Below are 144,179 nucleotides of genomic sequence, written 5' to 3' on the forward strand. Positions count from 1 at the left end.
CTATGGAGAAAGCAGTATGGATTGTTTGTGTAACTGAGGGGAAAAAAAGCAAGAAGGAAGGAAAAAGGAAGAAAGGAAGGAAAGAAAAAAGAAAGGAAGGAAGGAAGGAAGGAAGGAAGGAAGGAAGGAAGGAAGGAAATGAAAAATGTAGGTGAGCATAGAAAATAAGTCGAAAAGTGGGAAATCGTGACGCTAGAAAAGAAGAAAAGAGTTGCCGTTCGAACCCCGCAGGGTATCTGCCGGCCTTGCCCGCCCGTTGTCGATGGGAAGACGTTGAAAGGTGTCTTTTAAAGAACGTGCACGATGGCGGCCGAAGGAGAGGTGCGCGAGGGGGAGGCATGGTGTGAGGACGTGGCCAGGGAGCGGAGAGCGGGCGCTAAGGGCGAAAGGGCCGGCCCGGCGGGCGAGAGGCCGGGGCTCTCACGACGCCTCGTGTCTGCCCTCCCGCCTGGGCGCGTGATGAGGCCACTCGCGGGGACGGCCGAGAAGGCGGTTTGGGCGTCAGCTCGGCTCCGTCTCCCGTGGCGCGTGGTGGGCCCGAGAAGGCCGGGTTCACCTGGGCGCCTGACCGTGCGCTTGGGTTATGGAAGCCTATGTTCTAGGTCAAAATCTGGCTCGGAGTCTCATTTCGGCATGGAGATCAGTGGCAACTTTTCCTTTTTTATGACCCACAGTTTCTGTCTTCTCAGAAATCCCTCTGGAATGTCCTTCAGAGGTGACGTCGGTTTTGTTCACGGCCGTATCTCTGGGTCAAGACGTCCAGGACCTGTGCGCTCTCAACAAGTTCGTGTAGAATACATTATTTATCTACCTAGCCACTGCTGCAAATTCCAGGTTAGGCTGCATTTGAACCAAAACTTTCTTTAAAACTTTCCCTTGGATCCAAGTTTCATTGCGTCAGTACAAAGAATAGGTATTTTATTAATCTCGCTCCTGAGTTATGGAAATGGCTGTCTTCACCACTGTGGATATCTAGTAGATGTTTCTAGAAACAGAACCTAAAACAGATGTTTAGCTTTGGTTTAATTTTCCTCACTGCAAGTATCCAATTTGAAGACTGACATTTTTTTTCCTGACCACACAATGGGGAGAGAGTGGGAGACCCAAGCGTTGGGTCGCTGCTTTTTCCTCCGTTTGGCAAGACCAGCCAGGCAAATTAACGCAGGTGTATTCGTAGGGTGCGAGCATACGTATTCGACTGCATTTTCCAATCAAATGACTGACCTTATTTGGCTAACTTAGAGAGCCTCGCCGCCAGTCCACGTTTAATTTGGTTTCCTCGTGGGCTGGCCCACGTGGCCATTTGCATGGTTCATCAGAGGGACAGGACGCCAGCCCGCAGTATCCATCCCAGGGCCGCCGGAGATCTCTGCCCACATGTTTCTTCTTCTTCTTTTTTTTTTTTTGTTTTTAACGGGTTTTTAAAAAGGACAAAAGCTTGTGTTTTATCGAGAGTAACGCTTAAAACGGAACAAAAATCATCTGTCTGTGGAACCTGAGGTAATCCTGAGAAGGTGTTTTTGCCCAAAGGAGGAGTGGACAGTTGGGTAAGACCAGCTTCTAGAAGGAGGAAGGAAAGCCTTTTGCAGAAGGCAGCAAAGCTCTGGCCACTGCAGGTGCGGTGGCCGCTGGTCCCCCACGTCCGCCGCTGGCCGGAGGGGGCCTGAGCTATGCCGCCCCAGGGCGCCGAGGAATCGTACATACCCAACAGGTCGCTGTGCCCTGCCCGCCAGCACTGAGCCTCCCAAGGAACTGCGAGGCGACGTTCACCTCTGGGGTCATTTACCTCCCCACCCGTCTCTCAGTCATTTGACGTGTGGTTTCGTCCTGGCCGGGAGAGGAAACGACAGCCTCTTTCTGTCCCAGGCTTTCAGCGCTGACTCTAAAAATAAACCTGCCATAATTAAATTGCAAATGTAATCATCAGGGTTTGAGTCCATGAAAGCGACACGGGTTGGCATTATGTAAAGTCCCTCTGAACCTTGCTCGGGGACCCGGGAACGCGACTTGCCCACCCCGCGCATCGGGCCTGGAGAACGAGCAGGCACGTGACGCGCCCGGCAGGTGCGAGACCCCCCGGGGCTCCAGGCTGTTTCCCTCCGGAGTGATGGCACGAGCATGCGCGACCCGGCGCCGCGCCTCACTGCGCCCCGGGCTTCCGCTTAAGACCGTGCGACTTCCCCAGAAACGCTGCGCACACCGGTGGAGGGAGGGGTCCCCGAGAGCTCGCGCAGCCGAGGCCCCGCCCTTGCAGGTCGCAGGTCGCAGGTTGCAGGTCGCAGGTCGCAGGGTGCAGGTCGCAGGTCGCAGGTTGCCGGTTGCAGGTTGCCGGCGTCTGCAAACGGCCCGCGCAGGCCGCAGCCCGGGGCGGTCACGTTCACGGCAGCAGATCCAGGGCGCGATTCGAGGCGCGCATAACGTGTCAGGAAACAGGTGGTTGATAGAAGAGAGTAATAACGAACACCAGCGAGCGCCCTGCTTCGGGCCACTAACAAATAACACTTGAGAGAGAGGCAGTAAGACGTCGCCGCGGGGACTTCGCTCTGCCCCTGTGCAGGGGAAGGCAGGTGATCCGTGTCCCCCAGCCGTTTGGTTAGGCAGAGCCTGTCCTCACGTATTTTTAAAGTGAAAATGCGCTTGCCATCAAGGGTCTCTCGCTTGCCTCCAGAACGTGCAGCCCATCAGCCGATAGGCAGAAGGAAACAGTAACACCGGGCTCCCTGGAATAGCAAACTCAGGCAGCAGACGGAGTTGAAACGACACTTCACTATCGTCAATGGAAACCGAGCCGGTCTGTGTCACGTCGCCACCCATAAATCGTGTGCGAGAAGGCCCACGGGGTCTTCCAATTGGAAAAAAGAGGAAGGAAGACACGGTCTTTGCTGTACAATCGTGACAACAGTGTGAGCGGGCCCGGAACTGAGGAGGCTAAGAGCCTGCAAGGGAGAGCTCTGCGACAGAGAGGAACGGGCCCCTTCGCAGTCTGGACCGGTCGATTGTTGCAGATGACAATCGTGAAAAGTGAAAGACAGGCATGAAGATGAGCCTACGTGTCAGCGCGCAGCTAGATAAAACTGTGCATGTTGCATACCTTTTGCGACCAGCGATGGTGGGCATTTTTAGATTGGTTCCAGGAGTCTGTCTTTTGGAGGGCGATGTAGTCTTCCTTTCTCTATCCCCTTGGCCCAGGGTTTATATGTTTGCATTTCTTTTCTGTTTCGTATTTTCTGATATACGAACCCCGTAGGAATCGTGTGCGTGTGATGCTGAATAAACTATTATTTTATTTAGAATATTATCTTTCAAATTATTTGAAAATACCTCTAGACTCTATTACCCTGTATTAAATAAACAAACAACAACGGAAAGACAACATTTACACAGTCTCACTGTTGGTGAACCTTCCTGGGCTCAAATTTTGAATTTTTTCCGTATCTTGAGACTTGAGGCGCTATTTATAAGTATTAAATTCCTGTGTTTTTACAGTGTCACCGCACAAGTAAGACACGTTGTCTAAATTACTGCGTTAATTACCAGGCGGGGTTCGGCCCCCCTTCGAACTCCTGGGATGACGACGTGCTGGGAAAGGGCCCAACGTGACATTATTCTGCTATCGGATGGGAGGCGGCTCGAGGGGCTGAAGAGCCGGTGAAAATCTCAATATTGAATATTTCCTGCAATTTCGTTCAGGGTAGGATAAAGCGGATGCGGTCAAATATTACTTCAGTTTACTACGCTTATATTTTAAGTGTTGCCCGTTTTACGTTTTCGAACCTTTTCACAACACCGTTTTGGATGCGTTTGCTTATTTATTCATTTCTTTGTGTATCACAAATACATCAATGCCATGAGACATCATGGAGAGTTTCGCCGGCCTGACCGCTTATCACGTACTCGCAGTAAACAGGTGATTGCCGGAGCGCACAGCATCTGCGGACCCCTGGATTTCCTTTGATCGCGTACTAAGTTTACCCCGTTTGCTGGCATGCTGGAATGTGGGTCACATGCCCCTCGGTAAAGGATAAAGCTTTTAATGAGGAATCTGAAAGGTCGAGGCGCGCGCCTCTAACCGGTGCCGGCGCAGTGACGGGGCCGGAGGGCGTGTCCAGCGGCGAGACTGGGGCCCGGCCGCTGCCGGAGGCTGCCCAGGAGTCGCTCGCGTGGGCTGTGTCCCTCGTCCCCTGCCGGAGCCGCACGCAGACCAAGCTCCTCGGCACGCCTGTGGCCAGGCAGGGGCTCGGGCGAAGCCGGGGTGGCGACTGCGCGTCCTCCCCATGACACAGACACACAGCGACAAAAGAGGCCCTTGTTTATGGTCATATTCTTATTCGCTTTATCTTCACAATCTGGGAAAGCACTTAATTTCCCTTAATGGGATTAGCCACCCCAGCCTTTATGACAACATAGGACATAATTACCCTGCTTTCACTTAATTTATAGACCTCATTAACACCCTTGCCTTTCCGCTGTGATTACGAATCTTGAAGGATTGAGAACCCTCTGAACAGGGGGAGACTTGCTGTGATTTATCGTGCACCCCGGCAATCCTGAGAGCGAACCGATGGGTCCCGGACCCCTGCCGAGGTGAGCAGGATTTGGAGGGCATGTAAGGCTTCCGGGGAAGTGCTCTGCTTCTCCTCTCCGTCTCAGGGCCACCGGTTAAATCTGGAGCCTGTGGCTCGCTGCACAAAAGCAAGAAGAAATCCCAAGGGGACAAAACCTCTAGCAATAACCTGCAGGAAAGTAATTGCATCCCCCTTATTGGCGCTGAAAAGCGAGGACAGGTCTTAAATATTCCAGCGGGCTGCGTCTCCGACCTCCCCGGGGGGAGTCCCCTGCCCGTGGTCTGAGCAGCCGGCCAGGTACGTGGAGCCGGACTGGCCTTATTTAGTTTCCATTCTTTCTCTGACAAAAGATCACATCTCCAAATTTCCCCGGGAACGGCGCTTATTTGCTGTAATGATTCTCAGCCAGAAGATCAAATATACGGGCATCGCAGGTGCCCTTGAGGCTCGAGAGAAAGAATCGTGGCTCTCGGAGCTGTTTACACTAACGGCGCCTGTCCAGAGCCGGCCCACGCCACGGGCTGTTCTATTAAGTCTCGCGTCGTCTTCCCAATAGGTTTCCGACGCGGACGCTGACGGCGACGACCGGAGAAAGATATTCCATTCCGTGCGAAATAAGAGTTCACTGCCCAAAGCAGGACATTTTCTGGAGGCCCCGTGACATGGCGCCATTCCTCAGATTCGGACGGCGGCATCGGGCGGGTAGGAGTCCCCAGAGCCTGTTGCGTCGCTGCCCGGCGCCCGCGAAAGGAGCCAGGTCGCGTCGGAGGGCAACACAGGCCACGCCGTGGGGTCCGCAAGCTGCACGACATTTCGTGTTCTTGAAACGCGCGGCCTTCAGCCCGAACCAGGCCCCCCAACAGCCGTTTTCTCTCTGGATTTTTTCCCCGTTGTTTGTCTGTTTTTCTTGCTCTCCTCTTCTCTTCTCCTCTCTCTCCTCCCTTTTCTCAGCCTCCTCACAGCACTGCATCGCCCACCAGAACTGGCCGGGGGGCGGACTCGTCCCAGAGGCTTGAGCAGGTGCAGTTAGCGGCCGAACGACCCGTGGCCGATGAGTGAGCCAAGCGGGGCCGAGGTTTCCAGAACTTCGGGGACAGAGGAGCCTCTGTCGCGATGAGAGCCCTGCCCACCACGAGCGGCCCATCACCAAGGACGATCCGGTTCCCCCACGCAGTGTGGACATGAGAGGGGTTAACCAGTCAGACTCTGCCAGACCGAAACCCCTTCGTTCCCTGCCACCCTCTTCCACGCTTCTTACCTTCGATGACCTAGTTTCAAGACCATCCGAAAGGACCGTGTGAATTAGAATTATTAGATGTGCTTAATTTTAACCCCTCCTCACCTGATTCTTCACATTTACTTTAAATCTTTATTGGGGAGACCGATTTGGGCTTTCTCCCTGTCTCATCAGGCGGCCTCACGAATAAAAACAGCTTTTCTTTGCTAAAAACTCGCTGCTTCCAAATCTGAGCTTTCCGTATGTGATGAGCAAAGGACCCACCGACTTCCAGTGGGCAATGTTTTTCCTTGAACTAATTCCCATCTGCGGGGTGGGGGGACTAAGGGGGGGGGTCTCCATTTGATACATAAGCTGGTATTGACTTTTAGGCATTAAGAAAAAGAGTTGGAGACATTTAATTGTTTAACGAATTCTTCTTAGTTGTCAGATGCCCAAAGTTCAGAGAGAGAGAGAGAGAGAAAGATTCTTGCTCTTGTCATCCCTTCATTTTTATGCCGAAGAAAAGCGGCCGTGACTCATCGTGAGAAAAGACTTAATGGGGTGAGAGCTAATCGAGAAGGAATCCTGCCCCCCCGGGATGAGAGCTTCGCTCCCGACGGTCCTAGAAGCTTTGTGCGGTGTTCCCGAAGCTTTTTACAAATCATCGTAAAAGAGAAATGATCTCAGAAGCACTTAAACCCTTCTCTACACCCACTTTTCCAATAAATCTCAAACTCATCTTTCATTTTGATCACAGAAATGCAAATTTTCCGACAGCATGACTAAGACCAAATGGAGCACGGCACATTTACTCGGGCGGGAAGGATAAAGCGGAAGCCCGAGGCGTGGAAAGGCCGCGGCACCCGGCTCGGCCCGACGTCCACAGCCCGCGAGCTTCACACCATCCGCCCGGCGCCGGCTTCCGCCCGCGTTATTTTGAAATATTACACCAGTTAGGAGAAAAGTAACGTTTACCCCCCGCGGGTCACTTGATGTACTTATTTCTACTTAAAAGTGTTTTTCCTAAAACTTGGATTCACAAGAAAGTTAGATTTGACAGTGGAAAAATAATTCCAAACTAATCAGGGACCCAAGCTCTAATTTTTGTTGGATCGGATTTCATGATAGGTGCAGAAACGGAACTGTGTGTTCTCGGCCCGCCCCTCCCCACCCTCCCGCCAACCCGCCCCGTGCAGGATAACGGTTGCTAGGCAGCCTCCTGTTTGCAGAGCAAAGAAGGACTTTCTTTGTCTGCAGGCGCCTCCAACCTGCCTTGTCCTCTGTGTGCGCATCTGAGCTTCTGTGGCACGAGGGGACTTGCTGAGCTGCAGCTCCTGCATGGGCAGGACACGCCACCCTCCTCGCGAGGGTCACGCCGCCGTGGAGGGGTCGGCGTGCAGGCCCAAGCGGGCATTCCTGAGACGGCTCCTTACTGAAACTGTTGCTTCCTGGAGAAGCGAGCCTCGTCATACCCGAGAGCTTGCGAGCTGCACGATGAATGTTCTAATTGAATTTTGTTTTGTCCAAGCAATACCTGTGCAGCAGCTTAGCAAGCGACACAGGGAGGTCGAAGGATGCTCGCTGCGGGCTCTCTGCTACTCGGCCTTCTCCTCCGCGTCCGCGACTCCAAAGGCAGCCGGGCCGGCCTCTGCCCGTCGTTCAGGCTGCATCGTTCCACGTGGCACGCCTGGACTGCGGGCAGCGGATTCGTTCATCGTGGATTTCCCCGACGCCCCGCTGGAGCGGGTGCGGTCTGGGTCTCCTCCGCTGCCACCATCTCCATTTGCCTCCCTCGTGCTCCTCCTGTCATTGCACTAACATTCGAGGCGAAAGCAGGACTCGGCGTTTATATTATTAAGCATGATAACTGTGTCGTAACAGGAAATGCACCTTTCTCTTTCGATTGGTCCCGGAGGTAAGTGCGCCTTGCCTGTTTGCTTTTTGCTTATATTCGCTTGGTTTTCTTCGTACGTATTGCTACATTTCCCAGCGTCTGCTATTATCCTCTCGGCGCAATTTTCCAAAAGGAATACAACTCCTGAGGCTGTGAATCCCGAGTTTTCGCTGTCGGTCTTCCCGCTGGAGAGCCGTCCGCGGCCTCTGGTCCACTCCCCGGACGTCCGTCTTTCCTTTCCCTTAACTCTGATCCTCAGTCGCGCATCTTGCTTTCTGCACGCTTGGTTTGCTGCATCGCTTGGGCGGGGCGGAGCCGCCAACAGTTTCGTCAGGTTTGAAAGACGGTCCAAGGCGGGAGGCCGCGGGGCTAACGACGGGCGCCCTTCCTCTCCGGCGAACTTCCCCAACGAGGCCGAGAGTCCCCCCCACCCCCGCCTGGCGCGCGGCTCTCCCGCTTGTCTCCTTGGCCGTTGTCCTTCCGGACATTCCCCGCGTCCATCTGGTGCGTGGGACTCCCATCTTTTGGGGGAGTGGGGAGTGTAACATGTCTTTCTCTTTCCTACCATATCCCTCACTTGGGGGAAAACATCTCAGGAAGCTTTCTCAAAAGGGGGACAAAGGACGGACGTTTTTAGAGCTCTTACACGTCAGAAAACATCCTTCCATGCTATGCTCACGCGCGGCCGGGTCTGACCGCGAGTCCCAATCGGAAATCGTTTTCCGTCTGCACCCGAAGGCTCTGGTCCCCTGCCTCTCTGCGTCCAGGGCTGCCGTCCGAAGTCTTTGATTTATTTGATCTTTCTTTCTATCTAGAACTTTCAGTATCTTCTTTTTAATCCCTATGTGCTGAAAGGTTGCCATGCAATATTAATACGTCTATTTTCTTTCATTTTGCTAGTCCTTAATGATCTAGCTGCTTAACGTGGAACACAGGCATCTTCATTTTTTCTAAGTCTCCGGGTAAATGGGAAGAGAAGCGAGCTTCGGAAGTGTTTGGTCTTGGACAGATGCGAAGTAAAACAAAAATCTTTTGACTCTCTCGCTGACCCCTTCAAGCGCTCCATTCCTTCGTCTTTTCCGTGCCTTCTTTCCTGCCGGGGACACGGAATCGCCCCGTTCTCTCCCATTTTTTCCCCTTTCCCTCGCGTATTAGTCTTGAGACCAGCACGACTGTGTTGCCATGGCTTTCGGCATTTCAGAGCCCTTTACGTTCATGGGAATCAGTAAGCGATCGCGAATTAAATGCCCACCGCGACCCAGGCCCCGCGAACCCCCCGTGACATCAGGTCGCAGCTGTCATCGCGCTATTTTGCAACTGTGAAAAAAAAAAAAAGCGGCTCCAAGAGACAGAGCGACACGAAATGGACGAGGGGCAAAGGTTCGGCTTCCCCCGGGTCTCGTCCGATTTCCTCGCCATCTTTCTTCGCTTACTTTCTAGAAAGCCGTAAATTAACGTAAGATGTGGTCACATTGCAGAACGAACCAAATTACGACTTGTTTATCAGGTCCGTGAACGACGTGCGTTTTTAAAGTGTCGGTTTATACGCCCGGCAGCGGCATCTAGACTCGGGGTTTTGTTCCACGAGTTTGCCCACGTCGGCACGGCGCGTCTCCAGGATTCGCCTGCCTGGTCCCTGGTCTCATAGAAGCTTCCTGGAGTAGTGGCCTGATGGAATCATGGGAAAATATCTGCTAAAGGAAGAGTCGAAATTTTCAGAAACATCGCTTCAAAATTACTCCTTCTCGACCCAAGGGTGGACTGGAGATTGTTTAGCTCTAGAGTGTTTTGTTTTGTTTTGGCTTTTAATTTTCAAATCATGATCTTTTGCGCACCCAAGGTGATTCTCATTCTGGCGGGAAGGTTGCATTAGCCATAATTCGCATTCTGAAGGCAGCGCTGAGGCAGAGGCTTCTGCTACGGGGAATGACAGTTGCTCTCACTCTTACCTGGTTTGCAAGAGAAAAGAGCTTGTTATAAAAGTGAGTCAGTCGTTGCTGAACTTCTAATTTAATCATTTTTGTGGACTACTATTAAATCTTCCACTTTTTTATGCCCCTGGCAAGTTGCCAGGTAAGAAGCTAAATTTTGTGTAAGTCACGTGGGTGCAGAGTGCTATCTATATTATTCTAATAAGTCAAAACTTGTTAGTATCATCGCGCTAAGTAAGCATCTCTTTTCTAACTAAGTTCGGTCGCCGTGAAGTGTCGATGATTCGGGCGTGGCGGGAGCTCCCGACGCCACAGCAAACGCGCCGGTTTCGTGAGCTGTGTGTCTGTCGCTTTGTGTTTATTTTATTCGTCCTTTAGATTCCTCGTGCACTTACCCCGCATGGTGCCTTCGCATTGTCTTTTTTTGTCTAATATTAGAATGATACAGACGAGATTTTAACACATAGCCACCTGAGCTCTTCTGCTTTTCCTTTTTAATTTCCTGTTCCACGCACGTGCACAGCCGCGTGGTTCTCCCAACTTTCAGATCCTTTTTTTAAAAAGTCTTGTTGAAGTGTAATAGATGTGCAGTCAAGTTTAAAGCTCGATACGCTTTTACAGACTGAACACACCCATGGAACCAACGCCCTGAAGAAAAACAAAGAGACAGACGGACAGACGCCGTCGGCGATCCAAACGCTCGCCGCGCACCGTTTCAGTTAGAATCACGAATGTGCACTCTCGTGTGTCCAGTTTATTTAACCCAATACCGTGTTCATAAGGTTCCTCAGTCTGTTGCATTTTCTCATTTTCACAGATGCATGGTGCTCCGTTTTGTGACCATACCTGAGTGTGTGTTCATGCTAAGGAAATGGGAAGTTGCGTCGTTTCTCCTGGTGGCATTTTCACGCAGTACCACCATGGATGTTCTAGTGCAGGGGTCCCCATCCCTGGGCCATGGACCAGGACCGGTACCGGCACCGGCCGTGGCCTGGTAGGAACCGGGCCGCACAGCAGGAGGCGAGCGGCGGGCGAGCGAAGCCCCATCTGCATCCGCAGCCGCCCCCCAGCGCCGGCCTCACCGCCTCAGCCCCGCCTCGGATCCTCAGGCGTTAGATGCTCACAGGAGCGCCGGGCCCTGGCGCCACAGAGGTCGGGGACGGCCGTCGCGTTCCCAGCGCTTGGCGGTCCGTGCGACATGCCTCGCTGACGTCACCCCGTGGGAAGACCCGCTCTTCTCAGCCACTGCCTCGCTGCCCGTGGAAGATGTTATTCCACCATTTTTTTTTTTTTGGCTTCTATTTTTGCTATTTTAAATTTTCTGTCCTTCAAATTGACATTTCTTGGTAAATGACATCATTTCTCACTGCTTTAATTAACTTTGTTTTTTCTTCGCTATTCTGTCTCTAGTTTTACTAAAATCTAAGAAAAACATTCTCTTTTTTTTTAACAGTCAGTAATGAAAGCCTTTGTGAAACCATTTCTATGTGAGAAGAATGCTACTGTGACGTTTGTTAACTGAGGTATAACCGATACACAGTATTACATTAGTTTCCGGGGTCCTACTGAACGATTCCCCATGTGTGCACAGCAGCAAATAGCGACCGCAATAATTCTGTCGCCATGCACAATGGGTACGGTGTTATTTTCGTACTCCTTGTGCCGTACATGACATCTCCATGGCTCGTTCATCCTGCACGCGGAACTTCGCACCCCCCGATCTCCTTCCCTGGTGAGAGGGGTCGCGGAAGCATTTCTCGGTGCTTCCTCCGCTCCTTCCGCCTCACTTCCCCGCTCCCCCTCCCGCCCTCCGCCTCTCACTCCTCCCCCTGCTCGAGTATCAATCAGTTTGACTCTCTCTCTTTCCATCTTATCTCTAAACTTCTATTTCAGGTGTCTATCAACCTGTTGCCTGTATTACTCCCTTTCACATATGCGCCGATCCACCGCTATTCTCGCGAGCTCTGTCTGACGTTTAATGCAGCAGTTTTGTTTGGAGTTTTACAACTTTGTATTTTGTGCTGTATCTTTTCAAATATTTCGTTGTAGTTATTTTATATTCTGGTCTGATAACTACATGCATTGTTTATGTGGCCTTCCTCTCATGGTCGTTTCTTCTCCTGTGGGTTTGAGATATTTTATTGGGATCTCGGACGCAGACACAGTTCATCTGTGGATATGCAGAGATCCAAACCGTGGCTGTTTTCTTCCGGGAGAATCCGCATTCACTTTTGTCTGGAATCGGGGGTATCACCAAAGTGGGACCTTTTAGCTAACTTCTAGAATCTCTAATTTATTCTAAAAAGAGTTCAAGTTCTCTCCTGTCACCTTGCTAGTGGCCCCAAGGCTCAGCCTCTTGTTTATAGAAGTCACGTTGACGTTTACTTTTATCAGCTTTGGGTTTTAATTCAGATTATTTTTATGCCTCCAGGAGATTTTTCTTACTTTGTGCAAGTCCATAAATACAATTAAAAGCATATTAGTTGCTGTTTTGCAGGATGAGGGTCCTTCTGAATGTATTGGTATCTTGTTTTTTTATATTACTTGAAACGGAAAATGTCAGTTTAGTGCCTTTGTGTGCATTATAATTTTCATGTTATATCTGTCCCGAAGCAGCCGTCACCGTCCGTCTCAAAGGGCCAAGGCCAGTGACTGGCACAGTCCTTCTCCATGGCCGCAGCGTGTCGCCTGGGAACCGCGTGACCAGAGAGGCGGGTCCCTTGGCACCAGGCTGGAAGTGTGCGCGGGACTCCCCTGCACTCTCTGGCCAATGTGTAGGGTGTGCGGTGGCGGGCGGGGCTCTTGCCAGGTGCCAGGGCCGTCCCCGGAGTCCAGGGGTGGCTGGCCGGGCTCGCCGCAGGGTCGCTGGAGCTGCTCAGCGTGGATGGTCCCCTGCATGTCCCCGGCATGAGGCCACAGCCTCGGAGGGGACCCCGCAGACAGGACAGGAAGACCCCTGGGGTCCCGGCCAGCGGGAGAGCGATGGCAGGTTTGTCCAGGTAGCTCATGAACCTGGTCTTCCACCGCCCCGGCCCCAGCCCGAAGATGGTTATATTTTAGCTCGTTGCTTAAAATTACCAAAAATAATGTGTATTTTTTTCTTTTAAAAAGTAATTTCACAGAAGGTACAAGTTTATCTGGTATCACTATTAAAGAGATCCTGAGAGCTGCTTCCTGATTAAAGAAATCCATTTTTGGACCCTCGGAGGAATTTAATTATGCATATTTATGTAAATCATATGCAAATCACCTTGTAAATAAAGTGTGCAAGGGATAAGAGCAATGTTCCCAAGCTGTGACTTGTCAGTCTAAAGCTGTTTAGTGGAAAAGGATGTAAACCCTGAAGTAAACAAAAGCTGAATTATGGAGGATAAACCTTACCACCTGCATTTCTTTGAGAAATAATTGGATTTGGGTGAGATAAGTAGTTCTTCTGGCTAACAAGATCGCAGTGTCTGCCTGGTTATCTTGAATACTAAGCAATACAGATTGTTCTAGCAGGGCGACAGGCAGCCGAGCTTCTCAGCGTCACTCCGGAGAGGACTCATGAGTCTTCACGGCCCCGCCTGCCCGTGACCGGCCGTGACGACCCTGCGGCCTGCCCGGTCCTTTCCCAGGTCTCGGCTTTCTCATGTGTGTTACCTCGGGGACTGCGACATGGCCCGTCCGTGGATGCGTAAGGCCAGGCTCCCGGACCACGCCGAGCGCTCCACGCCTGGTCACAGCGCATCCTGGAAGCTCATCTTGGAATGAGTGCAGCGCGGACGTCTGCCGACGTTCCCTGCTGGTCGTGCAGGAAACATAGGAGGGAAAGGGATCCCGGCCGTCGGATCCCCGAGGAAGCACGGGGAACGGCCCGGAAGAGGAAGGGGAGGCCGGGAAACGCGAGCTCTGAGTTCCGAAGGGGGCGCTCGAAGCGCGCGGGGAAGGAACGCGCCAACCAGCGGCCAGCCGACGGCCCGTCTCTCTCAGACACAGGTCACGCCGTCCGCCCCACGTCCGCCTGCCCCCCATCATCTCTCCCGGTGCGTGAGCTCCCTCCGGGGGGACAGCAAAGGTGGGCGGCCAGGAGGGGAGGGAGGAGGGTCGTCCCTGGGCACCGAGGCGGCGCTGCTGGGGGCCCGAGCTTTCCATCAGACACGAAAGGGTAAAAACCGTAGCAGAACGGCTGCCCCGCTCCCGAGAGACGCGCCACGTGGGGCAGGCGCTGCCCCTCGCTGTTCTGAGCGCAGCTTGTTGGGGGGCAGGAGCGCCCCGTCGCAGAAGTCGCCTGTGCAGCTCTCCCTGGCAACCCACCTAGGTCTCGTTCATAAATGAATACGAAGCAGCAGGCGGGGCAGCGGGCAAATGAAGAAACTCGAACAAGAAACAGACCGGCCGACGGCGGAGGACACAGAGACCGTTGAAGCATCTAAGACAGTTTGAGCACTTTTAATTAGTATCCTAAAAGTACTTAATTTATGAGCTGTCTATAATAGTAGATCTTTGTTCTTCTTGCCCCTCTGTCTGGAGACATTTGGCAACATTTGGGGACATTTTATCCTACCAGTCTCTAGCAGGTGGAAGCCAGGGAAGCTACTAAATACCCCATAATGTGCAAAAAAAAAAAAAATATATATATATATATATATATCTAATAGTATATTAAAGGAAAGCACAAGGTTAAGTTTATTGATTACATGGGACTAAAAGCCAAACCAGTGATAGCGATTTTGATAATGGAAGCCAAGTAAATCTCTAATAACTTAGCTCTGAAGAAGATGGATTTCAGACATGACAGAGGAAAAACGCTGACAGCCACGAGGATGAGATCTAAGGTGCCTCACACTCACTAACGAGCGCACAAGCCACAGACAAGCGAGAGAAAGAGGGAAATAATTGGGTGAGCAACAGAAGGATGATTTTCCAGAGTCTAAGTCTGAAAAAACCTACGGTGTGTGTAGCTTGATTAATAAAAATGACCCGTATTTACAAAGGGGCTTCTGAAATGAAAGTCTATTACAATAATGAAAGAGACAAAACCCTAAAAGAACTGAGTGGGGAGAAGGTGAAGCAGGGTCGGGCACAGTTTACTTTCCGAGAAATTCAAATGAATGAGATGTCAGACGGAAGGCGACGCTTCTAACATTCCGAGAGAAAATCAGAACTATTCCTTAATAATCAACTTAATCATATTTGAGTTCGAAATAAAATTTATTTGGTTGTGCAAGATAAAAAAATTATTATGCATGCTGCATGGGTAATCAATAGCACCATCAAGCCTAGGAATAAAATCTACTTATCTACAAATTTAGTTCACAGATATGTGTGTGTGTGTGTTTGTTTATATTTACAATTTGTTCTTCTTGAAATAGTTCTTTGGGGTAGATCACCAAAGTCACTTGAGAGTTTTCACGTGTGCACAATGCAGTATGCATATCCAGACGCTTATTATTGTCCTGGAGCTTGGGGTTTCTTTTTAAAACGTACAGGAGATTTCCAAGCACGTTTTTTTCTACTCAGTTACTTCGATAATTTCACTATTCCACATACAGGAGCAAGAGGCTTGTAGAACTATTCTTGCAGTTGAAAGGCCGCATTAGCTACCAGGTAAGTAATTTTATTATAAAGACAATGAACCTTATAATCCAATTCAGATTTAATAATAGTTCCCAACTCTTGAGGACAATTTCAAGGTATTAGATTCCATTCTGTATCGTCTCTAACTAGGGGTGCCTACGGAGGGAAAAGCGAGAGCAGAGGCGATCACATCGCACCCTCTCGAAGAATGGATTTTGTTCTTCAAATACAGCGAACACATCCGCTTCGCTCTCCGGGGTCGTTTTAAGCTAACCGCGGCTTTAATTTAATTTTCAAACATGTTTCTCATGAAACGTAAAGTAAGGCAGCGCAACAACAGCGTCGGCTGACATCCGCCGTAAACACAGCGGGTGACGTGCAGTCATCCCTTTGTGCCATAAAACAGTTTTTATGGCATTCTCATCGTTCGCTAGTCTCCACGTGCAAGAAAGAAAAATGAAGGCCACACAGAAGGGGAGCTACCTTTTGTTTTTAATGTACAAATCCAGCTGCTTTCACGAATCCGACTTCGGAATGTGTACCCTGCTAAGCCTTGGAGCGATGAATGTATCGGCATGTGTTTTGGCCACAGTGGTTTATGTAAATGTGCTCGGTAAATTCCATCATCGCCGGCACAAAGGCACCCGGCGAGTGCGGCCCTCGTCTCGTGCTTTGATGTCGCCTCCATCGATGTGCCCGTGTGATTGCTGTCTCTGCATCTGTCTGCTTTGGGAGTCATTTTTCACTCTACTAAGGGGCCTCTTTTCTCTCTGCGTTATTTCACTCGGAGAGCAGTATTCTATTGAAATAACCAAACCCTAATCCTCCAGAACTACTGAATGAAAATACCTGATCGTGAGATAACAAATGCAATTTTATTTTAAATTGCCCTTTATGCTCTCTCTAGTTAAGTTTGGAGTGATGTTTAGGAAGAAGAAAATCGTGTTCATCTCGCCTCCTGAATCATTCCGCACTGGAGCACCGGCTGGCGGGGGCGGCGCTCCATCACTGAGAACTGCTTCGCGGGGAAACAGGTCCAAATAATGTCATTCTCTTTGCCAAAAAGTTCAAAACTCAGTGTTCGGTTCAGTGTTTAAAACGGAATGGACACTTTTTGAAAATAGCGAGTGGCTGAATAAGTGCAAACAAAAAAGTATTTGGTTTGTAATGTTTTGTTGCTACAAGAAGTATCACAAAATTCCTGAAAGGACGTCATTTACTTAGAGACAATAAATATTCTGCACTGTGGAGATCAAGACTTTAGGTAAGTATGTCTATTTAAGTTGCTCGTTAAGAGACCTAAAAAGCTGAAATTTGAGAAATTCTAGTAACATGGGCCAAATGGGAAAGATAGAGAAGCCTAGGAAAAAACCATCGGGGATTTGCCCAGAAATGAAGAGAGACGAAGACCTACCGCTACAGCTTAGCGACTATCATTAGCTGGCAGAAATAATTAGGATATTTTTTTAAAGAAAAGGAATAAAATCTCTCATATGTTCCACGAGACTTTGTGTGAGTGCTTGAACGCTATCAAGGTGTGGGGACGTAACCCATTCAGAAACTCTAACGTGATTTAAAGAACTGTGCGGACGCATCTGGAAGGCAGCAACCTCCGTGTGCGAGGAGGCCGTGCGGCTGCCGGGCGGTAGGGGAGCCGGCAGGGGCCCTAGCGACACACGCGGAGGTGACTGCGCCCCACGCTGAGCCGGCAGGGGCCCTGGTGACACATGCAGAGGTGACTGCGCCCCAGTACCGCGGGGCTGGGGCCGCAGGCGCAGAACCAGCCCTGGGCAGTGTGAAACCCAACTTAGTTCTCTGGACCTGAGCGATTTGGTTCCTATTTTCACAAGTGGGGACAATTTAACGTCCTGGACTAACGATGCCAGTTGAGGGCCTAGAGCCCGGTTTTGCTGTATAAAGAAAATGATGGGTAAATTTATGCCTGTGGTTAAACACAGTGGCTTGAACTCAGAGGTTTAGATCTGCTTTCTCTCCTAACTTCACCTAAAGGGACAAAAACATGAAGTCCTCACGGAAGATAAATTCTCACGAAGGAGATTATATCAATGTAAGTCAGGGGGTGGTAAAGCGGGCGGATGATAGCAATGGTCTTGGAAAACCAGAGGACCAAAGCCTAGCTCGCTGTCGCGGGGAAGGCGGTGGTGAGCGCACGGGACGGACCCCGGCAAGGCCTGGGAACGGAGGCACCAGACTTGTGCGAAGGTCAAGGTTGCGGCCTGGCTGGCCTGGAAGGAAGACGCCCCCCCCCCCCCGTGATCCCCCACACGCACACGCCGCGAGCAGCCAATGCCCCGCCTCCCTCCACGCGGGCACGAAGGGGGACCTGACTTTCTTGGGAACTGAACTTCATATATCTGTTTGTTTTTTTTTTATTTTAAAACAAATTAAAGACACAATAAAGATAATCAATTTATAATTAAAATTATTTAATCATTTTTTATCTTAAAAAGCACTTAAAATTTAAATGTCACGCAGTGTTAGCGCCGCCTCGCCACCCAGGTAGGTCATTTCCAAGGGCAAGAGAGCAAAATATAATTTTTTAACGTTCTAGAAAAATAAATCCACCTAAGACCTGAGTAAATTAAATGGTCACGTCATCAGAACAAAGAAGAGCGGCGTTAATCACGAGACTGGGTTTCTGCCGTTATGAGAAATGAACTTGCTCCCCACGAGTAATTATTAACTACTAAATCCTAGATGGCAGCTGACGGGGAGGGAAGATGTGGGCGCCGTAAATAGGCCAATTCTATGATTTTTCACTTATCCTGAGAGCAGCTTATCTCCTGTGATCGACCCTCTGCCTATGGAAAAGACGAGGCTAAGAATTTCATGTGGGATAAACGGCGCCTTACCAGGTGGCTTTCTCCGCAAATACTCCGGCGGCAAGTCACAGAACTCGTTAGGGCTGAGAGAAAAGTCACCGAAAAACAGAGTAAACAGAGAAAAGATGGGCAAGCCACATGATGGAAAGTCAAGGGACTAAGCAGCGACATTCCTAAACTTTAATGCCTCAATTTTCTTCATATTCTCTTATCTGTCTTACAAAAGCTAAATGCCGAAAGAGGTGGGGGGCAGGGCACAGGCTAAAAATGGCTATTCGATAAAGACAGAGATCATTTTACGTGTAGGAAAGTATCATTATTTCTTAAACTTTCGGAAAATTTATTTGGAGGATTTTTCTAACACATATTACGTATGAACATCAATAAATAGATTATGCAGTATGAAACGCTTTAATAGAATATTTGATAGGTTAATTAGATGCAATTATTCTCAGTACTTTTAATGTCAAACTTAAACCATATTTTATATTTTCAAAATTGCCTTTTCAATACCAATTAATTATAATTATTCCTATCTAAGCAGATTATTTTTGCGGTCGCTGCATAAATGAAATTCTCCCTACGAAATTATACAAAATGTTACGAAGTTCGTTTCTCCTTCATTATGTTTAGCTTGATCGAATGAATTTTTGAAGGGAAAAATCAATTTGTTGCTTTTGTTTTTAATGGATAGTCTACTTGATTTCCTAGGTCTAATCCACAAATTAAAGTAACAAAAAATAAAACTCAAATGAAAGACATATCTCCATTACAGTGAGAGTAGGTAGCTCGTAGGTAGGAGACTATAGGTAGGTGGCAGGTAGTATTATTTTGACAGCATCCTGGATGGGGGGTGGTGTATAGAATTTGACAAATGAGAAGAAGAGATGCTACTTTAGGCAGGCTAAGAAATGTACATCGGGAAATGCACACAGTGATCAGAAAAGCATGAGGTTTGCTGAAAACCTGAATAGACTTAGATCGTTTGGAGAAAATGATTACCACTGAGCATAACTATGGCCGATCAAAGATGCATCTGTCAATGAAGGGGGCCCCAGACACGTCTGTGGCAGGTGGCTCTTGCAGGCAAATTGCGTCTACACTCGGACTTCGTTTTGCAAGGCCGAGTCCTTGTGCATTTATCCCATTCAAGCACCTGGTCAGCAAGTGCAAATATTTGTTAGGAATCTCTTTAGTTATATATGAATCCCATTTTAACTTATTTTCTTTTAAGAAAAAAAACGGATTTATTGACAGAAAATTAATAGAACGCACTTCCTAGAACGGAGACGTCCAGTCCAGCTGTGCTGGACCCACACACGGCACTGGAAACGGCGGCCTCGTTCATCGCGTTAACGACCAGGCTTCCCGTCCCTAGAGCGCGGTTGACACTTTCAGATGCTCGCGTTTCGTTATCATCCCGGATACCCACGACCTCCCGCGTGGCTTTGCCGTTCTACCCAGGTCTGTTATTGTTCGTATGACACCGGCCACATCGCTACTTAAGAGCCTTACTTAAGAACTTGCGGGGATTGCAAATTGTCTGTCACGGCAGAGTCGGTTAGGTGGATGATAACCTACCACAGCCTAGTTCTCGCTCGCGCGTGGTCACGGGGGTGCAGCCGGGATCAAGGCGATGCCCCCGCTCCGTGCACTCCTAAGGAGCCGGGCTTCTTTCGACTTCCCACTCTGACATCCCTAGAACATCGCGCTCACGTCTCAATGCCGACCGAACGAATTCACGGTGTTGGTATTGCATGCGGCAGGAACGAAAGAGTGAGAAGAAAGGACAGAGTCCGGGAGGCCACTCTCTTTTAAAGAAACGTCCCAGGAAGTGGCCCATCGCCCTCCCCCGTGTGTACGGTGACGTCATCATGCCATCGCACCTGGCTTCCAGCGAGGCTGGGGACCTGGAGGAAACGAAGCGCCCCTCTGAAAACTGGAACTTCTTTTCGCTCTCTTACTACGCTATACTTTCTAGAAATTACAGTGGTGGCAGTTCGCATTGGTTATGGGATTCCTCGATTAATTCGTGCCCTTTATAGCTCTTCGAATATCTCAAATTCATCGTCCTCGTAATTTTTTTTTCACACGTTGCTCTCTCGAACTATCCAACACCTCTCTTGCCCCACCATGCAGTAAACTGTTGTCCTTCCAATGTTACCTCGGGTCAAATCACACGAACATAAGCCTCCGAAGAATCATGTCTCCTTATCTCCCAAGCATACACTTAATTTTGATTTTACATTTGTAAGTGTTTGACTTTTAGTCTGCCATATTAACTAGATTTCAAGTGGAATATAAACCAGCAAAAAGTAACAGTTCAAAAGCAAAAAGCAAAACGCACAGGCATAATTTAATGCTCAAAATTATTTGTTGAATAAATTTTTGAAAATGATGTACAAGAAACAGTAAAACCGGAGCGCCATGAGATGTTTCTTTCACTTCGCTAAAATGGACATTCCCCAAGAGCATGGAACTTGACTATTATGTTCATTGCTGAATTTCGCATTCTGTCGTAGTGCCTTACACACTTGATTGCCCGATCAATATTTAAAGCAATAAAATTAGTAAATAAATGCTATGTCATTTTGTCTTCTTTCAATCATATCATACAATTCCGGGAAAGTTTCTTCTCGATCTAAACATGTACCACCTTTAGAGGCGCGTGTGTCCTGGGATGAAGTTGGCATTCTATTTGACATGAGCGTGTGTGTGTGTGTGTGTGTGTTCGTGTTCTCTCACTCTAGCCATAATCTAACGAGTTCATTCTAATCCATACTCACATTTACTAATAGACAAGATTTGGAGACAAGACGGCTAACTCTGAGGATCAATTTCACAGTTGGAAACCATCTCCACAGACCCGCTCCCTGGCCATCTCCTGTGCCAGTGATAGTTAATTTGTCTACTTTTTCTGATTTCCCACATACTGCTGACTAGCTGTGAAATGATACAGCTTGGGAGAAACGCAAATCCTAATATTTGTCTTTCTCGCTGTTCTCCTTTTGAGGCTTATAACTGCCAGGGAATATGTTTTGACGCTCCTTCCTCTTTTTCTCAGGTTATTTCTGACATTCGTTATCTCTGAAAGGATTTGCAAAGGTGAGGGTAATGAGAAAACCATATGAAAATGGCCTCGAAATCAGCAGAGAACAGCTGCATGGTTTGGGGTTACGTTCGAGGGTTATGTTTTAAGAGAACCTAAGAAGCAACAAAGTCTGTTTCATAAAAGGAAGAGCGAGCAAGCCCACCCTATTTCCTGGTCCTGTACTTACTGCCAATTCCTCTGAATTTTGCCAGAAGTATTTCCCTTAGTGTAATTTTTACCTGCCTTGTCAATTTTCATCTGTTGACAATTATGGATTTTCGTGAGCAATTGGCAGAGACGATAACGAAGGCTGTTACCTATACGCTACTTGTTCTTAAAACATCATTGTAATCCGCTCAGTCCTGGCAGAATCTGAGACAACTCTATTAACTCTGTCCACTCAAGTTTTTTTTTTTTTTTGTCATACAAAAACATGAGTAGTAATCATTATGCGCCAGATATTGACCTGAGCTCTTTACAAATATTAACCCATTTAATTCTTATGGTAATACTGTGACTTACTGACCTGTTCTTACAGGTGAGGGAGCTGAGGTAGAGGCGTTTGGTTGCTGACTTCAGAATCGGAGTTTTTAGTTCGTCTCTTATGTTGCTTCTTCCGGCCTGTTTACCCGCACGTCTCTGCACGTCATCAGTGCGATGCTGTGTGCTCCTTGTTCGACAAAATTTTCGCTTTTTTGTTAACTTATCAGTCTTTATGAGCATCAAGTGATAGAAACCATCTAACTTGATTTTTAAAAAGTCCATCTCAACCAATTTTCATATTGTCGACATATAGAGCAAATTGAACCCTACAGAACTTGAAGAGAAGAAACTTGTCTTGATTTCAACGATGCAGAGAACCAGCTTTCATGTGGAAAAGAGAATTTACTAAAACATTTTTATCGCTATTATAATTGATTTATTTTTATTATTATATTTGATTAATTATATTACAATTGATTAATTATAATCAAACATTATAATTGACCAATTATATTTAAAGTTGCAATTTCATAACACACTGAAGACAATACAACGCAGATAGTCCTTGTTAATCATATTTATTGGTATAAATAAACCTTCAATTTGTCACCTAATGAATGAAGAAAAAATTATACGTGTGCAACAGAACTTTTAGTACATAATTTGGTCTGGGTCTTTGTATTCCACGAGGTGTTTAAATAGTTCAGTTGTTTCCCAAATGGTGGGGACTTTAAAGACACATCTCACTACACGTTCAATTTACGTGACCGAGACTGAAATAATAAGTCTGGAATCGTGTATTATCTAATTCACAAACTCCTCGGCCTCCGTCGCTCGGCTTCGGCGTCTCCTTTCCTGCGTCGTTCACATTCCTCGGCCACCGGTTTATCTCCTCTCGGGGTCCCCTCGCTGCGCTCTGTACTCCTCTCTTCACGTTTTCTGCTCTCCACAATCCCAACGTTAAAACTTCGCCGCCCGAGAGTCTGACATTTCTTCTCATCTCCTGTCATCATCTTTTTATTTCCTCCAAGTGCGTCATGAATGACCCAACAGGTTTCTATTTCAAAATAAATCGATTTAATTTAATAAATTACGTTCCCTCAGAAATGTAGACAAATAAAAGAGATGATGCTCACGCTCGCTCCCTGGGGGGTGTATAATCATTCATGCCAGTCGCGGACCCACTGGGCGACTCCGAACTTCGCTCCTAAAGTGATGGGGAGCAGAGCGCCGGATCTAGAACCGTCTGTACCTCATGAAGTTCATCGTTTATTTCAAAAAACAAAAACAAAAAACAGGGCAAGACACGTAATTTCTTGTGGGGCGATATTACAGGCGAGACATATCATCCGAAGTAATTTCTTGAGTGTTCTGAGGAGTGACAGATCATTTCTGAGAACGGAGACGTAGACCAGAGGAAAAATAAATTCAGTTTGAGGAGGACTTTGAGAATTTGTGTTGGGCTCAGTTATCAAAAGGTCAGAATCAGAGGGGGCCATGTGAGTGAACCCACAGCTGCTGGGATGTCCAAAAAGGGGCTGCTCTGGGGAAGATGCGGCCACGTGTGGTATTGAAAATGCCAGGTGAGTGTTCAGCAGTGATTCTGAAGGTCGGGCTGAGAGGTCGTGCTTCGTCAGGCAGAAATAATGGGAAGCAAGAGGTCTCTGAGCACATGAGCAAGGTCAGGCGCGGGGGGCAACGGGCTGTCGGGGAACTTCCCTTGCCCAGCTCTGAGCGTGATGAACACGCTAAAGATGCTGTTCAGCCATCTCTCTAAGCGACAAGATCGATGGTGATAAGAACGAGAGAAGAAGCCAGCAGCGTTCATGCTCTTTAAAAACTTCGACTTCTATGTCATTTTTGTTTATCTCTCCAGGAGATGTTTTCTTTGTGAGCTTGTGTTCTGCTGACACATGAACACTGAACCCTAAAAGGATCCTGGGGAAAAGTCTGAATAATTAACAGGTTGATTTTTCCTCCTGGATTTGGTCTTTCATGTTTTCTGCTCCGGAGGTTTATAAATTCGTTCTTTGAGGCTCACACAGTGTTATACACAGAGTACTGTCTTATTTTCCTTAGTTCTTCCAAATTAAGCGTCCTCTTGACGTGTGGCAGCAATGCGAAAATGCTTTTCTGCATGTGAAAATATTATGTCACTAGTGAATGTCTACAAATTGTGTGAAATTGCTACAATGCCTGATAAAATGTGAAATATGGCCAAGGTTCAAGCGGTGTGTTTTTCTAGTTTAAGCTACCTCTCATTTAAACTGTTGTATATTTATCTCTTCTCTAAATGTTTTCTAACTCTTATTTTTGTGGAAATACAGTAGAAAGCTGGTCTAAATGATAAGAAAATCATCCATGAAAGTCTAAACCTATGAAATTTACGTAAATTATTTAAACTAAGTCCCTTGAGAGAGGTCAGTGAATTAGAATGCAATAATTTCTGTCCATGTAAACACATCATTTGCCCAAAAACCCCTCCACATTCCGCCTAGTTACCCCTCCCACCCCTCAACCCCTGGAAACCACGGTCCCTTTTTCACTCTCTGGTTTTGCCTTTTCCAAGATGCCATGTAGCTAGAATCATGAAGTACATAGCCTTCTCCGACTGGCTTCTTTCACTTAGCAATATGCCTGTAAGGTTCTTTAATGTCTTTTCATGGGCGGAGAACTCATTCCTTTTTGGTGCTAAATCACATTCCATGGTCTGGATGGACCAACATTTATTGATTCATTCACCTACTGAGGGACGTCTTGGTTGCTTCTAAGTTTTAGATATTAGAAATAAAGCTTTCTATCAACATCTGGATGCCAGTTTTTGTGCAGACATAACTTTCCAAATTCATTGGGTAAATTCTAAGGGGTGTGATTGCCGGATCATATGGTAAGAGGTTGTTTACGTTTGTAATAAACTGTCAAACTGTCTTCCAAAGTGGCTGTACTATTTCGCATTCCCACCAGCAGTGAGCGAGGGCTCTTGTTGCTCCACATCCTCACCAGCATTTTACATTGTCGCTGTTTTGGATTTTTACTATTTTAATAGTGACATCTCATTTTAATTTGCCTTTCCCTGACCACATATGCTGTGGAGTATTTATTTATATATTTATTCGCCATCTCTCTCTATTTTTTGGATGAGGTATCTGTTAAAGCCTTTGGCACATTTTTGAAATCAAGTTGTTTTCTTATTGTTGAGTTTTAAGAGTGCTTTGCATATTTTGTATAATAGGTTTTTTGTTGTTTTTGTTGTTATTGTTGTTATCAGATGCATCTTTTGCAAATATTTGCTCCTAGTTTGTGGTTTATCTTCTCATTCTCTTGAGCAACTGTTTGTTTGTTTTTATTTGTTTGATTTGTTGCTGTCCAATTTGCCTTTTCCTTGAATATTTAGTTTAGCTTCTTCTCACTTCAGCTTGAATTGAAGATTATCATCTACCTAATCGAATCCAATTTTGAGTTTCAGTCAGCTGGCTGTTATCCCGTCCAAAATGACCTTTCTCTCTATGAATTCTGAATAAGAAGTGAGACTAGCCCGAAGCAACCAATCTTCTGGGTGTTTTAAAAGAAACTATGCCTATTGTATTTGGTTTATTTATTGAATGTTTGAAACTTTTCATAACACACATGGCTGTGCTCAAGATGAGAAAATATGCAAGCTTATAAAATATATTTAAAATGTATAAAACAAAAGATCTCCAAATAAATAGAGCATGCATTTCTCATATCAAAATAAAATGCAGTGCTGATCATACAACAGTCACTTAGTAATGTTAGGTGAATGAATAGATCAAATAATATAGTTCCCCTACCCCAAAACTCACCTCCCCGCCCCCCAAAAATACTCATCTGTTCGGGCATCAGCATTACCAGCACAGCGTGTTACCTAGACAACGTGACAGAGCCAACATGGATTTTCTGAGTATTCCCCAGGTCTCGTTTCCTGTCCTATTTGTTTGCCAGTGAACAGCCTTTTCGTTCTTGAAAACATTCCTTAACAATTACTTCACATTCACGTTTTTCTTAAATATGTTATTTCCTTCCATTTAATTTAACCTCTTTACTTTCACTTACATTTTCTCTCTGACTTCTCAGAAAATATTATGAAAGGGAATTGCATTATTAGATCCTGGTACTAGCATTAACACACGTCAGTTATATAATTTCAAAAAGATGCATCATATATGGACTATAGGTTTCTTTCATTTAAAAAAACAAAACAATGTTTGCCATAGTGTGTTCTAAATTCCCACCTGTCTTAGGAATTTTAAGAACTAAATGTGATATACAGTTGACATGACCAGCAACTAATTTAGAATTTTCAGACATTAACATCATTTTAATTATTCCATGGTACGGTAATTAACCTAATGTAGATTTTTTTTCACTCGCAGCTTCCAGAAACTCAAAGTGAGAGGCGCAAATCAATAAAACTTAAAAAAAAATGACAGAAATCGAAATTTACTTTTAAATATCAATAAAGTGAAATGAAATATAGAATTTAAATATGAGAACACATCGTCCTGAGAGGAAGAAAAACTAAACATTCGCCATGCTTTTCTTCTTTTTTAAAGTTTGATCTGATTATTTTGAAGACGCATTTGCGAGCTATCGTCTTTCCACTCATGAGTAGAAGTTACTGGACTGTTGCAGCAGTTGCTTTAGAGGTCCAGAAAAGAGAACTGTATGAGGAATGGGCCCTTTGTGTGCCGATTATTTATTTCATGACAAGTTCTGGGCAAAAGAAGAAGAAACAAGCTCATAGAATGGCCCTAAATTTGAAATCTATTATATCACACACCAAAAAAAAGGAAATACAGCTACGTGTAGATAGTCATCCTTCCTTGGCTATTTTTATTTTAGGGAATTCGATCATAAACAATTATTTTTATTTAGGTACATAATGTTTTCCTAAATTGACAACATTTTATGAATTAACTGAAACAATATGGAAGCAAAAAAGATTGAAAAGCTGACAAGGAAATAAAAAGAAGAAATTACAAATAAAGTTCATCAAATATACTTTTTCTTTTTTTTTCTGTTTCCTAAATCAAGGTATTAGTCTAAGTTTTGTTAAATTGTTTTTACAAATTGTTACAAAATGTTTTGTAAAATTTGAACCTACCATTCTCGTTGCTAGCAGGAATAAGAAGTCAGAAATGTTTGTTGCCTCTTCTTCGTTTTCCACGGTTCTCTAAAAGTAGCTCTATGACTGTGGTTTCTAGTCTCTCCATATATAAACATATTGTGTTTTGCAGAATTTAAAATGACCCAATGACTTACACCGTGTGCCATCCCCTCACCTTGAGCTTGCAGGACTTTCATAAATGCAACGTGATGTTACTTTGGTTGTTATGTTCCATCATACAGCCAAAATGAGGGGACTTTGCAGATAGATGTGAGATACCTAATCAGTTAATTTTGAGTTCACTAAAGGGAGGTTTTCCTGGATGGGCCTGACCTAATCAGATGCGTCTTTTGATGAAGAGCAGACTCCTGCCCTGAGCTCAGCAACTGGAAGCAGCAGGCTTTCCTACTTGCCAAAAAGAAATCAATTCTCTCAACATCCATGTGAGCTTGGAAGAAGGCTCCAAGCCTCAGGTAAGACTTGACTCTTTGATTGCAGTCTGAGACTCTGTTTAGAGGACCCAGTTGACAATACAGAAGCTATGAGGTCAGAAACATGTATTGTTTCAATCTCTGAGCTTGAGGTAACCAGTTATATAGCAATAAAAGATTAACAAATATACAGAAAAAATATAACTAGATCATTTGCTCATCTGTACCAATTTTTAGGCATCCTTAATTAGATTTTTTTAGAACTGAAATCACATAAAACAATGTTACCTGCAAGTTGGATAAGGTACTATATACAGGAGTCAACATGAATTTGTAATCATTAGAGCAGAAGTGTCTCTTAATCAAATGCATCCTCTCTGCCAAACAAACCCTCTTCCCTCCCATGTTCTTTGGCAGAAAATGCAGGCTCTCTGAACAGTAAAAATCTTCCCGAATCCGTGTTCTGGCCAATGAAGATCCCACATACTAAAAATAAGGCTAACGAGCATATTGGCCGCAAGCTCTGACTTTTAGGACGACACTCAAAGATTCTGTCTTAACTCACTACATTTTTATGCAGATATGAGCAATATGTTCACAAACTTTGGGGATTATGAATTATATACCTGTACCGTGGAGAGGGGAGTCCGTAGATTTAATCGGTGGTGTTTTCTCAGGAAGAAATTTGATGTTCATACAACACACCACAAAATGCCGCCATTTTGTCCCCAATGCTTAGCAATCATCGGGCCCATAATAGGCATCATAGTGTCTGTGTTGAAATTATATGGGATTGGATGAAAACAAACATTTAATTTATTTGCATCTGATCCTTGAACGTCAAGTATTAAGATTTCTTATTTCACAATGTGTTCTTTTTCATAATTCCTCAGAATGTGTATTTTATCAAAGTATTGATTTCAATCATATCTTTTTTGATGGTCTTTATTGTTTTCAATTACCTAGAGTTCTGGAAGATTCTAAGGGTAAGTATCTCTTATCATTTCCCATACTAATTGCACTTGAAATTTTCCTAAGATACTTCTTTTTGATTCTAATCTTATCTCTCCCGAGCACACAGTCTTGGGCGTGATATCAGCTTGCAGTGCGTCTTTAGCTTCCCACGTGGAGACCCGTTCTTACCGAGAAAGCAGTAATAGAGCGATTTGCTGCCGCGCAGAACCGCGTTGGACTCACACAGGGTTTGACACTTAGCCAGTCACTCATCTTTGCACAATTCCTTGAGCTCTTCTAAGTCTTTGTTTCCTCGTCTCTAGCGTGCAGGTAGTAACAGCCATCCTGTAAGGTGGCCATAAGGATGAGAGAGCTTCGGTGTGAAATATGTTTGATCCTAAATCACAAGATCCATTTCTCTGTGGCTCCTTCAGCAACGTGACGCCCAGTAGCCACAGGGTGGATAAATAGAGATTCTGAATTCTAATGCGTTCTCTAGGCTTCTCTCTCTCTCTGCACCTCAGCGTCCGCAGCGTCTGGAGGTTCTCTACTCCCGTTACCCCACGACCCCCCCTTCTCAGACCGCGGCCTTCCGCATTTCAGGATTGCCCCTTCCTGCTTGATGCCCCCGTCACGTCTGAGACCTGACGTAAGACCCGCAGCTGTGGGCGCCACCCACCCCGCTGCCACCGAGCTGGCCGCACCCTCTCTGGAGCACCGTGACTGTGCGGTCATTCCGACAGCTTCTGGTGTCCGTGTTTTCTGCGGATACTACCTAGAATCCCCGAGCGCTTTTCATATGAGCGTTTCCATTTTCTTCTTTTCTGCTACCAGGCTGCCTGGCTCTAGAAAAATGTCATGTCACGAAAATGAAAAATAGTTTAAGTAGATCATATCTGAAAATCGTAGGCCCTTCATGAATTCGTAAGTCGTCTAATGATCTTTTTATTGAATTTTCAGCCCTGCACCTCGCTGCCATTCTTCTCAAATATCGATCCTGTGTTAATTCCATTTTTGTATATTAGTGTAATTTGAAGATGTGCACTTTTAACTTCTTTTCATCGTTTGAAAAATTCTTGTGATTTTTACTCATATTTTATCTCTTTCCTTTATCAAAACATGTTAATGTCTCTCTAATCATTTTCTTCCCCCAGGCACCGTTAACGCCATCCCATCAAAGCCACCGACCTGTCACAACAGCGTGTTTCTTGTTACCTGTAGCACCCCGAGGCATTTATTATGTCCCGAGAGGAGACTTTTATTTTTCCTTTAATGGCCAATTAAATATCACATCTCTGTGATGTCCTTCCCAGTGCCCACGGCCATATCTGAACATTCTTTTGTGTTCCAGTAATATCCTCCTCACGTTTCAATAATTACACTTAATGTGCTTGTTCATTATTATAAATTTTAAAACTATACGTACGTATAAAATCTGATTGGGTACTGCAAGTCACACACGAAGACCGAGAAGGGTATCTTTCCCGATTTACTGCTGTCAAGTCTCCCTTGCATAGCAATTAGTGTCTAAACTAATGGCTTTCAAACTTTACCAGCGTGTTTGAACCCTGCTCAAGTGATCATAAACACACATTGGAAGAAATTGAACACATTCAATTTGCTTCAAATATCCATGTTTCTATGCAAAACTTTTAAATCGAGACTATTAGCTCAATACATTTTAACCTATTTGATTGATAATGGATCGAGCAGACATTTTGTTATAGCAAAAATGTCCTCATTTGGACAACCTGGTTAGTGTTGGTCACTGTTTTTGAAAAATCACAAGCTACTTATATCTGACATGAAGTAGACATCACCTGCAGTGGACGTCATCACTGAGGGAAATGATTTCTTGTAAAAGCCGCCCTACTCCATTTTTGACGTGTGACTGCTGATAGCCCTCCCCCCTCATCCCTCCCCCTCTGGCTTACCCTGGATCATGGCTACAAAAATATCAGATTGCTCCTCCCTTTGGCACCAGTGGGAAGTTCCAACCACGCATGCCCCACTCTGAGCACACACAAAAACCCTCGCCCGAGCTCCATCCCCCACCAGGATAAAAATCCCAACCCTGCCTCCTGTCAAGAGCTTTCCATCCATTCTCTTGGGGTGTGTGTGTATGAGTGATCAGCCCCAACATTCAAACCGAATTTTGAGTAGTGGTTCATTCCGTTTCCATGTGGTAGTTACAACATTTATAAATAGTTTAAACTATTGGTCGTGACAGGTAAACAAAAGATGAGAATCATGTCTCATTACCTATTAGACGCCAGATGTTTTGGAAGGCACTGAAAATAGCGTATATTTGTCAGAAAACATTTTGGACAAAAGAAGTAAATAAAACCAATTTAGGTAAAAAGTAGGATGCATCGAGATGGCAGTAATTGGTTCCCCGGATGGAAAGAAGACTTAACTCCCCAAGAACCGCAGCGTCACAGCCGGTGCGTCTGCCACACCACGGCCCAGGTCTCTGACCCTCCTGCAGCTCCCGCCTGCAGTGCTCGGTTGAATCAGAATCCGTGTCTCTCACCTGCTACCTGACATGACTGTCCAGGTCCCTCGGACTCGCACGAATCTCCGAGTTCCCTAGAAACGAGACCGCGAACTCACACGCCGCTATTGCGGCCTCCGTGGGGATCGGGTGCATTCTCTCCTCCCACAGGCAGAAGCACTCCAACGTCCCATAGACCAAGGTCACCGGCAGATGTGGGCTTCCGTAACCAGACAGACAGACAGACAGACAGAAAGACAAACTTCTCGCGCGCACGCAGTAACAGAACCTTCAGGAGAGGGTCTAATTAATCCTCACTGAGTCAACGTGCCTGGGACGAAGTGCCAAGACTGGCCCGTCCGTGGTCACTGTGCCCGTCTGTGGCCGGCGGAGCTGTGCCCTCATCCGCCGCGTCCGAGCGGGAGCAGAGAGGCCGCGATCGCAGAGGCAGATGTCTGCACAGGCGTGGGCCCTGGGAGAGGCATTTCGTGACAGCTCTGGACCATTGTTTAGTGCGCTGCCATCAGAAACACCTGATTAGTCCCCTAAAACAAAATAGACAGTGTTTTTCTCATATTAAAATAAGAAAACCGAGACTCAGAGAGATTTAAAGAACCTCTCCTTCACGGCGAGTGACGAGTGCAGCAAAAATCTATCCCCAGCCGCTACGATTCCAGGATTATAATTATCCTGATACACAGCGCTTTTTAGAGATCAATCACCTGCCCCGGAAGGAAGAAAACTCCCCTCCGAGCCAATGTTCAGGGCGAATCACGTGGCGAGGTAAGAATTTATTCCACTGCAATTCCAACTGTGGATCACAGCCTGGCAGACATGAACATGTAAAACTGGATTCCTCACCTGCCCTTGCTGCTTGTCGCTTGCGTCCTAATTTACAACGTATTCATTAAGTAAACACCTTAGGAGGCATGTAGTTCAAAAAAATTATTCCCTCAAATTGCAGTTACTTTTAGAAGAGATAAAATTATCACTTAATTCATTGAGTTTGACCTACAAAAAAGAGAGGTCGACTTAAACAAATACGCTGACATAACCTAATTTTCTAAGATGAGGTAAAGGAGGGTAAGAGAAAGAATTACTTTGGCATTTGGAAATAATCAAACAATGAGAAACCATTTTTAGCCAGACTAAAGTGAAGTGTATGTGTGTGTGTGTGTGTGTGTGTGTGTGTGTGTGTGTGCAGTTGTTGCAATAAAATACAAAAGCAAATGAATGCTTTTGTAAGTAATTAAAACAGAAACCCATCACAAAAGACAAAACGGATCCCTTTTCCTTCTGTTTTTGTTCTGTCTCTTTTTATAAGTTATCAATACTCTTTCCTCACAAAGAAATATGAAGGACCTTTCGATTTCCAAGACACTTCTCGATATTTTCACCTAATTAGTATTCTAGTAATTCATGACAAGCCATGTACAGTTGATAAATGCCGCTACGAAACTTTCATCACCAGGCGGGCCCTGATTAAGAGAATGTATGTCCCATGATTCGAATACTATCACCTTCTCCTGCTGACGCCTGAGAGGATTGGTAGATTTAGTGAATAATTTCAATGTTTTATCTTGAATATTGTTTTCTACAATATCGTGTTGTTTTAGTGTATATAATATGACTTTAGATAAAACTGAAATTATTAATAATTGCTCATTTGGATGCAAGTATTTTGCCTAAGTTATTATAATATTAAAATAAGACTTGCAGAGGATTTATTTACTGAAGTACAATGGACATACAATGAACTACACGTAAGCGTATAAGTTCACAGATTTGGGCCTCGACATGCATCCATTAGTGGTCAGTCACCCCTAAGCGCTTCCTCATGCCCATGGAAATACCTCCCGGTCCTCTGTGCCGTCGATGGAAAAGCTTATGATTTCTCACTTTCATACCTTCGTGGAAAATCAGTTTTACATGTATGTATGCTCCCATTTCAGGACGTTATTTTCTGTTCCATTGATTTATTTCTCTATTTCTCTGCTAATGCCTTGGTTTCTTGATAACTGTAACATTATATTCAATTTTGAAATCCTGTGATTAAAAAAAATTTCTTTTAATATGGCCAACTACATCAACTGACTTTACGATGTTAAACCAAGACAATCTGCAACCCTAACGCACAAACTAAAGCCTGGGCTGAGGCTCGGGGGCACATTATTAATTAATAATTATTAAGCCGTTTATGCATTGAGAAAGCAGCGACTGGTCATTCTTCATGGTGCTTGGTTATAATATTAAAATTTTCGTGTTAACCCTGGGAAAGAGTTCAGGCGTAGCTTATGATTTCCAGAGCTATAAGCATGAAATGACCCAGGTCAAGTCAGTCACACAAAATAAGCTAGCTGAAACCTCGCTGGTTGACCTAACGGTTCTTTTATTCTGCTCATGGAATTTTCAAGGTTGGTGTCCATTTGTTTTGGATTTCAACACAGTGGATACGAGGAAATATACAAATATTCTATTTTATTGCCAATGTACTTATTACCCCCAGATAAATGCTGGTCTAATTGTGTGTGGGGGGGTATCTTCTTATGAACTACATAGATGTCTAACCAATATACTGTATACTTGAACTAATTAAAATAAATAAAATCTTTTTAAAAGCTACTTTTCTAATCACACAATGAAACATTTTACCCTAACTACTATTTTATATTCCAGCTAAATAATCTGATCCTCACCTAAAATTTGAGTTACACAACGCAGGCACGACACAGACTCTCAGAGCCCAGACCGGGGACGCCGGCGTCTGTAACGCATTGCTAGCCAGAGTCTCTCAAGCTGCCGACCTGAGACCCCTGCACGAGGCTCTCCCAGTCTCCTTCACCTAAAAAGGCGCCGGTGGCGTCCCCTCACGGACCTCGAACCAGCGCGGCGAGTCCGCCGTCCACGGGGTGGGCCGCAGACGAACTGACTGAGACCTCGGCTGCGCCTTAGCATCTCCTCGGCTGGAAACTGGGCCGCGTAACTCCCGCCTCGCAGGCCGGGTTGGGGACGTCCTACGACCCCGTGGCAGGTCATCGAGCCGCAGCGGCACCGGTCAGTGCGCCTCTTCGCCTCTCTCTCCTGGGACGGCGGCTCCTGTTCGGCGGCGAGCTTAGCCTCTTTGAGCTGCCTAAGCCACGGCGACTCTCTCCTATTCGTATTCCAGACACCATGTTTACACGCTGCCAAGTATAAAATAATCTTTAAGAAAAGAAGGGGGAAAAGCACCATAAATACAGTGGGAAAAGACTGGTTGCTGTCATCACAAAAAGCAGAAGATAAGCAGCGTATATAGTCCGTAAACAGAAGCGAACATCCAAGGTCTGGCGCTCTCCGGGCTGTGATTTGTGTGCCCCTGGCTTCGCGATTCAGAAGGACGTAGAGGCCGCCGCTCCCGGTTTCGTTATTCTGTGCCGCACGCTTTTGCTTCCTGCCTCCTGTTTTATAAGTATAAGCAAAGAATGGCTGTGGAAACCTCGACTAATTATTTTTATTCCACGATCGTGATTTAGAAGAAACGATTTTTCATCCGCGTATACAGACGATAACACCCTTACTCTATCATGCTGAATGTTTGGAGGTGGTTATCGTTCTGTTACGTGCGATGATCTTGTTGGTGCACTTACAGGTATTTTTAACTGCTAGCTTTTATGGAGGTTTAAGAAATCTCCATTAAAAAAAACTAAAAATAAACTAAAAAGTCCAAGTATTTATATTTTTAATCTTCTCTTATGTTCTTGTCAATGCAAGTAAACATTTCACATTGACACTATTATTACTTAGCAACTCGGTGTCAACGTTATTCGCCTACGAGGAATTTTAAAGCACAGCATTTATTTTATTTTTACTTTGCTTCGTTGTTGGGGAATTTAAGATGTTTTTACTCATTGTTTTCTCTGGTATTTTTTATGAAATTTTTCAAATACTTTTTTTTCCTTTGGACAATCTCTTAAAAACATATTCCTTAGCATTACAAAAAACAATAGATTCATAAATTTGGATTGATCTTGTCGCTTATTAAAAGATTGCTCTCCCCAAAAACACAAGACCGTTTATGCTAAAGATAGCAGTGTTTGAGCATAGCCTGTCAGCACAAAATTATATTTACTTTGTTAATTTTTGTTAATATAATAGATGCATGTTGCAACATAATTGTTATTTATTGTTATTAAGGAAAAAGTTTTAATTTTTATTTTTTTAAAGATTTTCCTTCTAGCTATCAAAAATATTATTTTATGACGGGACACCTTAAAGATAGATTACTGCAAACAAAAATCCACTAGTCATCTCATGTCCAAAAGACAGATAAATAAATACGTAGAGACGACATCACTATACGCCTACGCAGAAACATGATCCATACGTACATATGTAAAGCCACATGTATACACATGCTACTACTGCATGCCGTGGCGTGTGCTATTTCTAGTGTGCCAATCGCCGCACACGCCGATTCTCGTCCACGGATACCGTCGCTTACCGCCGTTCTCATGACGGCATCGGACTTCGCTCCCCGGACTGTCTTTATGTTCCTAGCCACCCGCCTGTCGCTTAATATGAAGTTGTACAAATTTCGAGCGATATAAGTTACGTTTCAGTCAAAATGAACATCTGTGCATGTTTACATATACTCTTGATTAATTCCTTAGCACGAATTCTTAAATCACGGTAAATTTTGCCAGAAAACAAATACTGGGACTCTCCTGGGATTTTTGCCACCGTCACTAGAGGAGAAGCACGCGCTGAGAAAGCCTCCCGGCGACGTGTCATTAAAAACACAGAGGGCGGAAAATCAGTGGAGAAGAACGTCGGCCCCCGAGTCCTCGATTAGTGTGAAATGTGCGGTGGTCGAACCAATTTTAAATCGTGGTGCTGAAACTCTGAGTGGCGTGGGATGCCGGCGCGTGTGCCACGACCTGCCCGCCCACCTGGGGAGGGGCTCCCCCGCACGCCGAAGACGGCAACTCCGGTGTTGCCGCCGAAGGTGTCCCGGAGAAGGCGAAGTCCTCGGCATCACTCTGAGGAACGTTCCCAGGGGAGATGCCGATGGGAGGCACTCTGAGTTGGGTCGGACTCTCTTCCTTCGAGAGAGCATCGTGGTGTCGCGACAGGTATGTGAGACAGTTCTCGGCCTGGATGAATAATCTTATAATAGGGTTTCAACCCAATCCTTGCACGTTAACGTGGAGTTCATCCAGAGACTGAAACTGACGCCCCCTGTAACTCTCCAGATCGTCCCACCTGGTGGCCGTCTAGGACTCAGGCGCCAAAACTGTGGGAGGGATATCTCCCCGACACCGCGCAGGTCTGTTCCTGAGACATCAAACACATAAATTATATGTCTCCTATCTCAGGATGGAGGATTGGCATTTAACACACACACGCGCACACACACACGTGCACGCACACACACACTCACACTCATAAACCTATATACTTAGTGGCATTTGCATTCCTACTCATTTAAATGCATATGAATTTACAAAACGTCACCATGAAAACCACCGTGGTGAGTGCAGGACGCTTGGTCTGTAATTAGTGCGTGCGGCTGAGCTCAGGACGCCTTCGGATTAGAGCTAAAGCCAAGGAAAATTTCCCTCCGCCCTGTGGCTGGCAATAAAACTGGCATAGGATGGCACATTTATTCCTGTTTCATAATGGGGATTATGGATCCTGTGAGAAAGTATTTACGATGTTCTCTTCTAAATGGTTGAGCAGGAGGAAAACAACTTCACGGAGCCACTGGCGCCACGGTGACTGATGAGGCCAGCGGCAGAGGGTCCAGCCCTGGGTCCAAACGCCCAGCACCTGCTGCTTTTGTTTCTTTGCTGACGTGCTGTGTCCGCCCATACCTGAGCACTTTCATTTCAAAACCACAGAAGTCCCCGCAGCTGCAGAGGACGCTCGCCGTGGAGCCACCCAAGTGGGGTGATGTGAGGGACGGTGACTGAGCCCCTCTAGGTCTCGGCCACCGCATTTTACAAAGAAGGAAACGATAATGAATCTTCCTGTATTGTCGGGAGGATTTAAAAAGCAATGTTTGGGATGAACAAAGATTGAAACGTCAGAAAAACGCAGTAAATGAGCTGTAATAATTACTGCAATTTCTGAAGGTATCATATTTATACCTAGAAAACATAATTTGCATACACTCCACATGAATCAGTAAGGCGCTTCCCAAAAAATCTTAATAAGGCGCCAACGTTTAGAAAATAATGCTTTCACTATAACTAAAGCACATACCCTCAAAAACTTTTAGATATGGTTTATCAGCCCAAATCTATACCGAAACATTCTAATCAAGTCTTTAATTTTTTCTCATTTACAGATGGTGGTACAAACTACTGAAATGCAGATTTTGGGTCAAGTTGAAGTCTGATTTTTTTTCAGGGATTAATCCAATCAAACTATAATATAGAAATTGTCTCTAATATGGACATGCTGCTATCCTATTGGGATTGTAATGAAAACAAATATTTGTACAATCCTAACGTGATACATGACTCTTCCTGTTTGTTGATTTTTGCCTGCTGACTTAAATTTTCCACAAGTAACTTTGCTATTCCCGGGGTCCTCTTCAAATAACAGCTCAAAAAACTGAACCCAAAGCAAAACAGGAAAATGGCTGGGTAACAATTCGGGCCCTGTTTTTTAAATCCCCAGTTGCAACCAAAATGCTTCTGGGATTTGTACTTGATTTTGTTTTAATGATTGAAGCAAATCTACTCATGAAAATATGCTCATTTTAGATGGACTTGAAAAAAAATCAGGCTGAGAACCCACAACTCTACTTCTTCTTCCCAAATGATTTTATTCTGCAGACAATCGTATCACTACAATCGTCCTAGGAAATAACGCTATTAGCAATGCTCACAATAGAGGTTTCGCTCAGAAGAGCGATTTGATTAGAAGTGAAAAGTGGAGACTTATTAAAGTCAAATAATTTTGTTTTCGAATTTCGAATTACAATATATAGATTTTTTCCTTTCACACGTAGTCTTGTGGTACAGGTTGGTCGGGTTCAAACCTTGTCGGACTCTTTTTTGCTAAACTAAATTTGCAATTTCGCTTTCATGCTACAAACACTTGAGTTAGCACATTTTGAAAAGGAGGGACATGTCAACCTCGCTTTCTGTCCCAGGGTTCTCTTTTGGACAGTGTCACCTTGGAACTTCACACACACACTCTCACACACACACTCACACACACACACACTCTCTCTCTCTCTCTCTCACACACTCTCTCACACACACACACACACACACACACACTCTCTCACACACACACCCCTATGTAGGAAGAACCACGGCCCCGCGTCACCGCCACCGCCGCGCAGGGCGAGGCCTGTGGTCCCAGGGAAGACGCGGTCCTGAGGTCTTTCCTCTCCCCCTTCTTCTCACCATGACCCTTCCGCAGGCCCCCCGGGGCCGGGCCGCACGCTGACGCCCGTGCCTCCCCGGGTCCCCCTGAAGCTTGTCCCTCGGCCTGGACGCAGCGAGGTGGCGAGAGGCCCGCAGCTCACATCGTTCCTTAATCCCACCCGCGCTCTGTTTCCCATCCCTTTACCTGTCGTTTTAGTCTTAACAACCTGTTGGGATTGCGGCGGGCTCGGGCGGAATCCTGGTCCCTTTCCTGCTAGCATCGTGATCACGCGAAACTAGTTAACTTGTGAATCTTAAGAATTTCATCTCCAAAGCGGAAACACTTACCTGGCTCACGGGATCACAGTAATGATTTAAGAATTCTGAAACTTTAGTATTCCGGAAACGTCTGTGTTCGGTCACTAAGTGTCGTTGCTGTTTTATCGGAGGAATGGGTCAAGCGGCTTTTCTTTCCCTCGCTGTCTGGTCTGAGCAGAAATTGGCCATTCTTCCGAATGCTCATGATCGTTAATTAACGAGACAGGAATACATTTTTTTCTAGATTAGTAATAGATTTAAATGTCAACACATCAGTTTTTGATGGTATAAGCGCCTTTGGCAACTTATTGATAGTTTTCGACGAAAGCGGCACCGTCGAGAATCGTCCCTGGAGACCACATGAGAAGCGACCTGAGAACGGCTTGCAGTGAGGGAAGGGGACCCCCGACCAGGGTCTCCCTGACGCCGAGAAGCTCATGTGGATTCCTTAGATCCTTCTACCTGATTAGCATCTGGCCTGTTGTCCTTCTGATTTCCAATCTTCTCTTCGATGTCCCCTGTCCTTGTCTGCCAGCTCATAGTTTCATTTTTCTCTATCAATCCATGCAATATGTTTTCCTATGTCTTATTAACATTTCACCCGCATTTCCTCAGGCTACTTAAATACAGTTCAGTTATTTTTACACATCTTGAAACTCTAAACTCCAGTTAAATAAACACTCAAAATCCTTAACATTGTGATTAACTGCAACGATTTAGAAATCTCAACTCCATTCTAAACACTCTCATGCTGTATATTAAGTTCGGATTCGACAGCAGGTATTATTCGCTACTAACAGAAATCCCAAGACTTTTTTTAAATGAGCAAAAATGAGTTCACGGAGACATCTGCAGTCGCTATTAGCAAGTCTATCTACTTGCCACGTGCTGGTGGGTCTGTTCGCGCCATCTCACGGAACAGGCGTATTTGCTGTGTAATGATCAGACGCTTGTCCGGTCGCCGCCCGACCACATGAAAGTCGTGACCAGCTGAACTTGAGGAAATCAAACTAGAAGTTGAGTAAGAAGACAGAGACATTTCCTCTGGGGACGATGTATTTCTGCTGCGTCATTTTCTCTTCCAACTTCAAGAAGAGAGGTCTCTTCCAACTTTTTACCTCTCCACTCTAGATTTGAAATTTGCTCTCCCCAGACTACGCTCGTGTAAAACCACAAAGTGATAGGGACTTGTCTGGCGCCCCCTCCCCTCTGTCCTCTGTCCTCGTCCCCAACCTGCAGTCCCTGACCCCTGCACTCGGGCCACGTGAGGAAGTCACAGTCCATGATCCGGGAGGCTCTTTCACCATCCAAGCCTCAGAATATAACGCTTGGTGTTTATCTCTGAAGTTCTCCAAAGTCCTGAGACAGAATTAAGTGATTTCGGTAAAGGGAATATTAGCAAACTCCGATTCAGTGGACGGAAAGCCAATTCAGCTGTTTTTCTCTGAAGGCTTTGTTTTCTCTTTCTGTGCCCTGTGAGATCAAGATGACCATGTTCAAAATGAGCTGGAAGGCAGTTTATAAAACCGGACATCCCTGGGGGCTTTGTCAGCCCAGGGCAAAACTGCAAGTCAGGGAAAGCGGACCACTGTTCTCCTCCAGGCATATTTGTTGTATTGTTAGTGAACCAGAATGTGGACGATTTCCATTTATATATATATATATTTTTAAAAGGGACAATGCTCACATTCACTCAAATGTAATCAATAATTGTTGCCATCAAATTTTGAAGTACATGCTAAAATGTATCAACCCATGGGCACATTATAATCGCAGCGGAAAGACTTAGTGGCTAACTAGGGGAAAGTAGCATTGCAAATGATGACTCAAAACATGGATAGTTATAATAACAATTTAAAAAGTCGAAAGTAAATTATACAACAAATTTACCTCTCTTTTACTTAATGACTACTTGCATGCAAAAGGTAATTTTAAAAGAAGCCTCTTAATTTTCACTCATTTTCGTTCTACGAGCCTGCAGTGGACGCATTAAGGTGCTGTCCAGAGTCTACCCCGCCAGAAGTGAAAACGCCTCCCCTGGCAGCGGAAGCCGCGGGCAGGATTCGGTGGCGTGGGCGCACGCCATGTGCTTAACCCTTTGAAGGCCATTCGAGTTGTTTCCATTCGCACGGAGTTCAACTGGTGCACGCCCGGGGCGGGTCCTCCCTGGGCGGGTCCTCCCTGGGCGGGGCTGCAGCTGCTCGGGCTGGTCTGGAAAATGGCTGGGAGTTTTTTATAAATTTAAATTTATATTTACCATATGGCTCAGCATATTTATTTACTTTAAAAGAATGCAAACCCGTGTTCTGCTTTTTTACTCTCGAATAGTGGAAATACATGTTCAAACGAAACCTACTACATCTTTGGTCAACGCTACAGCTCTCCAAAGCTCACGGACAGTTTCTGCGGGAGGAGGCGGGGCGGGCAGGTGCTGCGGGCGAGGCTCCGCCCCTGCGGCCCGCCCCCCCCCCTCCTGGGAACCCGCTCTGCTTCCCCTGCCGCTGCCTCACACCCCATCACCCGGGGCGCCCAGAGTCGACGACTTAAAGAAGGCCCCTCCTTCGAAATAGCCCTGATTCTAGTAAAATGGCAGCGCCCTTTGAAAATCACTTTGTCTTGAAAACGTTTACTTCGACAGTTGACCATAAACATACCATACCACCCAGGCACCCAGGAAAAACGAAAACACGGCCACGCGAAGACGTCCGGGCACGTTGGCAGAGCGTTATGCCTAATGCTCAAGAATTTTTAAAAAGTATGCAAGTGTCACCAATTTTTGAAGGATAAACATAATGTGGTATAACCATAAAATGGACTTATTATTCAGTATTACCAAAAAAAAAAATTGAAATACCACATACTATAGCCTGGATAAGCCCAATAACACATGAGTCTAAGAGAAGGAAGCCACGAAGGAAGGACTACATACTTTATAATTCTGTTTACACAAATGTCCTCGTGAAGCGAGTGCGTGGCAGAGGCCGCCTGGGCCGGAAAGGACCCTGGAGCGTGACGTCGGAAACGCTCTACAGCGGCTTCCTTACGAGGCCTGCCGGATTCTGAAGAATTTACTAACAATCGCTGAGTTTCACCCTTAAAGCAATTAAACAGCCCTTCCGTGCAAAAATAATTTCACTTTATATTTTATTTTTGAGAGTGTCTAAGACTTTGCTGTTCAGCTTGTGTGTCTATACTTTTAATGCATGTAAATCATTATGTATATACAAATATACGCGTGTATGTATATGTATATTTATCTTTCTTCATTTTTTCCACCTGGAGCGAGGCTCTAAGTGTGCATCTGGTCTCTCTCTCTCTCTCTCTCTCTCTCTCTCTCTCTCTCTATCTCAGGCTGCAGCACAGTCGCCTGCCACTGTCTTTCTGGGCAGTCACCCGGCTGCTCGTGGACCCCGAGGTCAGGCCCAACACCTGCCGACAAGGACTCCGTGGGGACCAAACTGCGCATGCGCACCAGCGAGCCCCCGACGACTGGTCTTTCTGACCTGCTGTGCGATCGCTACCAACTCTCTATTAACTGCCCTAGTATATTTTATTATTTTATTTTATTTTATTTTATTTCATTTCATTTCATTTCATTTCATTTATTTTATCCCCCGTGTGGAATATCATTGTATAAATAGCTATACTTTTTAGAAATTTACATATTACACATACCTATCTATCCCCTCCATCCCTATGAATACCTCTTTTATATTTCCTATCGTTCGTCATTTTCATTTTGCTGCTGGTAGAGATTCATCAACTGCGATTCCTAATTACTAACTTTTTCAGTTCTATCCGTCTACTTATTCCATCTTAACGTTTTTCCAACTGTCTGTTAGTCCCGTGTTCCGACGACTTTGGGTTTGCTCATATTGCTGACACTGTCCGTCGTCTCTACACGCACCACATTATACATCCCTCGACCTTTCCTCATTTTTCATCGAGATACTCCAGGCCGTCCACTTACTCGTCCGCTTACGGCGGCTTCGCCTCTCGGTCGCATGGCCGCTTTTTGCCTGCTGTGGTTCCCGTTTCCCTGCGCTTACCACGCACTGGCTGATGCTGCGTGTGGAGCAAGCGGCAGTGACCAGCACGTGGCCTGGGTAAGCTGTTTGAGGAAAGGCGTGTTCATGCTCCCTTCTCTACTTTCGCGGCAGGCCATTGCTGTGGTTAAACTGTCCCCTTTAAATTGGTCTTACAGTCTTAGAGGAAGGCAGCACGGGGCGAAATCAATTCTGTTTTTGTTACAAACCAGCTGTTTAATGGTGTGGGAGAGCGAGGGCGGAGAGAAGCCCAGAGGCAGCAGGTCAAACCGTCCCTATTTTTACCGACACGTTGTCCATCCTCGCGAGTCTTTGTAGAAACTCTGATGTTTCTCAAAGGGCACAAGCACCCCGGTGTTCAGCTATCGCCACACGTTTCCACCGAGAAGGATCAGACACAGATTTTCTCCTCCCGACGCCGGGGGGCGGCGCCGGCCCGTGTTCTCCGGCCGTCCCGCCTCGTCTCTGGGCTCCGCGCCGGCTGCCTTGTGCTTCGCCTCCTTCATCCCTAAGATCAAGGCTGACTTTGGTTGCTCGGCTTTCAAAGTTTTTCAGTGGTTCCCGGAATTCATTTTCTCCATCATGTTCCCTGGTCGCTTCACCGTTGTTGATGCGGGGGGTCGCAGAACACACCATTTTGCCATCTTGGTAGCAACCAGAGCTCGCAGACGCATTTGGCTCACAGGCACGTGGAGCGCGACAGGCGAGGGCTTTTTTAAAAAGCCGGACTTGACTTCTGTGAACGAAGACATGCTTTTCGCACGGCTGCTCTCCTCTGCATGCCGCCGAGCTAGAATAGTTCAGTCAAAGGTTATAATTTACTTAAGGAAAACAAATGATGTTATTCAAACTTGAAGATTACAAAGTCATCTTCTGCTTCCTGGTACCAAAAAAAAAAAAAGTACCTAAGTCTTTATTTTATTTGTTTGTTTGTTTGTTTGTTTGTTTGTTTTTGGTGCAATATGAAGGAAATGCCTCGCACACTGAATTCTAAATAAATTTATGCCCATTCTTCAATAGGACATTTCCCAGATAATTAGGATTCTACACTGAATTGCCTTTGTTTTGTAGTCTTAGATTGGAAATAAAAGCACAAATAACGAATACATAAGAAATGAGTTGGAAAGAGACACAAGTTTCAAATACGTGAGAACAGGTGTCTGGCACGGAAAATACCGAATCGTATGAAGGGTAAGGGAGAGCAGAGGGCGCTTCCCAGCCTGGCCTCGCTCTGCAGGGTCGGCGCGGGGGAGGTGCGCCCCCCCCCCCACGCTGTGGTTCCCTTTTCTCGTTTCCCCCCTGACTCCCGCAGCAAGCACAGACGCGTCCACGAAGGATCTGACTTAACGGAAAGTCACTTTCGCTTCGGAAATGCAAACGCGAGGAACGTGCGATAAACGTTTCCCGAACTGTAAACTTGGCGTGTAAGCACCTCGGCCTCTGAAGAAACGGGACGCATGTTTTCCATCACACAAACTCTAAGAAAATACGCTGACCTCCGCGTTGTCACCCCGCGATTCACATGAATCAGATCTTGGGCAGTTGGAGCAAACGCTTTACACAAATAACAAGTTAGCGGGAGTCGACGCAGAAGGCGACGCGGAGGCTTTGAGGCTCCCCTCGTCCCACGGATGCCCCAAATGCACAGCCACCCCCGGGGGTAACTGTCCCCGAAGGAACCCCGGGAGCCCGCTGAGCGGCCCGTCGGGGAGGGAGGCGACGCCCACGCGGGAAGCGCAGAGGTGGCGAGGCGCCCCGCAGCTGGGGAGCAGCCCGACTCCTCTCGAAGGGTGGCCCCCGGCCGCGCTCCGGAAGCCGCGGGGCTCGCGTTCGTGACGCCCCGGGCTGCATGGCACACTGAGAAGGCGTCCTGGAGCACACGCGACCCTCGCCGCCGTGTCCCCGAGGGCTGGACACCGGGAGCGGGCGCGCCGCCCGCCGCCCGTCGCTCCCTTACCTGCGCCCTTCCCAAGCTGCTGCCCGATGACCAGGCCTCCAGGACGAACAGGCGTCGGGGGCTGGCGGTGACTCTCCGCAGAGACGCGGGCAGCCGGCAGACACCTGCGCCCCGTGTCGCCCCGGGCTGCCCGCCCGCAGTCAGCACCTGCCGTCGGCCGCGCCCCAGCTCCTCCCGCTGCCACTGGCCAGGCAGAGAAAGCGGACGCCGCAAGGCATCACTTATCCGTAAAAAGACGTTTTAAAGGGACGCAGAGCAGATCTGCGGCAGCCAGAGGCCGGAGGGGCTGCGAAGGGGAAACGACCTTCAGCTCTAAGACGAAAACACCTGAGCCTCTAACGCGCACCCCGCGACTGCCGGCGGCGACGCTGCGTTGTGCAACTTTAATCTGATCAGAGAGAAGAACGTAATCGTTCTCACGAGGAGAAGGAGGTGACCGCGGGCGCTGAGGGTTCGTTGATTGCCCACGTGGGAGAAATCTTTTCATGATGTGCAGGTGTAACACATCATCACGTCGTTCACTTTAAATGCCTTAACATTGCATTTATCTACGACGCCCCAATTAAGTTGGGGGGGAAAAACGAAACAAATTCGCCAGTTCATACATATATAATTTTTATGATGAGAAACTTTTATTCTATTGCTGATATTTTCTTGAACTTTTTAGTGCATTGTAATTTCTCATGGAGCTTTGAAAAAGGTATTCGAACGGCTTCCAACTCAAAACTATAATTAAGAGGTTTGCAACTGCGTTCTCACGGCTGGATTCTCTAAAATGCCCCGCAGGGGATTTTAACGTGGAGTCAGAGTTGAAACCATTGGAAGGATATAATCGGTGTCCCAGCGCCGCCGACGCGAGACCCGGAGCTACACACGCATTCACCTCAGGTACCAAGAGCGAGGACGTCCCGGCGAGACACACACGCCTGCAACTTTCTAAGTCCAAAGCTCCTTGAAAGCGATGAGAAGAGGTAGAATTTGACTGCTTTAGGGACTGCGGGTCCGCGCTGCTCCCCCAGGTGGAGATGCTGAAACTCTAATCCCAGCGGGGCGCTGCTCAGAGCTGGGGTCTTGGAGGGGCAATTAGCTGGAGAAGGAAGCCTCGAGATGGGGCCGATGGCCTTGAAAGCACTTTGTTCGCTTTCTCTCTGCTCTTGGCCAGGCGACCGTGCAAGGTGGCTGTTGTCTGCCATCCAAGAAGCAGGTTCTCACCAGATATCAGATTTCCTGGTGCCTCGTTGTTGGGCACGCACCCTTCCCCACTGCGGGACACACGCTTCCGTCATTTAAGCCACCCACTCTGCAATATTCTGTTATAGCCACTCAAACCCGTGACCTGTTGAAAGCTGTGTCACCCGTAGCGAGGAGTGATTATGCACCAGGAATGTACAAGGAGACGCCCACGCGCAGTGCGGCTGGGGGTTCGCTCAGTAGAGCGGAGCCCCCCGAAACGTGGGCGTTCTCAGGCCCCCTTCAAACGCTCTGGGCGTCGAAGGCCCCACGGGGCGGCCCAGCGTTCTGAGGACTCCCTCGGTGTTCTCTCTCGCGTTTTTACGTTTTGCTTTTTGTTCTCTTTCAGCTTCGAGAGAGCGGGATCCTCTCGTCGTTCCTCCCCTCCCCACGGCTGCCTCCCCGAGTCCACTTACCGCCCCGCCCCTCCCCCACTGCCATTTTAAGTACAGAAATGTGATAACAGTTCCCGCGTCTAAAAATGTCCGTCTGTTCTCTTCATATGTGGAAAACAACATCCGGGTCGATCGCCCTCAGATCCTCTTTTGTTTATATCTGGTTTCTAACATTTAGTTCAGAAAGAGTATCTAGTCGTTATATAACAATATACATGAACTCTATATCAAAAGTATAATGAGTTATTTTCTTGTGTATGTTTGTGATTTAATATAGTTTTCAATTAAAAGTTTTATCAAGAAATTCTCTGATTTATCCAAAATTACTGAGAGCACTCCAAATACATATATATATATATATATATTTTTTTTTTTTTTTAAAGAATGACTCAGTTACTTCCATGATTATTCTAAAGTCCACGTTTTTCTACAGCCCACTCCATTTCCCAAGACTGTGACTTGTATGTGTGGTTCTGACCCGGAGGCAGAGACAAGTTTCTCTTTCTCGATTTCATTTATTTCTGTGAATACCTTGGTTATTGTGGTACCAAGTCACAATTCAATCAATATGTATTTGTCTAATTGGAAAGCTTTTAAAGCACTTGATTAATTTCTTCCATCGTTCCTGCGGCATAGGCAAACTAGACATTAATTTTGAAAGAGGAATCACAGCGCTCTCATCTAACGTGAGCGCACCATGTGCCAGGCACCGAGGAGATCGCGGGGAACCAAACAGACGAAGTGTCTGCCCGTATCAGGTAGTCACCGTGGCACAGTAAACACATGAAGACAGAGTCTGACAAGTAAAAGTGAAGACTAAGCAAAAGGGAGGAAAATGTGGAACGTAATGGGGACACGGTTTAGTTAGGGGTCCACGAAGGCTTCCGGAGAAAGTGACTTTTATAGGCCGAAAGGAGGGAAGAGAGGAGCCATGAGGATTTTCGGACCACATAAGGCAGACGGGTCAGTAAACACAGCGGTCCCTCAAATGGACACCTGCATAACGCATTTAAGGACCCGCAAGAAAAAAAAAAAAAGAAGAAGAAGAAGCAGTATCTGGGTTCAGGACTAGTGCTGGGAGGCACAACTCAGAACGCTTAGCCAGGGGCGGACCACGGGTACCTGGCAAGTCACCGGACGGATGCTGCTCTTTATTCTGAGCGCGAGTGTGCATCTCCGAAGTGATCGAAGCGGACCAGCCTCGAAAGGGATTGCATTTTAAAAGCTCTCTGTGGCCACTCTGCGGAAATAAATTTGAAGGGTCCAAGGGCAGAGAAAGAGGAAGCCACTTAACAGTCAATTACGAGACTCCGTAAGAGATGATGGTGTCGTCGTCCAGACCAGACTTCTGGATGGGCTGAGACGAGGCTCCACGCTGATCGTATTCGAAAGCGGGCGAGTTAGAATTTCCTGATGAACCCGGTGGCTACGCAGTCTGAGCCGCCATCTGACGCTTCGGGGTTCACCGAGATGTTCTCATCTCACGGTCATCGTTCCCCGTTTTGGCTGCTGCTTTGATGCGTTCGGAACCGAGGAAGGAACAAAGGAAGATGACGGGAGGAGGGAGGGGCTAGGCGGGGACGGGCTCAGGGAGCGCGAGCGAGACCCGGCGCGCTCCTAGGGGTGCGTGTTTATCCAGCGTGTCCACCCGGGGGCAGGAAGGGGTCCCCGGCCACCCCCGGCCACTCGCGCTCACCCATCGGCTCCCCCCCTTACTGTCATGTTCCCGCCTTTCCTTCAATACGTCCCGAGGGCACAGTGCGAAGCCAGCTCCATTTTCATTACCACTCCTGCTTCCGCCCCGCGCTCCTCTACCCCGTTGATGAACAAAGCCCCGAAGTAATGAAACGATAGCGGAACCGCTCGACGTGGCCAGAGGAGAACGAACCGCGGTCCGTCCGCTTCGCGTCGCCGGCACCGCGGGCAGATGGGGCGGCCGCGTGTCAATAGCGTCGTCTTCCGCCGACCGATGCCCAGGTCGCTGTTAACACAGATCAGGCGGTGTTCGCCGTGGAGAGGTAAGTGCTCTGTACTCTCGGCGTGTAATATTGTATCTTGTGTATCAGTCGGGTCATGTGACATTTGCCTTCGGTGACCTGCCACCTTTTCTGAAACATTGTTTTGTCTTCGCCTTACTCCTGTTGATTTGCGATCTTGCACTGTCTTTGCTCTCTAATAAACTCTATCGCTTATTTTCTTTTTGAGCCTTTTACTTATTCAACTGGGATCTTTTTGTCCTGTGCAAATGCCTGCATGAAAATGACAATGCATTTTTTTCCAGTACGTCTCAGGGCTGTTTCTCTCCTAATCAGTATGGATTTAGCTCCCAGCCACAAGACCTCAGTGAGAGCATACCTAAGTGTTTAGCCGTGAGTGCTGGTTTAGCAGGAATCCAGATTAAGTTACAAAATCTTGACAGAAGTGCTAAAGGCACTTTGCTTTCCGCGTTGTTCTGTTTGAGCACAAACATTACACGAATACTGAAAACGGGAAGTGGCCTGCTCGCCGGCATAGGATTTGAAATCTAGCAGATGAATAAAGCTGACAAATGGATCAGAGATAAAGAATGAAATTACAATTTCAAATTAAGAACAGCCATAAAAGATGTACAAATTAACATGTCTGGCAATGAATGGCAAATTAGCTATTAGAAAGTCAGCCTATATTGTGTAAGTTGGAGATAAAGAAGGTAAAACTATTGGATGTGTGTGTGCGTGTGTGTGTTTGAGAGGTGAGGTTTTGCAGGTATGTTGTGCCACACCTGGAGGCTAGTGATTAATGCGTGAACTAAGGCACACATACCGGTCAGACAGGAGGCCAGGAAACCAAGCCTGTAGCGATCATGTTCATGCATTTCTTGATTTTCCTATTTCTAGCGTGACCGTATATATTTGACGAGCTGGGAAAAGGCCAGTTCACATCTGTTGCCTCATTGTAATTTTTAAAAGGACTTCATTTTACTTTCAAATTTCTATCTTAACAAGAGTAAAAGAATAGAAATCATACAAGTTTGCTCTCAGACCACATTAAAACTAAACTAGAAATCGATAACGCACAAATAGCTGGAAACCCAAAAAATATTGGCGATTAATCAACGCAGTTCAGAATGACACATGGTTCGAAAAGGTCTCTAGAGAAATTGCAAATATTTTAAATGCACTGAAAATGAAAACACAGCTTATCTCAACGTGCGGGACGCGGCAAAGGCCTCGCTTAGCAGAAATTCATCGCACCCAATGCACGTGTTGGGAAAGATAGTAGGGACTTGGAAAGTCCCTGTGAGGCCCCGAGACTCTCGTGTTTTGGGTGGCTCTGCACGACCAGGTCTCAGAGACTCCCCGATGAGCCAGCTTCATCGGCAAGGTCTGCATCCACCAGTCGCTGAGGCGTCCAGGGTTCTGCGTGATGTGTCGTTATCCCCAAATGATCCTCCGGGAATTATACTCAGGCATTTGCCCGGTGACAGTGACGGTCCCCCAGGAGCCGGCAGGCTCCGGCGTCTGGCTCTCCCTGAGCCCCCTTTCTGCTCCGTGTGCTGTAAGTTCCTGTCCCCCGCGTCCTGGCCACAGCCTGGCCAGGTGGATCTTTCCGCCCAGCAGCGCCCCGACTCCAACAGCAGGACGCGAGACGTGCACAGGCCGCAGACCACCAGCGGGCATCCTCCCGGCCCTGGCATTGGCGGGTGGCCCACCGTCGACCGGGGAACCGGGGAACGACGTTACAGGCTTTTACATCTAGCAAGCACAGGGAACGAGGAAAGCATGTGACGAATCCTGCCACCCTGTCCGTCTGGCGGTGGGCGTGGAACGGAGGGACACGGAACCTCAAAGTCTGAGAGGAGCACCATGGGGCTGGGGCCCAAGCGGGGACCAGCTCTTCCTTATGGCTGGAAGGCCACGTCTACCTCTAGGGCCCCGGACACGGAGGGGTCAGCAGGACACTGATGAGAGCCACTGCCTGGCCGGAGCTGTCCCGTGGGTTGCATTCCCTCAGATTTTGGGCTGGGGACGTGGGGGAGGTGGCAGCCGGGGCTAACCAGGGCGGCGATGATCGCTCTTATGAGTCCCAGTACGCAAAAAGGAAATGGAGGCACGGATGGCTACGTGCTCGCTCAGGTCCTGGAGAGAGGACATGGTGTCCCAAACACAAATGCGGGCTTACTCGACTCTCTCTCCTTCCATGTGCCGTACTTTGGGATAGATTTCCGTGCAGTGGATGAGAACTCGGGTACAAGTCTCCCTCCTGACTCTCTCTGCATCCCCACACGCAGGTGACTTGGCAAGCGAGCATGTCCTGCTATCTAGTCCCTCACCTGGGCATTTCCAGGTCTTCCATGGGCTCAGAACTTCCACGATAACTGTAACTTGAAGAGCCAAAACAAAATAAAACTGTGCTAGGTAGGGGGCAACATGTACAAGTTACCTTCTGCAGGAAGCTTTGAACAAATGTCTCCCCTCTTCGGTCAGCGTCCTTGGTTTGGCCCGCAGCAGAGCCCGTGACATCTGTTTCCTGTGGACAGTCCTCCTTTGACCTCATTTTCCATTCCCACCAGCAAAGATTAATCTGAACTTTAATAGTTATCGCCACTTATCTTTAAGATTAGCAATGAGTCGTCAGAACAAGGAAGTCAGGGTCCATTTTTACTTGATTAGCGAAAGCAGCCCACACTCTCCGTCACTTTAGGGGTAGAGAATTAACCTTTATATTGTGAAACATCACCAAACTCCTTGGTGCACAATATTATCGAATACTGTGTTTCTCATTTCTGAATTCTTTTCTGTAGGAAAAAAAAAAAGGACATTGATGTAGCTTAAGCTATCATTTTATGATAAATATAAAATGTAATAAGGATAATAGAGCTATATTATTTATTAGTGCATAAGTAGGTATTACATTTCATGTTTTTAGAGATTTAAACTTCCCAACATTTATCTATCTATATCTATCTATCTATCTATCTATCTATCTATCTATCTATCTATTCATTCATTCGCTCGCTCATTTATTTTTACTTTTTAAATACAGGCCTAACAATATTTTTTGTGACATGCAGAAATCGATGGAAGCTTTTTTCATATCTACATGTGACAAGAGTCTTTTCATGGATGTGAGTCCTGGACCCTTGGGGAAAAGGCCATCGCTTCATTTTAGAGAGACGCCAGTTAAACTCAAAAGCGGATTCCCTGGTTCTGTTTTGTTTGTTATATTTATAAAAGGAAATGAGGAAAAGTGACTTAAGGTTTTTATGAAATGCCATGTGTTCTATTTCATTATTTTCAACTCTTTGAAACAGACATTTAAAGTATAAAAAAAATGATTCAAGTTGAATTACATATTTATGGATGGTGTATTAAAATATAATGACGAGTCTATACATCTGATCATGACAGTTAAACCTTGCTGAATCACTTAGCAAACAATTTAGCATTAGTTAAAAGGAAGATAAAGTAGCCTAAGTAAATAAAATTAACGTTTTACATGATTATTTTTCTAGTTAATTTCCAATAGAAAGGTTTATTTTATTTCTTCAGTTTATCCAAGAATCATTATGATAAAGTTTTGAAAATCTTTTGAACTTTTGGAAACCTTCTGTCTTAACTAAACGTTTTAGAAGAATATAATTTAACATTAACTGGAAATCATTTCTTTCAAAATTATAGTACTAATATATTTTATTTTAACTGTTTTTGACAGGGGAAAATGCCTCAGTGTGTGATATTTAAATATTCTTTTCAATAACTATTGAATTTTGCTTTTAAAAATAAAATAGAATCTCGACACAAGTCATACAGATCTTATTTATTCGTGAAGTAACTGAATTTGGAAACATAAAGACATATGTGAATGGTATTCCTAACTCCACATACAGCTTTTGTGTTATGTGTGCTTCTATAAAATTTCAACCTGGTGCCGTAACCAGAGAAGAAAAAATTAATATGAACATTAATAAATAGTTTGTCAGGCAAAGAAGAGATAACAAGTTGCCAGGCAGACAAACATTACATAGAGAGTAGAATATGTCCCATGGTCGCTAATGGAATATATGCTGTCGAATTTTGTATTTTGCAGGAATCTTGTGTCACACAAACAATTTTAATCTGACTACATTCAGAAATGATAGAGATTTGTAGTTAAGAGCTTTTCTTAGCTTGTCAAATTGCATTGGAAGATGTCACTCACTGTCAGATCATCATCTCAAAGCAGGTGTGTGGGTCCCGTGGCTCCTGAGCCCCAAACACAGAATAAAAAATCCCTATAGATAAAAGAAAATGTCTTTAACTGAATAAAAATAATAACAAGCTAGAATTACAAGTTGGCAAGGAAAGTCCTAATTAAAACCTTAAAAACAGTATTCAAGCCAAATCTCAAGGAATTAAAAAAAGTTGCTTTACCTCTTGAAAAAATTTAATGTGAGAATAAAGCATATGCAGAGTTCCATGAATGCACATTTTCTCTAATAAATCAAACTGTATGAAACGTTTCTGTAATGTCAACACTATAGAATTTCTAAAAACTAATTTTGTCCTCTGCATTTCTTGATTCCCTGGGGTAATGGAGTCATATGTAAGTAACGAGGTCTCTGAAAAGACAAGGTGTTGGGAATATTTTACTTTTAACTCTAGTAAAAAAAAAAGAACAAAATTTTTTAAGAAAGTACAAAAAGATATCCACAACTTTAAAAAAAAAGTTATCTGAATCTTACTTTAGGCATAAAAAAATAACAAAAGGTAGAAATTCAGGAATATTGAGAAAGAAACAATTTTGGGAAATAATTACTCATTTATCTGAGTGCTCAAAGTTATTAGACGTTATTTTAATAGATAAACACATACTTCACTAGGATGATGTCTTCTAAGAAGCTGCTAATTATATAAACAGACAAATCTGACCGTTAGGTTGTATGTAACCACTATGAAAAAAAGCAAGTTTTTTTTATGAGTGACGGTAGAAACTCTAATATGCAATTTAATAAGAAACATACTGGGATTTACCAATGTATCCGCTGGCTTTTGCTAGATCACCAAAATACGCTGATAAAAACAAAACAAACCGGAACACCTCAGTGGTTTAAAATGGCAACTATTTTATCTATTTTATGATTTGGTGGTTCGGAGATCTGGGCCACGTTACCGTGAACAGTTCCGTCTGGGGTCACTCATATGGCCGCAGCCATTGGGTAGATGCGCCACATGGTCCAACATGGCCTGTGTGCGGATTGGCACCGCCGTCGCCTGACTCCCATTCTCGACGTGGTCTCTTATCCTTAGGAGGCTCGACCAGATTCTTCGTGTCATGCCGCCATGCGCCAGGCGAGGATGTCAGTCTTTCTGAGGCTTGGGTTCGGCAGGTCTGTAGTTCCGTCTCTTTTATTGTATTCTATCGATCAACACGAGTCACGAAACTCGGGTTCGAGGGTGAAGAGCTGGACGCCATTGCTTGACGAGAGAAGTGGCTGAATCGCATTACCAAAGGGCGTGCGCCCAAGGACGGAGGGGTCGCCGTGGCCGTCTGCGAACAATCTGTCATGATCAGTACGCGCTTGAGAGTTGTGTGTTCGTTTTACATGCCTGGCCAGTTGTTCCAGACTTCCGAAAAATAAGCATTGGGGAACACACACAAAAAATCCTTTTAATAGATTTATTTTTTTTTTTTGGAACAGTTTTAGGTTTGCAGCAAAACTGAGTGAAAATCGTGGGGTACTCCTGATACCCCCCCCCCCGTTCCACACACCCACAGCCCCCTCCACTGTGGACGACCTGCAGCAGAGATGCACACGGGTCACAATCGGGGAGCTGCCGTTGACACCTCATTATCGCCCAGGGTCTCCTGTTGACACTAGGGTTCACTCTTGGCATTGTGCCTTCCAGGGGTTTTGACAAATGTGTAATGACACGTACTCAAGAGCTCGGTGTCGTACAGCACAGTCGCACCGCCCCAAGCATCCTCAGTGTTCTACCTATTCATTTGAAATAGTTAAAGAACACCATCTTTAGGAGAATGCCAATGCCATCACAGAGCGTAGATCTAACCACCAAGGAAAGAGGAAAGAATTTCTATGGTATGTCATTCTTTGGGTTTCTCGAAACTGCAGGAGCAGAGGGACCTACAATGAAAAGCATTTGTTTAAATGTATTACAAGAAAAATAATTTCTAAAAACGCATCGCAAATGTTAAGTCATGACCACAACTGCATGGATCCCCCGTTGCCTCCTTTTTTATTTTTTTAATGGATCAGAAACTAAGAGGAATTATGCCACTTTGTTCAGCCCATCCGGATACACTCAGGGAGAAACTACTCAGTTTGTCTAGGCACAGAAAAAGAGCCTTCTCGTTCCGCATTTTAACAGTAATTAATGACGAAGCTCACCTTGATGGGAGCCAAGTTCGTATTCCCCATGAGAGTGCCAAACACACGGCCCGTGAATTATTTATACTTCCGTATGGAGGCTTCTTCTAATACTTTGTAATTTCTAAACATTAGCACTTAATGCAAAAATTAGGTCACTGGTTAGGTGCCATTTTAAATCCCAAAAGAAAATAACAAGTAAGCAGATGAAACTTATTCTATCACAGAAAGCAAAACAAAAAGGAACCTCAGTAAAAATTCATCTGACAGTCTCAATGAAAAAAACTGTGCAAAGTTCAACAGTGTTTTCTGCCGTATTCTCCTCTTTTGGATTGCTTTTATTTGTATGAAACATTCATTTTACCCTTGTTTCTTTGTATTTTGATGTGTTTCTTTAGCCTGTCAAGTCCAGCTCTGTAACAGCGGAGACCGGCATTTCTCCTGGAATTTCCAGTTTCCCTGAGGTGTTTCATCGCAGCTGAGATGTATTAAAGGACGATTAGACAACTTTTTAGATTTCAGAAAACTTTGCTAAAGAAACCTTTCTGTTCTAAGTTCCAGAAGTTTACTGAAACCTTTCAAGAGCCCAAATTGTGTGCTGGTGTGAATCAAAAAAAAAAAAAAAAAAAGACAGATCAAGTAATACTATAAACCACAATTTATATATATTTCTGTCAGAAGGCATTGTATTTATGTGTATTTATATGTATAAATGACCCAATCTACACACTGTTACTCTTCAGTGTATTTAACCTGGCCTTTCATGTCTTTGAACATGTCTCCTTAAAAAATAAAAAATAAAAAATGAAACCACCAAACAAACAAACAAACAAACAAAAAAACAAAACAAAACAAAAAAACCTTTGCCGACCCTGTTTCTAATTCCTGGAACTTTCTCTTCCTTTTTGCTGGTGGGGGAGGCAACGGGGCTCTCTCAGGCCTCCTTTATAAGGGCGTTAATCTCATCTGTTAAATTTCTTCCCTCAAGACCTAATCGCCTCCCAAATGCCCCAGCTCCTAATCTCATCACATTGCCACTAGAACTTCAACATATGACTTTCAGGAGACACGGTCAGACTATAATATCTTTTATGTTATTAGGTTCTGAGTATCTCTAATTGAACCCCGGACCGTGTACATACCTCTCCAAATCCTACCTCAACGGTAAACGCCGGAAGAGCTTACTGCTCATGATCCGTTGTCCAGGTGGAAAACCTTCTGGGTAGATTTCAGGCAAGATGGTTCCTGGCTACACACAGGTGTGGCATCTGCTTGTCCCATGGGAACACCTGCAACCTTATCTCAGTAAGCAAGCGTAGCCCACGCGGTCGCTCCCACAGCACACCCTGTCCCCACTCTGCCATGACGGGCACCTCCAGCCTTTCCAGTTCTTCTCCCCAACGAACCCTGATTGCTTGAAAAATAACCAAACTTACTAGTTAGTCTTGGAGTGAAAAGGACAGACTTCCCTTCATTCAAATCCTCCTCACAACCTTCCCCAAAAGTATGTTTTCTCAAACTCTTCTGCCTCAGTGCGTTTGGGTACTCCAGCCGGTGTTCAGCCAAGGCCCCCGAGAACAAACAGTTGGGGCCGACGGGTCCATGCAGCTCTCCCTGGTGATGGAACCTCGTCTGCAAATACGGGAGGGTCTGCCAACGCTTGCTTTGTGTAAAGCTCTTTATGACCCGAAAAAGACAGACATAATAATTTCACTTAAGATTCTCTTACACACACACACACACACACACACACACACACACATCCACAAAACAGTATAGAACAGAACATTTTTTTTTCCTGGTTTCAAGCTTTAGTACAGCATGATAGTATAGATTTTAAAAATAAAATCTCGAGACAGGTTCTGCATTTATTCAAATTTCGCTCGATGAAAAACAGGGACTTTCCCCCACATTTTGGATTTAAAAGTATCTTAAAACCCTTTGAACAGACACAGAATCAATGCAGAAGCTAAAGACTACATGTAAAAAAAGAATACAAAATTTCTTAGTCTAAAAGAAAATAGTAACTTCCATCATTTCTAATTTTTACATAGCTCAAAATTTCATATTTTATTTTTGACTTATACTATCAAAGGAATAATAAATGTTGGCTCTGGGTTTTTAATTGAATTAGGACTTTATAGGAAGATAAGAGTTCTAGATGCTTTGCAAAGTAAATGGAAAGTGAGAACTACATAGCCAATTGTCTACTTGAAAATACATTTAAAGGATTATGTTCATTAAATATTTTGTTCACAGAAGCTTTGAAGATGATAAAAACTTTAAGTTCGACTGCAGGAGGTTTCCACTATCGGCTTCATTAGATCAGAGTGGTTATTGTGCATTTAACTATAAAAAAAAGTCTGAAAGAAAAAATAAAAAACACAAAAAGTAAAAAGTTCTTTTCTGCTTACTTTGCTCTGCTTTCTTTTTGCATTTACTTTCTTCATATCACCAAGTCTTTTAAGGTAGAATATTAGAAACTAACTCATGATTAAAGACCAGAGTAGATCAGTCTGCTCCATTATAACTCGATCCAGTTTCTCTAACCGTAAAAATAAAGCGAAGCTCTCCCAGAAGTGCCCCGTGACATTCGGCATTCTTCCATGTGTATATTGGGCCACCGGTCGTTTAAACAAAATGACGGAGGACAGCCTGGAGCTGCTAGCACGCAGGCGTGGAATGCAGGCTCGCTTCCCAGAGAAGGGGACTCCTGCGACAAGGCCACCGTCCCCAGAGCCGCGGCAGGAGTCGGCGTCCCGGTGGCTTGAGTTTTGAGGGGCAGGCGTGGCTGCTGCAGCAGAGGGAGGCCGCAGAGCTGCCCCTTCTCCCGTGTCCCTCTTTCCAGAGGTGGCGGAGGAGCTGTCCCCTCTGCCTGCGTGTGAGCCACCTACCTGGCCACCCGTGGGAGCCGCGCCTCCCGGTTTCTCCGCCGCGGGTGCGGTGGAGCGTGTTTCCACCAACGGGATGAGAGCGAAGCTGCGCCACGCGACTCCTCCGGCAGTGCTCACGAGAAGCCGCCGCTCTCTCCCTTTCCATCACGGAGGTGGCAGCGCAAACGCGCCAAAGCCCGCTTCACCTGCGTTTAATTCTGCACATCTTTTAAAGCAGCGAGACGAAAACAAGAGAATGCACTTAAATGGCGCGGCTCACTGCTGTCGTTATCCTTGTCAGACCTAAACCCTTTCTTATGGAAAATTAAAGTATTTCAGTGACTTCGAGAACTTGAAGAAAGTAATTATTAGCGTCTAACGATTCTTCTTATTTGACTTAACAATAGGCAGAGACTAATTTCACCAAGTGCTCCTCCCTTCAATGTCAGGTACTAAAATATTAAAAACTATAAGTAGAAATTATAGGAGTAAAGAGACATGACATGGCACTGTATTCTCTGAAAGGCTTGGGATTTTTAATGTCAAAACTCAGAAAAAATTGAATTCGGTACTTAGAAAACTATAATAATACACAGATACATTTAAACATAGATTAATAAAGGTATTGGGCACTCTGGCACTGAAAACCGTGATTAAAAAATCATCATTGTGGTCACTGCAATGTGAGGGCTGACATCTTTCTGCCTCAAATGTATCTCGAGTTTATTTAACGTGTCCAAAACCAAGAGCAGGAGCTTATCTCCAGTGACCGCCAGGGTTCCGACCTCAGCGAAAGCCGCGCCACCCACCGCCGCGGGAGACCAGAGAGCCGGCGTCGGTATGTTTACATTCCCTCATTTAATCGCCTCCTCATACCTTTTTCATCTTCAAACCGTATTGATTTTTCAGTCTTGATATTTTGAAACTTCCCTCCACTGTTTCTCATTATCTTTTCCGTCTTCGAACCCTGTTCGTTTTACCTGAACGTCTTCGCGACCTGCGCCCGGGTGTCCACGTCTCCGTCACCCGTTGTTCTCCCACGCCGCAGTCATCCTGTGCCTTTGTCTGCATGTTTCACCCTTTCCAACAAGCAATGGCCGTTAGTTGTTTCTTTTTTTTAATTTTTTATTTTTTCTGAAACATAATCTGAGAGCGTCTCCCTGAAGTTGTGACAAAGTCAATAGACTTCCGAAGCTCTTAGGATAACGATGTCAGCTACTAGGTCCCACCTGGGATTGTCTCTAGTTAACTCTCTAGATCTATCTCACCAAATCTGTTTTTTTCCAGCCACACTGAAGGCCTTTCTCTCCTTCATACTCATCCTCATGCTTCCCTCCAAACTGAACCCCAAGACTCCTTGTATGTCCTCATCTCTTCAGAAGCCCTGCCTATGAGGGACTTGGAATAGCGTTGTGTCCTGACAGTCACATTTGTCGCGTGATATTCTGAACTGAGACTTAAGCAGAAATTTCTTTTTATCCCATTCTCCTTATGTCACATAGAATTGGAATGCCACAAGCATCTTCGGAATCTAGATAAAGGGAATAAGAGTTGGTAATACGCTGTTGGACTATGATTTGGAAACATGTATTGGGACTTTCCAATTAAAAAAAAAAAAGAATGAAATTAGAGACTTTTGACTTCAAAGCATATGGAGGAAAATTTTTAACATTTATAGATTTGTTAAATTATTAAAAGAAAATGCATCTATACTTTGAAGATTTATGAAACACATAAAAAAGAAGAGCGATTAAATAGATAAATACTATTCTGACATTAAGAATCAACTTATTAAAACAATAAAAATTCCGTGCAAAGACAAAACAAACGTCAGATGTGAATAAAGAACAGAGTCAAACTATACGAAAATATTAGAGAACTATTTAAATATTTTGCTGAAGTACATGAAATACATCAACGAAGATAACATAAAACTCTGATACTGGTATAATGATAACTTGATGACAAACTGATCAATGAGTATAGCCAATATCAGAACCATTTAGCTTTTGTTTCTACATAGCTAAACTTGCACTGGCAAAAAATTAACTGGAAAAGAGTTTGAAAACATTCTAAAATATTTTGAAGGTGAAAGAAACTTTTATAACTTATAATATTAAAAAAAAAACCAGCATAGTTCTCTATGCCCACAGTAAAGATTGAATTAGTTTTCTATTGTCTCTGTAGATAATTGGATTATGACATTGTTGTCACATGAAAATTAGATTAAAAAATTATGTAGCCATGAGAGACACCAATCTGAAAATGCGACACACCATATAATTCCAACCATATGACATTCTGCAAAAGGCGAAACCATGGAGACCGTGTAAAGGTCAGGGATCGGCGAGGGGAGAGGACAGGTACGTAGGTGGAGCACGGAGGATGTTTGGAACAGTAAAGCTCTGCTGCGTAGTGCTCTGATGGTGTACATACATCACTATGGCTGTCAAAACCCAGAGACTGTGAAACACCAAGAGAGAACCCTAACGTAAACGATGGACTCCGGGTGATAATGACGTGCCGGTGCGGGCTCATCGGTCGTAGCTAACGCGCCCGCCTGGTGCGGGATGTCGGAAGGGGGCTGTGTGTGTGTGTGGGGAAATTCTCTGTGCCTCCCATTCAATTTTTCTTTAAAGGTAAAAATAAAGTCAATTTAAAAAAGTATACAGCTCAAGTGTGGAGAATTGGTTCTTTCTAAAGCAATTCCCACATGAGGACATGCGTGTGATTTCTAGCGTGAGCTCTGGCGGGAGAGCATCCCGCATTCACTAGTCACACGTGACATCATATTCGTTTGTGAGTTCTCTGATGACAAACGAGGTGCGATTTCCTTCCGAATGCACTGTCATGTGATCCTATCAAAACGCTCGTATCATTTCTAGCTCGCGTGCTTTCTGGTGTATGGGGGTGGGGGGAGAGTACCTCTTCCATTTTAGTGGAAGAATAATTTCTGAATATGTACATACATTGTTTGAGAGTCCTCTCACTATATCTATGAAGTTTCCCTCTAGAATGAGTTTTCTAATACTTTGTTTTGAGTAGTTTTCTACATTATACACTCATCAACCTTCTCTTTTGTAGGGTGTATGTGACCGATAATTAATTTCGAAATGTTTTTCAAAATATTTGCCATTAGTGTCTGTATCAGTCTGAGTTCTACAGAGAAACAGAAACAATAGTGTATATATACATATATATATCAGATATCATATATATCACATACATATGTGTGTGTGTGGGTGGGTGTGTGTATGAGAGAGAAAGAGAAATTTACTATAAGGATTGGTATATGCAAGTGAAGACCAATGTCCCAGCTGAGAAATAATTTTACTCAGCCTTTCTTCCACATAGGACTCGGCAGATCAGAGGAGCCCCACCCAAGCTGAGGAGGCCATCTGCTTTCCTCGGTCTACCAACTCAAATGTTTATCTCACCCTGAAACACCCTCACAGAGACACCCGGAACAGAGTTTAACCCAGTGTCTTGGCCCAGTCAAGTCGACACATAAAATTAACCATCGGTGTCATAACATGTAGGTGTTTCTTATGACCGGACTCACTTGAGCAAATGTTTTTTCCAAGTATATTATTTCTCTTCTCAAACAGCTTTTGTTGTTGTTGTTGTTGTTGTTGTTGTGTGGATGACGAACATAGCTGATTCGTAAAGTTTATTCGGGTCTACCTTGAACCCTTGTGAGAAGTTTCAGGTCTTCAATCCTCTAGGTCATCCTGACTTGTAAAACAAGCCCGTGTTCTGGGCTCTTCTCATTCCAGTGGCAGAATGGTGCGAGCCGTCATCACGTGATACCGCAGAGCGTATCGGTGGCGATGGTTTTCCAGCAGGACACACCTGAATGGGGTCTTCCGCAAAAGGCCCACATGCGGTCACAGTACCTGGGCGAGCCACACAGACACGTCCTTGAAGGCACTTTTGAGCCCTGGCTCCGGATGCATGAGCGGCGGCCCGTTCTCCCTTAGACTCCTCTTCTGAAAAAGAGAGAATCTGAGAGAAGGAAGGAGCGCCTGAGACCCAGGCAGCACCCGCCTCTCCCGGGACTTGCTTCTCTTTGATACTTCAGGGGCAGGTTTTACAATGTTAAAATTGTCATTCAAAAGGATCCCGTGGAGGAAAATACCCTAATCAACATACCTTCATTTCACTGATCATTCTCGTGTAAATCGCCCAACTTTTGGAAACTGTCTGCATATTCCTTCCTCGAAGCCCTGGCAAACGCGTGAGGACAAGTGTTCCAAGACGGTCCTCAAAGTCTGTGAAAACAGAGCTTCAATTGGCCATTGAATTCTAAAATAGTCTCACAACTATCAGAGATTGGCCTCTAATCAGAACATTTTTTATTATTTCTCTGATTTATGTTAATCAGCATTAAATAAAATATTACAAAATCTTTTTTGCTCTTTAATAAATTGCATTTGTACTTAGACATCAATGTATTTTAGGGAGAGGAAAGGTAATAAATCAGCATTTATTTGGCTCATATGATGTTTAAACTATTTTCAGTTTTGAGTAAACATAATTTTCAAACAGACATTAAGGCAGACCAATTAATGTGATGAAATTTTCAGCCTGATTGCCTATTCACTGGAATTAATTGACAGGTGTGAAAATATGAAATTAATTTTTAGAACAACATTACTGGAATATGTATTTTTAAATATAAATTTTGTCTATGTAAATGTAGCAGGCAAGAAACTGTATCGATGATGATTTTACTTATTTTGTCTCATGTAATATGATTCGAACACGAATTTCAAGTCTCAGCCTTTTTTTCTAGTTTATTCCATTGATGACTTTGCCACTAATATTTCTCTTGAACACTGACAAAAACGTTTAGTGCCATTTAGGTCCATGGAAAACTAGCAGCTTTAATGTGGGCCAGTTTTGACCTACCAAAGTAAAGGCTGTCATCTCTTTTTGAGAATATTGCATACCGACTGATCAAATTTGGGGGAATTAGGCCATAAATTAAGCCCGGTCTTGGTACTAAACCCAAGTGGGTACGAAGTCACTTTGCACTTTTATATCAAGTTAACCAGATGGGTACAGATGGCATCTAAGTTTCCCCAGGGATTTGGGAAGTCAAGCTTGTCCTCTGGGAGTTAAGTTATGCTGTCAGTGAATAAAGGACTTGAATAGATATACACAAGATTGGATTAAGATGGTGGAAACAACCCCAAATCAGCGACATTGGAGAAAAACGCATGTCAGCCATAGAGAGCAGCATTGGTCGAGGGAGACAAATTTTGGCATTTTCTAGTGTTCTTCTACAGGCAAACGCTGCGAACTGGTGAACCCAGCGGGGTGTGTGCACCCTGTATCAGGAAGAGGGCGGGGGGATGTGGCCCTTCCACGGGGATGGAGTGTGGGACATGGTCCCCTCACAGCCCCTTCTCCCGAGTCTGAAAAACTTCCTGGGCCCAACAGGGTCCTGCATCTGAATCCCTCCCATGATTAATGAATCATTCAGCGGAGTCAAATGCCCCCAGTTCAATTACCTCTACCAAGGACACAGAGGTCAATTGCTTCTCCTTCTCCATAAATATCCTAGTCAAACAAAGACCGTTTCTTGGAACTTAACTCAAAAATATCTTCAGCAAGATTAAGAGTTCCACACAGAGGCTGTGACTAACAGCGACAATTCATTCTCAGTTCATTACACAAAGCCGGGTACAGAAAATTCGCCCTTTCTGTAAAGAACAACGAAGCGCCTCAGGAGAGGGGTCCCCCAGGAGCCTGCGTCAACACGGGGCGATTTACAGGGACGCGAAGGAAGGAGCGGGAACGGGTCCTGCCCTTTCTCTGCCGTGGCTGGCGGCCGTGCTAACAGAAAGCCTGCTTCGGCAGAGGCTAATTGCACGCGCGCGTCTCAAGGAGCTGATGGATTTGGAGAGGCGCAGCACAGAGCGCCGGGCGCGGGGAGGGCGGGGCGCCGCTTTGTTCTCCGATGGATTTCTCCCCCGCACGGCGGGCCTGGAACCCGGGACACGATGTTCAGTTTGCTCACCCGTAATTGGGATCATTTGTAACACCGCACAAACGTGCTTCATAAGCAGCTCTGCGTTCTGTCTCGACAGACCCCATGAAGCATTCTTAGCTTGGGATTTAGGAAGACGATGCCACGGGTTACTCGAATCTCAGGCCACCTGTGCTCTCCTGGATTGCTCTGAGATTTTTATTTGGCAATTGTTTCTGGGTTAGTAATGGAAACCATTAAAGCAAGGAGGCAAAATTATTCAAGGAGATGCAGAGAAATGCTGTGGGGTTTTTTGTTTGTTTGTTTTTCTCTTAAGGATTTGATTTTTGTTATCTGTTTTGCCCTTCTCGATTCATGGAGCATATTATCTTTCGAAAGCTTTCTGTTTCTTTTATTTTTTTACCTTTAACATTATGCTGCATATTTGCACTGCTGGCTTCAGTCTGCATTTGTTTACAAATTATTAAAAAAGAGAAAGCTGTGCTTACAGTTTTGCTCAGTGCCTTTCCACTGAGTGCAACATTCCACACGAATCCACAAAAGCGACCGCATCAGTCAGTGTGTAGATGATACAGATGTCTCCGAATGAAATTTGGAACCAGGAAAGCACTCCGAAAATTAATTGCAGTGTGTTCATCGTCTTAGAAGAAACAGAGGAGGAGCGCCGCGCAAGAAGCTTCTGACGTTTCGCGTTGGACCCCGGCGATCTCGTCAGTTCGCCAAGGCCTCGGGGGACCGGCGCAAGGTGGGCCCCGCCCGGAGGCGGGGTCTGGAGCCCGCTGGGCACCTGGCACCTGCGAGGCGTTCAGCCTCTGGTCTCCGCCCCTCACGAAACCGCCCACTCGATTGCGGTCACTGCCGCAGAACCCCATCACCCCGCGTCTTTTACCTTCAATAGCCTTATCCTCCTGGCTATTTTATGTCATTTTTTCCCCTGCTGTCCTAGATCTTTCTAATTGTCCATGAAAACTACAGCAGAGGCTCCGTGTCTATCGAATTAAAAATAAAGATACTAGGATGTCTATGGAGAAAACTACCAAGAAAAAAAGCGGTTAATTTTGGAAACAAGTGAACCCGGAACAAAAAGTCTTATTTATCGATCCTCAGTAAAAATCATGTCTCTAATAACAAATTCAAAATTGATGGTGGCAGCTGAAGCCATTGACTCGTCTAGTTTAATTATTCATGACCTCCAGGGAACGTCCCGGGTCCCTCACCCTTAGCCCTGCCTAGGCAAGAATAATAATAATAATAATAATAATAATAATAATAATAATAATGTATATTATTATATTATTTTACTATTATCATATCCAATAATAAAAAAAGAACAAGTTTTATGCAACCTCTTACCCTACCCCAACACAAAGTAAAAACCGAGAGAGAGAGAGGCAGACTGGGAATTCCGAAATTCCCTTGGGAAGAACGGTCCAGAGCCGCGTGCCTGGGGGGAGGAGGAGACCCAGCCTCGCCCCCCGCCTGTAGGAGAGCCGTCTCATCCCCGTGCTCTGCGGCCTCTTGTTCCACTTTGGGGCTGTCCCTGTCCACTGTCCTCCTCGTTCACTTTCGAAAAGGCCGTGCGTGTACTTACCCTCCCCAGGCCTTGAGAACCTCTCGACGTGTTGCCTGAGCTGAGACTGTAGCTCCAACATCATCATCAGGCTCAAAAAGTCGCAGGATTTCTGCGCCAGGATCGAGATGTCTGTCCCTGGAAGCTCATTATGCTAAGAGAAGCTCAGCGGGCTTTTCATCGCTTTGCCTCTCGGTCGGTTCTTTATGCTGGGAAGTCTAATCTTCGTTTATTTTAATTCATCATTTTAAAAGCTGCTTTGTGCGTTTGCTTTGACCTCTTCTCCCTACCTATGACTGCGTTCCCTTAGCGAGTGGGGCCAGCCAGAGTTTCTCGGAACCAGGAGAAAGGAGTCGAATCTGCACGGGAAGTCGCGCCGGAAGCAGACACACCTGCATCTTGTCTGTAACGGGAACTTCTCAGAGGCTTCGTCAGAAACATCTCATTTTATTTGCGGTTCTGAAGGTATTGACAACTGTCCACTCTGCAGAGTTCATACTTTTCTATGCATCTGTGATACTCTGTAAACAGCAGCCCAGACCAACCAACATACAATATTACACTATAAATGGTGCTGTTTCCTTATTTTTCCTTACAGAGGGAAGTCAGTTTAGTGTGTGGGGCGTGAGTGTGTGTGTGAGTGTGTGAGTGTGCATGTGCACACACGCGTGCATTTTATGTTCTAAGATATCGCAAATGACAATTTTAACTTATTAGAACATTTTAGCGTTAAGGAGGTATGTTCATTTGGGATCATGTTCATCGCGATGTGACCCAGCCTAGAATGATATGGAACCAGTTGTGCTGCTTTTAAAAATCTGAACGTACATCTCTAAAAAGATAGACATTGGAAAATGAAAATCCAAAGCAGAGCGAGATACTGGCTCGCAGCCGCCGACGCCCTCGCGCGAGGGCGGTGAGGACGCGGGAAGCGCGGGCCCCCGCGCCTCGCCCTGGCTGGCGGGAGTGTGAGGTGGCTCGGCCACCGTGGAGAACATTCTGTAGCGATCCAGAAGGTCCAGGATGGAATCATCACGAGCTCGAGCAATCCCACTCCCAAGTGCATGCCCCAAAGACTTGAGAATGGAAACTCAAACAAATACATGTACACACACGTACACATTCAAAAGTCATAATAACGAAAATTTCATAGCAGCCAAAAGCTGGAAAGAACTCGAATGCCCCCAGTTGATTCCTGGATAAAATAGCTGTGCCATGCGCGTACGGCGAGATGTTTTTCAGCCACGAAAGGCTGTGAAGTTCCGACCCCCCCTACAACTTGAACGGACCTTGCACACATTGTGGCGAATGAACGGAGTCCATCACGAAACTCACGTACAACAGGGTTCCACTCACGCAGAATGTCCGGAACACGGGAATGTGGCCCGGGGAAGGTGGATTGGTGGTTGCCAGAGGGGTGGGGGTGCGGGGGAGCGATTGCTCAGCGAATACGGGGAGCCTCTTTAGGGCGATAAAATGTTTTTGAAGTAGACAGAGGTGGTGACTGCACAGCACGTTGCGGACATGATTAATGCCACTCAATTGTCCACTTTAAGACTGATCGATTGCATCTCACGTGGGTTTGGCCCAATGAGCACTTTTTTAAAATCCTAAAATGTGTGCGCTTAGTAATCAGGTGAGAGGCAGCAGGAGGATCAGGTTAAGACTGGAGATGGGGACGTTAGACAGTTCGAGCAACACGAGGATTTTATGTATGACGATTGCATCTTCCTAAAAAGGTGGCGTTTTTCTTCTTTCAGTCTGAATTCCACATTTTGCATGAAGAAACTGGCTAATCTTGGTAAAACGCCATCTTGGATCATCCGTTGGTTGGGCAGGAATGGGGGGTGTCGGGGTGGGGGGGCTGGGGTGAGGACATCGTGGCAGGGGCTGGAGTGACAGCCGTGCAGGCAGCTGGCTTTGTGGCCGTGGGACAGGGCAGGGGCACTTCCTGGCAGTGGGAAGCGGAGGGAGAAATACAGAAAAAAATGGCGCGAAAATGTGCCATTTACAAATTTTCCATACTAGAATTTCACAAGGAACGTGGTCTTGGAAAGGAAAAACAAAAAAATATAACCATTAGAGAAAATATGAGCAGAAACACGTTAGTATCTCTATTACGGCGATTCTTGGAAAATAACTAGAACCTTATCTTTTAAAAAATAAACTAGAAAAAATATTTTGATACACTCTTTTCCGTTTTATTTCACTAATTAATGAAATCCGACAAAATTTAAAGTATAATAAATACTGCTAACTCAAAAATTATTTTCAAAAATATTTAGTGACTTACATAAGTGTTCATTTTACAATAACAAGAACATACATAACAAGATAGTATGAGGAAAATTTTATTCGATGTATTTTCTAGTATCGACTCATTTTTCATGTGTATGCATTTCTGGAATTTTGAATCATCTTAAATAGGATGTATTTAATCTGAGTAATGTAGATTTACTGTTATTCTGGAAAAATCTGTGTTAAAATATATATGAAATATTACACACATGCACAGGACGATCGATGGAAACTGACGTAAATAAGACCGAACCCCACGTCGCACGCTTCTCGTTGTGATTTTTTTCCTCAGCAGATTATCAAGGAGATCAAGAGTATTTTGAGTAACCTTAAACAGTGAAAGCAAAAGCTGTGATTTCTCACTGCAGGTTCTCTTTTTGGTGATAATTAAATTTTTCAGAATGATAGTCAGTTTCTACACACATATCAACATGAAACACTCCTTGCCTCTAAAGCCGCCTTGAATCATGCTGTTGAGACCAACTGCGTTGATAATCTAATAAATCCAACAAATCTTCGTCAACGAATTTGGCCTTTGTATCATTCATCACATGAAAAATACGCAAAATAAAACAGATTTTTGTAGTCATCGATGAAACGAGTATGAGGCGAAAGCTTCGTCCCTGATGTATCTCTCTGCAGACATTTTACAATGTAGTGGAAACTTATGCCTTAGAAGCAATGGACTAGGAGAATTTTGGCAATCTGAGCTGTGCGTTAATTTATAAAATTATTCAGTCGGACAGTTAGAAACATATTGTATTAGACTTCAGAAGCGAGTACCGCTCTTCACGTTAACTAGAGCGACCGTCAAACATGGGGCCCAATGATGTCTCTGAGTAAATGAGTTTATGTTTGTACCTATAAGCAGCTGTGAGAGAAAGCTTGCTGTTTCATGAAACATAAAATAGTGAAAGTAAATATTCATTGCGATGCCACTTGGAGAACTTAGCCCCAAACAAGAGCGGGGTATGATACTGGACTGTGAACTGTAAAAAAGGTGACTATATGGGGGACTTCTTGTTGAAATAGATTTGCTATGAGGCTATATGCTTTTTTTTTTTTTAATATCTCCTAAATGACAACACACAGACCTGCATGAGCAGCAGGGAGCTCCTGCAGTTCGTAATCCTCAAACTGTGATAGGTAGTTTATATCAATGCTCCTTTCCTGATCTTGAGAATTTTTCTTCAAAATAGAGGGAATCCAAGAGGTTGTTGTTGTTTTTTTTTAAATTTTGATTCACAGTGAAGAAAACATAAATCAAGGGGAAGTTAGCACCTTTACTACCATCCGTTTCATAAAGACATATTTCATACGGTACAGAAATTAATTACTTTACAGTGTAGAAAATATATCTCTGCAGGAAGCAGATAAAGGATGAGTATGAAAAAACTTATAATCTTCGGTAGAGATGCATCAAATATATATTTTGGCCAAATGTCGGCTGGCGGAATATTAAAGTAAGCATCTGCTTGAAGTCGAGACTGACAACAAATAGCACAATCAAAAATGAAATTCTGGTGTATGCAAATAAATCGGAAATTTTATCTAAAAGTTATGATGATGATGACCATGATGTTACTGCTGGTATTATGAAGTGATATAAGGTAGAAATCTTTTTAGCTCATTTTTAATATAGGGACGATAATTTCTCAGGGCTGCCTGTGGCTCACTGGCTTCGGTGATAATATATAGACTTTCACTTTCCACTGAAGCTCTTGGAAGAGAGAGAGGTCTCTTTTGGCTCACTCAGACGGTATATATTACCGCCGCCGGTGAGGTTGCTACCAGGTGATTAAGCTTCTGTCCGCTCCGTCTGTAATTCCACAAAGTCAAGATTTATCTCTTCTTCAACTCCTTCCAGATTTGAAGGTTTGGTTGATGAAACTGATAGAATTTCACCAAATCCATCACACAAGTTGAACTGAGCTCTCAGAAAAATCCTGTTGAATATTTTTAAAAGCAGACTTAAGATGACCGACTGCATTATATGCATAGCTTTCTAACATCTTTGTTACTATTTCTGCTCACAATCTTTTGGTTTCCTTCACACTTTATATTTAGGGCTGTGCCACAGAGCTGCGTGACAGATTTTCGAGGTAACACAATTACCCCTTACTTCGCATCTGAGCTCAGCTTTCTTTTCGTGCACACCGATTTCGGTAACCCTTTAGAGCAGACATCATGTGAGAATACCAAACTCTCGAAGTGCCTTTATTTGGTTACTTTTCATTCAGTTTTTTTTTTTTTTTAAGTTTAGATATGTAACTCACATCCCATAAAATTCACTCTTTTAAAGTGTTAAACTTTTATTGTTCGGTTACAGATCTCTTAAATTTGTCAATTTTGCTTCATGTTTTGGGGCTTTTTGCCAGCTGAATACATATTCATAATGTACGGGTTCTTGATGAATCAGCACTTTTACTGTTGCGAAATATCCTTCGCGTTTAAATAAATTTTTCGTCTTACTTTATTTTGTCCGATTACGGCACAGCCACTCAAGGCCCCTCTCGGCTGCTCTCTGCCTTCCACATGCTGTTCTCCTTTTGCTTTGAGTCCATTTGTGTTTTCGATCTGGTGTTAATTTCTTAACGGTGAGCCCGGAGAGTAAAGTTAGTATCCGTACATATAACGATCAACTTCGGATGTATAACACCTTAATTGTAACGGCCTACAAAACCATCGTGTCTAGATAGCTCTTTTCCCTGCTCCCTTCGTTGCGCTGGTATCGTAATAAAAATCACATTTCACATCATCAGCATTCGACAGTTTTATAATTATTGTTCCATGTAGTTGGTTTTTAAAGTAGACAGGAGAAAAAAGAGTCCTGAACAAAATATAGGTTTATTCTGCTTTTTTCCCATTTCCTTTACTTTTACCCTTTCTTTTTTCACATTGATTACAAGTACTAATATACTTTTATTTAATCTGAAGGACTTAATTTAGCTTTTTTGGGGGGAGAGTACAAATCATTTACTAGTGACAAGTTCTTTCAATTATTGTTTATCCAGAAATTCTTAATTTTCACTGGGCTTTGAAGGATAGTTTTACTAACGATAGAATTTTTGGTTGACAGCGTTTTCCTCCCTCACTTTGAATATTCGTCCCACTGCCTCTGGCCTCCATGACTTGTGATGGCCAATAAACTGTGGTTGCTTTCGAAGGACCTCTCTGGATGAGGAATGACTTCCCTCTAGCTGTGTGGGCTTCTGAAATTTTGATTACGACGTACAGGTGTGGTTCTCTTCAAGCTCATGCAACTTGGAGCTCGTTTGGCTTCTTTTATGTGCAACTGATTTAAAAAAAAAAACAAATTTAAGAGTTTGGGGCCATTATTTCTTCAAATATTGCCCCCCATTTCTGGGTTTCCCTCCCCAGATGGTGTTGCGCAGAGTTTTAGCATTCTGTTCTTCTTCCTTTTCTCTGTCCTTTTTCTTCCGGTTCCTTAGCCTCGATAATCTCATCTGATCTAGTCACAAGTCCGGACTCCGCGTCCAGGTCAGACCTGCTATTCAGCTCTCATAGGGAGTGTTTCATTTCGCTGCTGTGCTTCCCGACTCCGGTGTTCACGTTCGGTGTGTTTGGTGGTCGCCGTGAGTGCAGCGGGGTACCCGGGGAGATCTCAGACCCGCGTTCGTCCAATGTGGCCATCGGTCTCCTGTGCTCGCTCACGTATCCTCGACATCTGTACTGGCTGCCGTCTGTTCTGTGTGACTGTTTAAAGATCCCAATGCATAGGGTTGACGTTAATCCACAGTTTTTACTATCTTCATTAACTATTACAGCCATTTTACTCTCCTCAAGGTGAATGTGCTTCGATGCTTCAACCAAATGAGACCGCGCACCTGCCGAGCCGGGCGCCGTGCTCCGAGGACGTGACGCCCCCGTGGGATGAAGCGCACGGCGCTGTGTCCCTCGTCACTCGCCCCTGCAGCTGTCACGCATCTCAGTCGATACTCGATCTTTTTTCATCCTTCAGAATTTAATGATTTTTTTCATTCTGTTATCTGCTCGCTGAGCATTCAAAGATCATCGTAGAGCTATCTCGGGCTGGAAAGAAATTAATCTGCAGCAACACCCAGGCGACACAGCACGGCTCAGGGCATTTCGCCGGGACGCGGCTCCCCGCCGAGGGAGCAGGGCCGACACTCGCCGGCGCGGGGGGCGGGGGAGAGCGGGCCGCGCGCCGCCCCGCACACCTGGCAGGTGAGACGCGCCCCGCGGACAGGGGCGGCTGTGAGCGAGAAGTGGCGGTATCTGCAGGCGGGTTTTCAGCGTTTGTATGAACAACTTCGTGCTTTTATTTTTACTAAAACTTATATTTTACTTTACATTTAACATTTGGGATATCATATATGTGCGTGTGTGATGTATATACATATCTGTGCATGTGTGTGTGTGTGTACACACACACGCGCGCGGGATATCGATGTGAACAGTGCAGGAAAGTGTTCGGTACCGGCCTTCGGCGAATCGGGATCGAGATAGTCCACCCCGCCTTCTAATCTCTGCCTGGCAGGGTGCTGGGAATGCCTCACTTACTTTGAATGTGATTACTTTTCAAGCTCCTGAATATGCTGATGAGTGTCTGCAGATTTGAGATAAAACAAATCTCTTAAAATACGCAGCAGAACGTTCAAGTCCTCTAGGCACAGAGGAGAAGAGGAAGTTCCAGGCGGATCCCGGCACCCCACCCCTAGGCCTCTTCAGCTGAAAAACGCCGAGAAGCATTAGCGACGCCCGAATCCAAATTTTCTTTATAGCTGTATGTTTTTAAAGGTTACAAGGGCCTTCAGGACAACTTTATTGGACAGGTAGAGTAGGCACACTGGAGGTACAATAGTTTTGGGGGAAAAAAAAAAAAAACAATTCGATCTCTTACAAGGAGAGCCACGGGGTGTCTAGGCTTTCTGAGAGCTGGGCGTGAGGGGTGCAGGGCAGGTAAGGAGCCCCACCGGGTGCTCTGTGCCCTGCAAACCCCCGCTCGTTGGCCTCCTGCGATCTGTCCTCGGCCTCTGTGAGACGGAAGGTGAGGATTAACCCTGCCAGAAGTTCGATGCTCGTGATCCTGGCAGCCCCGCAGAGACAGAGCAGACCCTGCGTGGACTCCGTCCGGCAGACTCTCTCCTCCCCCCGCAAACGCCCGCGGGAACACCAGGCCGGCTCCCTTTTCTCATGTCTGAAAAGCACTGCTGCTCTTTTCGGATGAAGACGTGGCTTGGCTTTGACTCCGCCTCTCTGTAGCTCTGACTCACCTCTCTCCCTTTCTAATCCCCTGCCACACGGTGTCGTGACCGCACGATGCGCAAGTGACCCCATGCCATGCTGGTCCCCAGAAGGTGGGGTGAGTAAACAGAACACTCGGTCGTGATTGTTGATTCGTGAAGTGATGCTCACAAACTCCGAGTCCACGCGGAAGGGGAACAAACGGAACAGAGAATGTAAAACACTCCGAGGCGAACAGGAATGGGGCGCGTTTCTTTCGATTAAGTAAAAGATGCCGATTTAACTGGGCAGCTGGTATTTCCAATAATTTTTTTTTTCTGAAACATTACACACATTTAAAGTAAGCTGTATGAGAAACAACAACCAAAAAACACATTACTAAAGTTTTACACTTAAAGTTCAAAAAAAAACCCTAAATTAAGAATTATTCTTATTGGTTACATGCAACTTTTCATTTGATGGTAAATCTAGTATTTATTGGTTTGTTGATTCTCTAATAAGATAAAACCACTAAATGAGTAAGGAGCGCCGGAAGTAAACGACGTCTGAAAACTCAAAAAATAATAACGACTCTTTAGGTCTTTACCAGTTTTACCAATTTTTTTTTAAAGTATCTCATTTAACACTCCAACAACACTAGTGGTACAATATTTCACTCGTCCTCGCGCTTTAACCGAGGTCTGCCTCCAACCTACTTTCTGTTTTACGGCCCGGTCTGCCGTATAGACAAAGGAGGAGCGTGGTGTGCTGGCTCGTCGTCCCCTGCGGGGTCAGAGGTGGCAGCCGGTGCGAACGGGTCTCGGCGCGGGGGAGTCGGGCTCTGGACAGGTGGCTCCAGTTCTGTGCGATCCACTCGTGAAGAAACGGCCCGTGGAAAAGGTAACACATGTGAGGAGAGGAATTAGGAAATATTACTGGGTGGCCCACGTCCCTGAGATCGCGCTAAAGCTTGTCCCCGAGGCGAAGAACTTTGGGGTCTGAACAAATGCGGCGGCCTCCTCGAAGACAGGAATGGTGAGATTCAGTGCACCAGAGGGGGGAGAAAAATTCAATTAACACCTGAGCCTTCCTCCCAGTGGGACCGTGACGCCCGCGGATAAGTCTCTAATGCGCGGCTTTCGCGAATGCGACAATGTTGGCCCGTGAGGTTTAGAATTACGTGTTTACTCAAGTGATTCCTACTATATTTTTCCCTCCCACTTTAGGAATCTTCATTTAAAAGACCGCACTCAACAACATTTGTAAGAAAAATACAGCTTATAGAATTATTTAAGTACATCTTAAATTAAAATCTGGTTTAGAAATGGACAGTTTTGTCTCCTTAAGTTTCTGAAGACAAAAGGACCACTGGTAACTGACGGCCATTCACCGGGTTGCAGTCTCAATCCAGATGTTCTAAGGGTATCGAGTGTGTTTTGAAGAATAAAATATGTTTGACTGATATATTAAATAAGCGTCCAAAAACCTGAGCCTCGTAAACTAATGATGAAAGGAATTAAGACAAACTCTTGGCATTTTAAAACGATGGAGTTGAAAACAATATACTCTAGTCACATTTTCATTACGAAAAAAAAAACCATCACAAACAAACATCGCGTTAATTGACTTTTCGCCGCACGTCTCTGAACCGGGCACTGGAGGGACGGCGCGTTTTTTTCCGTTTTCGCGTTTTGCGCGCCTGGCCTCAGCGGCGGTGACGCCCCGGCCACAGCGCCAGGGCGCAGAGGACACCGTGCCGACGGTTTCTGACTCCTGATTTGTCCTGGATTCACTGCACTTGCCTCCCTTCACCGCATGTCTTTGATCAAACATGCTGCGTTTCTGTGACTATGTCCATGTGACGTGTGACAGCTAGAGGAAGAAGAGCCCGGGGGCACTGATGGACACACGCATGTTTGTCTCATCGGAAGGTACTTGATCTTTCGCACCGAGACACTGTAATCAGAAGCGGATGATTTTTCAGGCGCCTGGGCTCCTGGGCTAAAGTAATGAACAGGAAGGAGCCGAGAGATCCAGATGGAAAATAGAGTAGCAAACGTGCCCCAGAAGGGTGTGGGAATCCGCATGGCCGACGTGTCTGCCGGCTGCATGGCCACTGAGCACCTGCGTGTGACGCGGCCCGCGTGGCCGTGCGCGGTCTGCGCCCCGCGAAACCTGAAGAGCTCCGTGGGTCTGCCGCTGCTGCTGGGGACAGCTACGGCTCGTCCAGGTGTGCTCTCCCACGCCCTGCACACCTGGCCTCTTCAGCGCTGACCGCTTCTGAGGGTTTCCTCTCAGGTTCTCCGACGTGGCCAAACTCTGGCCATCGCCGCTGACCATCCTTCTCCTCGTGCTGCGGGAGTGACAGGCAAACGCCCTCACGGCAGACACGGCTTCGCTCCGAAGTCCACCCGAGGCTTTTCCCGCTTTCCTCACGTCTTTAAGGCGTGTGCACGGGTGTGTGCGCACGTGTGTGTGCATGTGTGTGTGCACACGCACTTCCAATATATTGTTTCCATCACTTTTTATCGCTCTTGATTGAAATTTGATCTAGAAGTCAGAATCTAGTCTGTCCTTTACCATATCTAATCTTATTAATTATTTTAAAAATTTTATGAAATTCTTTCGATTGTCAAATAAAGCATAACTTTCTAAAGAGGAAATAGAACATTTTGTTTATCTCTTGTTTCTCCCTTACCCTGTGTCTGCCAATCATAACATGTTTATTCCATGAACATGACAAAATACTCACACGTTTGGGCCATGATAAAGGTTTTTCTCTTGGTTAGCCATTTGCCACATCATGTCACTTTTATTTCCCTGCAGATGAAACATTCATAATTTTGTGCCTTTTTTCTGTTATCTGCCTAGTTACCTGTCCATTCTTTATCATCAATAGTGTTCATTTTACTTCAGTTTTATTTTAATTATTCTGTGAAAACTATGTGTTTTTTCTTCTGTATATAGAACTGTATGTTTGAAATTTTGGGATATTATATATAATATATATAATTATATAAATAATAGTTTCATTTTGGGGATATGTATAATATATTTATAAATAATAGTTTAATATTATCTTCTCCAAAAAAAATTTCTTGAGTTAATGTTCTATTCTCTAGAATACCAGAGGGATTTATTCCTGCAAATATTGTTTTACTTAATACTGAGAGTGATCGTTATCTGTTTCGTTGTTTTTTTCTCAGGAGGACAGAGCTTTATACAGATGGACTAAATTACATTTACTTTTTTAAATATTATATACAAAGTTCCTCATGAAAGGGACGTTCTCACACAAGTTGTTTTTTTTTTTTTAAGAATTGAGAAATATGTTAATCTCACAACCACTATGGAGCGTCTACTCGGAGTCCGGGAAGCATCTGTGACAGAACGAAGATTCTCCCCGCGACAGCGCGAGCGAGCTCTGCTCTCCTGACGACAGCGAGGGCGGAGGTCCTGAGCAAGCGTGAACACGCGTCGGTTTCCTGGGACGGGGAAAAAGCTGGCGGGTGCTCCGGCAAAGGGAAGCGAGCAGGACGGGCAGGTCGGAGCGGCGGCCGGGTTCGAGCACGGTGCGGGGCGGGGACCGTCATGCAGGGCCTTAAAACGGGAGGACCACGATGCTGAGACTCGCAGGCTAGTGTGCTCGGTGTGAGGACAGGTGGCGGGGCAGGTGGCGGAGCCGAGAGGCGACCGGGCCGGATCCTGCTGGACACATAGGCCCCTGGGAGCTCCGCTTTGATCAGGAGACGCAGAGAGCCGTGGCAGGGTCTTGACAAGAGCGACGTCATCTGATCTACCCGGTCGAAGGATCACTTTGGCCACCGGGAGAGGAGAAAGGCGGCCAGCGGAGAAGCAGGCGCACTGAGCCCAGCTGCGCGACTTTTCGCGAAAATGAACAATGATAAATAGACCCAAAGGGGAAAACTATTTCTGTTGGCGAGCTCAGAATATTTTTAAAAAACATCTAAGCTTTGTCTACCGGCCTTCTCCCTTCGGTTCATTCCAAGGTATGAACACAGATCAGAGGACGGAAGACAAGACAGAGGCAGAAGATAATAAGAAAAATCACGATCTGTGCTTGACTGCACCCGCTCTGCGGACACCTGTAGGAAAGTCACTCTAGACAGACTCGGGGGACCGAGAGATCACGAGTCCGGGTGTGCGGGGAGGAAAACCCCTGCGCTCACGTTCGCTCGCGGTCGGATTTCTGATCCCTGACTTCCAGAGTGTTCCAGAGCGAGCGTGGGCCCGCTCTCTCACGGGGCGCCGCTGCTGACGCCCCTGTGACCGGTCAAGCAGATTCGATGAATCAGGATGTCGCTGCCCTCGGCTTCCTGGAATTCACAGCGGGTGCACCTGGCTGTGGATAATGTCGTCCTCGGCTCCCTGCAGGGGTGGGCACTGTGTCTCTGTGACCGTGAGGGTTGTCAGCAGGATATTTCTTCTCAGACTAAGCCACCTAGCTCATATCTAAATGAGACTGATTTGCCCACCCTGGCATGCTTGCCGCTCTAAGTGCAAACAGATGGCCCGCATGATAGATTCTATTGATTTCACTTCATAACGTCATCAGGAGCAAATAGATCAATATTCATTTCAATATTTATAACTGCCTGCTACGGGGAGCGTGAGATTTTTCCCGACTGGAGAATTTCGGAACGTAGATCTGTCTTCTGTGTGACACTTGTTTGCTTGCCGCTCATGGGCTTAGAAATGCAGTCTCAGAATTACAAGGAGCTGTCATAGGCTCCCTGGCATATGCGATTCTTTTTCTTCTTTCTCTCTCTCTTTTTTTTTTTTTGTTTGCAACTTGATTGAGGTAAATTGATACAGAGAACTGCACATATTGAATGCGTCTGATTTGATGAATTTGGTTGTATGCTAACTCCCAAAATGTCATCACCACAAATAACAGCAACAGACAGCCAACGCTTTCCAAAGTTGCTTCATGTCCCGTGTGTGTGTGTGTGTGTGTGTGTGTGTGTGTGTGTGTGTGTGACATGTGTGAGACCTACTCTCTCAGCCAGCTCTGACGGGAACAGGACCGCACTGCTAACTTCCGGCTCCGTGCTGCACAGCAGATCTCCAGAGCTCGCGCATCCAGCAACGCTGTGACTTTGGCTCGTCGCGGCTGTCGACCCATCGCCACCTCTCCTGCCGGGCTCGACTTCAGGCCCTGCTTCCGCTTGGAACACGACAAGAGCTCCGTGCGACGTGGCGCATTCCATTTTTAGATCATTCTAGGACTTGGACAAAATGATTTTTTTTTTTTTTTTTGGTTCTAATTCTGAGCTCTGGAGTTGTGTGCAGAATTTGTCTTCCCCAAAGAGCACGTCATCTGTCAGGATGAGAGGAAATATGCCATAGGTATATCGGTGTTGGTCGAATAAACAAACAAGAGTTTATTATTTTGGGTCCAACTCAAGCTATAGCCTTTATCTCAGTTTGACATGTAATCAGTCACGTTCGCTGATTACATGTCAAACTCCAAACTACGTTTAATCTACCCCTTTCTTAAAATGTGATGCTTGAACAGTCTGATTCTCTCGAAAATGTTTTTAGGGAACTAAAATCTATATTAGCTTCTTCCTCCGATTTTGTTTTTAGGAATAATTCATACCAGAATGAGATTGGACACGTACTCATTATTTCCTTCTCTCTTACTCTGGTTTTTATTTGCTTTTAATTAGCTCTTCTAAGCATCTAGAGAAGCGATGCGGATTCGCTGAACACGCCAGAAAACTCTTCACACTGACATCCCCGTTTTCATGTTCTTTTAAATGTATATTTACGTTCTCGAAGCTCGAAAAAGGAGCTAAATAAGGAGATTTAATATCGAGATGAGGCAGATTATCAGCTATCAAATGAACTGATAAACTTTTTAAAAGCCTAATTCGAAATATTGGTAACAGAATAAAATTGCTTGTAATCGAAGATATGCTAGAATTTTTCATTATTATTTTTAATTTAACGAGGTTTTTAAAAAAAAAGAGAGAGAGAGAAGGCGCGGTGTGCCGTGGCATGTGTACAGGCACGTAAGGCACAGTTCTGCCCCCCAAACTGAGAGCCCGTGAGGGAAAACCTTGATTCGCATTTGAATGGCACGTTGTGTTACACGAGGTGATGCTTTGTACTTAGTGCTGGGACCGAATCCGGAGCTCGTGGTGACACCGGGGTCGGGTGGCCTAGCATGAGCGCTCGTCATGGGGCCACAGGCGGCCTGGGAGGGCAGCACGTCCACACCTCGGACGAGCGCCGTGACACTCTCAGTCCGGCTGCGGGTACTTCAGGGGACGTCGGGGCATTACTCCAGGGGCTACGTGACCGTCTGCCTCACGGTGCCGTCACCCTGACAATACGGTCCCCGAGTGGCGTTAGCGGCCCAGGAGCAAAGCTGGGAGTCGTCCAGAAAGGATGCGGGACCGAAAAGCCCGTGCGCGGCAGGCATAAAGGCCTTCATCATAAGCTTCGGGGTGACTTTCTAAGGTGGGGGCTGGCGCAGGGGACATGCCAAACTCTGGGTCACGCCGCAGAGGACAGGCCATTGTTCAGCGGCAGGTAGGGACGGGTGAGGCTGCGAGGCCTCTAACACGGGGTCCTCAGCCGCCCCTCTTCCCTGCCACCGTTACCGCCGCTTCTGCAGGAGAGGACATTGAGGCTCAGAGTTTTAAGCAGGACTTCAGCATAATCGTGAGGGCGCAAGGCCATAGTTTTAAACTGCCGCTGTAGCTTCTCCCAAGCGTTATAGTTATTCATAATAACGTATCTGAAATTAATTAGCTCTGTGATAGTAAGTATTTCTAAATACCTAAAAAATGTCAAATGCTCTGGTAGCGGACAGTCCTGGGAGGCAGCGAGTGATCAGCGAGGCTCCTGAGAGGGGCCCGCCGCCCCTCGCCGCCCGGGCCCTGAGCCCCGCGCTCCAGGCCGAGCTCTCCCAGGGGTCTGGTCCCTGTTGAGCGCCCGCCCGAGGAAATCCTCTGCTTCACCACCCAGTCAGTCCGATTCCCCCAGCGACTCCGAGGTAAGCGAAGCTTAACCCGGGTGCCGCGAATAAGTTGTAAGAAGATAAACGTGTTCTTTTGGCTAAAAGGTCCTCACCTGTTCCTTTCTGATGGGGAAACACGAGCCTCCACAGTAGCCGAGTGGCACCTGGGCCCGTTTAACCGCCCAGCAGTGTCGGCCACACGGTTAAACGAGCGACTGGGCAGCAGGGGCTTAGGACGGCAGGAAGAAGGTGGTGCGGCCCGGACGCCGGTGCGATGGCCGCTGAGGGTCACCTGAGCGATGGGCGCGCCTGAGCGATGGGCGCGCCTGAGCGATGGGCACGCCTGAGCGATGGGCACGCCTGAGCGATGGGCACGCCTGAGCGATGGGCTCGCCTGAGCGATGAGCACACCTGAGCGATGGGCTCACCTGAGCGATGGGCCCGCCGCGCGGCGCGGGGGGCGCCACCCTCTAGATGCCCCTAAACCTCTGCGGGCGGCGCCACCTGCTCCCCGCGCCAGGAAGAACGACAAGGACCGGATCTGCCCCCCAAACAACGGCCGGGAAGTAAGGGTTGCGTGGGTCACGCGTTTCCTCCTCTTCCTTTCGGTCTGCCAGCGCGGGAGGAGGCGCCCAGGTTACGCGCGACGACGGGCTCCCGTTTCTGCAGCCTGGGCACCTTCCCTGGTCACGAGACCCCGCGCACCGTGAGACCGCGTGTCCCGCACCCCGCCGGGGTCAGCACCCCCCGCCCGCCCGGGCTGCGCGCCCCCCGCCCGGGGCTCCATCCGTCCTGCGTTTCCTTCCCGCGGTCGCTGCGACAGGCTCCGCCCCGGGCGCCGCGGGCCTCGCGCAGGTGCAGCGGCTCCTTCGCGGTGGGCGAGCCACGCCCCGCGCGCCCTGTCCCGTGCCCTGCGTTCCTTCCACTAAAATGCAGTTTGTCTCTATAATTTTAAGTATTACGTTTACTCAGCCTGCGGTTACCGCCCTCTGTAAGGCTATAGGCTGCTCTCCGGGTCATTAGCTACTGGTCAAGGAATCTCCCAGCACGGATAAGGGAGAAAATAGCTACTTACGTAGGCGAAGAAAGAACAGAATTCGGGGCAATTTAGGAATTGAAAAAAATCAGGTTTTTCAAAATAAAATCGGATGGTAGAAATCTTAAGAACGAGATGTGAATTTAGTGACCAATAAAAAAATGTTTCTTATTGTCTGTAGAAACAAAACAAAACTATAAAAAAGTTTATTGAGGTAACTGTGCTTCAGAGGTAATCTATCAACTGTATCCTTTAATTTTTAAAGTTCTATTATGATTTCTAGTTATCACAAGCAGTCATCTTCAAATTTATATACTTTTAATTTTAGAAGCTATTTACTTGATCACTTTGCTTTATCGGCCAGAACTATCTTAGAATTACTTTTTCTCTTCTTCATTTATCATTAAAGAAATCAATGAATTTGGTCAAATTAAATCAGTGTGTGAGCAATCATTTTATATCACCAAATTATAATTCCAAGAATAAAGCTATCGTAAGTGTACGAAATTTGATATGTCCTTCTTATTATACATCACTGGGATTAAATAGACCTGTTTGGTTTTTTTTCAATTGATTTGTTTTTCTCAGAGTTACTTCATTACCGACTTTGCCCGTTTTTCCACTAGGTCATTTCTACTTGTCGATATAAGAGTTTTTATGAGCAAATACTTTTTCAAATCTATTATTTGTTCTTTAATTGATTTGTGAAGTACTTTGCTTTGGCTTTGCATTTTTTATAGGAAAACATACTCTAATTTTTGGAAGAGGATACATATAACACAGAAAAGGTCATATTTTAACTGTACATGTGAAATAGAATAAGTTTACTGGGCAGAAATGGAGAATTCAGAGAGAAAATGGAGGAAGGCTTCACGAGGGGGCGGTGTCTGACGTCGGAGAACTCGCTTCTTCAGTAATGAAGCCGGCCGAGGGTGGAGTAGAGGCCTGGGGTGGGCCGCACACTGCTCTGCCGGGCAGGGCAGGACGTGGGAGCGGAAGGCGGCCGGAGGGTGGAGCCCGCTGGGGAGGGCTGGGCGGCACAGCGGGCACCGTGTGAGCACCCCAAGTGGGGCTGGCTTTGATGCCCAACGACACCCGAGCGTCTCCGCCCTCCGCCCCACCTCACGGTCCCACCTGTTAGCCTCTTCCCTCTTTCTTCTCTGGTGACCAGATCAGAGCGCATGAGACCATCTGCTTCCAATCTCATTTTTCAGAGCTGAAGATGGTGGTTTCCAGAGCCACTGCGTTGACCACACAAAGCCCGGCATGTTGTCTGAAAAAGCATCAGACCTGTACTGTAAAAAATCGGATTCAGAGTCCATTTATTTTCTTTCCCAGGATTTAACAGACACATTGTATTCATCGGGGAGAAAAAAAAAACCCCTGCAAAGATACAGAATGAATAAATATAGGTCCAGTTGTGACTTGGGTGGACGAAGCAAGAAGGCTAAGAATTCACAAATCGTTTTCAGAGGCATCGCTTTCTCAAAACAAAACAAAACAAAAACAGAAAACCTCCCATTTATTCCTCTTTTTTTGTTGTCGTTTTTTGTTTGTTTTTGTTTTTTCGCAGAGCTGAGTCTTAAGAAAGAGGAATATGACATAGATAAAAGATGGATACGGTACTTCCAACCAGGATCCAGAAGGAAAACAATAAAGCAGTCTCTTCTCCGGCCCAATTCATCTAATTGTTCTGAGGAACAAATATTTTAACCAAATATATTTTATGTTTCACCCTTTTTAGAACTGCTAAATCTCCATTAATAATTTTCTCTCTCAGTACAATTGAAGGAAAGATTAATCGTTTTACTCTATATATACCACAGCGTTAATCTGGAATTTAATCAAAATCTAAAATTAGCCACTAGATTAAAATTTCTCTCAATTCTCTACCCTTCTCTTGGAAAGTAGGTACAATTTTTCATTTAGTTTTGTAGTCATAAGTTCTATTTAAAGATATCTTATAAAATAAGCATGAAATACAGAAAACGCAGAAAGAACAAAAAAAACAATGGTCTAAAAATACTTGCTTGTCGATAGGTTTGAACACACTATTTGTGTCTTAATTTTCTTTGTACGTGTCTTCTAAATGTCAGATTCTCCCCCATTAGCGTGTGCCGCACACGCCTCGCCGTGGCATGGCCTTCACGTTTCTCCGCATAGCTAACGGTTAGTTGTTTGATAATAAAATTATCATCAGGTGCAATTTCAGTCATATTGCCTCACACATTTAATTCATGCCATCTTTAGAAAGAATGGAAGCGTTTACAACCCAAACGACATACTCCGATGTTCTTTGAAACGTTTAAATACATGGCGTCATCGAAGTCCGAGTAAAATTCAAATGTCATTGCCACCAGCTCCCACTCCTAATCCCAGACTCCGATACACTCCTAAGGGTTTAGTACCCTGGGGACAACCCAGTATCGGAGGTGGGCAGTCGACCAGCACCCCCGATCAGAGGAGTTAGCTTGGGAGGCGGAAGGCTGAGTGGAGAGCACCTCGCGAGGGCTCTTTCATGCTCGTCTGGGGGAAGAGTCCCTCCTTGAAGATGTGGAAGTGTTGCTGATGCTTTAAAGTCATTCTTTTCTCATTTAAAGGAGCCAATGATCAGGTAGTAAAGGACTTAGCAAAGTTACCTGCATCCAGTGAACTCACAAAACGTACCAGAATTTTTTTTTATATTTCCGTACCAGTTAGCAATGTTTTTAGCTTACATCAGAAGAATCATTTTTGTTTGCATAATTGCTGGCCAGGAGAAAGGAAACCTAGGATTGTTGGAAGCACAGTCATGTGCCCAGACTCAGGCGATGCCCACCCTCACCTCTGCCACCCTTGGTGACCTGGGCTGGCCCCAGGCTCGCTGCCTCCTTGGGTTCAAGGGCGCACCCCTGGTCTCAGAAATCAATGTCTAAAACGAATGTTTCCACAATAGGAAAAGAGGAATGGGGATGTGAGGGGCTCTCATCACATGTCTTTCCGTCATTGCGGGAAAAACCTCTTAGGAACCCCCGGCCACCTTCCCTGTGCCTCCCATTAGCTGGAAGTGGACCTCTGGGCGTCTCTGGGTGCAGAAGATCTTAGAAAACCAATAATCGAGACTTTTAAGACTCTTTGGCTTCCACATAGGAGGCAGGAGAAAAGAAAAGTAATTTGAGATTATGTAATCCTTCAAAAAATTAGGTATCGAATTACGGTTACATGGAAACTCATAGTCAACCTATAAGCCCTTCATGGATTTCTGTTCTTTGACCAAAGGGTTCTTCTCAAGAGGGGCAGGTGACCTGAGGCATCTATTCTTAGCCGTCAAGTTTGAAATCCTTCAGCAAAGGCTTATTATATGCAGCTTCTGTAGAAATTTATCTTGGCTTTTTTCGTAGGCTTCTTTGGCTTGTCTTATCTCTCAGGGCTGTGAATACTTTATTGGTGAGAAAGTACGTAAAGAAGTAGAAATACCTATGACTTAGTAATTTCATATCTAGGAATCTATCTTATAGAAATATTAATATGAATGCCAAAAAGGACAGACACTTGCGAGCTAATAAATTTCACCTTTTCCTCTGAAATCGTCCATTCTGCAATGTTATTTCCTCTTTTCTGTTGCTCTGATTTCAGTTAATTAATGGTTGGTACCTTCTAAAATAGTTTTTTTAGCTTTGATTGTTGCAAATCCAGGTGAATTAGATAATGTAGTTGCCAGATGTCGTTTGGATGCAGAAGAAGTTCATTTTCGTGCAAGGCCAGATGCCAGGAGCTGTTTGTCAGTTCACGGCGAGGCCGAGGGCATGTCCCTGCAGCATGCAGAGGTTTCAGAGGGGCACTGGTGCTCCAGGGGACATCTCTCTGCCGGAGAACGGAGCAGTCTCACGTCAAGTTTCAACGACCTAGAAACAATCAGGCTCGTCACCCACCCTCATCCACATCCAGCAGGGAGCTATCGATAATCCAGTGTAACAAAAAAGTAGCAACTAAATCGTGCATGAAAAATTAATTTTTTAGCAATGCTTGAAAGTGGTGTTTCTTTGGGAAACAAATTTCTCACACGCTTGTTTTCTTCAAGACTTTAACATGGTGTTGGCACAACAAAATTTATTAAATTAAATGACAATAAATTTTAACATCGAAATATATTTTCTTTAATGGTTGACGGAGTAAAAATGATCAATAATTATTCTGTAAGAAATTAATTTTTATAAATGTCTCTATTTTGGTTTGTGGGGTGTGTGTGTGTGTTTGAAAGGTAAACGTTTATTTTTAATAGCCAAGTGCACTGAGGATCTTAAATCAGAGAGGTTTTTTGAGCCTGCTTCCGGGTGTATATTGCCCATTTAGGATGCCTAAATCATGAGTTGAGTCGAAACTGAGAAAAATGAAAGATGAGAGTGGCAGAAATGTGGGAATGAGGCAGAGACGAGCCCATGCTCGTGTGGTTTCCAGTCTGGTCCGAGGCGCTGATCGTAACCCAGAGAGAGGCAGAGCGACAGGAAATTAGAGGCTCAGGACTCAGGCAGGGTGGCTTCAGGTGATGAAAAGAATGCTAGGCCCAGAGGAAGCCGTCTCCCGCGTCTCTGAAAACATCACATTGCCCAGACGGTACCGTGAGCATTGCCGGGCACGCTGTACCATTTCACATCTTGGAGCGTGCAGGTTTAGAATGTTTTGAGTAAAATAAATAAAAGTAAATAAGATTTTCTCTGCCATTGCAAATGCCTATACCAAGAGAAGTCAATGCTATAGTTATCAAAAGAGAGGCCATAGCGAAAAATAGACGAGAACGGCTGTTCGCACGGAGAGGTGGTCTGAGAACCGCTGGAGTGGAGGTAGAGACTCAGAGGACGCGGCCGCCTCTACGGTGTCGACCCTGCTCAGTCCCCCTGGGATCGCTGTTCATCCACGTGCTAAATGTGTCAAAGACAAAGAATAACATACTCTCATCTCACGTACTCTTTCCTCTACTTCTTCGTGTCCGTGCCGATGTGTGGTTTATGCGCCGTAACGCCCTGCTGCTCGGCTTGCGAAGGGTCGTATCTCTGGAGCGTCTTCGCCTGCCCATCGTGACGCGCAGCAAATGCTGAGGACGCCGGGGGCCAAACTGGTCCCCGCTGAGAAAGCCTGGGGACGTCTCGTCATCTCCCTGTCCCAGGTCTCCTGTGTGCAATATGGGCGTAACGCAGACTCCTTCATAAGCGACGATGCCGGCACATGCTTACTTAGCACAATTCAGGTAGCGATTAAACATAAAATGAGAGGATATGATTAGCATTTCTGTTACTATTGCTAATTTTCTTATGACATCATGAAAGCAAACATTAGCTCCTGGTGAACCCCGACATTCTCGTTTCAAAGAAAATTTCCCATGGGACGAGTAAAAAACATTTGACGTCTACGGTGGCCTGTCGCATCACACAGACAATGCTCAAGAGGATCGTGGGAGGGACTCGGTAACCCGCACACTCTTGCGCGCGGGCTGTGCGCAGCCTTGGTTGTGTGACGAGCAGCTTCGTCTGGCAGCTTCCCTGTTACACAGACGCCCGTTCTCATTCCCCGGGAGAATCACATTCACCGACGACACCCTCTTCCCCCATCTCACATTCTAGGGGGGCAAAACTCCGGATGGAGGAGCAGTCGAGTAAGAGATGTCAGATTCAAGCTTTCATAGAAGGAGTGTTGAAATGGCTAAGATTACTTCGTTGTTTGGAGCCTTGAAAAATATGGCTTAAGAGTTACTCCGATGAACATAAACTACTCAACAGCACATATTTCAAATAAATAAAACATCAGTAAGCTGTACATTAACACTGAAGAAAGGCCCCATCTCGGCTCTCCAGGGGGTGGGGGGGGTGGGGGGGAGAGCCCATGACAGTGTTTAATAGACAAAAAAAAAAAAAAAAGGTACAGAAATAAAACTAAAAAAGAGAGGTGAGGAGCCTGTGGGCTGATAGCATGAAACATTCATTGCTCGTTTGGAAAGCAGCCAGAGTGATTTATGCATCAATACTCTGTGCCGAGATCAAAGAGAACGGGCAGAGATGTCGGCGGGAGCCCACACAGAGCCACCCAGGACACGGGCCGCTGCCAGGGGGCATTTTGATTGAGACACTTAATGGCAATTCAGACGGACTAATTATGAATTAAGGTACTAAAGTCGCGTGTGATTTCATGTCTGAGGCAACAGCTGAATTTTTATTTCTAGATGCAATATTTGGCTACTCATCACAGTATGATTGGGACAATATAACTTTATTGTGTAAGTGATTTTGTGCCAACAATGTGAAAACTGAATTTCAGAGCCTGCTTCCATGCAGATGGAATGCATTCAAGATACTGGTTAGACTCTCTTGGCTCCTTGGCGTTTACAAACAAACCGCATGGAAACGAACGTGTTTCATGTTTTTCCAAAAATATTGTTATTAGAGAGCATTATTCTCACAAAAGTAAACATTGTAGTCTTGACTACATGCATAATACATCATGTTCAAATTCAGTTTTCTGTGTCGAGAAGGTTCGAGGGAACAGTTGTGATTATAAACCCAGTAGAGTGATGACAGAAATGAAAGTTTTTGCAAATGCACATTTTTAAATCTCTTGCCATCATTCATCTGTAATTTATCTTTAACATAAAACCAGTGTAAACTTACACAGTATGTATGTGCTTATACAGTTCAGATCAGAGAGACAGAACGTGCATATTTTCGAAGTATTATGATTTTGTCTGTGACATATGCTATTTTTAAACAGGTTGAATAAATGTTGACAACTACTTCATCCTAAAAATCACTTCTCGGGTTTCATTCATAAATAATTGTTGATTGGTTTTCACTCTTTATTTGTTATTTCGTCTTCATCTACCCATAGTAGGCTTTCACACCTTCCTGAGTTATAGAAATAAAAATGCCGAAGTCAAAGTGGTATCATAACAACTTTCGTCGTATGACATCACAAAGACAAATTAATCATAGATTGTGCTTTTCTTCAAACAAATAAAACACTCACAAAAACACTCAGAAATTGGTTTAAAATACTAATTTGAATATATTTTTTCCCATTGATTTGAAAATAGCTAACTTTAATTTGTATACTGAGGTCATTTTAAAATAAAAAAGTATAGTCCACAAAATCTTACTTTAATAAAAGGAAAATTTAGTCAGTGTTCTAATCAGGGTAACTTTTTAAGAAGATTCTTTGAATGGACTTTTTAAATAAATTATCAGAAATGTCATGTAATTGATTTTTTAGACATTTGTAGATATGCCTCTTGTATATCAAAAAATCAAAAATGAACATCGAATTTTATGGAGAATTGATAGCGATCTCTTCATGATGAACCAGGAATATTTTAGTGTGTATATCACATTACATAATTAACTCCATACGTATTTTCAGATGTCACAGTTTCATAGAAATCGATGCAATTATAATGCAGCATTTCCTGTGGAAATGATAAATGGATTTATTTATATATATATAGCTTTTTGGAACATTATAATTTGACTCATTTTTTCAAAAATTTGGTCAAAGTTAAACACATAGAAAGCCAGAAGTATCTTATTGCCAACATTAAGAAACACTATTATAACAAGTATGTTAAAAAAAATTCTTACTCCTACCTATGAAGACGACCATGAAAACTGAAGCAACATCCTGCCTCTAACTGGCATAAAACATTCAGATATAAACAAAAGAAAAAATTACTCCAGTGAAACATGCGTTAGTGATATTTTAGGATGTTTTTCTGTTGGAAGAGGGTGACATTACTGAAAAATACTGGCTGTAAGAAAACCAGGTATGATGGGAGAAATTTTTCATCTGTTAATAGGATGGTAAAATAAAGAGCCAAACGCTGTGGGCACTCAGTCCTGAATAGCAAGTACTTCGTGGTACTTCTAAGCCGTACTCTGTTACCTTTTTAATATGCCTGGTGCCCTGATTGATTTCCAGATGCTCTCCAGAAAAGCACTTGCTCTTTACTTGAAAACAACAACAACAACAACAACAACACTCCATTTCTTCAGACAGGGTGGGGCGCAAGCTTCAAGCAAAGCAGATGTTCTCCTGATTAAAAAGAAATTAGAAAATCGGCCTAAACGAGAGGCAATGACTAAGGACAAGCAGCCTGGCCGTTGGGAGGAGCTGGCGTCGCACTGTTGTGGGTCGGGGTGATTTTCAGAGTTGGGGTTTTATAACCAGTAAAGTTTCAGTGACGTATCTGAGGACTAACGCAGGGTTGTCAACACTCTAGGTCCTAGTGAGAACACCCCCGCACGGTTCACCACCGCATACTCACAAATAGTGCCCTTTATGATCCAGCCTTGCGCAAATGCCACCGCAGTGTTCTTCTGATTTTCCTCGTTTTCCTGTAAATACAACAAAAAAAGGAAAAGAAAAAAGAAAAAAAGAGAAAAAATCCCTGCAGAATAGAAGTGGTCAGAAGAAGAATCGTTTTGAAGATCCTGGACGCGAATGGAGTTTCGAATTCTGCTGCGAAAAGCAATGCGATACCTGGATGTTATATTTTGAACATATCAGACAACCAGACATTTCAACACCTATTCATTCAATAAATATTTGTTACATTTCTATTGTGTGTCAAATTTTTATATGCGAGTCAAGACATGTTAATGATATAAATAAGCAGGAATCAAGACATTATAGAGATGTGCATAGATGAAGATAACATAAATTCCATGCGTGCATAGTTTATCATGCGATAAAAACATCAAATCAATACGAAATAAAAATACTGCAATGAACCTGACAGGGCTCACGTTTCTTACGTAATTAGAATTCCGTGGCTGGAATGGGGTCTGGGAGAAAATGGCAGGCAACAGAAGTGTACAGACAGACGATGATGTAGCTTATTGATACACAGTTGAGCTAAGTCTGTCAGAGTCCTAGTGTTAGGAAGTTCTAGTACAAAGAGCTCGAGCCATCTAAATTAGCAAGGATGTACAAGAAGCACAATGTTAAACCAATGGCTCAGAATCTCAGCTGGTTTAGGAAGTGTGATGTAATGCCTGAGAGAGAGACAGAGAGAAATGGAGAGAGAGACAGAGAGAGAGAGAGAGACACACACACACACACACACAGAGAGAGAGAGAGAGAGAGAGAGAGAGAGAGAGAGAGAGAGAGAGAGAGAGAGAGAGAGACTGACATTTGCCTTTAGCACATCTTGTGGACAAAGCATTGGATTGGGTGTCATCAGATGGGAATTCTGGTTCTTGTATGTGAATCAATCTTCCTCAATTTACTTTCCTGTGATGAGAAACTTAATCTCCTCGTCGAGGACACCATGCTAATAAAAGTGTGTATAAAAAAGTATGGACAGGTACACACACGCACGTCAGTTTGCGGTGTGCTCAGAACGGGTGTGGCTAATAGATTTCAACCTGTGTGGACACCGGCATTCTGAGCAGGAATTCAGGTGACCAGGCGATGGGGACCTGGGCAGGTGCTGGGGGCCCCTGGGCTTCTGCTCACCTGCTGGCGTCTGAGCCACTGGGCGAGATTGCCATTTGTTTACTTCAAGCCAACTGTGATCAAAAGCCCCTAACATAAGCTAAAAAGATAGCTCAGTGGAATCAACATCTGGTAGATAATGCTTAAATTCCCAGCAATCCTGCTTTTTTAGTTCCTTGGAGGGTAAAATCAATCTTCTCTTTACTGGGAAAAATGTAGCAAACTATAACTTTCTCAGTGTGAGTTTATTGGGTTTTAAACTTTTAAAACTAAATCATATTTGCTTTTCACAGAGACAACTGATAACTTTTGATGTGATTTGTCATATCTTTGGACAAACTGGGTATATGATGAAAATCTGTCAGTATCTTTTTATGACTGCTGGATCAAACACAAGTTTTAAATTGAGAAACAGTTTCTTCATAAAGTTTTAAAGTGTAAAATTATAAAGATTTCCTTTCATAATGAAAATGAACAATAAAATAGAAAAGTAAAGCAAGGTTTATTTTCTAATGTAGGTAGAAAACATTGTATCTAAATTCGAAATTGCTAATAAAAATAATAAAATAAAACCATATATTTTACAAGTATATGTAATTTTACATATATTTCTCTATAGTTAAATGCCTTTGAAGGATTTATTTTATTCAACTACATAAATCTTTCCTATTCTGAAATGAATCTAGGCAATTTAAAATTATTACCATTGTCTACGGCCATGCCACCCTGAACGAGCCCGGTGTTTGATCTCGGAAGCTAAGCAGGGTTAGGCCTGGTTAGTACTGGGATGGGAGACCACCTAGGAAGACCAGGTGCTGTAGGCATAAAAAATAAATAAAAAATAAAAAATAAGGGATTGTAAGCTGACGTGGTCCTTGCAATCTATGAGGTCAACCAAGGGTTGCTTCACCTAAAAGGAAAAAATAAAATAAAATAATTACCATAGTGAGTCACTATTTCTGATTAAATTATGCTAACTATGCAGGTGTCTGGAGAATGCACAGACTCGAGAGTGTACTGACTTAAAAAATACCGTGTGCTTTCATTATAGGCTATTTGATGCAACCAGATCTAGACCCGATAAAAGCACATTAGAGCTAGAAAAATATTATGTTAGAGAGAATATAGAGTCTTAATTAAATAAATGTGTTACCTGCATTTCTTATAAAAGCAGTCTTATACTCGGAATTTGACTACGGCGCATATGATCATGGGAATATGTAATTTGGAGTTCAAGCTCCAAAGAGAGACAAAATCCAAGGTCCTTAAGATGCAACATTGAAATTAATATAGCACATGAGGCGAATAGTGGGTAAGAACACATTTAAATCAATCATTTTTCCTTTGTAACTTGCAGTTATAAAATTGGTTAAATTCTTACACAAATTTAGCATAATTTTTCTTTCCATTTCCATGAGGATCTCCTATGGGTCCTATCAGCCAGAAAAGAGCGAAAAAAATTTTATTCCTTTCTCACAAACTTTCTTCAGACTGAAAAATCTTACCTGCAGACTTACCAGGTGAAGAGCGACTAATGAGGAGCATGGGCGGGACGCTCACGGCAAGCGCACGTGTGATTTTATAAAATGAATTGTGCGCTCATCCCCCTCCTCGTAGAAATGAGGCTTCGATGCGGCTTCCGAACGGCGACTAAGCGACGAGCACAGTGCCCCTCCGCCAAAACTCCTCCGGCGTTTCCGGAATTTCCGATCTTACATAGAAAACGCACATAGCCTGGGAATAACCGGACTTATGTAATGCAGCGAGAACTGCATACGATCTACATGATTACCCGCAAACACCGCGGAAGCAGCTTACGGCACGAACGGCTGCTACGCCACGAGCCCGGGATGCTGGTGCTAACCTCCAGCGCAGCCACGGATGGGCGAAGACCTCGGCGGAGCGTGGTCCTGTGGCCAGCGAAACAAGAACACAAACACCAGGTTTCACGCCATTGTGTGTGTGTGTGTGTGTATGTATGTGTACACACACACGCACACACACACAATTTTTATTTGTTAATTATACCTCGGTAAAGCTGGAGAAAATTTTGAGATGTAAGAGCCAGTTCATCAGCGATACAGGAGACGTTTTGCACGCGCACACCAGATACTCACTTCGAGGAACGGCCAGTACCTTTGAATGATCACCCGGGCCCGGAGGACAAGAACGTGCGGGGATCGGGGAGAGAGCAAGCCAGGCCGCCCGTGCTCTCCGGGCAAAGCTGCGATGCCGCCCGGTCCCTGGAGGTGCGGAGATGAAGGCGACGGCCGCGAGAACATATTCAAACATGATTTCGAATCCTCTCAATTGTGAGAAGCTGAGAAACCAATTTCAAAACTTGTGGCAGTATTAAACAGTCACAGCCGCCCTTATCTCCCCGGGAGCCAGGCGCAGGCTGCTGGCAGCCGAACGCGACGCGCCCTCGTTTAAAAAATGCAAATCGCTGCAGCCCGTGAGCTCCTCCTGGAGCCCCCAGGAAATTCAAAGGAGCTGTCGCGCGCCTCGGTCGCTCTCTGTCACTGCATAAACTCGACCGGCTTCTCGGGGCTCCAGAGAAGAAGAGAGTCAGGACTTTTCCTCCTAGGAGTCATCACTGGACAAATGCCGTGACCTTGGTGGGGTCTTTGCAGAAGCCAGATAAAAACATCCAGAGAAGCTGACTTTCCGCCAGGGGCATTTATTTGCAATTAGGGTCATGTCCAGGGCGAAAAGTTGATGTAAGTAGAGCCATTTTATGACAGAGCCACTGTTACCTGATGTTTGCCAAAAAAATAAAAAATAAAAAATAAAAATGGCTGAAAGCATCTGGTCGGCACACGTTCCCCGGTATTCAAATGACAAGTGACTTCCAGCGTGGCCACTCACTCATTTACCAGAGGCACCCCAACCCTGGCAGGGCCCCCAGGAATGGTGTCACTTAAAATTATCCCTGATTCAGGCCCAGGGCAACCAACTAACTATTAGATCAATCGTATATGTTATATTTTTTATGCTAAAGTCATAGTTTAAGCCTCTCTCAGGCTTTGTTGAGCTTTAGGTAATTGGAGTTTACCCAAAGTGGCTCTCTGACGAAAACCCTGGGTTTTGCATAAAGATAAAGTGCTGCACAAGTTTCACAAATATTGTTTTCACTGACTTTCTAAAAACCGATATTTGATCATTACAAATCTCAATTTGAGTTGCAATGTAGACTCTCACCCAGTTCCATCTTGAATAATTTTGGTTATTAAAAGAAAAATTGTCTACTTTTTCTCAAAAAGTCAATATTTACTTGAGTAAAAAAATGCTTACGAATGGCTCTTAAACCAAGAATTCGATACCTATAATGTGGGCAGCTGGCAGGTGCTTTTCCTCAAAACTTTTTCTCTCTGGTCCATAATAGGATAAGTACAGCAGAAACTTGTGCAGCACATTGAGAGAGTAAACTTTTTCTCTGTTGAATGAAATAACTAAAAATAGGACTCTAAGTTACATGTATTCTTTATGTTATTAATTTTTATTTCATTTTATAAAAGTCTAGGTCTCAGAGGTGTTGGAAAAATTGTCCTTTCACCATAAAAATGGGTTGAGAAGCAGTGGTTTAAAAAGATCTGAGGTTTTGGTAAAAATAAGGATTTTCCGATTGCAGTTGACCTCATAGATAACGCGAATGAAATGGGAAATCTGTTTTGTGTTGACAATTATTCAAAGCAGAACATCCCTTCGCCTAATTGTGACAGTGGCTAAAGTTACGCCACAGCTGCTCCTGACGCAGAGATGCATGTGTCTCAGGAAGAGGCCCCGAGCACGGGAATAGCCTGGGGTAAGCGAAGGTCGCAACAGGTGACTGACTAATGGGCGGGGTAGACGGAGACTAAGGTTCTGAGGACCCGAGGCGAAGGAGCCAATGAACTCTGTGGTCCTAAAGACGGAAATCTTAATTACCAATTCTCCTAACAACCTAAATTTGCCTAAAACAGAACCTTTGTGTGTTTTGGTATTATTTTGTGTTCTATTCATTTTACAGACAGCATTGGATTTTTAAGAATATTTGTAGCTATTGCATTTGTTACTATACATTTCTATAAAGCATTTTCAAATGGTTGGATTTTAAGACTGATAGACTTATTTGGTATGATTGGGATTCTCTTTGTAAACACACCTTTTTCTTAGAGTACTTAGAGGAATTTTAGCAACTTTACATAAAGGCTATATTAAACATTTAGTTCTATTTTACATTTGTATTTAACACCAACAAGTATATTCAAATTTCATTAAAACTTATTTCTTTTGGACCAGAAATATCATTGAATTATTCTTCCTGAGGAAATTGGCTATGAGGTGAAGAGGTCTACACGGTCAATGAAAATTCAGCCCTGCTGAAGAAGTTGAATTTCCTCTTCAACTTACTGTCTTGATTATGCAGTAACTGCAGATTTACTTGGACAACCATGTTGGAGACTGCGTTTGAGACTTTTCAGATTAATGCCCTACAATCTTGTAACTATGTGTGACTGATTTTTGTCTTCACTGGCAGGACAGGAAACAGTTCTCCAGGGTAGGGTATTCTATTTTATTGTCTTTTTTGCCAGTTATAAGTATTAAATCGTGAAACACTGTACACTTTACTTCCCCTCGTTCCCACGCACATGGGCAAAGAAAAAGTACAGTATCGGTGATTGATGGCATCTGTCACCGCAAGTTGAAAATCAATGGATGCCTGAATTCTACCCATTCGTTCTAACAAATTTTAAATTTGTCCTTGTCTCAGGTTAGATGTTAAATCTCATTTGATTCGCTTCTCACCAATATCGCTTCAATGAGTCGTAACATCAGGGATGCAGAGATTTTTCTGAAGCTAGATATGGGTTACTCCCATATAAAGAATTTCTCCTTTGTATAACTATTCTTTAAGTTTGCCCGATTTCTGTTTGGTGACCATGCCATCATTTTGTTTAGATAATTGTTTTCACTGATCTTTTTCAGGAAAAAAAAAGTATTTTTATTAGGTATTGGAAACAGTTACAACTTTCTTTTTATGTTTTGATGGCCGAGAAGCTTAATCCAAATTTTCTGTAAAATAACAATAACAATAGCAATAATAATAATAATAAGAAGAAGAAGAAGAAGAAGAAGAACAGCTTATATATCTGTATATACCTGATATATTTATTATCTTCCCCCTGGGGCTTAAAACTTTTGTTCTACTTGTCTGTTAATCATCAGAGAGTGATTCTCATTGATGCTGATGATTCTCTTCTCTGTAGAGTTCTTCAAGTCTTGTCAGCCAATCGCATCTGTCAATAAACACATTGTTATTGATGTGTTTTTCATCTTGGGTAATTTACTATAATTCCACAGTGTGATTTTTCACTTAATGCTCTTGAAACAGAAAACATTGATTTCTTAAAACTCTTGTCAAAGAAAGCTCTAAGATTTGGGGGGACAAAATTACCCAATTCGGTTTATATAGGTAAGTTTCATAGCAAGGATTGTGCGTGTGTTTGCGTAAGCCTTTCCTACACACCCTCTCACGCATACGCACATCAGAAATGAATAGACACACGTTCGGAGGGGCGAGCAGTGTAATGACCTGCTCGTTCTACAGTCCAAACATCTGTTGAGGGCTGTGGCTCGCTCTCCAGCATGGAGTCACTGCAATCGTATCAGGGCAGATCTACGAGTGCCGCGCGAATAGTTGGATTATGAAAATACAGAAATAACACATGAAGTTACCAAGTCTACACTATAAATGAGCATTTTACATAAACATGGACTACGCATCCCAGACGTTGCCTTTCCAAATGGAATCGGCGAAACCCTAAACCGCACGGGCCGAAAGGGTTTCCTTCCGCCCGTTTCTGTGTCCCGGCCGTGAGTCTCACTCCATCTTTTTTGTCCTGTGCTTCATTTGCATCATCGCTTTCAAAAATCACAGAAGAGGACTTTTAGTCTTTTATGTCTTGAATCTTGTTTTTATGTCACTACCTAGTTCTGATCTTAATTGCACAGATATTACTCGTTCCTGCTACTCATTTCTGCTCGAGGTGTTTCTTTGTCTACAAGACACCGCATCTCTCCAGCTCTCTGTTCTCACAGCTCCATGATTTCCCCCTAAATAGAGGGGTTTCTAATTCTGTTTTTGACAGCTAGAGTTGTCATGTTGGTACCTGTTTGAAATGGTTCTTTTAATGAATAGGGCTTAAAATTCTGTAACGCTTCTCAGTATTCCTAAACCTCCTCCATTTTTTTTTCTATTTTAAATGTTTGACAGCCTTAGAACATGAATTGATCACAGAGAAAGATTTACTCTTTTTTCAACATTATTGTGTTTAAATCTTTGCTGATAACATTGACTTCTTGGCAACATTACTTAGCAGAGTGAAGTCTAAAGCCCGTCTGTCACTGAGCCAGGTTTCCTGTTTTATCTACCTTACAAGAGCTCAGACAGACAGGGTCCCTATGGTGAGCCACTTGCTTCTTTAGCCACGTAAAAATATTTCCAAGGCAAGAGAAAGACCTCAGCATCTGGGATGCTTCCGATGGAACAGATTTAGGTTTGAATAAAAATATGTATAACTACAAAGCCAGGGCACAGGTTAGATTCGAAGTTGACAAGCGGTTAGACATTTATATAATTTACGAAGTGATCCCCCTATTAGTCCGGTCCTCGCCTGGCACCATATGCAGTTATTACAATATTCCCGACGGAATTCCCTGTGCTGTGCCTCACCTGCCCGTGACTATTTTATAGTTACCAAATTGGGAGCTGGGCAAAAAAAGGGGAAAGGATTATGAAGTATACCCATTCTTCTGCTTCTTTGGCCACGAGTGAAACACAAAGCTCCATTCGCAATCTGTTTGGAAAAATGAATCACGTGGCTCCAATAGATACGAAGGTAGTTGGGAGATGCGTCCTGACCTGCAGAGTCACGTCTCCGGGATGGCGCATAATGGAGGATGAACATAAACTTGTTTGTTACAAGCCATCTCGGCTACACATGGAAAACATCCTTTTGCAACTCCTTAATTTTATAGGTAAGGAAACTGAGGCTCATGGATATAAATTAGATGTCCATAGTCACCAAGATAAGGGGTTGCAAATACAACTGGGAGACACGTATCCCGTCTCTGTTCGGTGAACATGGCCGTGATCTTGGGTCGGGCCTGAGTTCAGTTCGTCAGTGATAACAGCTGACCTGGGAAGTGTGCCTGGTTTTCACAAAGGATGAGAACTAGACTGCAAAACACACACTGAGCTTATAATTTATATTCCAAACTGGGACACTTTTGAGATTGTCATGGGCAAACCAGAAAAAAAAAAAAAGTTTTTTCTTCAGAGTCTAAATTTCCTGGCAAAATTTACCTTTAAAGTTTTTATAACAAATATTTTAAACAAAGAGTTGACAGCACAGGATTTTTTTTTTTTTTTACTTTTTAGGCTCGATTTAACAATTATGATATATTCGTATGTTTTCTTGAGCAGAGATTCTTCCATGTTGACATATCAGCTCATTAGAAAGGACTCAAAAACATAATTCTCAAAAAGCTTGAAAGAGCAACTTCTATAGAACAGAAAACTCTGAAGGAACTTCCGTCTGGGCTAGTCATTTTCAGATTGTGTCTGACAATTTCAAAATGATCTTTTACTGAGAGATGGTGGGGTGCTAGAAGGTGAGAGGCAAGGGCTGAGATGGGGCATCGCATCTCATCTTTGCCTCTAAATCACCCCGGTATGTAAACTCTCTTAAATATGGAACAACCGGATTAAAAAAAACAAAATGTTTCCTGAAAAACATACCTTTATGCCATCTCTTCTGGGCAAGCTCCTCTACACGCCAAACCCTACAACACAGAATTTTTCTCCCGTAAAGCATCTGTAAACATTTGTAATTTCCTGTAGAATGCCAACTGGCGCTCACACATGCTGCTATCGACGAAGACGCCCAGAATGCCTGTCTGCACGGATCACTCCACATCTAGCTGCCTTGTTGTTCCAGTGTGATGAGGTAGTGACGGCCAGCCCCTGTCCCCTCTTACAGCAGGAGAGAAAAAGGCTCGCTTTCAAAATCCTGTTTGGAGCACATTCTTTAGGCGAATTACACCAGCATCTGGATCGATTTTGCTTTGTTATCGCTAGTTCTGATCTCAAACCTGATTTCTGTCTGTGGATGTTGACCCTTCGTGGCTGAATTTCCTGTGCGAACATCAGGTCCAGACAGCCTGGGATAAACGCTGAAGAAGAGGAAACTGAGCCTCCATCTGGCAGCGAAGGAAGCGCTGGTTTTCCTTAGATAACAGATTTTTTTTTCTCATTTCACACAGTTTATAACTGTGTTTATGGAGTTTTTAAATACATAACTTAATTGCATCAAAGCTTGATAATTCCTATTTCTAGCACGAAGGTAATGGGTGCTCAGGAATGTTGGACTTGACAATCTATTAAACAGGGAAAGTGTCGCGCGGACTGGCTGGCCCGGGGTGACAGCCGCATGGCGGGGACTTGCTCGGAAGCCCCTGGAGTTTCTGCCCTGCCCCTCACCCTCACCCCCACCGCCGCTCAGCATCCTGGGTCCGGCCTTCAGCAACGCGTTTCCATGGTCACGCGGTCTGATAAAATGTGTGGGCACGAGGTTATCGTTCTTACGGCGTGCCCCTCCCGCTGAAGCGAAATTTTCTAAGTGTCAGAGTTTACAAATCGTGCCTGAGCTCCAGTTCCCTCCCTCGTGCCTGCCTCTCATGCGCTCACATCCTGCGGCAAGCGGTTCTCGATGCCCGCCAAAGAAACGGCCCGGGCTCCTCGGCGTCTGCTGTCTGTCTGTCTGTCTGTCTGTCTGTCTGTCTCTCTCCCCGCACCCCTGCCCACACACACACAGGTGTGGTCAGGTTAGCCAAATACATTAAGCACTGAGCATAAGCTTCGTTCTATTCTCACGTCATTACCCTCAAATACTTATAATCCAGTCACCAGGACCCCACCAGTGTTGAAATAGGGGGGGGAGGACATGCGGTCATACTTAGGCTCTTCCCGCGAAGTCGCTAGGTAATCGGATAATTCGTGGATTGTACTATTATTGGACCATTGCTGTTTGCGATGCAGTCTTTTACATCCTCATATAATTAGGCAAGAGCGGGTTTGGAACATAATTGAATACTAACTTTTCGCAAGCCAACAGATGGCCTTCGTATAACACACTTTTCCAAAGTCAATTAGGTGAGTATAATTCGAAAGAATATTCATTAAAATTAACATTCTCTCTAACTGCTATGCACCGTCTTAGGCACAGGAGCTTGAGTTTGAGTTTTAACTTCTCGGTACGTTAAATCGGCCTGTTACTTGAGTCTTTGCCGCGAATTTCTTCCCTCTAGATAACGTCTATCTGTGATCCCCAGCGATCACCATTGTTTCCGAGCCCAGGTGTGCGATGACAAAAAGAGAAACCTACAATCAGGCACGAGGACGTGGGCAGCGGATGCTGGACCGACAACCGCACTGCCGACAGGAAGAGCAACGGAGCGGGAGCCTCCGATGTGCGCGGCAGGGCCGAGGGGGCCCCGCCCGCGGCCCCCCGAACACTCCCTCTGCCGCTGCTGCTGCCGCGCCTGCCGGAGCGGGTGGCTGCCGCCGACCTTTATCTCTGCTTCACACGTGGTCCCCGTGTGGCAGAAAGGGGGCCGTGGAGGGAACGTCACACGCTCTCCACCGAGGCCCCCGCCAGCTTGCGCGCAGCACTTTGCGGCTGCCTCGTTTGGCTCCCACAAACCGCCGCGCAGCCGGCTCCAGCCCTGCTCTTCAGAGAGGATGTGGCAGAGGAGGCATTACGCCCGCCGTGGCAGCGACAATGACAAATGAAGAGCAGAGTTAAGAGAGCCATCTGTTTGCCTCGCGCGACACCCCGCGCGGTTGCGAGGGGCTCGCATCGCTGCCTCCAGCTGGAGTCGGCAGCATCCGCCTCCTCTGCCAGGCTCTCCGTCTCATTTGTCCTCCTGTGATACATGTGTGACTGGATCTGGGGCCGTCCCGGGGAGTCAGGTGTGCGTGCTCAGAGTGAAAACGCGGGCTCAAGAGTTACGGGTTGAAGGCTGCAACAATCATATTTTTGCTGGAGTCATTCGGGCAACAGAGGAAATGCGAGCGATGTAAAGCTGGGCGGCCCTTCAAGGGACTTGTGCCTGAGGACACGACTGCTTTTGCAGAGCCCTAAAGACAAGAACTCGACCCTGAGGTTTGGATGGGCCAAGGCAAGGTGTGCGACGCTCCCCCTCCCCGGAGCGGACTGCGCGATCCGCCCTGGGAACCTGAGACGCGGCCTTCTCTGCAGCTCGGGATCCCGCCTCCACGGGGGCAGAATTCCGATTTCCTTCCCACAGTTAAAACGCAGGAATGCGGTGACAGACGACACACGCCACCCTCGATAGGAGTTTGGTTTGCAAGACGAGTTAGCGCCTGCGGTTGGTGGTCCAAGTCGGTTAAAATAGATCCGGGACATCGGACATCCCCCGTGGCGGGCGCCTGACGGCCATTCGCCTCACAGAGACGGGACGGTCAATACTATGCCTCGGCGTGATTTAAACGTCGGAGGGTAAATATTTTCGGTCACTTGTTTTGATGCAGCGGTTTTACAAATGCTGCTGGAGATAAATGAGTGTATTTTCTATACATGAAGTCTATATGAATTTTTGAAGCACTGATATGCGATCAATTTTTAATCTTCTATGACCTAAATGTGAACATTTTAAAATCTCATTAACACGTCCTCAGATAGTTCTAAGAACATTATTTTATACGCTTCTTTTAAACTGATTGTATAGGGAAAATATCATATCGCCTCAACATATATATCACAGAAAATGTTGGGATGTATCAGTACACACACTCCTGCTTCTGTTTACTGAAATGCACATATTTTAGATGTAACCAAAGTATCATAACTACCATTCAACCTGTTGTCGGAGTTCTACTGTTTTGGTGATAATCGTATTAGAAAATGTTTTCTCTACTCATCTCCAAGCTCAGGTTCAAAGTGCTTCCAATTCAGTCTTTGATTCTCCTTTTCTTAGAATTCCCTGAATCACCTGGTCTGCGTCCTTGGCTTGCGTCCTGGGCCATGACCGTGGAGCAGGCTCAGCTGTCATTAGGCTCCTTGCCGATCCCGTCGTTGGTTCTTTCTAGCTAAACTTCTGCCTTCCCTTCTGTGCCCCGCTCCCGACGCGGGCAGACGGGGGCCACGTCTATCACAGATCCCCAATTAGGGGTGTACTAAATGCAGGACGAGTAAATAAATGAGCAAATGAATGAACATGTGTGTAAATAAATGCATTGCCCAGCACCCCCGTCTCTGTCTTTGCGACCTTGTGCATGTCTAAATTAATAATAATAATAATAAGATAATAATAATAAAATGTAAACCAGAGTAGATTGAAGTGTTACGAGATATCTAAATAGTCATGAACTCTAAACATCTATATTTCGTAATTCTTCTCTTCTAAGAGAGATGGCGTCCAGGCTCCTTGGCCCCACTGGAGACCCTCAGTGCGTCCTAAACGACCTTCCTTGGAAGACTCAATGATCCACAGATTTCCCACAATTTTGTCTTTCCTCAACACGCTAATGCACTCTCCTCACTGCTGACACGTGCCAGCTCAGGCTGCCTGCTCCTCTTCAGGCCTCATCAAAGTCAGCTGGGCAAACCTCTGCCCGGCTTAAATGCAAAGTGACCTCGGCCAGCCCTGCACACAGACCCACATAGCTCTCGCGGGCTTCTCTCTCATCTAGAAGCAAGCAACTGGGAAGGAAGGTCCGCGAATACTTTCCCATGGCGCTTACCTGTTCGCCACCATGACGCCGTCTCCTCTGCCTCGTTCCCGTTACGGAGGCGGCCGCTCCCGTCGGCAGAAGGAGCCCGCGCTGCTCCCGGAGCGCCGAGCCTGTCCCGTGCTCAGCTGTCCACCGTCCCGCCTGCGCGGCCCGCCTCCCCGTCTCTGCCGATTAGTCTCATCCTCACCGGTCGCTGTTCTGTCTCCGGTATTCGTCTCCTGTTGCTGCTACGACAAATTAACACAAACTACGTGGCTTAACATCACGTAACGCGGCAGCCTGACAGTCCCGGAGGCCCGATGTGACACATCGCCGGGACCGGTGAGTGCCGGGGCCTGGCGGCGTTAGCTGACCCGAGGCCCCTCCCCGGTATTATTTCCCCTCTCTCTGCTCTGTGGTCACATCTCCTCCCAATGTCTTTGATCCTCCAACCTCCCTCTTACGAGGAGCTTCGCGATTCCGCTGAGCGCATCCAGAGCACCCGGGCTAATCTGTCCACCCAAAGCGTGCGGGTGAGAAACACGCCAGCTGACGTACCGACCAGGAATTAGGACCTGGACGTACGTGGAGGGCCGGCATTCAGATGACCACGTCTCTCACCTGAAACAACAACAACAAATCATCCCTCGAAATCACTTCTGCAGGAAAAAGCCAATCTCTGTGGCACCTCGACGTCGAAATTCACCTGCTTTCATTCTCTAATTCTTCTCTTATTCTTTCGTGAACCCATTTTACGTGGTCTGTTCATTCCTATCACGCCGTCGACATGTCTTCTGACTGGACCCGCCGGGAGCGTTAGCAGAGGCGACGGCTCTCTCCCTCGGTAACTTATTCCAGGAGTCCGCACCCTCCCGCCGGCCCTCCGAGCTTCTTCGTGTCACGAGGTGGTTTCCCTCTTCACCCCTTTCAGCGTCACGTGATCTCAGTTGTTATTCTCAGTTCATATTCTCCATCCACACTCGTTCTCTCGGTGAGGTCATCCAAATTCGAGAATTTAAACGACACTCCTTCTAGAGCATATGTACTAAGCCAGGACCTCTGAACTCTTCTTTGAACGTCCGAACGGACTGTCCAAACCATAACTGTCCCATCTTCTCCTCCAAAAACCTGCGCTACTCAGCGGCAACTCTAAGCTTGCGGTTTCCTGTGTGTGTGTGTGCGTGTATGTGTGTGTGCATACACACTCATTCTTGACCTCTCATGTTCTATTACTTTATGAATTCAATCATTTAGCACATTCTCTGGTCTCTAGCTTCGATAATTCACTGCAGTCTACATCACGTTAGGAATGGAATGTCATTAATCCTCACAAAGACCCACAAGAAGGCATTAACCTACACTGTCGGGAGGTAAAAGTTAAACAAAGAAAGAAAACATGCATTTCCTTGAGACTTGAAGGAACTGTACATCTTGGCATGCAGATTCTAGCAACTCGGCGTCCCATGAGGGAGCAAAATTAAATGGTTTTTACGTTAAAATGAGGGGGTGGGGTGGGACATTCTGAAAGTCATTCACGAAGAGTTTTGATTGGTGCTGGTGGCCGCGGGCTCACTTTGCCAGACAAAATTAATTATTAAAGCTACCGCTAACGTCAAAATCTGTCTCTGCGAGAGCTGCAGGTCTTCTTGTAGAAGTCTGGAACATTCCTGGTTCCTTCCCAGTTCAAAAGTTCACGTTCTGTCCAGGGTGGATGTGCATAAGACCCATCTCTTTAATGGCCTCCTGGCTCCATTTTAAAGCCCCTTAACGTAAGTGACTCAATTTTATGTCCCATTGGAGAAAGGTACTATTAAGTTAAGGGCAGTGCTTTGCCCAAGGTCAATGGCCAGCTGGTGGCTTGTTTTCCTTTGCTTCTCAGAAATATTTATTGCCTCTCATTTGCAAAGAGAACCACCCTAACAGGCTTTGTGAATTGGTGTCCTGCTCACGATGTGCTTTAGAAAGAATAACTTAACAGGGGATTCAGGGACAAGTAAGAAGAAGTGGGGACACAAATGAGAAGGTAATATCGTTTAACTGAGCTTCTGTAGACACCTTGAAAGGAAGACGGTGGCCGAAATGTGGTGGAATGAGAAAGGAAGAATCCATTCGTTTGAAAGAAAGTTGCCAGAAATAGAGATATTTTTAGTCTCCACATATTGCAGAGAAGAGGTTCCTGAGAAGGAAACTGCGCCACCATAAATTTAATTCAAATCCAGTAACACACCCCAAAGGTATCACTTTCATTCCAGAACATGGTATAATTTAGTCATATGTGTCAAAGCCGTAACTAATTTCAGGCCCAAGCGTACAGGCTTTAGTATTTTGATGTATTGCTTTCAACTTCCTATAAATCTTTGTCATCCGGTTTCCTTTACAAGTTCTGAAAAATATTTATTCATATGCACCTCCTTAATCCAAATTATTTTTTTATTAAAAATTTTCGTTTGCTTACTGTTATTACTCCTAATTTAAGTTTTGAACACCGAAACTCTAGAATAATGGATGATTTATGCAAAGAAACAGTGCTTGACGTTACAAATCTAAAAACGCACATCTCCTCGTTTCAGATCTGGTTTTTCCTTGTACCAGATCACTGCGTCTCAAATGATAACTAACCTTGGTTGAGTACAAGAGCTCCACAAGGACGTGAGACTCGAAAGAGTGACCTTTTAGACAGTGAAACAAACAAACAAAGTGAAAAATCGACAAGACCGAGGGGCTCGGACTCAGAGTAGTAAAACGGAGAAGAAGGAAGAAGGTTTGTTTACAGAGCCTTCTCAGCCCCAACTTCCCTGGCTCCGGTGACAAAGGCCGCTACCTTCCTGGCTGGTGCGGGGTACCGTCCACGCAGAGATTCACCTCTGCTTTCGGGGGGACCGAGGAGGTTCGCAGCGTCCTTCTTGCGATGGCTGTCCCTAAGTACCTTGATTCAAAATAACTAATATGCCAAAGTCGCATATTTTGGGGTGACATATTTTGAACTTGTAAACCTTAAATGTTAAATCCTGCCAGGTATCAGAGGGTATCATTAATATTGCTAAAAAGCCATCTCGAGAAGGGCGGAATAAGCCAGGTTTCAGGTCAGGATACCATTGTTTTTCTGATTGTCTGCGAAGATGGGCCAAGCTCAACGACAAGTGAGTTTTCCGTTAATGGAACCTCGATCAACAGCAATCATGGCGGCCGTCACCGCCTCCCCTCCCCACGCAGGTACCAAACAGGATTCATTGTGACGTTGACGGCCAGTGGAGTACGTGGGGCAGTAAGACAAAGCAGCCATCAGCGAAGGATGTCTGCAGACCTGGCCCTTGAGGGACTGAGCTCCGTGTCTGCGCATTCACAGCTGTGTGGGGGATGAAAGCCATCTGACCCGTCTCCTACATCAGCGCGTTGGTGAGGGCGGCCTGGCTCACTTCCACGGATGACCCCCCAGCTTCGGAACCCCGCATCTCAAGGACCGGAGTCAGGTTGCCACCACCCAGCAAGGAATGACCATAGAAGATGAATATTTGTAATAATTACCCTCTTCATCAGAAGCAATCATTAGAACGTATAAACGAATACGTAGGTAAGAATACCCAAATGAGGTGTTTCTATCATCCCGTGCTTCCTCCCAGCCGTACCCATTTGCTCAGCTGTGAGTATAATAGGAACGTATTTATTTTAAGTGATGGGCAGTGTGATCATTTCTCACATTTGTTGGAAAAGTGAATTTTGTACTTCTGGCAGCATTTCATTCTAAAAGAATGATGTCATCCCTGGGAAAGTGCAGAAAGTCCGCTTTTCTTTTATGATTTTCGGGGAAGTTGTTTTCTAAAATTCTGACATCATGGTGCATCTGCTGTAATTACAGTTTCACAATTATGGTTTAATAGGCTGTGAAACACCTACGGGCCCTGCGCATGGTAATTTCTGCGGCGGCACAGACGGGGGGCGGAGCCTGTCACGGGCGCTTGCAGGATTTAAAACGGCGGCCGGCGCTTTGATCGTTCGCATTAATAATGGCCGAGCTGACACACGCTTCATGCATTTAAAAATATGTGAAACCCTATTAGCGCCTGACTCACTGAATTTGCATCTTTCAGGCAAATAAGAGACAGGCTGGTCCCCACTTCTGAGTCCCCCGAAGTTTCTCCTGCCACGGCATTCGCATCCAGCGCAGAAATCTCTCCTTCACTTTTTCAAAGTAAGAAAGTGTCGTTGGGGGGAGACAGACTCGGAAGGTGTTCTGACTTGACCGCTTGAATGAACACGTTCGGGCCGGGGACGCGAACACCTGAAGCCTCAGCTTTTTCCCCCATAATATCAGGGTTGTGATATTAACACGTCGGGTCAGTGCAGAAGAAACAGGCTGAGGCGCATCGGACACGCAGCAAGGCGGAGTCAGGGCCAGAACGCCGGCCGCGACCAGCGCCCTAGATGAGGCACCGCGCACCGGCTCGCGCCGGCCCGGCCGTTGGCTTGGATATCACGTCACTGTCCGTCCGCGTGACGATTTCACACACGTGCTCTGTGCGGCTATTAGAAGGATAACAATGTCAGCCGCCCCGCGCGCTGCTCTGGACTATTCCATACACACCGCCTGGAACGCAGCCCTCTAGGCAGCAGGCGTGTGGACATCGCAGAAACCGCTGTGTATCCGGCACGGGCCACGTCGTTGGCCTGCAAACATGCCGTCGTGGGCCAAGGGCAAGGCCACGGCAGAGGCTCGGAGCGCCACGCGGCCGCGGGCCCCTGGGTTGCCGTCCGTCAAAGCATCTGAAAGCAGCTGGGCCTCAGGGGTCAAACGTCTGTGAACCGGTTGTTTTCAGGTTTTCAGACTCTCATCAAAGCGTTATGTCAAAAAAAGAAAAAAAAGGACGCACCTTAATTATAAACAACTTTATTACAAAATCATGTTAACCACCTTTAGTGAGTCGTGACCTCTGCTGGCGGGGGGTCTGGCCACGACGCCCCCGGCTGCTGACCGATCCAGGGGCAGTTGCCGAAGGTTCGGGGGACCAGGGTGATTTCTAAAAAACAAGACAGCAATAAGGCTTGCCATACTGCTGGTCTCTTCCTTTCATGAACGATTTATCTTGCGGCACGCAGTGGTGTTCGATGGCGTGTTACCCACAGAGCCGCCTTCCGAACTGGAGCGACCCTCTCGAACCCTGCCGCTGCTCCGTCCGCGAGGGCTAAGTCCTGTTCCCCATGGTCCGTTGCCGGTGCGATGATCTTCGCAGCATCTTCCAGGAGAAAACCAGAGATGCAGAGTGAGCCAAGGCTGCTGGGAACCTGGCCCCGACAGGCTCGTTCAACTCAGGGTTGCCACGAACCTTCAATTTGTAAAAATGGGGGGAAAAAGTGGGATTTGCAAAGCACGACATAGTGAACTGCCATAAAATGAGGCCGGCCTCGATGGCCCGCCTACGATTCGCGGGAGAGTATTTCCAGGGGTGGCATTTGCTGAGACAAGGGCTCAAAGAGAGCACGCCAGCAGTGCAGAGCCGCGACTGCGCCCACCCGCCGAGGTCGAAGGCCACGGATGCACGCGCCTGCTCGCGCTGGTTGGGAGCCCGGTGCGCGGAGCCTTAAAGAAAAGCCAGCATACGCCACACGCATTTTTTGAGAAATAAAGAACTCAGAAACGCATTTCGATAACGCCAGCGCCCCTTCCACGGGAGACGCGCCTCTGCACCCCTGTGAATTTTCCCCGGGTGACTGGGGCCGGGGGAGCAGAGCGCCCGGCTTCTGTGGCGCCTCTACGGGAACTGACAGCATGGAACTGGGTTGGGGGGCGTCGATGGGTAACTAGGCGGAGGTGGGGGGCCACCCTCTGACCAGCAGGCATCGTCAGCCTTTTTCGTCCTATTTTCTCTTATTTTAACAGCCATTTCCGTTGTGTCTGCTTGCGTTTACTTTAGTTTCCCAAATCGACACCAAAACACAGTATCTAGATGATGCGCTTTAGGGAGCCGAGATCAACCTTATGTCGTAGCCATTTTAGCTCATTAAAAGTGGCGTGAATCCACGCTCGGTCTCCTCCAGCCGAGGCTGAGACTCCTGTGACAGAAACGTCATCCGAATTTCTTCTCTCTTTTTCTGTTTCGATTCTCAAGGCAAAAGAAAAAATCTTAAATGCTCAAAAAACCGTCAGAATATTATTTCCCTAACTCTGCATAGTCTGTGAGCGAAAACTAATGTAAAATGAAATTACTAAGATAAGTCTGTCATGAATAATATACATAAATATGCTGGGCCTTTATGGATGAATGTTAAAAACATACCGTGCACTTTCGAGAGAATATATCTAGCTGATCTATTTTCTTATCCACTGACTTACACAGGGAATTAATATTTTAAAGACATTTTGCATTTTGATCTTAGCCACAGGCTAATCGTAAACACCAGACATGGCTGCGGCTGGTAAATATCATATGTTCAAATTCCAACCCCAACACTGAAATTTTCAGCAGGACTACTATATTAGTTTGCTAAAACTGTCCCAATAAAGCACTCTAGACTAGATGGATTAAAGTACAGGCTTGTATTTCTCACAGTTCTGGAGACTAAAAGTCCAAGGTCAAGCTGTTTCTTCTTTTGAGGCTTCTCTCCTTGGTGGATAGACGGCTGATTTCTTCCTCTGCTCCCACGTAGTCTTTCCATTGTGTGTGTCTGCGTCCTGATCTCTTTTTATAAGGACACCAGACGCTCCAGGTTAGAACCCACCCTAACAGGTTCATTTTAACTTAGCTGCCTCCGTAAGGGCTCAGTCACCAAGACTGTCACGTTCTGAAGCACTGAAGGTTAGAACTCTAACTCCTGAATGGAGGGGTAGGGGCTTAATCTAGCTATAAATACAGAAGGTTAAAAATAACAGAACAAGTAGCATTCTGCATCCAGCCTTGTCTTGTAATTAAAAGGGTTCTTTGTACAGTTGATGCTTAAACAAGCTGGGGATTAGGGATGCGGACCTCGTGCAGTCAAAAACCTCAACATAACTCCTGACTCCCCGATCCTGAACTGCGATCCGCCCTCTGCATCCACAGGACGGCCGGTTCCAGGACCCCCTCCCAGACGCCGAGATCCGTGGATGCTCAGGTACCGCACGTAAAATGGTGTAGAACAATGTGCGCAGTCGGCCCTCCACGTCTGTGGACTCCCAGTTATGGATTGAAAAAAAATTTTTTTTTCAGTTCATTGTCATTTGAATCCCTGGGTGTGAAACACTGGAATGTGGAGGTCCATCTGCACTTATTGGGGGGAAAAAAAATCCTCACGTAAGTGGACCCAGGCAGGTCAGAGGGTGGTGTTCGGGGATCAGCTACGTTGCTTCTTCTAGTTCCTTAGGCGCTAGACTCAACCCAGAGGCTCCACGGCTCTGCTCCCCGCTCCGTCGGTGCTCCTGCAGGTTTAGTGTCCTCTGCGGTCACTCGTCCCTCTTCTCCCGGTACTCTCCGTTCTGAGTATTTGGGGAGTATGCTCTGCGGCAGCTTCTGGCGTGACTGTGTCTGGGCCAACACCGCTAGTGAAAGACAGGATATGCCCTACACGCCCTGAGGCCGAGCTCCGCCCACGCGCCTGTAATGGGAGAGAAAAGAGGGAGAAAAAGAGAGGGAGAGAAAGTCACATAACATCTTCGCCCGCTGTCGATTTCCTCGTTGTAGATGCTCACATTCTGTGTCTGTCGTACCATGGTCCTCAGATGTCCCGAGACCCCAGTGGATGCCCCAAACCACAGGTAGCGCCAGACCCTCCGTGTACTGGTTTCTCCTTCGCATGTAGCCAGGATGCGGACGCAATCTCGGTGTCCACGGACAACCAATGAGTGGAGAAACAAGTATGCATATAAAATAAAATAAAATGTTGCTCCGCAGTAAAAAAAAAAAAAAAAATTAAGTCTTGCCATTTGCAACATGGATGAAACTAGAAGGCATTATGCTCAGTAAAATAAGTCAGACAGAGAAAAATACATGCTGTATGATTTCACTTATATGTGGAGTCTAAAAACAAACTAAAATAAAGCAAAAACAGACTCATAGACACAGAGAACGAACTGATGGCTGCCAGCAGGGCAGGGCGGAAAAGGGAAGAGGAATGTAATCAATCGCATCACGATAACTTTTCATGGCGGTAGACGGTCACCGTATGTAGTGTGGTGATCACACTGTAAGGTGTATAAAAGTCGAATCCCTGCGCTGTGAACCTGAAACTCATGTAATATTGTATGCCAACTATTCTTTAATTTTTAAAAAATAGGTAAATAAAACAAATATATTCCTAATAGAAAAAAAAATAATAAAACGTACGAATTGCTGATTTCTGGAATGTTCCATTTAATATGTTCAGACCTGGTTGATCTCGAGCGGCCAGAGCCGCAGAGGGCAGGTGAGGGTGGCCCCTGCAGAGCTGAACGCAGGCCGCTCCAGACGCCGTGCGGGCGCTGAAAACCCCTGGGTCTCCTGCGTGGCTGGGCGGCAGGCGCGTCTTTTGTTAGACTGTCATTGGGTCTCCCGTCCTGTCGTTCAAATAATAAGTTCGTTCTGATCACAACTGAGCGATGTCAATGAGGTGACTTTTGGAAAGCTTCTAAGGATGGGGCTTAATCAAACCACGTGATTAGAGGGTTGGAATTTTCAACCGAGCCTGGCCTTGGGGCTGGGAGAGAGGCCGAGCCTGAGTTTAATCTCCAACGACCGGTGACTCCGCCACTCTTGCCTGTGTACAGGAAAACGCAGGAAACCGAGGTCAGGATTTAGGGGCGCGGTGGGGGCGCCCAGAGCCCGCGTGGAGGACCGGCGTCTCTGGCTGCCCCCTGTGTCTCCTCCACATGCTGCTCCCAAGTCACATTCTTTACGATAAATGGCCGTCTCGGTAGGAGATGTCTTCCCGAGTTCCGTGAGCCGCTCTAGCAAATTAATCAAACCGGTCGAGGTGGTCATGGGAACTGCCTGTCGATAGACAGTCAGAAGCACAAGTGACAAGCTGGGCTCGTGATTGGCCTCTGACCTTTGGGGAGGAGGGCAGTCTTGGAGGACCGAGCCCTTACCTTGTGGGATTTGAACAATCTCAGGTAAATAGCATCAGATCTGAGTTAATTTCTGGTGGTTTGGAGAAAACACACTTTAGAACAGTCCTAATTGTTCTGAGGTCAGACGACCAAGAATTTGGCAGTTGGGACTTGCTTCTTCCAGAGAGTTAGAAATTCTGCAAACGCTTTATCAACACTCTTTCCCCGATGCACAGTGAATATTTTAATTTTAAATGTTTTCGCTGTTTTATTCATGATAGTCACTGTTATCGCTCAAGTTATGTAGACCGATTTTTGATCACACAGAACTGTGTCTTTTCAAAATCCGAGTGAAGATATAATGTAATATATGTGGGTACCACTGTACCTGCCATTTCTAGTGAAGCCTCTCTGCTAATGAAAATGATACATACCCCTCTGCCAAAACGCAATCCATCTCTTTTGTTTTATTTTATCAAAGTACTAAATAAGAGAAGACAGTAATTTCCTGGGAACACTTAGGCCTTGTCATTTGAATATCATGAGTCTCTCTCTGCTTGGAAGAAATCCCCGAAAGGTTTTTCCTATACATGCTCTGAAATCACAGGGCATCTTTGCATCTTTATACAATCTCTATTTTCCTTTAAATGAATTGATCGGTCTCAGCTCACATTGTGCCCTCTTGAGAAGCCTCGAACCCGACTTCTGAAGACAATATTCCCTCTATCATTTGAATTCTATGACTCTCACTAATAGCGCTTTTTAGTTTAATGTAAGTGATTAATGTTTCACAGTCATATCTTCCTCAAGGGAAAAGGATTCTCTGTCACCATTGAGGAATCAGACTCCACTCAAGTCCGCGAAATTTGTCGCATGAATACCTGTTCATTGCCAGATTAGACACCATATCTCTACCGAGGCTTCTTTGCCTTGTAATTACGCTTTATTTATTCTGTTATAAAACATAAGTTCTCATTTTTTCATTGAGCAATGGAGAGATATCGCTTAGAGAGTAATCCGGGAACAAATTGGAGCACACAGTGATGCGGGAAAGTCAAAATAAACAAACAAAACGACTCCCTTCCAGCCACACTCAGGCAAATAATGTGCCCAGAGTTAACCAAAACATGGAGCTATGAAAGTCGTTTTCTGCAAAAAAGTGAGATTAATCTTGTGAAGACCTCGCAGCTCTCTTTCAGTCATTGAGAAGGGGCTGAGGTGTTTAAGCACCGGTAAAGCTGACGTACATTTTAAAATCTGTAACTGAAGTGTGGGGTTCTTTGCATCCCGTACACGTTCATTCATCTTTAGATTTTTTCAGCCTGCAGTACAATAGAGATTCCACAAATGAATCAACCTGCAAGTAGCAAGTAATTAGTTAATCTGGGGATTTTATATCTGTAAATACTTTGTAAATTCGACCCTCATCTGAAAATCTGGGGGGTCAGTGGAGTCAGTCATTCCACTGGAAGTGCCAGGAAAACGTAAACATCAATGATAGGGTGACTCTGGAATCCAGCTAAAAAACACGGTTTCTCCTCTAAATAGCCTTTTTCTGAGGCTGGACACCTGAAAAAGACAAGCCAAACTGATCAAATTTTATTCTGGATTGTCTTTCCACTAAAATTTTTGGAAGTTTATTAAGCCAAGTTGAATTTGAGAAGTCAGCATCCAAACAAGTGTAGAATTATTACTTTAATATTATCAATAATATAAACATAATTAATGTATACAGTTCACGTACCATTCATTACATGTCAAATAAAATACCACAGAAACACATAAAATATGTATTTAATAAGAAATGCAATGAAAATCTAACCAAAACGCAGTAGCAAAAATAGATCGTTTTCTTTGGTTTTATCTGATTTAGTCAACGATAAATAGCAATAAAGACAAGCCAAATAAATAATATAATTAATTTCTATTTAATACATAAAAGCCTACGAGTGCTGGAAGAGAATATTTATATCGCAGATATCTGTGTCGTTTTGGGAAGAAACAGATCTTACTGCGTTAAACATTAAGAAAAGAAAACTTGCAGGAAAAACAGTGATATTTGCATCCATGAGACTTATAAACTTCTGTAATACGATGCACCAAAACAATTACATTAAAAGGCCCATTATCAAGATACGGAGAATGGGTGTAAGGGAGCATGACAGTAACATCTGTGGAGTCACTAACGGGAGGAAAAATATCCTAACCGCGTTCGAGCAAATAGCACGAATAGGTAATTGGCAAAATATATTTATGTAATTAATAGACATACGAAACCGTGTTCAAAACGTCCAGTGTTCCAAACCTCGGGTTAAGCCCGAGAATGTCGCCAGGAAAGGTCGCCTCGGTCCAGTGCCTGCCTATGCCCTCAGCGGCCCTGGGCGCTCACCTGAGATCGCCCCAAGAGCTGATCGCGAGATCCATCTGATGGCAAATACGACACGACCGATCCACCCAAATTGTTCTTGGAAAACAGGCTCCAGAGAAACGCCACTTATTGGTTTTGTACATCGAGCCCCCCCAGTGTCTTCTGCGGTAAGATGACCCGGCCTCGGGGGATTCCGGACACGCATCGGCGTGTTCGTGCATAATCCGTTTCATAATCTGTCCAGAAACCCACGTGACTGGTCCCCGGGGCGGGGCGCTGACCAGCCTGGACCACGGGGCCCTGCGGCGCAGTCAGGTGCGTGGCTACCCGGGTCCCCGCTCACGGCCCGCACCTGCTGCGCGAGGTCCGCGTAGCAGGGCTGTCTGCGGGGCGCTTCGGGGTACGGCGCCGCCCAGTGTCCTCCGGCTGCAATAGTCCTGCAGAAAATCTGTTTTAACTTCCGTCCACCTTCGCCTTTTCTTCAACAACGTGCATGCACAAAAACAAACGCCGTTTTACCAAAAGACTTCACTTTAAACGCTGGCGATTTATAATATATTTACACAGTTGACCATAAAGTTTAAAAAGAGAAAAAAGAAAAAAAAAAAACAAAGAAAACCCAGGCCAAATCCATGATTAGCTCAAGGGTATATCTTACTGTTTACGTGAAAAGAAAAAAAAAAAAAAGGGCCTCTATGTGTTTTACAGGCTTAGGGAATTACTTTAAAGCATTTGTCGTAAAACGTATCTTTAGCCCACTACTTTAAAATATAGTCTCAGAACAATCTTGAATAAGCAACAAACCTTTCTGTGGGCCTGCTGGATATTCAGAACAAATGTTTACCGAATGGGGTTTTTTTCTTTCTTTTTTTTTCTTTTTTGCAATACAAAGAAAGTAAAGCACATAATCTCAAATAAATTGAGTGCACATTTCTTTTTTTTCAATTTTTAAGTATAAAATCTAACGTGTATTTTTAGAAGACATTGTAGTTACTGTATCATTTTTTATATAGACATATGTACATATAATCTGTTAGGTATATATTCGATAGACTATTTATTACAACACACATAAAGTATAAAACGTAGCTTAGATTACCAGATCTTGTTTTGAGAAAATCATCTATAATATTTATTGATTTTATATATAGTATTGTTTTTGAAATTTCCATTCTACCTACTTATAAATACAGAAGTACTCTTCTGATTATTAACCAACAATGTTGCTGAGTGCCACTGAAAACAAAATCTTTCAAGAACTCTTTGTATGAATTTTATAGATTTGATCTGATAGAAAAATTAATGATGTCTGTTTTTATTAAATACTCCTGGTGAATGTTTTGATCATGTTTTTAGACATGATATCTTCTTATCTCAATTAAAATTATAAATAATTTCGGAGGATCCTCTTAAAAAATTAGAAGTTCATGAGTTATGCTTGAAAACTCCAGCTACAGACCAGAAGCTCAAAAAGTAGATTTTACGGACTACGCCAGCAAATTCAAGGCCATTCTCACTGGACATTCTACATCTCATGTTTTCAGGGCAAAATACTTGGTGAACAGTCACTATTTAGAGCACATAAAAACATCTGCATCCATGAGTTTAAATTAAAGTTGGCTCGAGAGGGAAAAATAAGCCCGAACAACTGTTTTGGCTACTCATAGTTTGAAGTCCCCACGTTACCTCATGGCTATTATTATGTTTTGAGAACTCCAATTTGAAATATTTGGATATTAAAATTTTACTAGAAACAAAAGCATAGCAAATCATGAATTAACTTTCATTTTACTCAACAAGGGTTTACGTGATTTCTATTTCTTTTGCTCCAATTTTTAAAAAGTATCAGTGGAATATTTAGTGTCCTGAAAGAGATGATTATCTTTAATTTCTTAATCCATTTTATTCATTTTATACTGAGATGCTTTACTCCCCGGCTCTCTTGCATAGGCTTTCTTTGCTAATTCAGATATTTTATCAGTTTATGCGGAACGTGGATAACTCTCGGCCCAGCGGCAACGCGATTCTCTCTCCCGCCCCCGCCCCGGCCTCGCCCTCATTTTAGTTATATTCCGTGGAAAGTATCTTTTCCCTGCCGGTGGAGACGTTCTGGTAGATCCCCTTAATTTGGGGCCAATTTTGCTCAGACATAATCTCATGGCCACTATTATTTTATTTTTCAATGTCCATTGCCGTGTGATGCGCGAGACTTTAAACCTGTCTTATGATGAAATTTCACCCTCGCTGGCAACTTTCCGCCCTCGCCCTCGCGGGACACACTCTCCTGCACCCCTCTGCGTCCTAACGAGAAGGAGAAGAGGCGGCCACGCCCTCTGCGCTCTGCGCACCCCCCCCCGCCCCCCAGAACCTTCCCTGCAGCTGCTGCTTCTCCCCGCTCCAGGCCCAAAGCGCGCCGGGGGAGCGATGTGGGGGTGTCGCAGCTTCCGTCACATTAAATGTCAGACGGCGCCGGTGTTAACGAAGATGGAGTAGCTTCGTGTCTCCCAGCTCCTCAATTTTACAACTGAAAACACCTGGGTGTAGAGCAGAACAAGCAAGCAGAGGATAACTCTGGACGCGGGAAAGAGGACGGCTTCCCGGGGACGCGCGTAAACGAGGGGACCGCCCCACGGCGAGGCCCCCCGTTTCTCAGGCTGCGGAAGCCTCCGGCCCGAGCCCCAGCAGGCGCGCGGAACGACAGCGCCCGGCAGGTCCCTGGTCCCCGGCCGGCTGCAGCCCGGGAAGAGGGGCCCCGGGGTGGAAAACCTGTCAGCGTGCCCACGCCGTGCTGGCCAAATACCAGCGGAAAGACGGCGGGGGCCTCTGGCTTCTTCACTGTGCCACAAGGCGGGGTGCAGGGCTGACCTTCCGCCTCGCCCCTCCAGGGCCGAGTGTGAGGGTTAAGTGTGGGTTGGTGACTTACTTTAAAGGAGTCATCGTGGATGAAAAAGGACTAAACATCCACTCCCCCCACTCACAATGAAACAGCGTGAGTCAACGCCCCACTCCAAGGAGCGCAGCGTAGGCCGAACCCGGAAAGGCCAAGTCTTCACTGCTATACCATTACAGAGAGCCATTTATTTTTTTTTAAATTATTTCAATAGGATCCTGAAACTTATAATTTTATATCTTAAAATGACTTGGAGACAGTGGGGAAAATCAGCCATAAATCATGGAACCAGAGGAGTCACAGCTCAAACGGAGGAAAATAACCCACCTCAAGACGAATCAGATGTCGAAATTTTTTGACAAGGGTTTCGAAACAGCCAACACGAAAATGCTTCGCTAAGAAATGAAAAGTTCTTTTGAAATAATAAGAACATAGAAAACACCAGCAAACAAATAAAAAATGGAGGAAAGAAACATTTGGAAATTTAGAACTTATAAACAAAATCACTGCATTAAAAAAAAAAAAAGTCTGGCTGGTTGCAATAATACAGTGGAAAAGATAAAGAATATTATCAGTGAACTTGAAGGCAGGCAAGGAAATTTTGCCAATGCAAATAGAAGAGAGAAAACAGATTTAAAAAGTGAAGAATTTCAGAGATGTTGGGATAATAAGTCAAAGAGTTAAAATCTGTATGACAAAAGTCGAAGGAAATTAGAACAGGATTGAAAAAATTGTTCTTAGAAACTGTGGCTGAAAATCTCCCAAAGGAGGAGAAAGACCAGTGGGTTCAAGAAGCTGAGTGAATTCCCAAGAGGATAAGCCCCAAAAATTTCATGCCAAGACACATTATAATTAAAGTTTTGAAGTCAAAAGATGAAGAAAGAAGTCTTGAGTGTAGCCAAAGAGAAACACATTCAAACCATGGAAGATTTTGTATCTGAGACAATACAGGGCAGAGGGAAATGTCACAACATTTTTCAGGTATAAGGAAAAGAGAGCTGGAGTTTCTACAGTAGCATCACACGAAACGGACGTCAAAACAAAAATGTCACTAATGGTAAAGGGGGGCATTCGATACTGCCAAAAATGGTAATCTGTTAGAGAAATTGCTAACAGACACTATGTGACAAGAGGCCCCAGATACATGAAGAAAAATGGATGGATTGAAAGGAAAAATAGACAAATAAAAAAGTTGGAGACTTCAAACCCCATGCTTTTAATGGATAGACCTATGAGAAATAGAAAAGTTGAACAAAATTATAAAGTAAATAGACCTAATAATTAGTCATCTATTGAACATTCCATCGCACAAAAGTAGAATATATAATCTTCTCGCATGCACACTCAATGGCCTCTCAGAGAGGTACTAGGCCGCAAAGCAAGTCACAATGCATTTAAAGGAATTTATGTCATCTAAAGGATATCCCCTCACCATAAAATTGCATAAAATTACAAACAAAGAGCAAAGAAAATGTTGGAATTTACAAATATGTGGAGTTTAAAAAACACTATCCTAAATAACAAGTAGGTCAAAGAAATTACACTAGAAATTTAAAAGAATACTTTGAGATAAGTGAACACAAAGGTACAACATACCAAAATTTATGGGATGTATTTAAAGCAATGGTAAGAAGAAAATGTACAGCTGTGAACATCAATATATTAAAAAAAAAAAAAAAGAAGTAAAATCTCAAGCAAATTACTTATCTTTCACCCCTTGAGACACTGAAAAAGTAAGATCTAAATAAAAGAAAGCACGAAAAATAAAAAAAAGAAGAAGAAAGATTGGATTAGAATAGAAACTAATATAAAGAGAATAGTAAAAAACAAAAATAGGGGAATCCAATGAAAGTAAAAATTGGGTTTTCAAAAAGATTTTAAAAAATTGACAAATCTTTACCTCTACAGGCCAAAAGGGAAAAAAAAAAAAAATAGAAGACTCAAAATTAGAAAGACAAAAAGAGTCTTTAACACCAGTTGTACAGAAAGTAAAAATGGTTATTAAGAAATGATATGGGGAAAAGTAATTAAGTGTGACTGCAGAATAATGGTGTCGGGGTGGCCATAACGATTTTAATCAAACCTGGGAGCCGATAGAGAGTCGAGACGTTTTATTAACTTTATATTCGCTCTCTGTGGCAAATAACATACTTTGGTATCAAGTTTATGTTAAAAACTCTCTTGAGTTTATTTCCCCCTATTTGGTATTTTTATTCCAGCTATGTTAAAAAGAATTTTAGATAGCACAAAATATATATACTACACATACACGTATACATGTATAAAATGAGAACAAAGAAGGGGTCAGGGGCTGGCAGGGATTAGGGGCGTGCGGGTCTGAACCGGAAGTGGGGCGTGGAGAATTCTTTGGGGTGCATTCGTCAGAGGTGTCGATTACACAAATCTACGCGTTTGTGATGTCACATAGATCTGCGTGACACAAATGCGAATTTTCTATATGCAAAAGAGCGATTTTTAAGAACATTAAAAAAATATACTTCAAACAAACATCTGGAAACGCAATGCCAGAAAAGATCAGCATATCATAAATCTGGGGTAATTATATGAAGCTCCGTCTTAAGGGATTGTGTGTGTTCCGATCTCGGAATGTGCACACGGGGATCAGGGCGAGCGGTGGAGTTTAGACTTTAGAACTCGGCGGTAGGAGTAAAGGTCAAATACGTTGTCGTCTATCATGAAAAGTTTTCTAACTTTTTACCTACCATAATTTATCAAATGATCTAATTAATTCGCTTAGCATATAATTATGGGAAGCACATCTAAGGCCATGCAATTATGTGTACCTGAGAAACGATTTTTTATATATCAACAAAGGATTAGAAAATATATAACAAATCGCATGTTCTGGAATAATAACTCCTCTTTATGACTGCCATAAATATTATTCTGTTAAATTAAATTAAAACTTCGAGGAAATAAATTTCATGCCCTTGAAATTAACCTGAATGACTATAAATCATTCAGCAGAGATGTCTGCTGTACCATCGGATTCCCTCTCAGCGACTGTGAGGGAGGCTAGGGACCACCTTCCCCATGCACTTTCCAGGTAAGGAGCGATAGGGTCTTCGTGTGAGCAAATGGTCACCCGTGGGTCCCTCCAGCCCTGACACCATGGCTCAGGACAATCAGGGCCAACCCGTACCATACCAGCGAGGCACCTGCCTGGCTCCTGGCTGTCTCCAGCAGACAATACTAAACGTTTCCCTCACAGCGGACATGTGCAGATGGAGCTTCCGTAGTAATCAATCAAAATTTTGCACAAGAAAGAAGCCACTTGATAAACTATTCACCTTCTCACGCGTTATGTGAATTTGTGTCGCTGAACTTTGTAAATTGCTATATTCATTCAAAAATCTATTGCGATTTTCCTTAGTATGGATTCTTATGGGATGGCCAGTAACTAAAATTGCAGGTGTTGGATTTTACAGCTAATTCTTCTGAGTCCCACTATTTCTATTAATTAGCTTAGTACATTGACTGAATTAGTTACCCTTCTAGGCTTCATTCTCTGTAAAATGGGAATGATGCAAGTAAGTAAACTCCCTCGAGCCTATTTGAATAACACAGGTCTTGGGTTTCTTGGTACATATAACTACCAAATCGTGGTGGAGGTAGGTTATTTAGTTCCCAAAATTTCACTGTCGGGTTAAAATAATAGCAAAATCTCAGGCCAAGTGCTTTGCACAGTATACACAGGTATATTTTACTGCCGAGAGGACACACAACGATTTATAACCCGACATTTGTGCATGGCAAAGTTTTGGTGCTCTGTCTCCGTGGACGGCGGTCGCGATCTCACACGGAGGATAAGCCAGGGACCACGCGACGCTCCTGGGGCTCTGTCTCCCTTGGAGTCGGCGTCAGGAAAGTGGAAATCTCCCGAAAGACGTCGACGCGGGTGCCTCTAGTGGTGCATCTCATGCGTCGAGGCAGGAAGCTGAGTCGCTTGTGACCACCACACCCCGAGGGTTACCTTTCCACCGCAAGTCCACCCATCACCCCAAAGCAGAGACTCCTGTTTTCGCAGAGAGAAATCAGATGCTCCCCAAACGGACTGAGGGAACGCCAAGGAGAGGTCACTTCTACTTTGCTGCTGCTGCTGCTGCTTCCCGGCACCCTGGAGGTACGAAGCGAATGCCTGTGCATAATCCTATTCGAAATAGGTGACGTGGGCAATTAGGGTGTTCTGAATGTCACCCGGTTCTTCTGTCTTCACGCCAGCACAGCCTCCACACGTCAGACACCTACTCTCAGAATGTTCTTATCTCAGAACAGCGTGGAAAACCGCTGAGGACCTAGACCGTGGAGAGGTACGAGGGACATTGAAATTTATGCAGCTTTACACCTCATTTCACAGTTCGTTGAAGGCATTGGAAAATAAGTCACTGATGGAATTAGGTGTCTAACTTTAGCCCTTGGTAGATTATGGAAAACATGGTTTTGTTTAAGGAGATGAGTTGCTGAAAGGCTCACACACGGACAGGAAAACTGGAGAGTCTGGTGTGAGTCTATGGACCAGGCGTATCTCACCAGAGAGAAAGAACAGAGATGTGACTTATGGTGACTAGTGACTCAAAGCAGCGTGGGGGTCCTTGAGGGGTTCATCACTGAAAGAACGCAAAGTAGGATCTGCAAGGCACAGTGGGACCCCGTCGTGGACTGTGCGTGACCCTCGGAGAAGGGCGTGGCTTGTCTCGCAGGTGGCGGAGGTCTGTGACAGGGAAAGACATGGTCGCGTTTGTGTTCTAGGTCTGACAATCTTGAGATATTTCACCCAAAGCGTTATGAGATTTCAAGGGCCGGAGATGACATTGCCAGGTGGGAAGAACCTAGGAAAACTTGTGGACTGGAAGGCACAGGTCCTCGACCTCACAGAGGAAGGAACAGAGTAATGGATGGAGTGGGGTGGACGGAGACCAGGTCGAGGCCGGCTGGAGCGTGGGGCGCTGGACGGGACTGGGAGAGGTGAAGTCTGGGAGGTGAGCTGATGCCGCCTTACGAGGCAGCCGGTGAGGTAAAGAAGTAAAAACCCGGCACCCGTGCTGAGTAACTGCCGTGGACAGCGGCTGTCACGCTGCAATCGTAACAGGCCACGTTGGGTGTATCTCAGCAACAGTCACGGTTAAATGTCCCTCTTTTTCCCTCTCTTCTTCTATCACCAGCAAACGGGCCGCGAGTGTGACCCATAAACCCCTTTCTGACATGTCGCGACTTACTGAATTTTCCTTGTGAGGATTTCAGACACTAAAAATGAGACTGATTTCCCAGGTCTTGATCTCCCGTGACGTCGATTCTTCTGGAAAAGGGCGCCCTGCTTTCGTCTCGAATATCAGGTCCACCCAAAGCCCTTTGACGCCCTTCACCTCCTTTTAGTCACTAAAGGAGCAACATCTCTCCTGGGAAAGGAAGCGGGGTCGGGCCATCTGAGGTGGTTCATCCCTTAAGTCTATGGAGAGAGCCGGGGTTACGTCTCGATCCCAGCACATTTCTGTAATGAGCCAATAAAAGTTCACAAGTGTATTTGCTGAAAACGTGTGATAGAGACATGAGACTGAGTCGGAAAAGGGACAGGCGGCCACGGGCTGCAGTTGGCTTCGTCCGCCCACGGTTGCCAAGGGCTTTCAGGCTCCCTGTCACATATAATATTATATTCCACGGATGCGCAAACGTGGCAGGTGTACCTGGGATAGATTGGATCCTACTTTGGAGACCTGCTGTTTAAATAAAACTCACCGAGTTTCCAGGCAGGACTCGGGAGACATCGACCTCCAGATGAGTCTATAAAAAGCCTCGCAGAGTAAGGTCGTCGCTCTGAGCGTTGCTGTCGAGACGCGCTTCCCTGGCCGTCCGACCCCCGCCACTTGTAAGCACCGAGCTCCTCCGAGCTCAGTTCTAATTATTTTTCACTCTATTGATTCTCCATAGAAAATGTATTTTGCCTCCACAGCTTCGGTTATATACCGATTGCTAACAATTTAAATCACTGAGCCGAGTTCTTGGCTTGAGAGCCCAGTCTATTCAGCAGGCTCACGTGGGTTTTTCACACATATTACAATGCATTAAATTTAGAAGGAACTTCTCAGTGAACCCTCATCCTTGAACTTGATATTGGTTGGTCTTCTTCAGCAAAACCACCTGGAAATCTGAGAAACACGTTGAAACTCCACTTCAACCTCATATTGAGGCCAGATTCTTTCCATTTTAGCTGCCCGTTTTTCCTCCAGACTCTTTCCCCTTTTTCATCTGCCTTCCTCTGTTCTGGGTGCTCTAATGAAATGCCACGGACCATGTGGCTGACGAACAACAGAAGTTTATTTCAGAGAGTTTTGGAGGCTGCAAGTCCAAGGTCAAGGCATTGGCAGACTCGGCTTCTGGTGGGGTCTGCTTCCCAGGCCACAGACAAGTTCCCGCTCCTGTTCCCCCACGTAGTGGAAGGGGCGTGGGCTCTCTGGGGTGCTGCCCGCGGCCCTGTGGCTTCAGCTCAGAGCTCTCAGGAAGCGGTCAGGGAAGGGATTCGACTTCACTCGAGAGCCACATTGGGACTTCAGATGCTCGTCAAGCACCAGGTCTCTGAAACAGAGCTGCCCCTGCACGAGCTTCTCAGGCCACGTCTGAGCGGCCACCAGAGGCCTTAGAGAGCTGACCCTGCTCCCCCAGGCCTCTGAGAAGGCCTCACGGACACCCCGCTGTGAGATCGCAGCTTCCGAAATTAAGACATCTTAGGGGTAGCTGGCCGGCTCCGTGTCTATTTAATGCTCCGGTCTGCAGGGCCTGTCCACGACCCCCTGAGGAGGAGGCAGGCTGGCCACGTGCTTCCCACGTGGCACCTACTTGCCTGAGATGACGACGACGGTGGGAGGGCCGGTCGCGGTAACAGCTGTGTCTCGCTGGCACCTTGCGGGCCGCATCAGGGAGTCACGCTCCGCGGCCACGGTCCGCGCTGGGGTCTGTGAGGCATGGTGATCCCTAGGGGCCGGCTGCCCAGGGCCGAGGGGCTGAGTCGGTTTCGCAGCGTTTGCACACAGGGGTGCTGCAGTGGGTGGAGGAGTCAGCTCTGGATGACGGCGGACACCCCTCCCGGGGCAGGGCGCCTTCCGGCCCCCCCCATTTGCCACCCCCCCAGGTGTCCCCTCACCCCGCGCCGGGCCCTCCCCCCGCAGACGCACACCCTCGGCCCTCGCCCGGGCCCACCTGCCGCGCCAGCACCTGGCCTGTCAGAACCCAGCTGCCAGCCCCGGGGAGCAAAACCGCCTGCCGCGCGCCGGGGCCGAGAGGAGCCACCGGCGGGCCACGCGGCGCTCACGGGCCAGCCCCCCTCCCCCGCCAGCGCCCACGTGCGAAGGGGACGCGAGGAAAACCAGAACAGCCCTTCGTCCTAACTGTCGTTTCGACAATATCGGGAAGCCGCGTCCTATTTTCATGTGACTGTCGTTCATTTTCACTACGTCGCGTTAGAAGCTTCTTTAAATAACACCGACCATGCCGCTGAACGCATGCGTTCTTGGCACCGACGAATGCACTTTGCGTACATTATCTGACCGAAGGTTTGAAACAACCTCTTGAGATGCTTTCATTAGTGACCCACGAAGAAGTGTCACCAATAAAAAAGTCGCACTGCTAATGACGGCATAAGCGCACAGCGGAAGGTCAACTCTTAATCCTTACACCATTCACTGTCACAGGGGCGATCTAAAACGATCTCGATCTAGTGCGAAATAAAAGTTTTCATCAAGCCCCAACTATTTCTAGAATTATTCAGCCATGCCTTCGTATCTCTTAACCGTACTTCGTATCTCTTAACCGAGGAGCAGTAAGTCGTGGGACATGTCTGTCTCAGCCATTCTTACAGTCTCAGTGATTAAAATAGTCCCTGCCACAGAGCAAGTGCTTAGTAAGTATTTGTGGACTCAGCAGATCAAAGGACAAGCGCGAGAGAGCGCGAATCACACGTTTGGGCAGGTGGAGGAGAAACCTGATACAGATTTCGCTGAAATTTTTTTTCTGTAGAGTCCTTTTTTATCCTCCAATTTAAAACAGGATTCCACAAAGTTTGACTAAAATATTTCTGGCTTTCAAAACCAGTTTTCTAAATTCAAATTTTCCAAGCTCTCTTCAAATATGTATTTGATTATATATATTTTTTAAGGAATGAGATTTATACTGTGACAAGGAGTTATATATGTACAGTTGGATTTTTAATGATTTCACAAGCATTAAGGCACTTCTGTTCATCCTGCAGAAAAATTCCATAAAATAAATAACGGTGTTCGGTGAAGATAACTTACCTCTCTTTTAATGCTTTTTCTTACGGTGATATTTGTCAGATTTTTATTGTTAAACCTGATTGGTCAGATATCACATTCTGATTTTAGAAACATTTTTCCTGACATTCAGATGTGCCCTTGATAATGGTGAGCATGCAAATCCTCAACATTCTGGACATAAAAAAAAAAAAAAACTTAGACATTTTTATTCTTATCTAGAAGGAATGCTTTTAACTGAACTAAATTTAAATATACACACACACAAACACACACACACTCACACGTACACGATCTCGAATGCATCAAATTATTTTTAGTCCCTGTGGCAGTTATGCAAGGAGGCCGTGTTTGGATTAGAATTCCAGAATTTGCATTAAAAAACAACATATTTTGCACCTGCATGCTTCCCTAGAGTCGTTTAATGTTACAGTTTCTGACAAGATAATTCCACCTTCTCTGTGGCTGACTGTGGAGCAGGCTGCTGGGCAGAAATAAACCCGAACTACAGCGGGGTAGAAAAACACATTCGTAGCTCAGATCAAGTTGGTACATAAGCCGGAGAACTCCAAGCGGCAGACGAATGACAAAACAAGATATGGCATCCAAATCATAATTTTGCGTTCCCCTCGCTTCCGAAGGCCCGCGCTGTGGGCGCAGTGGGTCTGCAGTGTGCCTAAACTGCTCAGCCCACTTTGCAAAACAGAGACTCTGCCGTGGGAGGAATATCCTGCTGCAGAATGACAGCATTTTAGGACGAAAGAGAAAGTGCCACCATGTCTTCCGAGAGCCCTTAGAAATAGTGAATTAGAACACAGCGTCTCTTGCTTCCAGCAAACTGAGGCTGGACGTCAGCTGCTGACGCGCAGGAAGCAGAATTCACAGGCCGGCATCCCGGGTCCCTCCCCTGCTCACGCTCCTTCTCACCATGCAAAAATCCTTCTTGATTTTATCTTAGGCATTTCTACGTACATTTCGATGGAGCGTCTAATCGACCCAGGCAAGTGTCCATCCGAAGGCTTTCTCCAGATCGAACTTCTTTGCTTTCCCGCGGGAGGCGGACTTGGGCAGCCCACCTTTATCTTCTGCTTCCAGAGAGTGAGGTCTCCGTCACATCTCACCACTCCGTGGCTCGGCCTTGAGATGTGCATCTCTGTGGCAAGGACAGTAATGGAAGGGAACGATTCACAAATAATTTTAAATTTCTTATTAAGTGCTTTAATTATTTTAGAGTGTCCTAGAACTTACATTTCTGAAAAAGAGACGAGTTGACTAGATAAGATTAGCCCAGCTAAGGGAAACGCATGCTAGGTGCTCAGAGGATGGCCTGTCTCCACGCTTCTTTTCTTCACAAAGGTTTGCCAACTCGCTGTGACACACTGGGCCACGCACGCTCAGTTTCACCTGGAGACTCGCGGGCATGCCCACTGACGACAACCTAGCACCCTCTGGCCAGCCCTAGCGAACAAGGGGTCTCCCAGACTGGACAGTCTGGGCGCGTTTCAATCCCTCCACAACCCCAAATTTCATGACTCGCCGCTACCCTCCGAAGGGCAGGCCATTTGTTGAGAAATGAGTACTTTCTTTTACGGATACGTATTTTGGCATGCAACCTCCCCTGGAACCACAGAATGACCATCTTTGATAGGATTTCTGTAATCGTCTCATGCAACTCAAAGCCTGAGTCCCAAGGTGATATTTCTCATTACAGGGCGTCTCTAAAATTAGACTACGCTGTGAGACAGATAGATAGAGATGATTCTAGGGGGAAAAAATGAATTTGATAGACTAGGCGAACTAGAGATTGGGAAACTTGAGTCTATGATAAATTCTAATGAGAAATTCCAGCAAAAATGAAGGTGTGGCAGACAGAATAATGCTCCTAGTATTTGAGATAGAAGAAAATGTTTCTGTATTGTTTTATTTAAAACAAATATTTATTTATAAATAATAACACACTGATTAGTGTTTCTTGAGTTTTATCGCCCCAGTTTTGTTTTGAACGTGAAATTCAGTGAGGAAGACTTTGAGCCTCTCTACCCCACCCCTGGCCCACTGCGGTCCTCATCCAAACCCCCAGATTTCGCGAATGTCTTATGTTACATGGCAGGCGGCACTTACGGCTGGTAACCAGCTGACCTTGCCCCAGGTCAGATCCCTGGGTGGGCCCAGGGTAAGGCAAGGGCCTTTAAAGGTGGAAGAATGGGGCAGAGGGAGACAGCGGAAGATGCGGCTGAGAAAGTTTCATCACCGTGACGCAATGCGAGACACTCGAAAGGTCGCTAGTGGCTTTGGGATGGGAGGGGCCGCCAGCCAGGACATGCGGCGAGCCCGCGGGAACCAGTGGAGGAGGAGAAACGGGCTGTCCCCTGGGACCTCCGGAGAGAACGCAGCTGTGCAGACGCCTTGGCTTCAGCCCGGTGAAAGCCATCTCAGGCTTCTGACTGACGGGACTGTAAGACTATACATTTGTGTCGCTTTAAGCCACTAAGTATGTGTTAATTTGCTACAGCATCAATAGGAAAGTAGCACAAAAGGATTATGGAACACATCCTTGGGGGGTATGGTACGTGCCAGGTGTAGCGTTTATGACTGAGAGAGACAGAGACAATCATTTTCTCTTTTGACAGAGTCGTGCCCTTTTCGATGGCATAGGATGCGTGAACTGGACTCGGTCCGGGATGGAGAGATGTTCACACGGCCACTAAAAGGTAAATGCAACAGAGGCTTAGTAGTGGTTTTAGGGAACAAGGTGAAGCCTAGCCACCCGACATGGAGTGAAGGTGAGAGGGGAAAGATCAAGCAGGGATGCTGACATCCCGTTTAAAGGCAGGAAATTGAACACGCATCATGAAGAAACGACGTCTGGGAACAAGGGATCGTGAGCGTTGTTGACGGGAAGCCCTCGCCGAAAAAGCAGTGCAAGTACCCCGCCTGGAGGAATGCGGCGAGCCAATCGAGCAGAGGGTGTGAAAGCCGCAGTTGGAAGAATAAGCTCAGGGCTGCCCCTGCCCCGCGGTCCGGGGAGGCTGCCCTCTGCTTTCCTACGTAAGGTTTTTTCATGTTTTCGAGATCAAAGAAAAGAACATGTATTAATACGATTAAAAATAAATATTTTTTGATAAACAAAGGAGTCGTTTCTGCTTCTTGACATTCATCTCATCAGTTTTATTTTGAGCCTGAAAGTCAATGAGGAAAAATTCAAGTTTCTCCTATTAGTGTCATTTTATGGAAAGTTTTATTCATGTTACAAAAAAAGGAACTAAATAAGGATGACGTAAATCATACATGTTTACATACTGGGATGTGCCAAATAATTGTTTTCACATCATGGTCAGGCAAATCATGAAGTTTGAAGTTAAATCGCAAAACATTACTAATTCCATCAAAATATAACAGATTTTGAAATGTGTTGATGTTCTATGTAATCAAAAAAAAAAAACATTACTGTTGATTCATGACATGGTATGACGTGCTCTAAAGGAAAGGTTATTTAAATGTCACATGAAGACTACGCGCTAATGACATGTTATCGTTTGTCCAAGCTCTCTGGCCAGTAATGGAGAATGGAGCCTGCTGTGGAATAGTTTGTCACCAATTTAACAAATAGATAGATAGAGACAGAGACAGAGACAGAGACAGATAGAGACAGCGATATACAGGTAGGCAGGTAGAATGATAGACATACATCGAACAACTCTACTTTACATAACCTTGTAGAATAGGCTAAATTTACATATAAACAGAGAGAACTGGGGAAAAAAGATAAAATTTCGACTTTGCCTTGAGTGTCATAGGTCATTAATAAATTATCTGTGACTGGGCAAAGTATTGGTGCTAATGAATTCAACACACTACTCTACATCGTGTCGATGTAAAAATGTATTTTGACATCCTTCCCATTAAGATGTGCAATTTATATCTCGCCCCTTTGACACCGGGCGAGCTTGCGACTTCTTTGATTAATCGAGAATGACAGAAATGACGCTCTATAATTTTGGAGATGACGCGGAGAACGCCGAGCGTCCTCCTCGCACGTCCCTGGGGGCGCGCGCTCCGGAGGGGTCGCCGCGTGGGAGAAGCTGACTCCGCGCGCGCCACGGGCCGCGGGGGCCACGCGCTGCGTCCCCCGTCGGAGCTCGGCCGGCAGGTGGCATCTCTCCAGGCCAGATAAGTGAGCCGTCTTGGGCCAGGCCCGTGGAGCTCTGAGAGGGCCGCGGTCCCAGCCCGGAGGTGGCTAAAATTGCGCCAGGGACCCCCGGCGAAAGCCTTTCCGGATTCGTTCCTGACGAAATGCTGGGCAAAGCACGACTGTTTTCGGCTGCGTCGCACAGTAACTGTCCTCGGGGCTCCGCTGGTGTTTATCTGTCGACGGGGTCGGGAGAAACGGAAGAACTCCAGGCGAGGGCGCGACGGGGCATTTTACTCTTAACCACAGCATGACTTTGGGTGGAAAAAAAACTTAATTGAGGTCTTGGCTGAAATATCTTCAAAAGGGAGTTCAGGGTAACGTGCGACTCTCCAGGTGGTTGTAAGTGTTGAACGGGGTAGAACAAAGCGAAGCTCTCGGCAGCCGTGACAGTCGAGACGGCCGAGCGCGCATGGCAGGTGAACCAGGGCCCCTGAGCCTTTGCGATTCGCGCGGCGTGTGGACCAGACGCGCAGCAAAGCCAGCCGCGCCCAGGCCTGGGAGGCGTGTTATCTCTGAGATCCCATCTCGTTCCCGGAGCCTAGCAGCCCACGGGTTGTTATGAGTGCAGGTGTTCGATTCTGCCCTTGGAATCTTTGGAGTGAAAGCGAACCGTTTCCAGGTCACCAGTTATTACTCCTGCTTTCATTAACACAGTCAGTGAAGATGACCGTACCTCGAAAACAACCTCTTCCTCTACCAGCCAAGACAGAGTCCCTCTGTTGATAGACCCTGGCCATGCTCTTCATCCCTGTCCACTGTGGAATTTTTCAACAGAGAGGGACGATTAATGGCAATCGAGTGCAATTATCCATTTAAACATGGTTCCCTAACGTTTTCATTCAGAAAAGAGTAGTTACGAAATTAGAAAAAAAAAAACACTAAATTATAATAATTTACGCAATGAAAAAGAACGAAAAAAAAATGGATGGAAACGATAACTCTCATTGATTCAAAGGAATCATTCCAGTTCGAACTGCATTATTCATCGGCACCGAAGGCAGGATCCCTCCTAGCTTACTTAACACAGTTTTTTTTTTTTTTAAGTTAGTAGAAAACAGGTCAGCTGTCGGTTCTCCGTAGACTGCATCTATAACAACACACAGGAACAGATTTCCTCATTGCTTCCCCTGTGATATGATGGAAAGTAAACCATGCATCTCAAGCACCGAGTTACCCACCGAAGAGCTTAAGGCATCAGCGAAACAGATTGTTTTTCCCAGTGGCGTGTTTTAGCTAAGAAGGGACTTGCAAAATGCCGGTGTTGAGAACAGAAATTCACTGGCATGCCTGTTTGTGATGCCAAATACGGGATTTTAAAACGTCTGATAGATCACTGTTTATTAGCAAGAAGCCCCCACGAGGAAGGGAACACTGCGCCCTCTCAGAACCAGACGGCATCAGCTTCTCTTGGGGACGTAGACAGGGAAGGAAGAGTCACAGCAGGCAGAGCCTGGTAAAGCTTAAGCCACCTTCCAGAGAGACACACTCCTCTCCACAGAAAAAGGCAATGCGCGACGTGTGATTTTCATAATGCAAAGCGTGGACCGGTTTAGGCATCGCGAGCACAGGAACGTGATGTCAAGTAGCAATGGCCCGGCGACTTGGAAATAGACAACAATTTACTCATGTAATTTAAAACGGGTGTTGTGCTTATGAAAATCAAATAAATAACTGAATCGATGCAGGTCTAGTTAGACATTTATCCAGAGTAAGGTGGCACCTGGCATACTTCAAAGTAGTTATACTGTCAGACCGAGGTCCCCGGAGAAAGAGTATTTATCTTTCAAAACCCAGACCACATGCCGGCTGCTCTGGAAAACTGTCCTCATCTTCACAAGCAGAACACTCTGGGCAGGACTCCCGAGCCGGTCGGATGCTTGGTATTTCTTACTGAATAATTATAACATTTTCTCAACTATAGAAACAACTTACTGTATAATCTCACGAATCCGTCAGAATTCTGTTCCTCAGCCTTTTCTTTTAGAAGTGCAAAGGATTGTAAAGCAAACACAGGAGTATTTACCAGATAATGTAATAACCGGGATAAAATAGTAATGAAATATGAACGAAATGGTGTGAATAAATATACGGCGAGAGGAACAGACAGACAGAAAACACTCGGGGTGGGAAGCTCAGCATGCTGTCAGCTCTAAGGTCTCTTGCTTTGTTCAAATTCCGGTTCTTTAACTCTTGCATAATTTGGCCAAATTATTCAAATTCTTTTTGTCTGTTTTCCCTTTCATCAAATGGAGTGGAAAATAGCTTCTGCTTTATATGATTATTTTGCAGAATAAGTGAAATACATCATATGAAATATTTAGCACAATTTTTTGTACATTTTAATTATGTAATAAGTGTTAGCTAGTAGCTAGTGTGTGTGTCTGTAGATACACAGGTGTGTGTGTCTATACATACATAGGTGTGTGTGTGTGTGTGCATGTGTGTGTGTGTGTAAAATCACCAAGGATAGGCCCCAGCAAGCCATTTATCTCTTGATGTTCTATTTGAATTTTCCCCCATGTATATCTGAATATTTCAATACTTTCTATGAACTACTTTTTAAAATTATTGTGAACATTTTGACGAAATGTCTTAAATTCAAAAAACTATTTTTTATTTCTAATTTTTGTCCTTATGGAGCTGCTTTGAGGATTAGGTGGAAAAAAAAAAACATCAAAACGGCAGAAGATGGAAAATTCTTTAGAGAGTCGATTTATTTTGCTCTCTGGTTAGAAAGATCAAGCACACTTGTAGAGCACTTTGTACCTCATTTGAATTTTTATACTTTAAATTCCAGCACATTCTCCCACAGGCCAGAACTCGTTTTGGGGCCAGCCTTTAGGAGTTCATGAAGAATGTCCTTTGTTGCATTTCTGAGCTGTTCATCCTTTTCGCATACCTTCAAGTTCAAAGGTCTACGAAGCAAGCACACATTTTTTTTCCCATTAACTTCTTCTTTAGAATTCTTGAACTCTATATACGCACAGGCTGCCTGTCTCCGCTGTCTCTGCCCCGCCAGATGTGATCAGAGGAACACGGAGGACAGACCCGGCTGTACCTTCAGGCCGGCCAAACGAGCAGGACAAATGAAGTGCATTCTTTGGAAGAAATAGGGCCCAGATGTACTTTCCATCATCTAATATAGTGGAGAATTATAGACGGAACCTGGGGTAAAAACGCTCTACTTTCCCTTATATGTTGCAATTCTCTCAGTTTAAGGTTGTTATTATTATTATTATTATTATTATTATTATTATTATTATTTTAAGAGAAAAATTGCAGCAATAATTAATGCTACTTTTAGCTCTTAGTTACACATGCAAGCAATTATTTTGAAATTGTAGGTAGACTGAAACACAGAAATATTGATAGATATAGGAGGAACATGGTATTTTGTGTCAAATATTTATACACTTTTAAATAATAACAAAGTAAGAATAATAGAAATTATATTATAATTGAAGAAAAAATGGCGGATTTACGACATCGGCTTTTGCAAAAAATGTAAATAAAATTAAGACTCGAAGGCAAAGATTGTCAAACTAGATTTAAAAATATATGCTATGCCATTTGCACAAATACTATTCCAGATAAATAGAGTCAGATATGCTGAAAATAAAAGAAAGTGTGTACTACGTACAAACCATCAAAAAGTAGACTTTAAAGAAAAAACATTGCTGGAGTAGAAGAGAAACATTTAATAATTAAATTATCAGCTTTCCAGAAAGATACAATTCTAAACTCATACACACCTAGCACAATAACAGAAACATAAAAATATAACAATAATAATATGAAAAGCAAACAAGAGAAATTAAAAGTTATGTAGTCAAAAAATTATAGAACTAAAGGAGAAATTGATACACTCGTAACCATGATGGTTGATTACATTAGCAGAAGGCAATAGAAGATTTGAACTACATCTTTATTTAACTAAAAACTTTAGTTTAAAAACTTTATTTAACTGATTAATATAAAATTGTATGTCCAAAAGAGTAGAATACATATTCTTACTGAGTGCACATAAGGCTTCGGACAAAATATACAATATTCTGCTCAGGAAAATACACTTCGATTAATTTAAAAGCATTAAAATCAGTCTGTGTATTATTTCTGACCTCCATAGAAATAAAACGGAAATCAATGTCAAAAAAAAAGAATTAAAATTTCCCAAATATATGCAAAATAATCCATACACTTCTCAATAATATTGAGTCAATTAGGAAGTCATAATACATATTAGATAATATTTGAGCTGAATAATAATGAAAATAAGACATATCAGTATTTGTGCGATGCTTTTAAAGCTGTGCTTAGAAGGAACATTTTATTGTTATAAAGACATGTATTAGAAAAGAAAAAAAAATCCAAAAATCAAGTCTTTAGAGTCCATCTCAAGAAGCTAATAAGGGAACTTTATTCCTCAGCCACGGACTCCTGCCCTCCACGGTGATCCCCCCACAAAGGGACGTGAACCCAGCCACTGCCGCCCGCCCTTCGGGCGGACGATCAAAGGTAGAGGCTGGGATGTCGTTACGGAGACACGCATTGTTGTGCCTGTGATTACTGTTATTAAAATCGCTTATATAGGGCTTTATGTAACACAAAGATGTGCGCACGTGCATCCTCGTCACCCCTAGAACTCTGAAATACGGCGTCGATTATAGAGGTTGTCAGACAGCGGACGAGGAAGTCGCGATGGTGCTCAGTTTGGAAATTTCACCGGAATCAATTTTAATGTTTCTCGGCCTGACCTGTAAGCTAAAAACACTGGGATTTTCTTACAGTGTCATCATTTTTATTAGGAAATATACAAGCTACCTGCATGTGAGCACATTTTCTTTGTAAAGACACGCAGATGTCACCAGAAGCCTAATTAAACTTCAGAGTTTTTTGATACATCTTTTTGGTGTGAGAAAGAATTAAGAATTTTTTTTTTCTGTTTGTCCTGGGGTTAGCTAAGCCTTAAATAAATGCTGTCCTTAAATACTAAAATAACCTGATGAGGAAGCTATTACGACATCGAGATTGCAAAGAAGAAATAGATATTTGCAATCTGAGTACCTGAGCGAGGGCCAGGCAGCCAGCGGGGTTCGAATCAGAATTAGTACCCGGGATATGAGATTTCGAGGCCCATGTGCTCACCACTGTTTGTCGTCGTGATACTTGGAAGCAAGACCCACGTGCGTTTTACCTAATATGGCTGCATCGTGCACCAAACATGCGTACGATGCGCAGAGTTCACCATCTGAAATTTCATCGTCCGCACCAGGTTGCGGATTCCAGCGACCTCTTTGGTCCCCGTGACTCCCCACTCGCAGTACTTTCCGGGCGGACCGAGGCCGCCTGATGGATATGCGTTCTTCATACTTACCACAACCAGCTGTCAATTCCCGCCCCCGCGTTTGCCGAGCTGAGAGCTGCTCTGCTCCTTCCATGAATATCCTTCTGCTTTAATCCGCGCCGTCTACTTGCCGTTTCCAATCTCACAGATCAGACTTGTCTCTCGGTTCCTGCTGGCCGCTGGGTGTCGTTGCTGCTACCTGCTTTTCAGGTCTTTAGCCACCGTGAGAGTGGAGCTTGAGCCCAGTGCTGGAGAATCCCAAATCAGCATCGTTATATTATCAAGGACTCTCTTCCATTCGTTGTGTAATAGACAAAGAGATTACGCTTCATTTTCTGATTCACCTTGGACATTAGGACTTCAAGAATTTGGTCTCCATCATATAAAAGCTGGTGTCCAGTTCGTCCTGCGCACTTCGCAAGGCACCATCACCTATGAGATCTCATTTATCTTCCTAACAACTGGTAAGAGAGTTATGTCATCATCACGACCAAGCATATTGTCCTTGCAAATAGCAGGGGAAGACTCGACCACAGGTCTTCCAGCCCCTGGCCGGAAACGCACTGTGCTGAGCTCCTGAAGTCCTTCATGGAACGAGAGATTCTGACGCTTTACGCATTTACACTTTAGAGGCATTTGCAAACGGTATTTGAAAGTTACGTCTTCTTAGACTTCTCTATAATTAACAAGACTTGGGCTGCGTCAGTCAACCTGAGTCGTTCCACAATGAGAACATCCCAGTCGCTGTGTTTTCATTAACTTCCTTAATGACCCTGTCCCCAAATCTCCACAGAGACCTCTGCCCTGACACACGGGCATTTCATTCTAGCCTCATAAAAAATGGTTCCAGAGAAGCCATCAGACTCCAAGGCCATGTGGTGGCTCTGTATAATCTACTTTCTGTTTTGCTAGCTACGAATATTCTTGAAAACATATTATTCTCAACAATGCAATCTATTAGTAACTGTCCGGTGTTCCTTGAAATTACAACTCAGTCTGACGTGATGAGCCCTTTGAATAAAGGGTTTTTAAGCTGGTTGGTGTGTCTTCCTGTATAACTGCTATCTCTATGAATATCCGGTGAACATTATTTACATTCGATAACGTTCTACGCACGGGAAGGTATTTGCCGTTTTCCCCTAAGCGCTGTTCAGAAAATACTAAGACTTCATTAGCTTGAAAACGATCTTTGCTTAGGGTGATTTAGTGCAGAGAAAGTTTCTTCTTTTCTTCAGCCTCTTTGGATAATAAATTTGATATTCTTTAAGAACAAAGCACTGGAAATACAGCATGCTAAGTAAGGGTTGGAGAACAGTTGAGAGATATTTTTAAAAACTCATTTGAAGTCCACAGCAATCAAAGTCAGACTTAATTAAATTGGATTTATCATTCAGAAAATGGAAGTAATTCTGGCATATTGCATTATTTAATACTTTAGACCCTGTATTGTTATTGCTGAAAATATCAGCTTCAGACTACCATGAAATTCATGGTGTCTATACACATACGTTTTTTAAATAACCATTCATTAACTATTTTAACCGGCTAGGAAAATAATGCATTTGAAAATATTTCTCCTCTAACCCCAAAGATTTTTATTTTCATTTAGAGATTTTTTTTAAAGGAGCAATTGAAAATTTAATGTAGCAAGTATGACTCATCAGAGAGATAGCTTTTTTCCTTTATGAAACAAAAAAAAAAGTGTCATTCATCTTTCGGAGATGGAAAAGCAGCAATTACATTTCTAAAGAATGACCCAAAACCCAAGGCCTTAAGGGTCCTCGAATCGGAAATTCTGGACAAATCATTAATCCTGCGACATGAGAATGAAACAGACCCGCAAGGCTCGGGAGAGCTGCCGCGGGCGTATGGGAGGGGCAATGCCCCGGTTAGGGACGGGGCCCCGGGCCCAGCTGGCGGGCAGGGACGGGGCTTAGGTAGGGGATGCTGTATGTTCCCTACCAGCTCGTCCCATCCCAACCCCACGTCTGAGCGAGGGAACCCCACCTCGCCCCCACGGCGCAACTCAGACAGGGAAGGCCCGCCCCGGCAGTGACATCGACGTCATTCAACGCCGAGGACAAAGAGCCGAGCAACCCAGATGGAGCGAGACGCAGGTCAATGCCCAACCATCACAGACGGCAGCTCCACGGCTCGGAAAATAAAAGGCGGAAAACTGGACTTCTCGCCCAAAGCCATAGCTGCTTTGATTTTGAAAAATAAAGATACACGACGTTTCTTCAGCTTACATGTCACCGACCGATACACACGGTCCCCGCAGCCCGAGGAGTCCTGCAGCGGGCACAGGCAGGTACCTGTCCAGTCTTCCCAGCATCACTTATTGGAGACATGTCGTATCCCCCTTGTGCATACTTGTTGCATTCGTCAGAGCCCAGGTGACCATATAAGTGAGAATGTATTTCTGGGCTCTCTAGCCCGCCCGCGATGACCCGCCCGCGATGACCAGCCCCGGCCCACGGGGTGCAGCAGAGCTTGACCACTCTAGCTATCTTTGCTTCTCCATCTTCGTAACATCCTGAATAGAGCACTTTTCTTATTCTAATGGTGAGCTAAATGTTGACAAATAAAGACAAATATTTACTTCTCTAACATTACAGTGGAAATCCCCTCTCGAGTGAGGCGAGTTAAATGAATGCAAGATGCATATCCGTGAACCCTTGAGAGAGACACGGAGGGTAAGACAGCTGATGGCCAGAGCCCCCCGGAGTATGCCGAGAGGGACGATGGTGCCAGGGTCCCTGCGTAAGGACAGCTGGGGCGGCGTGATTTCTCACTGACCGGTAGGTAACCACTAAAACTGTAAAGACGTCTCTCCCTACTATTAAACAGTAAAATACTAGCAACTTTGAAGAAGATCCTAGCAAAAAGATGAAATTGCATTGAAAAATACAACATGTCAGGTTTGAAGAAAGTTATTCCTTCCGTCACAGCAAAACCGGAATGGAGGAAGCACTAGGAAACGCCGAGTCCCGCCAGAGCCGAACGGGGACCCTGTTCAGCGGGAACGCGCCTCCGCGGCGTGTGCTGGCCCTTACGTCCCCAGCGAGCTCCGCCTGGTCCTTGAGCACCTCCCTGATGAGATGTCAAGGGTCCTCACCCGCAGTGGAGACCGGGTCGGGATCAGCATGGCCCCGGAGTGTGTGCCGCAGGCTGAGTTTATCTGAAATGCCACATTTTGCAAATGAAGTCTCCAGGATTTATAAAATGTGAGCATGTTCAGCAAATTTGAAAAACCCAAGGGCGATGACAATTCAAAAACGATTAATCATTCGTGTGCTCGGCAGTGAACTTCGCCATGTTGTTGGTGAACTCAAGACATGACATTTCTCATCTCTGTGCATGTCTGACGTGTCAGCCCTAGTCAAGGGCGTCATGCCGTACGGCATTATCGCTATTTTTTAATTAAAACACGAGTTTTATTTTGTCTATTTCAGTACATTTTAAAACAAGTGATATTTTTGAAAGTGTCTTCTAATAAGTCTCAAATGCAACTTTTTTATAGAAGTTGAATTTAATTCAAATTATATGGATTTAAATCGTTGCAGCCGTTCATCTGGAAGACTCGATTTGGTGTTTTTCTGCCCAAAAGACAGATTATGGTGATAAATATAATTGTTACCCATAACGCATTCTAGCTCTTCCATGTGAAATACAGATTTCACTTACAGTAATAGCTTATAATAACCTTTTAAAATCCAAGGTTCCTATGTATTTGTCTCCAGGTTACTTTTGGTCGCCAAGGTCAATTTAGTTTCTTCAGCTGTGAAAATTCGACTCAGAATCTGAGCATTGTAGGTGATGACGACGGTGACGGTAACGGCCTCTTACTGAGGATGTACTAGATCCCTGTTTTCCTATTAAGGATTTTCTACTTTACGCTGTACGAGAAATACCCGTAGACAATGTCGGAATGATGACGGAAACACGGAACGTGCGCCTCGGTCGCCCTGAGACCGGCTGAACATCAGAGTCTGGCACGGGGCCCAGGGCGCTCGTGTTCCGGGTCCCTGGCGGACCCTCGCGTCTGCGGTGCGTAGACGCCGCTAAGTCCCAGGCCGAGAACCACCGCGCTACACTGCGTCTCAGCCGCTTCGCCTCACCCCACCCTCGCGTCACCACGAGTCGGCTCTCCAGCAAGTCAAGAACTTGGTAGTGAGAGAATTTAAGCAACTTGCTCAGTTTCACACGGCTATTAATATGTGGAGCCTGGATTTGATGCAAGTTTAGAATAACTTTGAAAAGACTTTGAGAAGTATTTTGGTGAAATAGAAAATAAAGAGGTTTGATACTTCCTCCAACATGTGTATTTATTTTTGATATGATAGATAGACAGATGGTGGAAAGAAAGAAAGAAAGGAAGGAAGGAAGGAAGGAAGGAAGGAAGGAAGGAAGGAAGGAAGGAAGGAAGGAAGGAAGGAAGGAAGGAAGAAGGAAGGAAGGAAGGAAGGAAGAGAAGGAAGGAGGGAGAAAGAGAAAATGAGGAATAAAGAAAAAGATAAAAAGAAATAAAAATAAAAAATATACATGCATATATATACACGTTGATAAATTAGGTAATAAGATAGAGAGAAGGGAGACAGAGATGATAGATAGATAGATAGATAGATAGATAGATAGATAGATAGATAGAAAGACGATAGACAGACTTTACTTTGTTGCGTCTGAGCATGAAAAACCAGCTATCAGTTTGCTACCTTTTCATTTACCTGCTTTCCACCTGTCATTTTTATTTGGCAATTGGTTTAATGGGAGTCGCCTCTTCTGTCTAAAGCCTGACATTTCGCTGGACGTGGCTGAGCGGCCTCCTCCGCCGGCCTGGGTTAGCTTTGCTCATGTCTGCGTGGATCGGCCGCTCCGCGGTCCGTGGGGCCTGGGCACCTTCTCCACCTGAGGGCCTGTGCAGGAGGCTCGGCTGCGAGAGCCCATCTCAGCAGAATCTGCTCCCTGCGCCGCCCAGCACCCCCTGTGACCAGAAGGCCACCCCAGGCTCATCCCATGAGTACAAGGAGTAACACCTAAGGTTTCTCCAAGTCTAAGTCCAGAACCGGACACCCCTTTCTCTCCACCTCATTCCTTCGGCCAAGGCAAGTCCTACCGCCTGGCCCAGGGGCACGATGGCCAGAGCAGGGTGCAGGGAAGTGAGGGACCCGGGGACATGCGCGGTCCGCCCCTCGAGTGCCCGTCAGACCCCTCCGCATGCGCCGGCACCTCCGGGGCCCGCCCCCTCCCCCCGCCCCGCGCTCCCAGCATCTGCTCTCCAGCCTCACCGCCCCCAGCTCCGCGTCCAGCCTTGCGCGCCCACCTTCCCGCGGAACCCGCGCCCGCACCGCTCTCTGTCTGGGGTGAGAGGGTAACCCCCTCCCTTGGTCTGCACAGTCTCCAGTCTTCCGTGCAAATATCACTGCTTAAGAAGATGGGTGCAAACCCCTGGATTACTCCAAATTCTCCAGATTCTGATTTTTATCACCCCCTGCATTTTTCCCATGCACTTACCTGAGATTATATTGTAATATTTCTCTCTCTAATAGATCATGGGCCTCACGGCTGCAAACGCTATGTGTGATTGTGACTTTGTTACTCAACTGATTAATTTTCTAAAAGTAGCCTCTGCTTTTATTGTTGTTATAGTTGGTTATAACTTGGTTATAGATCGTGAGTTGAAGCTTATTTGTCTGTTTTCGATGAAACCTGATTTCAAGGAAATGACAAAAACCGAACAAGAAATGAATATCTAGTAAATGCATACTAAGCTTTCTTCACATTCTATTATACGTAACTGTCTTGGCTATTCAGACTCCTGTTCAAACGATTTGGAAATAAAGTCCTGGGAGGCCGAGTCGCTGATGTATGCCACCAAATTATCTGTCCTGGCTGGAACCCAGGTCTAAAATTCTCTTCCTCTTTCGCCCCGATTTTAATTTCCGCTGTTATCAAAAGAGTCCAGGTTTAATTTTCTCCCTTGTTTCCAAATACAAAAAAAAAAAAAAAACATTTTGCTCGAAATTTTTGTACATAACTCAATATTGTGCTCACATGGTTTATTGATTAGTTAGCTTTTTACTCTTTGAGGTAATTATATACCTTGATTATAATGAAATAAAGGTTTTTCGCTTAACCATTGGAAAATAGAACATGAAATAAATGCAAACGACATTGCCACCTATTAATAAAGTTCTCTCAAAATCACCGAAGGGTTAGAGAAATGAATTCGAGTGCCTTCGCATAAACCTCGGGTGATCAAAACTCATAAGTCAGCTCACAGTCAACTCCTAAAATTAATTTTTTATCTCAATGGCATTTGTTTAATTAAAAACACATTTCACAATCCTCCGAGAGAGGAAAAAAATCGCACGTTAGGAGACACCGACGACTTCAGGACGCGACTGTGCAGGCAGCATGTCTCCGCTCCCTTAAAACCCGGCGGCGAGGTTAGAGGCGAGCGGCTGTCCCACGCCCCTCTGCCACGTGACGAGCGGAGGAGCCAGCTGCTGGTTTTTATTCCACAGGAGCAATGGTCACAGTCCATTCCCCAGAATCAGAGCCAGACTCACCTCTTTGCAAGTCGGCCAAGAAATGACAGGCCAGAGAGTGAGTGGAGCTCAGGGGCCACACGCCAGGTGACCGACTGCATGCCAAGTCCCAGAGGGCTTCTGGAAGCCGAAGGATATTCCTAGCTTTTCAATGCGTGAGATCTTATCCTGCTTCGCAAAGCGGCCTGGGCGTGGTTCTTGCCAGGTTTCCCAATGATCAGCTGAATTTGGTCTTCCCTTGATCACTCACTCTAATAGATGGGCAACGTCCTAGCAACCGAGCGAAACTTCGCCCAGGCGGACCTCCGCGTAACGCTTCGGTGTGCGAGCGAGCGCGCGCTGACCTGCTAATGACAGTCGTGTTAAGGTCGTTCTCTGCGCCGTGTGTCTGTCAAGTGCCTTGCGGACAAGTTTCCATTTGATCCTCAGAGAAAAGCTGTAGAACAGATTGGTGTTAGTTTTACTTATGGGTGAAGGACTTGGAGCTCAAAGCAGCGGGTTTGCTTGCTGAGGGTCACACGGTGCCTTGGGGATGGAGCAGAGGCCCTCGCCTGGCCTCCGTGAGCCGAAGGCTTGGCGGCCCTGGGCCTCTCCTCTCTGGACGCTAGCTGCTGGGGTGCAGCGCCTCAGGCCTCTCGGCCGCTCCCGCGACGCTGGTCTCGGGAAATGACAAGCACTTCCGCGGGGTTGGGGTCACCCCTGCAGTGAAAAGTAGCCGGGCGCCAGGCTAAGGCTACAGGCAAGCGCGAGGCCCCGGAAACCCTGGCCATCTGATAGAATCGACAAAGACCATTTCTTGGTCCAAACGCAGCCCCTGCGACCCCTCCTGAGATCCTGGTAATAAACATGCACGAGCCCGAGCCGTCGCCCTCTCAGAGGACACGAGTTACGTGACAGCTACTATAAACACCTTTCCACGCCACCTCGCCAGGCGAGTCACTGCTTCGGAGCCCCCCACATATAGGCGCATTTTTATCTTACGGGCATGAGTCATCACTGACACGAGTGTTCATAAACAGCGTGAGAGCCCGGCGCCCGGGCGTCCCGGGGGATGCAGACGCAGAGGGCTGCGCACCCAGGCCGGCGGGGGTGGACCCCTGGAGGGACGACCAGGCGCACGGGCGAAGTTAGGCGCAGTGGCGGGAACTCTGGCTAACTCGGGAGGAGCTCGCCGAGCCGCACTAACAGCCGCAGCCGTTCCGAGCGTGCAGGAGGCGTCCCTCACCCGGGTCGCAAGGAGCTCCCCGCTCTGGGGTGCAGGGAGCCCTGCCCCCCACATCCCAGGGCTGCGACGGCGCCGTGAGATCCCATAACCCTCAGCGAGCATTTCCGAGCAGCTCTTTATCTTTTGGAAATGATATTCGAACATCTACAATATTTAAATTTCTACATCATCTAGTTTGAATTAATACAGTTATTACAAGGAGCGTCTGCACATTGAAGTCTATCTTAGGGACAAAGCACCACAGGCCCTTCGTGCCTCTGGCATACCAATTAAGTCCAAGGTTTGCTCTCTCACTGCTGCTCCCTCAAAGTGCTATCTTTGGACCAGTTTCGTAATGAATCCAGAAAGATTAAAGGAGTGTTTAACATGGATTACGTAAATCAATAAGTAAAATGTGTTAATATCCCGTTAATTAACAGAACAGTATGTACTAGGCTTAGTGCATCTACATCATGTAGATATTTGCATATATATCTATATAACAAAAAGATAAGCCCCGGAACTCAAAATCGTTTTGCCAAAGGCCACGCATGCCGCAAGGACCACACCTACATTGTTCGCAGCGTTAGCAGATTCGAAAAAAATGTTTGTTTCGATTTTGACAAATGAATGACAACGTTGCCCGTGCGGAGGAGATGGGGTTCGATGGCACTCGATCTACCTCTGCGGGAAGGACCCCCCGCGGCCGACCTTCTCATTCTCTCGACACGGGGGGCCATGGGCCCAGCGAGGACAGACGGGACCCCGGAAATTTACGATAGAAAACTCGTTTTCCACGTCAGTTGGTCAACTGTTGATTAACTGGGTAAATTGAACAAGCCATGAACCGGGCTTTGCTTTCCCCGTTCGTGTTGTCAGTCTTCAGTTACTGGATGGTTCTCGCTGTTTTATACCGTCACACGCTGCGGCTGGAGAGACCGCGCAGGCTATTAACTCACAGTCTGCGCCCGGGTGGGGGCCTCGCCCCCCTTCGGGGGACCCCCAGTGGTCGGAAATGGAAAGCAGACAACCTCATGTCCACATAGACAGATTTTGGTGGATAATATTCATGGATTAAATCAGATGTTACAGAAAGGTACTTTGTGATTGAAATTATTGTTTTAAAACCTCCAAAGCTCCCAATTAAACAAAAAATAAAACCGTTTATTGTTATGGACTGAACATCCCACCCCCAAGCCCCATTTCCTGTGTCGAAGCCCTGACCCTCGTTGTGGCCGAATTTGGGAAAGAAGCCTCTAAGGAAGTAATGAAAGTTACACGAGGCCGTACCCTGGAGCCTTTATTCCACGGGATCAGTGTCCTTATAAACAGGGGCTGCAGGGAGCGGCTCCCTCTCTCCGCGTGTGCAGAGACGGGGACTTCGAGGACGAACCCGCCGGCGCGCCTGACTCAGGGCCGACCCCGGGTCCGTGTGCGGCGCCGCGAGGCGTCTTCCCACATGGCGGGAGGAGCACACGGCTCTGCTCGCGGAACGACGGACGTGCAGGTCAAGGTGCAGGAGGAGGAGGAGGAGGAGGAGGAGGAACCAGAGATTCGTGCCTGGCAAATAAACCTTAACACATAGACTTCGGACTTGAAACCAGGGGAGAACGAGATAATAATTAATATTTTTTAATAACCCACTCGAGTAGGGAGCATGGAGCCCGGCGCGTTCCGTGTGCTTGTACGGTCGTTTCAGAGTGTCGCGTGGGCATCGTGGTCTTACCATTCTGGATGTACTCTGAGGGCGCTGCAGCCTGGCCCTGGGTGGCACGGCCAGGGTTCGCGGCCCCATCCCGCTGGCCCGGCACCTCATGCCGCCCCCCACCCCCCGGCCTTTGCTGCTCTGGCCATGTGTGGGCCAGACGCACGACGAAGGAAAGGCGAAGGCTGTGCACGCTGCAGAGAAGGACGTGCTCCGCCTCGGGAATGCCTTGCTGCCGACCAAACCAGCTGGCTGCCTGCCACAGCCACCTTAACGTCATGATTCGTTTACAGTTCATGCCGGATCATAAACGAGCCACACGCACAGACCGAACCGCAGAGCACAGTACGCTAATTAGAAAAAAAGGTGCTGAAAATCGTTTAACGTTTAGCCATAACTCTATTCACTATTAGGATAATACAACATTTTTTTTCCAGTTTCTTAAGCAGCCGTGGGAGCAGAAATGCTGAGCGGTTTGGCGTCTACCGGCTCGACGCGCAGGCGGCCTCCCCGAAGGGGACGCGCTGTGGGGTGTGAGAGCCACGGATCACCGTTAGATACCAGCACGCGCGGACATTTCTCTGAATTTCCTGGTATTTTTTTCTTTCTTTTTGACATCTGAAATATTTATCGAAGAGGACGCGGTTTGCCGTATGTATCTTATTGGTTATTATATTTTGCGCTGACATCAGCTCAAAATCCCAGTCAGCGTTTTCAGAAATATCACTCTTCGCTTCACGCCGGCGTGGAAGCTGTCGCGCCACTCGGCAGCTTTAATTTTTTTTTTCTTTTGCCTCTACAATGTTGAACTTCAAAGCTGTAATCAGTCATGTTTTTACCCTCTGTACTTTTCCACTCCTAAGCTTCCAAATGCCATCAGAGTCCATCAGAGCTGAGGTATAAATTAACTTAAAGAACGATTTACTCATTCGATGCCCGTGATCTATTCATTCCTGTCTTCTCTAATCTCCCCGCCGCGCGAGGGGTGTTGCGGAGAGGCGATTTCAGCATGACACGGCGTTTCGGAAATCAGGCATACTTTAAAGAGACCGCTCCTTCACTTGCGTAAAGGTTAAACGAAATGGATAATTTAAAATTAGGCACTTGTGATGTCATCGGATTAGCAAACGGGCAGCTCGAAGAGAAACAGAAACAACATTCACCGCGTCGCTTGGAAAGTCAGGTGTCGGGGATGG

At 45.4% G+C, this 144,179-nt stretch overlaps 1 pseudogene; it reads left to right on the forward strand.

Annotated features, from left to right (window-relative positions):
• The first annotated feature begins 90,381 nt into the window (after positions 1 to 90,381).
• On the forward strand, positions 90,382 to 90,497 carry LOC118610981 (annotated as a pseudogene).
• The last annotated feature ends 53,682 nt before the right edge of the window (positions 90,498 to 144,179 follow it).

Source organism: Rousettus aegyptiacus, unplaced genomic scaffold, assembly GCF_014176215.1.
Source record: "Rousettus aegyptiacus isolate mRouAeg1 unplaced genomic scaffold, mRouAeg1.p scaffold_m13_p_13, whole genome shotgun sequence".
Taxonomy (NCBI): Eukaryota; Metazoa; Chordata; class Mammalia; order Chiroptera; family Pteropodidae; genus Rousettus; species Rousettus aegyptiacus.